General features: G+C 46.2%; 2 protein-coding genes across 10 annotated transcripts in view; both read left to right on the plus strand.

The window, feature by feature from the left end:
• The first annotated feature begins 509 nt into the window (after positions 1-509).
• Positions 510-89,327, plus strand: RFX2 (regulatory factor X2). The gene is made up of 19 exons (XM_081092489.1): positions 510-654; positions 42,664-42,705; positions 46,248-46,496; positions 48,917-49,006; positions 50,893-50,972; positions 52,697-52,958; positions 64,648-64,722; positions 70,132-70,313; positions 71,214-71,333; positions 72,872-72,987; positions 74,710-74,828; positions 75,449-75,561; positions 75,887-76,041; positions 78,411-78,508; positions 79,447-79,596; positions 80,320-80,528; positions 85,853-86,006; positions 87,040-87,082; positions 87,616-89,327. The coding sequence occupies exons 3-19, from the start codon at positions 46,392-46,394 to the stop codon at positions 87,717-87,719; spliced, it is 2,175 nt and encodes a 724-aa protein (XP_080948615.1). The 5' UTR covers positions 510-654; positions 42,664-42,705; positions 46,248-46,391; the 3' UTR covers positions 87,720-89,327.
• Positions 89,328-98,639: 9,312 nt separating this feature from the next.
• The window catches only part of RANBP3 (RAN binding protein 3), a 60,575-nt gene continuing 15,035 nt past the window's right edge, over positions 98,640-144,179 (plus strand). For 2 of the 9 annotated variants that reach the window (XM_081092492.1, XM_081092493.1), the window contains exons 1-5: positions 98,640-98,898; positions 121,828-121,883; positions 128,419-128,607; positions 137,097-137,133; positions 137,222-137,308. In XM_081092492.1, the coding sequence (XP_080948618.1) occupies positions 98,877-98,898; positions 121,828-121,883; positions 128,419-128,607; positions 137,097-137,133; positions 137,222-137,308 (391 nt within the window). In that variant the 5' untranslated portion in view covers positions 98,640-98,876. Of the gene's footprint in view, positions 98,899-121,827; positions 121,884-128,418; positions 128,608-129,477; positions 129,526-132,246; positions 132,339-137,096; positions 137,134-137,221; positions 137,309-139,588; positions 139,661-144,179 lie in introns of those variants that run through there. The other 7 variants (XM_081092494.1, XM_081092496.1, XM_081092495.1 and 4 more) reach the window with 5 other exon arrangements.

Below are 144,179 nucleotides of genomic sequence, written 5' to 3' on the forward strand. Positions count from 1 at the left end.
TTCTCCTTTTGATTTGTTTTTAACCATTTAAATTAAAAATATTTAAAAGTTTATCGTTTGTGGGCTACGGAAAACAGGCAGCGGGCGCCCGTAGGACAGAGGGGGCTGACGCCGATCCCGGACAGGACCTGGTTACCCCGTATCGTCTGGGAAAGGCACGGAGGCCCGCGGGTTCCGGAAACTCGGCCTTCCGGGCGCCGCGCCGCGCCGCTAGCCCGCGTCCCCCGCGCGCCACCCGCTCTTCAACCCGGCGAGCCCGCGCGCCTCCCACCAAGCCCCGCCCTCCAGTGCGGCGATAGGTCGGGCCTCGTCCTCCTCCTCGCCGGGAACGCCCTTTCTGACAGGCACAGCGTTTAACCAATGGGAAGCCGCCAGGCCTTTCGCCCTGCCCTCCCGCGCCCGTTGGAGGCGGGCATGGGCGGGCCGTTGAAGGGGTGGGGCGTGGAGCCTGGTAACCGTTGCCGGTAACAACGCCCCGCCCAGTCTCGGCGGGCGGGCGGCGCGAGGCGGTCGGCGGGAGCTCGAGGAGGAGCCGCCGCCGCCACCGCCGCCGCCATAGAGACTGTAGCCGTGGAGACTGTTACTTACCAACGGGGACCAACACGCAGCAGCCGCCGCGGGAGCCGCTGCCCGAACTCCCGGCCCGAACTCCAGGTGACCGATGCGACCGCCCGGGCTGGCCGGGACGGGGAGTGCTGGGGGCGGTGGGGGTCCTGGACAGGGGATGGGGGCGAGCGTCGCACCCCGCCACCGTTCATCTAAACGTCCCGGACAGCGCGCCCGGGGGACCCGCCTTCGCACCCCCAGTCCCGCGGGGGCGGCTGAGTTTAGGGGCTCCCTGAGACCCCCACCCTCCTTTTAACCAAACTCGGGAGGAGGTGGGGATCTGTCGCCTCACTTTTATAAAACTTCCGGGGTAGCGCGCCCGGGGACTCCTTTCAATCTTACCTTCAAAATCTCGGGATTGGGGGCGCCCCGACAACCTCTCTCAAACTTCCATTAGACTTCCTGCATTAGAAGCGCCCGCGGGCCTCTTTTCCTTGCTTTTACTCCCTAAACCTCTAAAGTTGGGGTTCCCGGGGACCCTTCGCTCTTTAACCTCAGACTTGTAATTAGAACGGCCTCGGAGACCCTTCACCTTAACCCCACATTCCTGGACTTTGGGGGCTCGGGGACCCTCTTCCCGTGCCGACTCCCCACACATCCTGAATTTGAGGGGAGCCCCTGGAACCGCCTTCTCACTTTTTAACCAAAAGTCGGTGCGCTTGTCTTGAGAACCCCTCCTCCACCTCACTTTTTCACAGCAAACTCCAGAGAATCTGGCTTCCTGGGAACCCGTTTTTCACCGCCCCCCCCCCGACCCCCCAAATCCTGGAGCTTTTTAGCTCCTTCGACAGCCCCTTCCCGCCGAACTCCACATTCCTTCGCACCTCGCACCTCCCCTATTTGGACTGATCGCGAAGCGAGAAAAGTTTCACCGAAAGGTATTATCATTATCTTACTGTTTTGTTAAAGAGCCCAACTTGTGGCTCAGACTCCTCGGTGGCATTTTCTCCTGCGGTTGTGCGAGTGTGTGTGTGTGTGTGTGTGAGTGTGCGTGTGTGTGAGAACCCCAGTCCCACCCCGAACATACACCCCCTCCCCAGCTCTTCATTCCTTTCCTTTTCGCACCCGGGCAGCCGCGGCGGCGCTCCCTCCGGCTCCGTCCTGTGGGTTTTTTCTCTCTGCTGCGCTCGGAGAGTTGGGTTTCCTAGTGGCTATTTCAAGGGTCCCCCGGGCCGAGCTGACCCTGCCATTAGGGCGGCGACGGGGGTGGTTCATCGTTTTAATTTTAACCTCCGGTTGCCCCGCAGGAATGAGGGACAAGGGCAAGACGCAGCGCAGGAGTCCCGGGCTGCGCTCCGCGTAGACCTCATGCCTGCGTCTCCGTGTGATGCCTTCCTCTAATTATTTCCTTGTTTTGTGCAATAGTCAGTGCAGACTCTCATGAGTCCCTCCCCGCCCGAATCAGCTTTATCTTTGCAAATCCAAAATATCAAACCTATGCAAGGCTCTCAGTTCTGACTTCCCCAACAAAATAACGATAATAATAATGACGTAAAACATTAACAACAGTTTTTTTATGACTGCACATATTGTCAATATGTTTTCATCTTTTTGCTTCATGCCCTGAAATATTCTTTATTTGCTCATATAAAGACCCTTACCCTCTGTCCTGGGGAGTAGGGGGGGGCTGTTACCCACTCACGTTTAAAGATTTGAACTGACTCTAAAATAACCTTAGAAATGGCTACTCACCTGCTCTGAGCAGAGAAATGAGTGTGTGGAAAGCCCTCCCCAGAAAGGGAGTTAATTTTCATAATGACCAGCGAGCGCTTCTTCTCCCACAGGCTTGATGAAGTATGGGAGGGGACTTGGTAGTTTTTATTAAAAAGACTTCCCATAAAATATGACGGAAACGATAATCAGTTCTGTGATCCTGTGATATTCCGACCAGTTTGGGTCAGGAGTGAGTTCAGAAATGCTTTGCCCCGCAGTAAAAGCTAAACTGAATTATTTAGCCCTTTAGGTACGTTTATGTCTTCTTCCAGATAAACCGTCAAACGCTCAAAAGGGGAATCAGGAGGACGGGGCAGAGTTATTAATTACCCCCAATTAGCAGAACAAGTCCTTTGAAATTCAGATGTTATTTGCTTTCTGGGTGAAGGGCACATATTACCTTAATATTCATCTATTAACTACATTTATCACAGGAGCACTGCTGGCATGAGCCATGCACCAGAAATGGAGATGCTTCGAAATTGTTTATCTGGCTCTTTTTATTCCTTAGATCAAAATTATAGTTTCAGATTGGAGTTATAAAATTAATATTGATCAATATTTAATTAATTTAATTTTGAATCAAAAGTTTGGATGTTATTGTGGGGTTTTTATAGTCATGTGTGGTTGTTTTGTCATAAAATTGCAGGGTCTAAAGGAGTCATATCTTATAATATATTTGGGTCTTTTTAATTAACTGCAGGTTGACCAATAACTTAAATAATATGCTCCCCTTATACACATCTACTTGTTTGTAAAATGTGAAACTATTTAAAAAGTAAGTTCTCAGAGAAACTGTCTTGCTTGTGGGAACCCTCATGAACTAACACTAGTATAAGTTCTGACCTAGTATCAGAAGCCCCACCCACGACACATCCAGCACATACACTCACATATCTACATGGAACTGTATGCAGATTCCCACTAAATAGAGGAGATAAGAACCATCAATAACTTCTTGTCAGTTCAGGTCAGATTTGTTGCCAAGTGAGTCCGTGCCAAATGAGCAGAAATTTCCTGTTTTCAGAGCTTTTTGGATTTTGGCATTATTATAAGGGAATGTGGAGTTGAATGTAAAAAAGGGTCTTTTGCCCTGGCCAGTGTGGCTCAGTCGGTTGGAGCATCATCCCATGCACCAAAAGGTGGTGGGTTTGATTCCTGGTTTCGGATTCAGTCTTTGGTCTGGGCACGTAAAAGGAGGTATTTCACGGCAATGTTCTCCCCTCACCCTTCTCTTTCTCTTTTTCTTCCTCTGAAATCATTTTTTTTAAGGGCGTTTTCTAGAATGTAAATGACAATTAGCTCCACCACAACGCCATGTTTTCTTAGACACATTCCTGACACTGAGTGTGTACTTATTTTGTCCAATGAATGAATGGAATATGCATTGGGAATTAGAGAGAAAACTGATAACTACCTATATGCTTTTTGTAAACCCCAAGGTCAGCAAACTAATTCTTAAAGGAAAAATAAAGGTGGGAGAACTTGAGTAGAGGAAGACACAGAATCAATTAGTAGGATGTGAGATAAGGAGTGGGTGAGTCTGGGGGAATTCGTGCCGGGGAAGCTCAGACTAAGATGACGAATGCGGAGATAGGCTTCTAAGAGCTTCCTAGCAGAAAAGTCTGGACAGCTGCCTGTAGACACATCCAGATGATTCTGACAGGCAATTCAAACATGAGGTGGCCAAACAGAGCTCAAGATAGTCCCCCCAGTTCTGCTTCTCCCAGGCTGTGGCCTCCATAAGTATCTACTGGCTGCTCTCAGCTGCTAAGGCCAAAACCTCGAGTCATCAGCAAAATTGCCCACTCCACCTTCATGGGGACCTAGAATCTATGACTGGCCACTTCCACTGCCCACCCCTGTTCCAAGCCACCATCACCTGTTGCCCAGATGATTTTAGCCTCTTAACCTGGAAGAGGGAGGGGTCACATTGTGTCTTGGTGTGTATTCCTCAGTTCCCGTTTTACTTAGAGCAAAAGCCAAAGTTCTCCCTCCATCCAGGCCCCACCCCCACCCTGCTGCCCACCCCAATATATCTTTTTTAAAAATCCTCATCCAGAGATATGTTTATTGATTTTTTTTGAGGGGGGGGGGGGAGTTGGAGAGAGGCAAAGAGACAGAGAAACATCCATCAGTTGCCTCTTATAGGCACCCCTACTAGGGATTGAACCCACAAGCTAGGTATGTGCCCTGACTAGGAATCAAACTCACAACTTTTTGGTGTGTGGGACGATTCTCCAACCAACTGAGCCACACCAGCCAGGGCATCTCAATATCTCTTTGGCCTGATCTCCAATCATGATCCCCTGTGCTCACTCCACTTCTTACCGGCCTCCCAGAAGTTCCTCAAACCCTCTGCCCAGAAAGTTATTGGCCCAGATAATGGGGGGTTGGGAGAAGCTGCTCCCTCATTGTCTTGAGGCCTTTTCAAACATGTCACCTTCCCACTTGAATGTGATGTACTCTTAGCCTCCTTCCCTGCTTTCTTGGCCTCCTTAGCATTATCACTGTCTGTCTAACACTCTGTATATTAGGCATATTGATTTTATTATTATTATCTCCTCGTGGAATGTCAGCTCCATTAGGGAAAGAAGCTCTGTGTTTTATGAATTTCTGTGCTCCTGGGGCTGAGAATAATTCTGGCACTAAGTCAGCCCTCGATAAATATTTGTTAAATGAATAAATGGTTTCCTGCACAGGTATGGGAAAGCATATGTAGAAGTTAAGCGTTGTTCCTTATCTGATACATACAGCCATCTATGAGACTCAGTGCAGCTCAGACCAGATGAACAGGGCAGAGGGAAGAGAAAAGGAAAAACTGCAGGTTGGATGTAGAACATATTGCAGAGGTGGGCTTTGGGGCCTGGCAGAAGGGTTAAAGTGTGGCACCTTCGTTTATTAGCTCTCTGACTCTAGGTAAGATTTGGCATCTGTGAAATAGATAATAGTAGCTTTATGGTTGCTTTATTAGAAATATCTATAAACTTCTTAGTACAGGGCCTGGCACATAATAGGTACTCAACAAAGAATTATTATTATTATTATTATTATTATTATTATTATTGGGATAAATAGAAGTGGCCTGAGATTATTTTTTATTTTGGTTTCCTGCCTGTACCAAATGCTGAGTAGACAATGAGTGAACATGTCTTGCTTCATTGAGTGGGCAAGCCTTACGCTGCCTGTTTTAGGTTGGGAAATGCCCTTCCATTAGTGTGGAAATTCATTGGTTTAAATATGTCACTCGGCAAACGTAAGTTCTCTGCAATCATGAAACACCAACTAGTCACTCACAGTCCCACATCTTGGTTGTGGTTTAGATCCTTCTGAAATTACATCCCAAACATCACACTCTTGGAGTGGGTTTTGTGGAGTGACCAGCCCTATAGGCAGAACATAGAGATGAGTACATTTAAACACTGGTTTCCCTTCTCTGTGATCACTGGCTCTTTAATGCCACTGGTAGAAGTCTGGAATCAGCCACTTGGAGGTGAGACCTGGTCTTCTTGCCAGGACTTGAGTTAAGCCCTCAGGGGCAGACGGCCTTGGCCTTGCTCCTTGCTGCAGCTCACTTCTTTTTTCCTGAAATGCATTCCTGTTTTATGATACATAGGTTTTGTATTTTTTATGCTCTGGTAACTCCTTATTTTTCAATTTGTGACTGCTATGACTTTCTGAAAAATATAGTTAACTTCCCAAACCTGTAGGTCAGTGATGGCGAACCTATGACACGCGTGTCAGAGGTGACATGCAAACTCATTTTTTTGGTTGATTTTCCTTTGTTAAATGTCATTTAAATATATAAAATAAATATCAAAAATATAAGTCTTTGTTTTACTATGGTTGCAAATATAAAAAAATTTCTATATGTGACACGGCACCAGAGTTAAGTTAGGGTTTTTCAAAATGCTGTCACGCTGAGCTCAAAAGGTTCGCCATCACAGCTGTAGGTGATACATACAGCAAGTGGATTTCAGATACTGTGAATCAAATTACAGCTGCAATAGTCCATGTTTTAAAAATATATATAAAGTCATTAAAAATATGTAGAACTTACATGTAATGGCCCAACAAAGCGATTATCATTTACCATGGAATGAAGTCCAGATATGTAAGCCTATTTCTACTAAGATATATGCAGTTATTTTGAGTGTGTGTGTGTGTGTAAAGTAAGTAAGTTTAAGAACTGGACTACTGGTGTCCAGGAAACTCCTCAGGAGGTGACAGTTGAGCTGAGACTGAAATGGTGACCAGGAGTGGCCCTGTGGACTTCAGAGGGAAGAGCTTTCCAGGAGGAGGGGCGGGGGGGGGGGGGCGGCGCGGCAGCAAGTGTAAAGGTCCTGGGGCAAGAGGAATGAGCTGGGCTTGGTCAAGGCAGAGAAAGGCAGCTGTGTGTCTGATGCCTGGGGAGCAAAAGGAGGAGAGGGTCCCAGAAGCCATGGGGAAGAGTCTGGATGCTATTCTAAGTATGAATTATATTGTTGGTAAATTTCTCCTCTGCCTGTAATTGTCAGATCTGTGGTGTCTAGTCCTTTGTTGGAAGACCTGCTTTCTGAGTCTCTGATATTTGTCATTCATTCATTCATTCATTCATTCATTCATTCGTTCATTGTTCTCTCAGTCAAGTACTATCCTATGAGGTTATGAAGATCAAATACCAACTAGGAAAGGAAACCAGCTCCAAAAAGGGACTGTGCTGGATATGTGCCCTGACTAGGAATTGGTGTCTTTGTATGGCACAGTGAGTGAGTGCACGGAGGAGGGGCCAAGAGAGGTGTCCAGGAGATGGATTTAAGCTGATTCTGGGTACTGATGTCCTGCAGGCTGTCAGTAACTAGAGTAGTGGCATGGCTGTTTTCAGCAAGTTGAATGCAGGATACAGGGATGATTATGAGGACAGCAAGTGTCAGCCAACTGCAGCCTGTTTTTGTAAGTAAAGTATTATTGGCACACAGCCACACCCATTCATTTACCTACCCTCTCTGGCAGCTTTGGAATGGCAATGGCAGCATTGAATATTTGTGACAGAGATAGAATGTGGATCGCAAAGCCTATTTACTGTTTGGGCCTTTGCAAGAAACATTTGCGACCCCCAGCTACACAAATGGAATTTATCTCTCTGGTGCTGGGCTGAGAGGTGTGTGTGGAAGCAGCTTTATGATCAGGCATGATTTCTGTAGATGCATCAGAAATCTTGGAGTCTGGAGGTTAGCATTGGAAGAGATTAATGTTGCCATAGTCCAAGTGAAGGGCGACAGGGCCTGCCTGACAGCTCCAGCTGCGGGGGTACTGGGGAAGACAGAATTGTGGGGTTTTCTGGGACCTGGTGACTTGCTGTGGGACAGGAGACAGGAGGACCCCAGAGCAATTACCAGATGTCTGACTTTGGGGATCAGGTGGAACATGTTGCTTCAGTGAGTGAGGGACCACAGGAGAAGCTGCTTTTGGGTGGGGGTGGGGGCGTTCAGGAGTTCAGTCATGGGCTTGCCCAGCTTGAGATGTCTGTGGGACACTTAAGTGGGGCCCTTTTCCAGTATGCACAGCTGGATTTCAGGGTCTGGAGCTGAGGGGGACAGTTCCAGGCCGGAGGTCAGGATCTAGGAGCTGTCAGCGTACAATTGGTCATTTCAGTCATGAAAACAGATGAGATCACCCAGGGAGAGGGTGGAGAGGGAGCATAGAGGGCCAGAGCACAGCCTTCAAGGAGCAGGAAACCAATTAAGAATCAGAGGAAAGTGAGTTTTTTAAACTGTGGCAAGACATGAAATTTTGAAACATTAAAATTTACTATTTTAACCATTTTAAGTGTGTAGTTCAGTGGCATTAAGTACATTCACATTGTTGTGCAACCATCACCATCATCCTGCTCCAGAGCTTCCTCATCTTCCCAAACCGAAACCGAAACTCTGTCCCTGTTTTAACGCCAATTCCCTAACCCCTCCCCCAACCCCTGGCTCCCATCATCTAGTTGTTTCTATGGATTTGACTTCTCTTCTCTAGGGACCTCATATGAGTGGAACCCTACAGTATTTGTTCTTTTGTGTCTGGCTAATTCACCAAGTATAATTCTCTGAAGTTTCATCCTTGTAGCATGTCAGAATTTCCTTCTTTTTCAAGGTTAAATAATATTCCATTGTCTGGGTGGACCACATTGTGTTTATCCACTCATCCGTCTGTCCATGGACACGTGCGTTGTTTTCACCCTTTGGCCATTGTGTATAATGCTGGGCAGAAGAGGTATTGAAGAGATTCTTAGATGGAAGGAGTAATTGGAAATGGACTCTGCAGGCAAAGGGAGAGTAACTCAAGGACTGAACACCAGGAAGCACGAGGACTGATGGAGACCAGAATGCTTAGACTGGGACCAGTCCCCACAGAAGGCAGACGGCTTGACTCATGAGCGCCTATTTCCCTGGAAATGTGTTGAAATTATCCTAATGATATAGAAGTCCATTCCTAAAGTCGTAATAGCACTTAATTATGCTTACATTTTAAAAATAGGAATTGTTTATCTTTTAGAAACAGTGCCATGTTTCTAGGATATGTTTCTGTCCAAAAGGTGATCCGTGGGGTAAGGCCTTGGAAGCAGTTTCCAAAAAAATTACCAGCCCACAAATAGGTTCCAGCTCCACCCTGGCCAGGGAGAACCCAAAGAAAACACACAGCGCTTTCCCACCTCTGCTGTTCTCCTCAGAATATGTACAGGCAGATGCAGCCTGCTTTGAGAAAAAATAAGTTTGAAATTCCAGACCCACAGAAAATAGCTTAAAGGATATGTTCTGCTATTCAAAGAAGTCTTCATTTTCTAGAAGAATTCACTTATGAGGGACTTCTTTATGTGAGGAGCTCTCTTGGTCCTCCGTCCATTCAGCAAATATTTGTGAGTCCTAAATCTCAAGCATCTTATAGTTAGTTAAATACTTTAAGTGTTTTAATATAACATCATGTGGCAAGTTAAGAGGGGAGAAGATGCTAGAGAATTTTATAATTAGCAACCATTGGCCACTGACATTCAGATCCGAAGTTAAAGCATAAACTGGATATATTATTTTAGGAGCTTGCTAATTGTGTAAATCATGGTATGGTTGTACAGCCAACTCTTAAAATGACAACTGAGAGTAAATAGAAAGTATTTCTGGAAGCCCTGTGTGACTCAGTTAATTGCTGACCTTAGGTCACAACTGAGTATGTATTTGTCAGCTGGGCTCTAATCGCTGGGAGTCCAGTGCAAGGGAAAGGTTCAGCAGTTAGTGGCTATTTTAGATGGTGGAGTTAGAAGTGGCGATAGAGCAACAAGGTGGTGCCCCCACTAGACTTCTGGTTGGAAGCTTCTCCTCTCCCCTTTGTGGGGTCTGTATAGCCTAACTTCTGTCTCTCTCATAGCTCCAGTGGTGGCTGGAGTCCTTTGTCCTACTTGCTACAAGGGGCCCAGCCCTCTTCTCCTGTCCTAGGAGCACTCTTTCCTCAGCCTTCAGTTCACCACATCACTTGGTACCCTTCAGACCTGGGTTACCTCTTTATCTCCTCCTGCCTCAGTTTTCCTGGGCTACGTCAGGAGGGAAGGATAGGCACTTTCTCTCTACTTTTGTTAGCCAAACTGATGGACTGGCCCTTCCCCTTTGTCATAACCATATCCTACTTAGCTTGGTTCAAGGCTTGTCTCCATTCAGCCCTATTTCCATTTTCATTGCCTCGTCTTTCACTATTTCTCCGAGTGGGCTTGCAATCCCTTAAACAGGTCTTATACTTCTGTCTCCCCTCTCTCTGGAATGTCATTGCTGCTGATGACAATCTTACTCTTCTCTGAAGACCCTTTTCCAATGCTCTCTCACCATGGAGACTTGAGATTTTAATTGCTGAGCTGAATGGGAAAATGTCAGACTAGGGCGGAGCTTTTCCTCCTCAGCACTGTTGACAACTCTTTGGGGCTGGACCATTCCTGGTGGAGGGTGGGAGGCCATCTTGAGCACTGTAGGTGTTGAGCGGCATCCCAGGCCTCCATCTGCCAGAGCACCCACCTACTCCCAAGTTGTAACATAACCATGTCTCCAAGCATGGCCAAGTGTCCCCTCGATGACAGAATCATCTCCTAGTTAGGGACCACAGAACTAATCTGCCAGAAGCGGCAGTGACCCCTGAAGTGGCACAGCCTGTAGATTTAGCATCCAAGGCTACTTGGACATGTTGTGATTTATGTGTCTTATTTCCTGTTCTCAGTTGTATACTTCTGGGGGACAGTGACAGCTGGGACTTTCCATAGGACTTCATATTTAATACATGAGTGAATAAAACACTTGAGCCAGAGTGCTCTTCAGAGGGCATGACCTACAGCAAGTAATGGCAGCCTTTTGTGGTTTTTAGTATGTTCACAAAGTTATACAAGCATCCCCACTATCTAGTTCCAGAATATTTTCATCACCCCAAAAGAAGCTCCATCCCCTTAGCATTCACCCTCATCCCCCTCCCCATCCCCTGACAGCCACTAACCCACTGCCTGTCTCTGGGGACGTGCCTGTTAAATGGAATCACACATTCTGGCTTCTCTCACTGAGATGTTTTCAAGGTCTGTCCATATTGTAGCAAGTGTCAGTGCTTCACTCCTTTTCATAATTTTCTATTTTTCTTTTGCAAAAAAGGGATCATATTCTGCCCATTGTCCTGCAACTTGCGCTTTCCGTCTAGTATTTAGTCCATATCTTTCCTTATTACTATTCATATGTCCATCTCATTCTCTCCAAATAACTGCATGAGATTCCACTGCACAGCTGTGGCTAAGGTATTGAATTAGCCTCTTATTGAGGGGCATTGAGCTCATCCTTTTTCACTTTACCAGTGACGCTGCAGTAAACAACCTTGTCCAAACATCTCTGTGCACATGTATGTATGAGGTGTCAGCAAGTTCCCGGAGGAAATTGCTGGGTCCCGGGGACTTCCTTGCCCTGCATTAGCTTTCTCTCATCACATTCACGCTCCATTTCTGTAATGAAGGCCACTGTCCATTCGTGTCCTTGCCTGCACCTACACCATCTCCAGCATGACTAGCTGGCATCACCTCCTCCAGTTCCTACCCACACCATGGGGCTGTCACAATATGCCTGTCCTTTACCCTTAACTCCCAGTCCCATTCATAAAATAGTGGGTGACAGACCTTTTGACAACCTGGTGAAAACGTGCATCCTCCCCTTAGGAAAGTGCATGATGAATGTGTACTGCTGCCTGCGATCAGAACCTCTCCCTAGACCAGTCCCTACTTTCTAGTCAATTCCGCTCTTCCATTTCACAGCCTTCGTGTGCCAGACTCAGCCCCAGTCTGTCACCAGAACTGTGCCCATGCCTGTGTGTACCTCTGGGGGAGGCCCTGCCTGGGATCTGGTTTGTGCCCATACAAGTTCATGCTTGTTGCCTTGACTCTGAGTCGATTCTCACATAGCGACAGCATTTCTTATCCCCTTTGAATTCCCCCATTGATATATGGCTTTCAGCTCTTTGCTACCTTGATACTCCAGAAAATCATTCATTCTGCTGCCTTCCCAGCAGAAACCTGACCTAGCAGTCCGGCATGCAACCTCTGGGCCACTCTCCATCCATAATCTGCCGAATTGGGTCACTGTCCTCCATATGCCAGCAAAGGGACCCAAGCTCCTGTTGTAGTGTCTGCTGCTGCTGTTGAACTTTCTTTTTTGTGTAGGTGACTTCTTATTATAGTGAAGACCGTTTATGTCTGCAAACAATTGAAAACCAGAATTCTGATGCCCTAATTGTAGATGAAGTCATCCATCCTTAATGCGAGCTTTTCTTCCACTTTAAATTTAATGGAAAAATTTAAATAAGGATAGTTTTCTTTTTAACATCCTTTGAGACTTCTGAGACACTAACCTAACCTGGTTTTTCTTTTTTAGTTTTCATGAATATAGAATCTTCTAGAAACTATCTGCTCCTTTATTCTCCAATGATGATGTTCTCTTAGGGCTTTTGGCCAGAAAGTCTCTAATTCTTTGATTCCTGAACTGAGACATATTCTGGTTTCAAATTCCTGAGGGTGAAGTGCCTACCCTAGCTGTTCATTCTTCATTCATTGCTCCCCCCCTATTGGTTCTCTTTACAGGACACGTCTAACCAAATGTTTTGGCATTTTTTTACATACCACCACCACCACTGTCACTGGAGGTTTTCAAATAGAAAGTCTCACTAGGATAGTGTGTTGGGGGTGTTTTGTTTGTAAACAAAGTTTATTTCTGAAAACTTAAAAAATTTTGACCAAGTTCTCAGGCCTAACTTTCTCATCATTTCAAATCAACATCATATTTCAGTTCTTCTTAGGTAAAGAATATAGGGACCATTTTAGGTTATATATCATCTATTTTTATTCTTGTCTGGTATTTGTCAACACTTGCTGAGTCTTTTTTTTAATTGAAATAAAATTCACATTACATGGAATTCACAATTTTTTAATGCTATGCACACTTCTTTTTTTAATGTTCTTATTGATTTTTAGGGCGAGAAGAAGTGAAAGGGATAGATAGATAGATAGATAGATAGAAACATCAATGATGAGAATCATCAATCAGCTGTCTCCTATATGCCCCCTACAGGGGATTGAACCCGCCATCTGGGCATGTGTCCTGATCGGTAATGGAACCAGTGACATCTTGGTTCATGGGTCGATGCTCAACCACTGAGCCACACTGGCTGGGCAAAAATTTACAATTTTAAAGTATAATTCAGTGGTTTTTATGATATTCAAAATACTATGCAACCATCATCATTATCTTATTCTAGAACATTTCCATCACCCCTAAACAAACCCTGTGCCCAAGTAGTAGTCACTCCCAATCCCCATTCCTAACAACCATTCATCCACTTTCTTGGATTTGCCTGTTCTGGATATTTCCTATAAATGCTATCATATAATATGTGGCTCCTTTTGTGACTGGCTTCTTCCACGGAGCATAATGTGTTGTAATGAGTGTCAGTGCTTCCTTCCCTTTTTTGGCTGAAAAATATTCCAATGTGGATGGACCACACTTGTTTATCCATTTATTTGTGATGGACATTTGAGTTGTTTCTTTTTGGCTGTTGTGAATAATGCTGCTATGAACATTTGTGGACAAGTTGTTATATGAGCATAGGTTTTCGTTTTTCTTGGGTAGTAAATACCTAGAAGTGGAATTGCCAGGTCATATGGTAACTCCATGTTTAACTTCTTGAGGAACTGCCAAATGTTTTCCACAGCAGCTGCCCATTTTTCTTTCCCACTAGCCATGTAGGAGGGTTCCAGTTTCTCCACATCCTCACCAACACTTGTTATTCTCCCTTGTTTTTATTATAGCCAACCTACTAGGTGTGAAGTAATATCTTGTTGTGGTTTTTTATTTCATTTTCCAAACGACTAATAACATTGAGCATCTCTTCATATGCTTATTAGTGTTTGTACATCTTCTTTGGAGAAATGTCTATCCAAAGGTGACATCTTTTACAATATTCCACAAGTTTCTCTTTCTCTATGAAATGCCCCAAAACCCCTAAATCATAAAGGGGCAAGACACATACATCTGAGCGCAGTGGCGGAGGGAAGGGAGGGTGAGAACTGACAAGACATGAGGGCTGTCTTCTCTCCCTTGTACCATGGCTCCTAACTCTGGCCCGTGGACACCCCCATTTACAGATACTTCGTGAAATCCTGCATTTTCAGGTTTTGCTTTTTGGAACTTTCTGGGATTTTTTTTTTCTTTTTGGAATATTTTTTATCCAAAGTTGGTTGAATCTGGAAATGCAAAACTGGTGGATACAGAGGGCCGGCTGTGATTATATGGGCTCTTTGATATCCATTTATTTATCCTGAATTATTTTAGGCTCTTTTAGAGACATATGAGTCTAACTGTCTGAGTCTAGTACAGGGTCAGCAGTCCATGGGCTAAGTCAAACCAACCGCTTGATTTTGTGCAGCTAAGAGTTAAGACTGGCTTTTTACATTTTTACATGATTTTTAAATGGAACACATGAAATTACATGAAATTCGGAGTCTATCAATAAAGTTCTGTTGGCACCTGTCAACGTTCATTCATGTACATATTGTCTATCGTGGCTTGGTACCCTATGACAGAGGAGTTGAGTAGTCTCAACAGAGATCATCTGACTCATAAAGCTTACAATAATTGCTGTTGGGGCCTATCCAGTTTGGCTCAGTGGATAGAGCATTGGCCTGGGAACTGAAGGGTCCCAGGTTTGATTCCTGTCAAGGGCACATGCCTGGGTTGCAGACTTAATCCCCTCTAGGGGGCGTGCAGGAGGCAGCCGATCAATGATTCTCATCATTGATGTTTCTATCTCTCTCTCCCTTTCCCTTCCTCTCTGAAGTCAATAAACATATAAATAAATAAATATGAAAGGTGGTTTTAAAAAAGAAAAAGACTTACCCTGAAATGGAAAACAAAACATCAACCAATACTATTTTTTTTTTAATTGCTCTTGGGGCCTTTATAGAACAGTTTCCTGCACACTAGGCTAACACACAGCACTGGTTATATGTGACTAGCCCCTCGCACATCATCATAAGGCTAATTTAAAAGTTTATGAAACTCCTTAGAATATTCAGTAGTGCTTAACATTATTTTTGCTTCCTTAATGGGTGAGAGGAATAGTATTTATCTTATCTTCTCCTGTTTGCTGTAATTAAGGGTCTTCATCTCGCCACATCCTTCTTGCAGGCTCAATCCCCTTTGCCTTTTTGTCTATAAAACTGTGCCCTTTTACAAATTTTAATTCCACAACACCTGGCCTTTCTCTTCAGGACCTGGAGCTGAGGTTAGGCTTAGACCAACACTCTTTGGTGGGAAGGTGCTCTGCAGTCAGGAAGCATTGGTTTCTTTTTGTTTTGGTCCCTGGCTCACCGATACTTGGCTCCCAGTGGCTGTCACTCAAGGACAGCTGCTCCCTCTGGGCAGGTCGGACCAGCTCTGTAATTTGGTGTGCACGTCATGGCACCGAGCAGGGATTTCTGAAACGAATGACTGCTATAGATGATGGTGCAAGGAAACAGGCTCCTGTGTGGGAAAAACTGACACCTGTAACCAGCTGGCTTTGTATGGGAGCACACTATAATAGTGACACATAAGAAAAATGTGTAATGGCTTATCCATAAGGAGAAAAAATCAGTGTTTAGAGATCAAAACGGCGAACTAGTTCCACATTTCAGTTTTTTCCATATACAGCTAACATGACACTTGAAATGTATTCTGCATGACTTCGAAATCATTTTTATAGCTGGATTTTTCAGAATTGAGACATAGCTAGATCTCCAGGAGGAGCAGAACTGGTGTTGGGCTTCTCTGGGATAAGAATGTAAGAATGATTCATCTTAACCCTCTTGCCATGGGAGTAGTCAATGTTGACTACCAAAGATGGCAAGTTTGGTTTGTATCCTTGGTTCCTTTGGGATAGACCCTAGAAAAGATCATGACTTCTCCTTTCTCTTCTTTATTCCCCACTGGCAGATGATTCTGTTTCAAGTTTCCTCCAATCTGTGGCATTTCCTGGGCTTTGGTGTCCTGTGTGTTAGGTGGTGCCTAGGTGGTCATTGAAGATACAGCTAACTATCAGCATGATCCCTTCCTGAACTGTTTGAATTCCTAAATATAGAGTATGGGAAAGAAGTCTAGCTGCCTTCAGACTGTGGCTTCCTAGAGACAGGCATGTCTCCTGTGACTGTCTCACCTGACCACATCTCTTCCATATGTGATTGGGGACCCACCGTCACCATTTTGCCCTTCCTCCAGGAAGTAAGTAAATTGTGTCACTTCTAAAGACTACTGACCTGCCTGGATGGTACAATGAGCCTCATCTAAAACTGGTATCCTTGCCCTGGCTGGTATTGCTCAGTTGGTTGACTTGGAAATGATTGAAAGGTTGTTGGTTTGATTCCTGGTCAAGGCACATACCCAGATTGCAGGTTCGATTCCCAGTGAGGGTGCACACTGGAAGCAACTGATTGATGTTTCTCACATCGATTTATTTTCTCTCTCCCTCTCCCGTCCATTAAAAACTGGAATTCTTGCCAAAACCGGTTTGGCTCATTGGATAGAGCGTCGGTCTGCGGACTGAAAGGTCCCAGGTTCGATTCCGGTCAAGGGCATGTACCTGGGTTGCAGGCATATCCCCAGTAGGAGATGTGCAGGAGGCAGCTGATCGATGTTACTCTCTCATCGATGTTTCTAACTCTCTATCTCTCTCCCTTCCTCTCTGTAAAAAATCAATAAAATATATTTAAAAATAAAATAAAATAAAATAAAAACTGGAATTCTTGAATTCATGAACTTAAGTTAAAAGCAGACTCCCCACCCTCCAACCCCTCCCCCCCAACCCCCTCCCCAAGAAAAAACACCAGTAATTCGTAATCTTTCTTCAGGGCCGCTTTCAGAATTTGCTGAAAGTTGGGAATTTTTTCCTCAGAAGAACAGGCATAGACATGTGCATACCAACCCACTTATATTTCATGTTCAAGTTCAGGTTCATGGACTCCCTGAAGTATACCCTCATGAATTCATGGACCATGCCGGGGTCCAGGGGTTTCCAGAGGTGTGGACGGTGTCGGCGAAGAATGTTTTACACAGAGACGGCGTTTAGCTCTCTTTAGTCTCCGTGGGTCTTCCTGTGCCTGCCTGAGGCCACAGAGAAAGATCCCGAGACAAGCTGAGCCTTTATTTTATAGTCAGAGGTAAACAAGGTAGTGGTTTCCATAGTTACACTGTTCTTGTGAGTTTCACTTGTTTTGACCATAGTTACACTGTTCTTGTGAGTGTCACTTGTTTTGACCATAGTTACACTGTTCTTGTGAGTGTCACTTGTTTTGACCATAGTTACACTGTTCTTGTGAGTGTCACTTGTTTTGACCATAGTTACACTGTTCTTGTGAGTGTCACTTGTTTTGACCATAGTTACACTGTTCTTGTGAGTGTCACTTGTTTTGACCATAGTTACACTGTTCTTGTGAGTTTCACTTGTTTTTGTTCTTGTGAGTTTCACTTGTTTTTGTTCTTGTTCTTGTTGCACTGCCCTCAGCCCATTAGCTTCCCAGATAAGATCTAGGGAGCATCATAAGGTCAAGCCTAAATATGCTAAGAGGACTGTGCCCTCTAAGCTGGGACTTGTTTGTGACTTTGCCAACAGGTCAGTCTGAGGCTTAATCCTATAGCGGCTCCCCACAGGACCCAGTTATAGGATCCTGTTATAGTCATTTGAATGGGCAAACTGCAGAGTTTAAACCATCTTCTGAGTATTCTCTAGGTGTTTAAAAGTAGAAGGACAAAAATTAGGTGAAAATCTAACACTTTGTTGTAAAGAAAAATGGCGGGGGTCCTCGCATAATGTTTGTATCATTGTAAGTAGTGTGGGTAACTACACACAAATTCCATTTGAAAATAATAGTAAGGAAGTCATCAATGAGAATAGGAATAAGAGTTATGTGCAGATGTCTACTACCATCAGGGAAAAGTAGAATTCATCGAATGCAGTGGTTCTCAACCTGTGGGTCGCGACCCCTTTGGGGGTCGAACGACTCTTTCACAGGGGTCGCCTAAGACCATCAGAAAACACATATATAATTACATATTGTTTTTGTGATTAATCACTATGCTTTAATTATGTTCAGTTTGTAACAATGAAATTGGGGGTCACCACAACGTGAGGAACTGTATTAAAGGGTCGCACCATTAGGAAGGTTGAGAACCACTGATCTAATGTATGTCAGCTTCTTTTACAAATTCACTTTTCAGATGCTCTCTCTGGCAAGAGTAGATATCTGTGTGTTGTTACTTATTTACTTGTTTATAATATTTTACTCCAAGGGTACCAAGGCCATTCAATGGGGGAAAGGACAGTCTTTTCAACAAATGACGTTGGAAAATTGCATATCCACATACAGAAGAATGAAGTTGGACCCTTGTCTTATACCATATAAAAAGACTAACTCAAAATGCATCAAAGACCTCAATGTAAGAGCTAAAACTATAAAATTCATAGCAGAAAACATGGAGGGGGGTTCTTCATGACATTGGATGATTCAGCAGTGATTCCTTAGGTATGACACCAAAGGCAGAGACAACAAAAGGAAAAAATAGTTAAATTTGATTTCATGAAAATTAAAAACTTTCATCCATCACAAGACACTATCAACAGAGTAAAAAGGCAACCCATGGAATGGGAAACAATGTTTGCAAATCATATATTTAATTCAGGGTTAATATCCAGACTATATAGAGAACTACAACTCAACATCAAAAAAACAACTTAAGAAATAGGCAAATATTTGACTAGATACTTCTCCAAAGAAGATACATATAGCCAATAAGTACATGAAAAGATGCTCAACATCACTAATCATTAAAATAAAAAAATTACAATGAGATGCCAGTTTTGCATAACTAGATGACTATTATTTTAAAAAGCAGAAAAGAAAATAACATGTTGGTGACAATGTGAGGAAATTAGAACCCTTGGGCATGGCTGGTGGGCAAGTAAAATGGTGCAGCTTCTGTGGAAACCAGTATGGAGGTTCCCCAAAATAGATATAGAACTACTATATCATCCTGCAGTCCCACTTCTGGGTAGATACCTAGAGATTTGAACAGATGTTTGCACACCCATGATCAGAGCAGCATTATTCACAATAGCCAAGGTGGAAGCAACCCAAGTGTTCATCGATGGATGATGGATAAACACCATTTACACAATGTGGTCCATTCACACAATGGAATATTATTCAACCTTGAAAAGGAAGGAAATTCTGACAACTGCTACAACATGGATGAACCTTGTTAGTGAAATAATCCAGTCATAAAAGGATGAATATTGTATGACTCCCTCACAGGAGGTGCTTAGAGGAGTCAAATTCAGAGACAAAGTAGAATGAGTGAGCCCTGATTGGTTTGGCTCAGTGGATGGAGCATCAGCCTGGGGACTGAAGGGTCCCGGGTTCGATTCCGGTCAAGGGCATGTACCTTGGTTGTGGACACATCCCCAGGAGGGGGTGTGCAGGAGGCAGCTAATCAATGTTTCTCATCAATGTTTCTGACTCTCTATCCCTCTCCCTTCCTCTCTGTAAAAAATCAATAAAATATGTATATATTTTTTTTTAAAAAGTAGAATGAGTGACAAGTACTATTGAGTGGGTACAGAGTTTTACTTTTGCAAGATGAAAAAAGTTCTGGAGATGGATGGGAGTGATGGTTGTCTAACAATGCAACTGTACTTAGTGCAGGTGAACTGTACACTTAAAAAATGGTCAAAGTGATAAATTTTTGTTATATATATTTTACCACTATTAAAAATCACTAATATTTCACTCAGGTTGTATTTCCCAGTGTTACATTAAAGAGGTGTGTTTTCCTTAGTTTCCATCTCCTAAGTCCTAACTCTCCTGCTGAATCATAGGATCATAGAGCTAGTGAAGACCCTAAAAATCTATCTTGTACATAGTCATGTTCTAACATGTGTGCTGGTGCATTTGGGGACCTGGGGGTGAACAAAAAATGAGAAACAACCTTGGCAGGGATTTCAGAAAGGAGATAATAGGACTGATTTGTTCAGAGTCCTTTGATTGTCCACTGGATAATCAACAAAAAACATTGGATAGCAGGTGTTTTTCTGTGAATGTAAAGATCACTAAGAAATGCTTTCTAAATGGCCATCTAACACAGAGTCAGCAAACTAACCCTGGGGCCAAATCTGGCATGATGCCTGTTTCTGTGTAAGTCTTGCACATTTTCAAATGGTTGGAAAAAAATCAAAAGAATATTTTATGATGCATAAAAATTATATGAAAATAAAATTTCAGTGTCCATAAAGTTTTATTGGACAGCTCCAGGGCTGGGACTAGGGCAGTGATGGCGAACCTATGACACACGTGTGTCAGAGGTGACACGTGAACTCATTTTTTTGGTTGATTTTTCTTTGTTAAATGGCATTTAAATATATAAAATAAATATCAAAAATACAAGTCTTTGTTTTACAATAGTTGCAAATATCAAAAAATTTCTATATGTGACACGGCACCAGAGTTAAGTTAGGGTTTTTCAAAATGCTGACACGTGGAGCTCAAAAGGTTCGCCATCACTGGACTAGGGTGAAACAAGTTGGCATTCATCTTGGACACAGAATTTAAGGGGTAGGTGGTGCCAAAAAACTCAGTCATCAAGATAAATAATATTTTAAATGCAGTATTTTTTAAAATCAAAATGCCGAGATATCCATGGTGAGCAAAATACCAAAATTTTAAATAAAGCTAAAGTCAGTATTGCTGATTTTTCCCCCCATTATCCCAGGCTCTAGTAGTGTTCTGAAGGGCATGAAGGCAGCCACACTCATTCCTTACTTACTGTCCATGGTGACTTTTTAGAAATAGTGACAGATAACCCTATGGCCCATGGAGTGAAAAATACTCTGGCCCTTTAAGGAAAAAGTTTGCCAACCCCTGATTGAAATCAATTTACTATATTAATCCCTAAGAGCAAATAACTATAACCAAATTACAGATCCATTTCCTCTGTCTACTTTTTTTATGTGCCTTTTAAAAAAATGAGTATACACTCATAAATCATTTAATTTTTAGATAATGGCCTTTATAAGTCAATAGGGACAATTCACACTGAATTAAAAAGCACGATGATGCTCTTGGGCTATGATGATTGACTGAGTATGTAATTACCTGCATCAAAATTGTAGAAGTCATCATTAACTTTTTTATTAATTAAATACTTAATTATTTAGCCCTTCATTTACTGGGCTGACTTGACTGGGCTTCTTTCATGAAATGATATATTTTCTGCCCAGCTGCCATATATAAGTCTTAAGAAACTCAACTAAGAAGTTAAGAAGTATTATTATTCAAATCATAACATAGTAAATGCCAAGGGAACTTCCTCCCTGGTTTTCCTGTTTTCATTTTTTTCTCCTAATAGTCTAAAATGTTTGCTGTTTTAAAAACATAAGTCAGATCATATTGTGCCTTCACCCTGGGCTTCTTTCAGGAATTGGAATAAAACCCAGACTTGTGGCCATGCCCTCAGGGTCTCTGCTGACCTCTGGACAGCCTGCTCCCCTGCCCCAGGGCCTTTGTACCTGCTATTCCCTGTGCCTGGAATGTTCTCTCTCACATTTACCCAGTTTGGCTTCTGCTCAGGTCAGGTCCAGCCAGCATATTGAGAGGTTGGGAGTCCCTCCCCACCACTGTCTCAGTCCTGTTCCTCTGCTGTCTTCTTTTGTCCCAGCCCCAATCTCTCTGCAGTCACCTTGTATATATGGTGTCTGGTCTTTTATCTGACTCCTCTGCACAAGCATGTCAGCTTCCCCACAACAGGGCTTTCATCTGACTTACTCACCTTTGAATGTTCATAGCCTAGAATAGTGCCTGGCACTCAGTAAATTCACTGTGTTTCCTTCTTGTTTATTTCTAGTTTAAGTTTACGTACGTTCATGTTCATCTTTTGGGGTGTATGTTTTCACACATGCATGGATTCTACAAATATTTGAGAGCCTGCTGTGTGTCAGGCACTTCATATCTTGGAGAATGTACCTCATTCTTTTGTTGTTGTTGTTAATCCTCAATGGAGGATATTTTTCCATTGATTTTCAAAAAGGGTGTAGGAAAAGGGAGAGACAGAGAAACATCGACGTGTCTACATCAACTGGTTGCCTCCCGCATGCGCCCTGACAGGGCCAGGAATCAAGCCTGCAACCAAGGTACATGCCCTTGACTAGAATCAAACCTGGGACCCTTCAGTCCGCAGGGCAATGCTGTATCCACTGAGCCAAACTGGCGAGGGCATATACCTCATACTTTCTAATGGTATTAAAGTATACGGCAAGGATGTACCATTATTTATTTAGTAATTTTTCTATTGGTAAACATTTAAGTTGTTTCTGCTTTTTGGTGACTTTAAATAATGCTACCAGAGACATGTTGTCCACATACATTAAATTTTTTACAAGTTTTTTTTGAGACATTTCAGGTACCATGACATTGACCCATTTAAAGTATACAGTTCAGCAGTTTTTAGTATATCCACAGAGTTGTGCAGCCATCACTTCCTAATTCCAGAACATCACACCACCCCAAAAAGAAATCCCATCTCCACTAACATTCACTCCCTATCTCCCTTCTTCAGCTCCTGGCAGCCACTGATCTGGTTTCTGTCTCTGTGGATTTGCCTGTTCTGGACATTTCACATAAATGGGATCACAAACTGGCCTAATTTTGTCTGGCTTTTCTCACTGAGTGTCCTGTTTTCAAGGTCCATCCATGTTTTAGTGAGTGTCAGAGCTTCGCTCCTTTTCATGGCCGAGTACTACTCCAGTGTGTGAAGGGACCACATCTTGTTTAATCAGCTGATGGACATTTGGATTGTTTGTACTTTGGGGCTATTGTGAACCATGCTGTCATGAACATTGGTATACAGTATTCATGGGACCATGTCCCTTCCTGGACATGTGTATTTCTATAAGATAAATTCTGAGGGAGAAGGGAGACACTGCTTCCATTTAGGTCTTCATTCTCAGACCCTCAGTCTTGAGGATTTCCTCTTTCAGGCAAGAATTCTCCACCCCTCGCCCAGAAGCTGGTGCTGCATGGCTCTGCGTTTGCCTCCCTTGCACATGCTCAGGGAGGACACTCCAGGAGCCCTCACCCACTTTGAATTAGTGCTGGAGAAGGCATTGGCAAAGCCAGTGGTCTAATGATGCAAACCCCAGAAACTTGGAGCAAAAGACAGAAAGCAAAGAGGATCTCCTTGTGGGGAATTGAACGATCTCACCAGCTCGCTCTCTCACTGGAAAGGACGGCACTAAACACTGTCTGCCTCCGTCACCCTTTGTCAGGCAATTTATGAGACGTTCAGCTATGGACAGTGTACTGTACATGCTCTGAAGTCTTATGGAAGGGCAGCATTTCTGAGAAGGAAAGGGAGCTGATAAGGTGTAATCTTTCTGAAAGCAATGCAGCAGTGTTAATTTGGAGGAAGAGCTGCTATATTCGGCATGATGATGGGAGAGAAATAAGTATTAAGTGTTGGGCCCAAATATGCCCCGGAATAGAGCACATAGCATGAGGTGCTCCCCGAAGAACTTGTCACACTTATTTGTTTTTGAAACCCCAAATAGCAAATAACTGCTTTTAGAGCTTCAGATATTTAAATAGGCAAAAAGCAGCAACTGGTCTTGGTCCTATATACCGGAGTAGATTACAACAATGACTAATTAGCATTTATTGAGTACCTAATATGTGCTGGTCTGGCAATTAAACCCCATGTTTGGTAGGCTTCATTTTATTTAACACAATTGCCCATAGAGGCAGACAGAATTTATTTTCTCCATTTATGGATAAAGAAATGGAAGCCCATGTGTGCTGGCCAATACCAGCCACTTTGGGCGGGGCTGCCCCTTACTCATCTTCTGTCTTCCTGAGAATTGGCTTTTAGCCAGGCGCTGTCCAGAGCCCCTGCTGTTCCAGGGCAGGCCTATACAGCAATGGCCTGTGGTTGTCCCCGTCATTCATGTGAATGTAAGGACAAACCACACACTTCGTATTTGCTATAGAGAGAAGATTCTGGCAGCATCCTGCTGGTGTCCTGCATCGTCACAGATGTTATCTTAATACAGCATGGGCCGAGCAATAGCCTGGGCAGATAGATGCTATAGCTCCCCAATGAGTAACGTTTAGCCCAAATTATTGAGATCAGTATCCACATTTAATCTAATCTTAAGCTTGAAATTTGCATAAAAAAGAGGATTTGATTTACCTAGAAATGCAGTTGCATCTTCATTATTCCAGTGTAGTAAACTTTAGTGGGGCTTTTATAACTCAACCTTTTCCCCGTAATTCAGATTATTTCAAATTTCATGTGGGTGGAAATATCAAATATTTATCTTAAAAAGACATGTTAATGTAGTAATAAATGCTGTTCAAATGTAACAGTGGTAGAAGATTGGATAAAGAAGATGTGCATATACACAATGGACCGAATACTGCCACTTGCAACATGAATGGACCTTGAGAATATTATGCTAAGTGAAATAAGTCAGGCAGAAAACGCTAAGAACCATATAAATTCACTCATGTGGGATATAAAACAAATTCGCAAACACAACAGCAGTGTGGTGGGTGCCAGAGAGAAGGGGTGGGAGTAGGAGTGAAAGAGGCCTAACATCTGGTGGCAGAAGATTATGTGACTTTGGATGGTGGGCACCCAGGACAATACACAGATCCTGTAATATAGAAATCCACCCCTGAAACCTGTATGACCCTGTTAACCAGTGACCCGAATACACTTAACTTAAAAATGGTCACGGTGGAAATGATCACCTGGACAGCCAAGTTATGTCAGTGCCAGGCTTCCAGAAGCAAGGAGAACTGGAACCACTATTGGCACACAGGAGGGTTTGAAAGATGGCTGCTTGACCTAGGGTACATTCTGAGTGAGAGCAAAGAGTGAGAGGGGAGGATGGAAAGGCCCGTTCACCGTTCCTTGAGTTATGTCTCACAGCACTCATCTGTTTCTCTTTTCACCTTTCAAGCAGAGCAACATCACTTTATTTCTTTTTCTCCTAAATGATCTTTTGCTCTGCTTTGGGGGCTGACTTAATGCAGAACTGGGAATGGAGACACCGAAAACAGAACCAGACGAAGCAAGGCATTTGTCAGGACATTGCGAGCTGCTTGCCCATTTCACACTCTGGGGTCTTCCCCAACCCCATGCCAGTGGGAAGTGTTTACTGATAAAAATGAAGACTTATCTTAATATTGATGGAATAGGGAAAATATTTTCAAGGTTTTATGATACACTCTTAAATTTAATTACACTTCCCCCCAAGCTTTTGATTAGAATGTCTTTCTAAAATGGAATTAATTTCAATGTATCTTCTTAGCATTAATTAGGATTAATTAGATTTAAAACTAAAATATCTCCAAGATTTCATTCTTTGAGCTTAATTAGAATAACAAGTTCAACAACAATAGTAAACTTTATTTTGTTTCATTTTGTCAAAGTACCATGAAGTTTTGCTTTGGGGTTGAAATTTTCACAGGGACAGAATAAAATGTCCTTTTTTTCAGAGGATTGGATGGAGGGTTGAGATGAGGAGAAGGGAGATGATGGATGGGATAAATATTTCTCATTTTTGCCTTTCATTGATTCATTTTCATGTCCTCAGAGCTCCCTGGGTCTTGCTGAAGGATCTTTGACTAGATTTTCAGTCCTGGGGCCACTTGAGATATATCATCATCCCCTCCCCCCCACCCCCCCAGAGACTGGTGAGCACTAAAAGCTATAGAAGTTTCCTTCCTTCCCTAGACAACTGGACACTTCTCGAGCTGGCCCAAGTCTATTCATTGACCAGAGCAGGAGAACTCTGTTTCTGAAACTCTCACTGCAAGACCCCTGGCCTCCCCCATTTATTTCTTGGTAATCTTGAATAGTTCAAACATGACTTAGCAAGAAATACACTTTTATTTTTCTATGTGGCTCTGGAGCTTTTTTTATAAAATCTTTACCTGAGGAGGATATGCTCACTAATACTAGAGAGAGGGTTAGAGAGAGAGAGAGAGAGAGAGAGAGAGAGAGAGAGAGAGAGAAACATTGATGTGAGAGAAAATATCCATCAGTTGCCTTCCATATGTGCATAATACCATGGATGGGGTGGCTTATAAACAACAGAAATTTATTGTGCACAGTTCTGGAGGCTGGAAGTTCAAGATCAGTGTGCCAGCCCCTCTTCTGGGTTATAGACTTCTCACTGTGTCCTCCTATAGTAGAAGGGGCCAGTCTTATGGCTTTAAATAGGTCATCTATACATTGATGACTCCAGCCCACATCTTCTATATACTGATGGCTCCAGCACACATCATCTAAACAATGCTGGCTCCAGCCCACGTCATCTCTACACTGCTGACCCCAGCCCACATCCTCTCTACACTGGTGGCTCCAGCCTGTGTCATCTCTACACTGATGGCTCCAGCCTGTGTCATCTATACACTGATGGCTCCAGCCTGTGTCATCTATACACTGATGGCTCCAGCCTGTGTCATCTCTACACTGATGGCTCCAGCCTGTGTCATCTATACACTGATGGCTCCAGCGTATATCATCTCTACACTGATGGCTCCAGCCTATATCATCTATACACTGATGGCTCCAGCCCACATTCTCTGTATTCTGATGGGTCTAACTTACCTCTTGTCCCTCAGGCCTTCATTTATATATCTGCCTGCTTTTTCAGCATCCCAAATTGGGTGTCTAAGAGTCTCCTACACCTCACCTTTAAAACTCAGCTCCTGCTCTAGTTGGCATGGCTCGGTTGGTTGGAGCATCCTCCTGTACACCAGATGGTGGCAGGTTCAATTCCAGGTCAAGGCACATGCCCAGGTTGCAGGTTCAATCCCTGGTTGGGGCATGTGCGAGGGGCCAATCAATTTTTCTCTCTCACATCAATGTCCCTCTCTCTCTCAAATCAATAAAAAATATACAATAAAACTCAACTCCTAGTTGCTCCTCAGGCCTATTTCTGCAGTTTTCCTGCTCTCATGTTTTCAGTTGCCAGAACCTTTGAGCCACTCTTGACTCCTTTCTCTCATACTCCATCTCCAACCCATCAGCAAGTCCTCTGACTCCACCTCCAGTATTTATCCAGAATCTAGCCCCCCACTGCTGTCTCCCAGGACAGGCCATGTCTCTCATCCAGGTTATCACATTAATCTTCTAACTGCTCTCTCTGCTTTCACCCTTTTCCTGTTCTCAATTGGCAGCCAGAGGGACCTGGTTAAAATGCAAGTCAAAGCTGGTCATTCTTGGGCTCAAACCCTGTGATCACTTTGATTTCACTATGAGCAAAAGCCACATCTCAGATGATAGTATAGTCTGCATGGGTTTTGTCTTCTTGTCTCCTGGTTTACTCAGCTTTAGTCACTAGCCAGGCATGGTCCCACCTCAGGGCCTTTACACTGGCTGTTCCCTCCACTGCAGTGTTGTTCCCTGCACTGGAACACTCTCTCTAAGCTCTGCCCCTCACTTTCTTCATCTCTTTAATGAATCTTCTCAGGGAGGACTATGTAATACAACCCTTAAAAAATTGCAACCCAACCCCACCCCAGCACTCCATATCCCTGCTCCATTTTTTCCTTTGGTACCTATTACCACCTGACATGCTATGTATTTTTCTTATTTATTTTGTTAACTGTCTGTAACTACCACCATTCCACCCCACCCCACCCGCTCATTATCCACTAGAATATAAGATCCATGAGGGAAGGAGTTGTGTCTGTTTTGATTACTGGCCAATGCCTGGCTCATGCTAAACAGTCAATATATTTTTTTAAATTGAGATCAGTGAATAATGCAAGTAAGACCCCTGTGTCAATCCTTTCAGAGATGGAGTTTGGGGTCTTCACAGCTGCATGTCAGAGCCTCCCTTCAGATGGGGAATCCAGGCAGAATCATCAGTGTCCTTACGGCTGTGTCCAAGCAGTGACTTCCATGGTTTTGGCTGCTGGTGGTCTCACCTCCAGGCCTAGAGACATGTCACCTTCCATGTCACTGCTTCACCATTGGTTAGTGGCCCTGGTCTAGCTTCAGATTTCTCATGTCCCTGGAGCCCAGGTTTAGATTCTAACAGCATGACATCCACTCTCTTCTCCTCAGGGAGACATGCTGATTCCCTCCTGTTTATTTAAGATCACTTCTAGGAGGCTATCTTAAGAAAAAAAAAGTCTTTGTGCACCAATTGTATCTATCTCTAAGGCCATGTTTTGTCACATGCTTTTATCATTTAAGATGTGTACCCCTTGTGGCTGTAGCCATGTTTCTCATTCTGTCTCTCCTAAACCCCAGAATAAGACCAACTGCTTAGAACTCTATGCTCCCCTAAGATGATGGGGTAAGATGGGGTGCTGCCTGCTCCCTGTGCCAGTTCCAACGGCACAGAGAACCCAGGCTCAGCCTGCATTGCTCTGGACAGAGCCAAGGCTGTGTGCTTTCAGTTTAGTGTGTGTGTGTGTGTGTGTGTGTGTGTGTGTGTGTGTGTCCTTTGGGCCAATGCTAGGACCTCCCTGCCACCTCTTTCTGGGGCTGTGTGTCCCTGTGCCTCCTGACATCTGGGGGCCTCTGATGTGGCCTGGTTTCCTCCTCTAAGAGTCCTTCCGCTGAGTGGGGCAGGAAGAGCAGGCTAAGGGACTCCAGATGCTGTAAGTTCCTTCCGGCAAAGCCCCAGGAGGCCTTTCTAATGCTGAGTCAAAGATTCAGTTTGCACCTATTTTGTATGTACATGACGTTTGCAAACATCTTTTTAAATTAGGAGCTATTTCTCTTACTTTTTTTTCAAATAGTTTAATCCTCAGGTTTAGTTTGTCTAATCACGGCTTATGTGCGGCTATGAACTATCCTACACTGTTTGCTTGATGTTAAATTCTTTCTTCTTGGAGAAAAAGGCACTTTCTCCTCTGGCACTAGGAAAGACTTGAAGAAGTCCCTCCTGTGATGCTTATGCAGGCAAAGTTGGTCCTTCTCGGGTTTTATTATTTCAGAACAAATATGGTAAACTGTTTTCTCCTCGGTTACTATAGAGATTATTTGCCTTTCTCTTAGGGCTTCTGAAAATAATAGATTACATATTTGGGAGGGTTTTTTTTTAGATCTGGTTAATGTGAGATAGAGAGGATTGCTCCTGGGATGACATTGTTTGGTTTGGGAAGTATTCTCCTGGTTGCCCAGCAACAGGCTCTTGGAGACGGGAGTGGACTGCGTTGTCCCTGGCAACCGTTGTTACTCAGCAAACAATGAGGGCCGGCAAGCTGCCCAAGCAGCGCCAGGACTGCAGACTCCTGGGCTTTAATTGAACATCTGCATATATTTTTCTCTGATGAAATTATGTTTGTATTTGATCTGCCATGACAGGTAGAGCTGAGTCCACCTGGGCTCTACTTAGAAGAAAGCATATTGTCATGTTGACATCTTACCCTGTACATAAACCGAGAGGAGATGTTGGGGGAAAAACTTTTAGCCATTTGACTCTGTCCTAGACTACTCTCAGATGGAGACATTTCAGTCTTCAGTGGAATTTTTTTTTTATCTACTTCCTCGTGTTTATAAAATAATTACCCGACCAACCTACTACCGTAGGTCCCTGGTGAGCAGCAACTTCTGGAGCGCTTTTCAGCACGATGTTTTCATTCCTGCTGCCAAGAATATTAGAAAAGGCAGGAGTTGAACCCTGATGGCTCACATATAAAGACATTCAGGTGTAAGGCTGGCTGATGATGGAAACTGAACTCAGAACCTTCTGGTTCGTCAATATTCCTCTGAAGAAGTTGTTGACCCTCAGGGGAACATGTATATTATATTAGGGGAAGCAGGTGTGTTCCCACTAATAGGGGACTGGAAAACTCTTACCCTGTTAGTGGGCACTGGGTTTGATCAAAACAGTGTCACTCCTCCACCTCCTCCTGGCCAGCCAGAGATAGCGTTTGTTTACCAGGGCTGGTTGCTTAGGTAAACACTGCCCCTGAACTTCATTCAAAGCCTTCATTCAAAGCCGGTGACACATTTCTTTCCCTCCTCTCAGCACCGCCCTCTCCCCTACCCACCAACTAGGGCTATAAATTGAGGAATGTTAGGCAGTGCAGGTTTTTGGTGGGGACTTGCCTGCCTTATTTGCCTCTAGTGCAATCTGTCAAATGCAGCAACAGCCGCAAAAGTGACGCCCGTATCAGAACATGGCAGCCTGTGGTCAGTAAATCAGCCCTTCGGTGAGACTTGCTTTAGTAATATGGATGTTCCTTTTTTTTTTTTTTTTTTAAGGGCAGTTCACCCTGTAGCTTTGAGAAAATGTTCATTGCACTTCGTGCCAGCATTCCAGCTAACGTCTTGGAACAATTTAAAGTATCTGAACAAGTTTCCCAACTGTCTTTTGCAACCGAAATTTATAACGGGGTGTCATTTGTGTTCTAGAACAGGTAAAAGCAAGCTTGTAAAAACAAAACAAAAAAAAACAGCAAAAAAAGCAAGCTCTTAAGCCACCAGCCCTGTTAGATGCAGAAATTAAGATCTAAGTAATAGATCTTAATCATTACTCTGGAATCAACATGAATTCTGACTCCCCAGAGGGTTCTTTCGAATCCATGATCCTTCGAGCAGCCTGTTGCAGAGGAGAGTTGTAAAATCCTTCCAATAGAAATGCTACCCTGCGTTCCATAAAACTATTTCACACCCAGTCCCAGTGTGGGCAAGTCATTTTTGTGGAATTATTGCCTCATTTTTAAATGTTCTTTTAAATGAATTATTTTTTTTTAAATTTCCCATGGAAATACTTTACCCCACAGCAGGCTTTGTAGCGTGGCCAACCACTTAACCGTCTTTGGTTGAACCCTCCATCCGTTGGGCGAAAGAGCTGGGCTGGGCGATTTCTAAGGGCCCCTCCAGGACTCTGATTTCAAGAAGTTCTTGATTCTTAGCAGGGCCATTTTCCTGCTTTTTACATTTAAGAAAAGTGATGACAGAAGGGGGGGTAGGGGGTAAATTGGAAAGGTCCGTGTACGATGTTGGTGGGATGAAGGAAGTCGGCCTCCTCTTTGCCTGAATCAGTCATGGAGGGTACTGCCCATTGCCATGGTCATCGATTGTCCCTATGGATGGTGGTGGGGATCGGACAGAGACCCCTGTTCCAGGTGGTTATCAGGCTCAGAACCCAGGAGATACTATCAAGGAAGAAGCTCCTGGCCTGTCCCTTGTCCTGCCTTGCTCCTCCTCCACCTTTGGGCTGCCTGGGCTGCTCTGAAGACTTGGGAGGTGGGATAGGAGGGGACGAGTTAAGACAGCTTCCGGACTGTCCACATTTTCAATGGCCTCACACATTCCCCACCTACTGGAGAGTGTGCAGAAGGTAGAAAAAAAAATAGAAACCTGGGGGCAAGTGAGAGGGAAAGAAAGGGTGCTAAAGAGGATGAGATATAATCCAAAAGCAGGATACCAATGAGACTGCACCTAGAACCTGGAGCCAGGGACACATAATAGGCTGAAGGTAGAGGCCAGTGTTCAGTCCGTGTGGACAGTGTTGGTGGGCAGCCCTGAGCAGCAGCTACCTCATGTCCCCGTTCACTTCAAAATATTTCTGGAGGATCATTATGGGGAACATGCTAGGGGAGCCAGGAGTGGGGAGAGGGGTTGGGAGATGGTCACAGGGCGACGAAGACCTAGACTTGCTTTTCTCAAGGAGGCCTGATTGGTCCCAAAGCCAAATGTGTGAACAACTGTGTGATAGGAAGCTGAACCAAGAGCGCCAAGCAAGAAGAATGGTTTGGCTAATTGGAAATTCCATGTGCAATTAGGCCATGGCCTTGGACCAGGAGTTCTCAGTGGGCGTGATCCTACCCCCCAGGGGACACTGTTGGGTGATGTGTGGAGACTTTTGTTGTTATGACTGAGGGAGAGAAGGTGCTCTTGGCATCGAGTAGTTGGGGGCCAGGGATGCTGCTGCTCATACTACAGTGCCCAGGATAGCCCCACAAAGAATGATCTGGCCCCAAAGTCTGTATTGTCCATGCTGAGAAATGCTGGTTTAGAACCAGGCTTCTCAAACTTGTCTGTGATTCAGTTCTCCTGAGAATTGTGTTAAAATACAGGTTAGAATGTACGAGCAGTCCCAGAAAAGGCAGAGCCTCTCAGCCACGGCTGACTTTGCCCCCAGGGATATTGGGTGATGTCTCAAGACATCTGTGCTTATCACAGCTGGGTGATGGGCGTCCTGGCATCAAGTGCCCCAAAGTGCCCAGGATGGCCCTACAACTGAGAATGACCCTGCCCAATGTCCACAGTGCTGAGGTCAGGAAACCTGCACTGGGCAGTGAGGTAATTTGAGGGAGGGCTTTAGTCACTACTCACTGCCATGCTATGGCCCACTTTGAAGCCACTGGTGGGTTTCCCTGTCCCCTCCCCGCCCCATGTCAAACTGAGCAGCCCTTCTAAGCTGTAACAAGAGGGTAGACTTTGAGGGACAGAGTGCTCCCCAGCCTGGCCGTGGCCCTGCTCCATCGGGTCACATCAGTTCCATCCTGGCAGGCACCCATGTGGCTGTAGTACTGGCAGGGACACCTGTCTAGCCTTTAGTGGTCCTCCATGCCAGAATGACTGCCACCCACCTTGTCACTCTGGGTCTGGACCACACTGGCCTCAATTCTGCAAAGACTTTGACTTGTAGATAGAAGCAGCACAGTGCAGTGGCCCACACTCGGGTCCCAGAGGCCTCAGTCAGAAACCAGTTTCGTGTAACTCATTCAGTGAGTCCTGCCAGTCCGTTCAGAGCTCCGGTGACATGTGGAGCTCTTCAAGCAAAACACCGAGCTCCTGTTATTGTTTTGCATTCTCTTTGCCAGAGGGTTGAGGAGCAGTTTATCTGGGAAGGAAACAGGGCTCTGCCTAGTACAGACAGCAGGAGACTCAGGGGTCTTTACAAGCTTGTGCCTCCTTCTGTTAAAGGATAAGTCCTGGTCAAATCCAGCTCTGCCCTTCATGCTGTATGTATGGCCTTCAGCTCATTGCTAGACCTCTCTGAGCCCCAGTCTGTTTGTTGTTTCTAAAATGAGGGTGATAAAACGAGGGTGATAATGGAATAGCTTCCTCAGAACTTAGCAGGAACACATGTGTAATGCACTTAGCCCAGAGTCTGGCACACAGTCAGTGCTGAGGTGATTGCTGCCACCACCGTCACTGTGATTGTCCTTGGGGTCCTTGGCCCGTCCTTTTTACTTGGTCAGACAGATGACCCTTGAACAACATAGGGTTAGGGGTGCAAATCGTCCCCCCACAGTCGAAAATCCACATAAAACTGATTTCCCTAAAACTTAACTACTAATAGCCTACTATGGACTGTGAGCTCTTATCGATAACATAAACTGTGGAGTAACACATATTTCGCATGTCAGTGACTTTTCACCTTTTTATTTCATGGCACACGTAAACTAATAACTAAAATTTTGTGGCACACCAAAATATATATATATATATTTGCTGAACTAAAAATAGGTATAAGTTTTGACAAAAACAAAATAGGTATAGCCCTGGCCGGGATGCTCAGTGGTTAGAGTGCTAGCCTGCACACAGAGGGTCTCAGATTCATTTCCCTGTCAAGGGCACATGGGTTGCAGGTTTGATCCCTGCCCTGGTCCAGGTGCATGCAGGAGGCAACCAATTGATGTGTCTCTCTCACATCAATGTTTTTCTCTCTCCTCTTTTTCTCTCTCTCTCCCCTTTCCCTCTCCCTTCCTCATACCCTTTCCAATCTTTTAAAAAAATTAATGGAAAAAATATCCTTACTCCTCGGGTGAGGATTTTTTTAAAAAGGTATAATTTTGATTCATTCACACCAGACAGCTATTATTGTGTTGGCTAGTGTAATTTATTTTATTTAACAATATAAGGGAAAAGAGGTCAGTGCCCTAAGTAGTCAGGTATTGCATGTTTTAGAAATTCTTGCAGGACATTGGTTGAAAATTGCTTTTTATGTATTATACTAGTGGCCCGGTGCACAAAATTCATGCCGGCGGGGGGGGGGGGGGGGTGTCCCTCAGCCCAGGCTGTACCCTCTCCAATCTGGGATCCTCTGGGACTGCTGGCTCCTAACCACTTGCCTGCCTGCCTGATTGTCCCTACCCCTCTGCCTGCCAGCCTGCTCGCCCCCAACTGCCCCCCCTCCTGGCCTGCTCACCCTCAACTGCTGTTTCATCCTGGCCTGATCACCCACAACTGCCCTCCCCTCTTGGCCCCTAACTGCCTCTACCTCTGCCCTGCCACCATGGCTTTGTCCAGAAGAGCGTCCGGAAAGTCTCCTGGAAGGTCTCCCAGTCTAATTAGCATATTACCCTTTATTAGTATAGACAGAGGCCTGGTGCACAGGTGGGGGGTGGCTGGTTTGCCCTGAAGGTTGTTCTGGATCAGGGTGGGGGTTCCCTTGGGGGGCAGGATGGCCTGGGCGAGGGGCCTGTGGTGGTTTGTAGGCTGGCCATGCCCCCATTGGGGTGGGGGTCCCCACTGGGGATGGTGCTGGCCTGGGCAAGGGGCTGGGGCAGTGTGCAGGCCAGCCAGGCCCCCATGGGGTGAGGGTTCCTGCTGGGGGGCCTGGCCAGCCTGGGTGAGGGGCTGATGGCTGTTTGTAGGCTGGCCATGCCCCCCAGCAGGGACCCTCACCCCATGGGGGCGTGACCAGCCCGGGTAAGGGGCTGAGGGCTGTTTTCAGGCTGGCCACGCCCCCAGCAGGGACCCTCACCCCGATGGTGGTGTGGCCAGCCTGGGTGAGGGGCTGATGGCCGTTTGCAGGCCCCTCCCTCAGTGGCCGCCTGGGCAACCCAAGCCTCCTGCTTGCTCCGGCTTGCTCCGTGGCCCCTGCCCACAGGCCCCTCCTTTGGCCAGCTGCCCAGGTGGGCAGGAAGGTTGGCTTTCTCCATCGCCGGGGGTGACCCAAGTCTCCCGCCTGCTCCAGCTAGCTCAGTGGCCACTGCCATTTTTGTCCTGCTAATTTGCATATTCCCTCCTGATTGGCTGTGGGGTGTTGCAGAGGTACAGTCAGTTTACATATTTGTCTATTCTTAGTATAGATACTGTATCCTTACAATAAAGTGAGCTAGAGAAAATAAAAATGTTATTAAGAAAATCATGGACCTGACCGGTTTGGCTCAGTGGATAGGGTGTCAGCCTGCGGACTGAAGGGTCCTGGGTTAGATTCCGGTCAAGGGCATGTACCTTGGTTGCGGGCACATCCCCAGTGGGGGGTGTACAGGAGGCAGCTGATGGATGTTTCTCTCTCATGGATGTTTCTAATTCTCTATCCCTCTCTCTTCCTCTCTGTAAAGAATCAATAAAATATATTTAAAAAAAAAAAAAAGAAGAAAATCATGTAGCCCAGGCAGTGTGGCTCAGTGGTTGAGCATCGACCTATGAATCAGGAGGTCACAGTACGAGTCCTAGTCAGGGCACATGCCCAATGTGGGGCATGCAGAAGGCAGCCAATCAGTGATTCTCATCATTGATGTTTCCACCTCTCTTCCCCTCTCCCTTCCTCTCTGAAATTAATAAAGAAAATTTTTTTTAAAGAAAATCATACAGGTCATCTGCCAAGGCAAGTTCAAATTATCACAAACCTCCAAAAAAATGTCCCAATATATTTATTGGAAAAATAAATTCACGTATGAGAAGATCCACACAGTTCTCAAACCATGTTGTTCGGGGGTCAACGGTATTTATTTATGGCTGGGATTCAGACTTGAGGCAGCAGGTCCAGTATATCATTCCACTTCATCCTCCCCACCCATTTGGCAGATGAAGAAACTGAGGCCACAGCAAGCGACGGAGCTGAGATTTGAACTTGTTTGTGCCTGAGTCCGAAGTCCATGCTGCCCCTCCTCCCCTCCCAGCTGGACACTCACCTCAGCATGTTGAGTTTCTTATTTAGGCTGTTAAGTCTCTTCCCCAATGGAACTAAGATCCAGTGGCAGGTTGGGAAGAGAACCAGGTGTCCCTTCTTTTGAAGTACTCCACAGAGCAGGGCTCTCAGGCTGGCTGGACATCAGCATCTTTGGGTCAGAAGGTCTGGCTCGCCCAGAGTAGAATGTGTCCCGTGATGTGACGGGCACGCCTGAACCCTCCAGCACATGGAACTCAACCTCCTCAAGAACTACAGACCCTTGGCCTGAGAACGTCTCGGACCCCCATCTTGGTGGTAGCCCTTGATTTGGAATATGCATCCACTTTGGAGGCAGATCCAGGCTTCCATGTGTGCGATGAGGAGGTAGGGGACTGTACTACTTCCCTGAGGGGTGCTACCCCACAGAGACAGCAGGTCAGGGTCACCAGATAGATGTGTCCTTGAGGCCGAAGGAGATGCCCAGTGACTTACAGCCCAGTGGCTGAGTAAATGCAGAAGTGGCAAGTTTAGGAGAAAGAAGTTCCCTTTTGGATTTGTTGTGGCACCTTAGGGGCTCCCAGGTCTGGGAGGCAACTGGAAATAGAACCTGGAGTTGGGCAGGTGGGTGGTGTTAAAAGTTGTGGTGAGGGTGACGGAGTTGGGGGAGGGGAGGACCACGTGGGACAAAGAAGGGGCAGGGCAGAGGGCTGAGAGGGACCCTTAGAGCAGCGGTTCTCAACCGGTGGGCCGCAACCCCTTTGGGGGTCGAACAACCCTTTCACAGGGGTCGCCTAAGACCATTGGAAAACACATATATAATTACATATTGTTTTTGTGATTAATCACCATGCTTTAATTATGTTCAATTTGTAACAATGAAATTGGAGGTCACCACAACATGAGGAATGTATTAAAGGGTCGCGGCATTAGGAAGGTTGAGAACCACTGCCTTAGAGGGAAGAAGAGACCAGAAACAAGAGCACAGAAACCCAAAGAGCAATACCAAACATTACAGAAAGATCAAGTTCAGATGAGCCTGGAAACTGGCTACTAAGACCTTGGTTGGGGAGAACTGTGGAGCTGTCGTGAGAACATAGATGGAAGAACATGAGAGGGAGGCAAAGATGCCAAAACAACACAGACGCCCCAGACCCTGAGCCAGCAAAGGGACTAAGGCATGGGATCATGGTGGCGATAGACGTGACTCTAAGATGGCATGATGGAACATGCTGCGAGCTACAAGAATGGGACCTGACAAGAAGGCAGAGGGCAGCCTGGTCAGCAGGTCTTCTGTGGAGACAAAGGCTCTGGGACACATGCTCACACCCGGATCAGAACTTTGGGAAGGGCCAGAGAGTAATAGGCTCTGCCAGTCTGTCTCGACAGGAAAGCCACCATAGGCAATGAATAATGGGAGAAAGAGAGGAGTAGAAATGTTGGGGTCAGGATCTGGGTCGATGGAGGGACGTGGGCTGAGGGGAAGGGGCAAAGGGCATGGGGTATTGCGTAGTGGGGTGCAGGCTGAGAGGTAGGGAGAATAGGCTGTGTCAGAAAGTGGGTGATAGGGGGTTACAATTTGAGGACGTTATCTGTGGAGCAAAACCTGTACTCTAGGAGATTTTTCTCCCATAGACACGTGCAAATATGTAAACATAGTTGTGTCACCCTTTTTACAGTAAGAATCACTGATTTTTTCCCTATTGGGACTAGTCAACATTCAATTTAATAGAAAAATGTCCCTAGTAAGAACGTGGCAACAGGTTGTCTAAGTGGTTTGGGACATTTTTCTCATATTAGCCTGTGCTGTACGTGTGTACATGCTCATGTGTTTGTGTATATGTATGGTTTCTATATGTGTTTGTGTGTACATATGTGTGCATTCATATATATATATACATTGTGTTGTGTGCACACGTTTGTGTGTGTATCCATGAGCATGTGTGTATGTGTTTGTGTGTATGTGTGTGAGTGTACAACACTTTCTTTGCCCACTTTCTCAGCACAAAGCGGCTGACAGTTGGTCTCTCCCACACAGCCCCCAGTTCCCATTTCTTTTGATGTGATGAACTTTGGGGCACCTGCCCCCAACCTGGGGAGAATTTTCATGTCCTGGACACCAAACCTTGTGGTGTTTAAGTTTCTACTAATTAGAGCTGGTATCAGAAGCCTGCCTAAAACATTTGCTGGGTGAAAATGTCATTGAAGGTTTTTTAATTCTCATTTTCCCCTGAATACATGGCATTGTCACTTGCAACTAAAATCAGGTCCCATTTAAGATGAGGTAACCAGACCTGAGCTTGGACAGCTTACATTAGTAGTTGAATGTGCTATAAAGAGGGAAATAAGAGAGTGTTCCCATTAGGACAGGAGGAAAGGCAACTGTCCCATGTGACCGAGGATGACAGCCTGTGACTTCAGGAGCCGACGGGCCTGGCTGCCTCCTGCCCCAAGCCCAGAGCTTGGGCCTGGTGCTCTGCTGGAAAAGGAGGGAAAGTCTGGCTGCTGGGAAGAAAACAGGAACAGATGCCCAGTTCTTACCAAAAGAAAAAGGAATTTGAACTCTGAAGATACTTTATTCCAGAGAAACTCAGGGCCAGCTCTGATCCCTCAAAGTCCACTGCAGAAGAAAAAAGTTAAGACTTGCCAGAGGAATGACAGGATGCCCCAAGTTTAGGCAAAGGACTACTGGATTGCCCTTGCTGGGAGTTGGAATTGGATTCTCTTGGAAATGGTGGGGAGCCTCTAAAAGGTCCCTTGTTTTCCCCTCTCTAATCGCATACTCATTCTCTGACAGATTGTAACAATTTCATGTCCAGGTCACTACAGTCCCCTCTTTGTTATTCTTAACCTGTCAACAAGTTCATTTCACTCAAGTGACATTTATCCAGTTCATTTCTCAGACGTCGCATGTTTGTTTAAATGTCGCATGTTCATTCGGCGCAATCCTGCCCTCCAGGCGACATTGGCAGTGTCTAGACAGTGATGGCGAACCTTTTGAGCTCGGCGTGTCAGCATTTAGAAAAACCCTAACTTAACTCTGGTACCGTGTCACATATAGAAATTTTTTTATATTTGCAACCATAGTAAAACAAAGACTTAAATTTTTGATATTCATTTTATATATATAAATGCCATTTAACAAAGAAAAATCAACCAAAAAATGTGTTCGCGTGTCACCTCTGACACGCGTGTCATAGGTTCGCCATCACTGGTCTAGAGAGTCAGGGTGGGCAGGGAGTGCTCCCAGAGGCCAGGGATGCCTCTCAGCACCCCACAGTGCCCAGGGCAGAAAAATGTCCACCTGAGACGCCTGCATTAGTGTCTGCTGGGCCTGCTGGGCCAAGTGCGAGAAAGGACATGGTTTCTACCATCATGGACTGTGAAAGCATCCACTTTTCAGCAAGGAGAGATGGAAACTTAGTTCCTCAAACGTGGGAATCTCCTCTTGGTGCCTAGAACGGAGCAGGGCTACGGTGAGGGCTGGCAGGGGCTTCCCGCAATTGGGGACAGTTAAGACAGAACCTAAACCACTCAGTACTTGCTCCTTAGACCCGGACTCAGATTGAAGGGGGTGCAAGAGAGGGTATGGACCTGATTTTTCTGGTCACTGTAAGAACACTAGGAATATCAGTACAAGTGTTATGAGACCCAGGTTTGAAAGAACTCCTGAGAGTGTTCTGGACTTGTTGCTTCTTGGTCATAAGAAATTAATTGCCTTTTGGGGGGAAAATGAACCCAGGTGCCATCCAGATGCCACCAAGCAACAGGAGAGCAGGAACTGATGGCCTGAGGAGACCTGTGTCTCTCCCCAAAGTAAAAGTAAAAGGCTGTGGCTCTCCAAAGCGGAAGTTAATTAGCCAATCAGAAGGAAGGGAACTAAAAAACGCTTGTGTGCTCTTCTCTAATTACCCAAAGATGACCAATGTTTTCTAAATATCTGTCAGGCAGGTGGTTCCTCCGCTTGGCATATGAAAGAACGAATGAAAGGAGATTGCTTCTGGTCCTGGTGAGTCAGTGTCAGGCCAGGAGCGGGCGCAGAGATTGCCCTCAGCATTTCCTGCATTTCCTTTCCTGTCATTACTGGTTACTAGGTAACCAGAATATTTTCCTGTAAACAGAAGTCTCTTTCCTTTGTGCCCAGGCAGATTCATTCATGGAGGCCGCAACCCAGGGCTGCTGACCATGGGTCTGCCATGCCCCCTCACATACCTCAGCACATGTCCTCACTGGTGGGTGTTGTTGGCAGCATCTCCAAAAAGTCAGATGTGCCTTCTAGACGCTGGTGCCCGCCCAGGAGAGGAAGCTACAGCAATGAGGCTGTGTTTTCCCACTTATTTCTCCAGTCTGCTCTTATCTTGGACCAGATGACAAATGAAAAGTGCTCCGCTTATAAACAACACACCAGGTGTGTTTCTGAGCAGCCAGGAGCTTTGGGCCTACCTGGCCAGGCTGGGTCGTGTTTGAGGCCCCTCTCCATTGTGTTGGTCCATCTAAGGCCTCTGGACCCCAGTCTAGAGGGGCCACAGATGAAGGGAATCAGAGAAAGAATGCTTGGGTTCCTCCCTTGCGAAGAAAAACAGGAGAGAGGACAAATGAATGTAACAGAGACAGACTGAATGGCTCCCAGTTCTTATCGCAGGTTTACATTCAGAACAGAAGCACAGACATGCATTCGTATCTATGAGACTGTTTTAGGGTGACCTTGATCACCAAGGAGCCTGACCCTGCTGAGTAGGAACAGGGGATTCTCAAACTTCATGTTGAATGTGGCCAATTGGTTCCCTTGTCACCTCTCTTCCCCTGCTGCTTCATGTTCTACCAGGTGGAGTCACTCCAGCCTCATACCTTCTGGAAGGACTGCTGGAACTACTGCTCTTCAAGGGCTACTAGCATGGCAAACCAGCAGTAAAACATTCTTGCATTGTCCTGGCATAATGACTCAGTTGGTTGGAATGTCACATCAAAAGGTTGTGACTTTGCTGATCAGAGCAATACCTAGCATGCAGGAGGCCACCGATCAATGTTTCTTTCTCTCTCTCTCTCTCTCTCTCTCTCTCTCTCTCTCTCTCTCTCTCTCTCATTTTAACAGTTTAATAGCACCTCAATTGGCTTTCTTTTTATTTATTCTTCTTAGGGTTCACTGAGCCTCTTGTAATTGTAAGTTGATGCCTTTCACCAAATTTAACTGATGTTTAGTCACTCTTTATATCTCTTCTCTCTCTCTCATCCTCTCCTTTTCTTCTGGCACTCCAATTACATGTACATTAGACTTCTTATTTCTCTTTATTTTTTCCCCCTCAGTTCTTTTGATTGGGTAAATTCTATTGATCTATCTTTAAGTTCACTGACTCTTCCTTCTGCCATCTCTGATAATCAGCTGTTAAACATATCCAGAGAAATTTCCATTTCAGTGAAATTTCTTTTCAGCTCCAGAATTCCTTTTTTTGTTGTTAATCCTCACCAGAGGATATTTTTCCATTGGTTTTTAGAGAGAGTGGAAGGGAGGGGAAGAGACAGAGAGAAACATAAATGTGAGAGAGACATCGATTGGTTGCCTCCTGCATGTGCCCCGACCAGGGCCGGGGATCAAGCCTGCAACCGAGGTATATACCCTTGACTGGAACCGTACCCAGGACCCTTTAGTCTGCTGGCCGACTCTCTGTCTACTGAGCCAATCTGGCTAGGGCTCCAGAATTTCTATTGGGTTCTTTTTTATAGTTTCTCTTCCTTGGTTGAAATTCCCACATGTTCATTCATTGTACTTATAATTTCCTTTAAGTTCCTGAGCATATTTTTAGTAGCTGCTTTATCTGCATCACTTGGATTCGTTTTCTTATAATTGACTCCTTTTTTTTCTCCTTGAGGATGGATGATAGTATCCTATTTCTTCTCACAGCAACAGTTTTTATTGGGTCATGGACATCATGAAAAATATGTTATATTATCTCTGGATTCTGCCATGTTCCCCTGGTAGCATGTAACTTGGCTGGGCTCAAACTCTGTCACTCCTGCAGTGGGCAACAGCTGAAATCTTTTCTTAGTGTTTTTTTTTTCATCTTCAAGCTGCCGTTTTTTTCTCCAAGGTCCCTGGTGTCTCCCACACACATGTGTGGTTTAAAGATTTGGGTGTGCTCTGGCCAGTGTGGCTCAGTTGTTTGGGTGTCATCCCATGCACTGAAAGGTCGCTGGTTCAATCCCCGGTCGGGGCACATGTGGGAGGCAACCAATCAGTGTTTCTCTTTTGCATCAACATTTCTCTCTCTCTCTCTCTCTCTCTCTCTCTCTCTCTCTCTCTCTCTCTCTCTCTCAAATCCATAAAAACATATCCTGGGGTGAGGATAAAAAGAAAGAAAAGATGTGGGTGTCCTCTGTAGTTTCATCTGGGGGCTTGTCCCCTCTGTGCCTCTCTCTCTTCCAGGATTCCCTCCCAACATTCTGAATTTCTCCTCTGACACTTCAACACAACAAGCTGCTGCTTTCTGCTACCCTAGCATTTGTGGATTGAGGTGGTCCCCAGGGCCAAAAGCCACAGAGTTGCTGATCTGACCTTGTGACAGTGGTATTTCAGGGGTGAACTCCCGGCAGTGTCTGCCTACTTTGGTCACCTTCCAGTGACTTTATTTTTTAATTTAAATTCTATATTGTTGAAAATATTACATGTCTCCTTTTTCTCCATTGACCTCTCCCTGCCCGCTTCCACCCCGCAGCATAGCCAGTGACTTTAAATAGTTCTTTTTTCAAAAATATTTTGCCCATATTTTATCATTGTTATCTGTAGGAGGGTTAGTCCAACTATCTGCCCCACCATTACAGCGCTCTTTTGCATGTCTTTTAAAAACCTTTTTAAAAAATCCTAAACTTTGATGCGCTAAGAGCCTTTGATGAATGAACCCCATTTTTTTTTTATTTCAGAACACTGGATCAGCTTATGTGCAACCTACAACATTATCTCAGGTAGGTAAGGAAGGATTCCATGCTCTCTGCAGACTGGCGTGTTGTGTGTTAATATATCGGAGCAGCCAAGCTGGCTCACACAGTGTGTCAGTCTGTGTGTCTGATACTAGCATCAAGGGAGGTGTTCAGGGAGAGTAGAGCATTCAGTCTCCAAAGGTCACTACCTTTCCCAAAATAGTCCCAGACATCCTAAAAGTAGATTTTAAATTTTCTGAAGCCTTTATGAACTTATTTATATTTTCCACCTGTACTGCCTTTTGAAATATGAATCTATGTATTATTATCTGTCTTATATAATTCAATATCAGATGTTACACTGGGGAGTTACTAAAGTGTTCATTCATTTGATCAGTATGTATCAACTGCCTGAGTTGTGCATGACACTGAAGCACTACACCAAAACTATCTTGTGGTATGCCCTGGTCCCTACTGGTTCCTTGTGCTCCTCATCTTATGGACCCCTTTGAGTTGGGGTGTATAGGTAACACAGACTGGGTGGCTTGAAACATCAGAAATTTATCCTTTTGTAGTTCCAGAGACTAGAAAGTGTTGGCAGGGTCATGATCCCTGTAGGGGAGGATCCTTCCTGCCGCTTCCAGCTTTGGGGGGCTCCCAGCAATCCTGGTTGTCTCTTGGCTGGTAGCTACATCGCTCCAATCTCTGCTCTGTCTTCACGCGGCCTTTTCCCTGTGTGTCCTTTCTGTCTCTCATAAGAACTCTGTCATTTGATTTAGGGCCCGCCCTAATCCAGTATGGTCTTATCTCAATCCTTACCTTGATTATATCTGCAAAGACACTTTCTAAGTAAAATCATATTCTGAGATTCCAGGTGGACATGAATTTGAGGAGACACTATTCAATGCACTACAACTCCCCAAAGTTATCTGTCCATTGTGCCCAAACTCCTGTCTTAGGTTTTAAAAGCTGCACCTGGCTTCTGGGGTTCCACGGTTTGGTGAATTAGCGTGACTTCATAAGCTTTAGAGCACCATTGTTGTCATTTCAGCCCAGTGTTTGATACTTCCATTTGTCTTTAAATGTTAGCAGCTCCACCCTCTGAGTTGCCCTCTGCAGCCCCCTCCAGCCCTGCCCTGTTGGTGAGATATGGCCACAAGAACTATGCACTAGATCAGTGACGGCGAACCTATGACATGCGTGTTAGAGGTGACACGTGAACTCATTTTTTTGGTTGATTTTTCTTTGTTAAATGGCATTTAAATATATAAAATAAATATCAAAAATATAAATCTTTGTTTTATTATGGTTGCAAATATCAAAAAATTTCTATATGTGACATGGCATCAGAGTTAAGTTAGGATTTTTCAAAATGCTGACATGCCGAGCTCAAAAGGTTCGCCATCACTGCACTAGATCAAGGGCCTGTGGACCTCCAGGTTTTAAATCAAGACAGTGTGATTTTTCTACCCATCTTCCAAAACCACATCACTTTATCAAACCCAGATTATGTGGACCGAGCACCAGCAACCTTTGCCCATTGCCTGTATTTGGAAATAAAGTTTTATTAGAATACAGCCAAGATCATTTATTTACATGTCAGCAAAGGCTGCTGTTGTGCCATGATGGCAATGTATCGTAGTTGCCACAGAGACTAAATGACCAAAATGTCTCTGGTCCTTTACAGCAAAAGTGTGCTGATCCTGGTCTAAACAATATAAGCTGAACAATGCAATCAACTCAGACAGTGCATAGTAAATAGTGTGTTACACCAGGGAACACGTTAGCATGAAAACTCCATGATACGGAATAACTTGTTTTCTGGAAAGTGTATTCTGGCCACAGTAAGCTGAGCCATGTACTCACTCACTATCCATCCCCAACGCTCTCACACCTCTCCTTGCTTCACTAAGGCTTAGACTTTGGAATAAAATTATTTCTGCCCCTGGAACACAGAAGTGATCTCAGTGAAGTCAGCTTTCTCACTTTGTTGCTAGTAGATTCTTTTCACAAAGAGTTCTAGTCCACTTATCTCCTCCTAGCGTCACTGAAGTTACCCACTTCTTGACTTGAAATGGGAACAAAGTGGTATATAGAGTGTAAATGACTGATTTAAGTGTTAGGGAAAACTGTAAATAAGAGACCTCGGTTAAGCAATTTCCAACAGAATATTCCAAAGGTCAGTTCTGTCAGGAAGGCAGAGAGAGTTGGAAACACAGGACTGGAAAGCCATAATCTTCTCTGAAAAAGGCAAATTAAGGAGGAGGTGCCAGTCACCATGGGGTGCTGGGGACATCTAGTGTTGAGAACTGAGTCAGGCTCACAGGAAACAAAGATGCCACAGACACAGACCACAGATCTATCCAGTGGCTCTCATGGTACCAAAGGCTTGTGGACAGGGGACTAGAGAAAGTCACGGAATAATCCGCCAATAAAGATGAGATTAAACTAACACATTTGGATTCAAACACACACATATCCGTGTCTACTTCCCTTCGGCAAATTATTTTATTGTTACGAGTTGTTTTCTGCACTAAAAAAAAAAAAAGCTTTGAAAAAATTTTTTTATTCATTCCTGCAGCTGGGAACTCTTGGGGTAATAGAGAAACATGCAAGTTCTGGCACTATATCCTGGGCACTGGGATGTGTGCTGTGCCATCAGGCCTGCATGTGAGGCAGAAGCCAGGAGACTCCACTCGTAGGGGTGGCGTGCTCAGAACTGGGGCCAGGACAGGATAGGGACTGCAGAGCCACCTCCTCTCTCTGCAGTTTGTGTATTTCACTGCCTCTCAAATGCTTAAGGTAGCCAGTAGTTTATTTAAAATAGAAGACAGTTAGACTTTCTGCATTTTATAGAATGGTTTTGTATCATTTGCCACTTTGTTCTGATATTGAGTCTTTTGGTAGAGAATTTTAAATCTACCTATTACAAGACATATGCATCTGGCTACAAAGAAATACATTCTTATGCTTTCTTGTGGGCCAAGATCTCTAGGTACAGAGGGCAATTTTGACTTACTGCTGACATTCCTGAGGACTTGTACCCAGCCCAACAGGGTGTTTCTTAACTGTCACTGTACATCACCTTTTTTCTCCCTGGGTCAGTGGTTCTCAACTGGGAGACAGTTTTGCCCCCAGGGGACACTGGATAATGTCTGGAGACATTTTTGATTGTCGCCACCTGAGGAGGGGGTGCTTCTGGCATCTAGCGGGTGGGGGTCAGGGATGCTACTCAACACCCCTCAGTGCCCAGGAGCCCCCCAGACAGTGATCCAGCCCCAGTGTCACAGCGCCAAGGGGAGAGACCCTGCCAGAGGAGAATCATTTGCCAAGCTACCCAAACAGAAAGCACCCACCAGGGGCTTTTGGCTTGCTGGGTACATGAGTAAATAGTTCCATGAGTCCTGAAAATAGTTCACGCTGATCAGCCTGGAACAGGGACAAACAGTGACCACTGTCCCCGCATGCCTCTAAGGAACTCCTGCAGGGCTACTTTTTGGTTTAATATTTGGAAGAACAGTCCCTGCCCCCACCCCTCTCCCTTTCTTTGGAACAATTATGAAACCTATTCCCCGTTCTTTACCCAGCCTGGCCGGATCCCTGCTCTGAACCTGGAAGGCTATCGGGAACTCCCACTCGCCTGTCCTGTCTGCATCTGCAGTTGCCTCTGTGGGCCTCATGACTGCGGCCCTGCCCGCTCACCCTCTCTCCGCCTCTCTTCAGAACTGAGCATGCAGAGTTCAGAGGGTGCAGCGGACTCACCAGCTTCTGTGGCTCTGTGCTCATCAGCGGCCGCCCAGGCGCCTGTGGCCCAGCCAGTGCCAGCCTCCCCGCAGGTAACAGACCAGCCCGGGAAGATCAGTGTGGCCAGTGTGGTTGCATCCACTGTGGTTTTGAAAAGCACTTGACTCAGCAGGGAGGAATCTGTGTTCCCCTGAATTGCCTTCTCAGCCCAAGGTTAGAGCTGTTGAAATAGCTGCACCTTCTCTGTCTCCCCCACCAAATCTGACTTAGTTTGTTCTTCTCTTTTAAGGGAAGTTTTCTTCTACCTTGGGAATGACCTTTTTACACAGAAAGACTTTATGGGTAAGGCAAATGATAAGTGAAAATTCTCAGTATTGGTTCACAATTGAATCTAGCATTAGAATGGATATATTTAAAACTAGAGCCTCCCCCTAAAAAAAAAAAAAAATTAAAATAAAATAAAACTAGAGGCCTGGTGCACAAATTTGTGCACTAGTGGAGTCCCTTGGCCTAGCCTGCGGATCGGGCTGAAACCAGCTCTCCGACATCCCCCAAGGGGTCCTGGATTGCGAGAGGGCGCAGGCCAGGCCAAGGGACCCCACCAGTGCACGATTGGGGCCGGGGAGGGACGCAGGAGGTTAGCCAGCAAGGAGGGACCACAGGAGGGCTTCAGGGTGTGTCTGGCCCATCTCGCTCAGTCCCAGTCGGCCAGACACCAGCAGAAAACTAACTTACCAGTTAGAGTGTCTGCCCCCTGGTGGTCAGTGCACGTCATAGCGAGCGGTTGAGCAGCCTTAGCATATCATTAGCATATCACGCTTTGATTGGTTGAACAGACGGCCTGACACTTAGCATATTAGGCTTTTATTATATAGGATTTGTGGAGAAAATTTTTACATTAAGGCTGTGTCAAAATAAAAACTAACTCAAAAAGATATCTGTGCCCTTGTTCATTGCAGCATTATTTATAATAGCCAAGATATGGAAACAAGCTAGGTGTCCATCCAGACAACTGGGTAAAGAAGATGTGATACATAGATACAATGGAATATTACTTAGCCATAAAAAGAATGAAATTGTGCATTTGCAACCACATGGAGGGACCTACAGGGAATTATGCTAAATGAGATGTCAGACAAATACCATATGATCTCACTTATATGTGAAACAACAACAAAAACCCACACATTAAGCTCATAGATAGAGGACAGATTGGTGGTTGCCAGAGGGGGCGTGGGAGTGGGTGAAATGGGTCCTGCTATGGCCACTGTGTCTCTCCCAGGTTCCAGGGCTTCCGTCCCTGCTAGAGATACATCCAGGTGCCCCCTCTCCCCCTTGGCAACATCCACACCCCACTGCCTTTCCCCTTCTGTCCCCACATACACTGTCTGCTGCTCAAAGCTGAGCCTCCCCACTGCCTATGCAGGGGACTCCCTTTCCTCCAGCACCCTCTCCACAAGCTGTGTTTTGTTCCCTGAACAATGAACACCCCAGGCTTCCTTGTCAGAAAGAGGAATTCTTGCAGCTCAGTTCCTATGGTGCATTGTCCATGTTTCCCCTCTCAGCCCTCCTACACTACCCAACACAACTTCCCACTAAACAGACACAGATGTGTTCTGCCACCAGCTCCACGTGGCTCTGAGCACTGGAAATGTGGCCAGTGTACCTGCGGAACTGAATTTACAGCTTATTTAAATAGAATGAAATTGAAATGGCCACACGGCCACACAGCTAGTAGCTACCGTATTGGACAGCTCAGCTTTAGAGCGTATGAACGCAAATCCTTAATGTTCTTACTTACTTAATCGAGGTGAAATTCACATCATGTAAAATTCACCATTATAAAGCAAACAAAGAAGTAGCATTTTTCATACATTTATCACTCCCCAAAAAGAAACCCTGTCTCGCATAGCAGTCACTCATCCCCCTCCCCAGCCTTGACAACCATAAACCTACTTCCTGTATCTGTGGATGTGCCTGCTCTGGACATCTCACATAAATGGAATCACAAGGTGATTTTGTGTCTGGCTTCTCTGAGCATTATGTGTTCAAGGTTCATCCACATGTAGCACCTATCAGCTTTCCTCCTTTTCAGGGCTGAGTCATATTTCATTGTGAGGAGAGACTACATTGTGTGTATCCATTCATCCATTGATATTTGCACCATTTATGTTCTTTTTGTCTTTGATCGTGAGCTCATAGAATGCCTGGTCCCTGTTGGCCTCTTTTTATACAGTGGTGTTTAGAAGGCAAAGCACTGCAGAATCACCACGACCAGTGACATTTAGGGTCCACTTTGGAAAATCACAGAATTGAAGCCCCAGCTTTATGTAAACAGAACACTCCTGTTTCTCTTTTGACTCTGGCGTTCATTTGGTCCTTCACATTTTCAGTTCTGTGTATCCAATAAAGCAACAGCAGGGCAGGCGGCAGTAGCTGTGGTTGTATTCTGTGTTTGTTTTCAGGCCTAAGCTCTGACAAGTCTGAATGTCCCTCTCTCCTTCCCTTTTAGAGGGTGCTGGTCCAGGCAACGGGCTCGGCTTCCAAAGGGGCCCAGATGCAGCCAATCTCCCTCCCCAGAATCCAGCAGGTGCCACAGCAGGTAACCACAGCACATGTGATCTGGAGGCCTCTCTGTGTTATGTATTCTTTTATGTCATTGCTGCTCCTTCTTTAATGTCTTCAGTTCCTTACCAGAAGGTTCTATGTTTTTTAAAGATCTTTCACTTCAAACAGTTTTACAGCAAACCAAGACAACTGTGATCTTTCATTCATTCAGAAATTCAATGCATGAGACATAAGCCAGCCCCTTGATATAGCACTGGGTTCTGAGCTAGACATGCAAACAGATAGCAAAGGTTCTGGATTATTAGGAACACAGAACCTCCTGGGGAGGCAAACCCCTCTGCAGGCAAGTGTTATACCCTCAGACGAGAGCCATGACCAAGGAAGCGCCTCTTGTGAGATTAAATTATCTGGGAAGAAACCTCGAAAGTGTGGGCTCACCCACCAAAGACCAGCACAGACCGTCAGCTCAGTCAGTCAGTGGGATGTAGGACAGTGGTCCGCAGCCCTTTTCTGGAAAAGGCCAAATAGTGTCTTTTTTTTGGCTTTGCAGGCCAGGTAGTGTCTTGCACAGCCACTCAACTCTGCCTTGTCTCTAGAAGCAGCCATAGATGTAAAAAGAAGGGGCATGGCTGTGTGTCAATAAAACTTTATTTACAAAAAACAGGCAAGCCAGATCTGGCCCAAGGGCCGGCTTGTGCTCTGAAAGATGCTGAATTAAAATCTGTGCAGGGTCCTGCCTGAAAGGGAGGGACCATGAGTGAAATGGAGAGATGACCGAGACCCCAGAGTACACGCTTCTTTCTTCAGGGGTTCCTGTTCAGCGTGTGTGTAGGAGGAACCAGGGGAGGCTTATGGGGTCAGGGAGAAACAAAGGTTCTGAGCAGGCCCAGAAGGGAACCTTAGCTCCTCGAGGGAGGGGAAATGGAGGCTAATGGCATGATTCCAGAAGCTTCCCCCCTCTGTGGCGCTTGACCTGCACCATCACTTTCTCTCTGGGCAACTCAGACTTGTGGAGTGACTTGTGCATTTCACTCGGTCCCCTGAGGCAAAGCCCACTCAGCATGGTAATCCCTGGACTCCTCATGATAGGCTCTTACTCCAGGAGTTAGCGTGTATGAGTGTATCCGTGCTGGCTTGTCCTCGGAGGTGGGAATCAGCTCCACACACAGGCCTAGAGAGAGGTCACGATGGGACCCAGCCTTTAATTTTGTTACCCCAAAATGAGGTTGAATTAGGCATTGGGTAAGGTTCCCTCTGTGGTGAGATTCTGAAGTCTTCCATGCAGAGCTCTGGGCCTCTGCCACCAGAGCCAGCACCCCTTGTGGGCCATGAGCTGAGGCGCTGCGCTGACAGGGACCGGGTAGGGCTGTTCTGTGGCCCTCCTGTTACCCCCGGTCTACATCTCTCACTCAAGGCCCATCGCTGCTTCTAGTTCTGCTCAGACCGTCACAGTCTCTCCCCAGTGTGGCTCCAGGACCCCTGCCCTCCTGCTGGGGAGAGGCACCAGGGCCACCCTAAGGGGGCATGAGGGGGAACATGTAGACAGTGACCAGCTTGAGCCCTCTGCCCTGTCCTTGGGTGTGGATGACAGGTCCAGGGCTCAGAGGTTGGCGTTCTGTCCATACTCTGATTTCCACGGTCCAGCATTACCAACCCTTTTACACAGTGGCTGGCAGGGCCCAGGGCCTTCCTGGCTGTCCATTTGGCTCCTTCCCCCACGGAACAGGCACCATGGACTTGGCTTCCCTCGAGCATAGCAGTGGATCAGGACTGCCTCTCCTATTTCTTTCAAGACGTGCCAACTGCCATGCAGTACTTAATGTTAATAAAAGGCAGTCCAAGTTATTTTCAGCTTGAATGATGGAAAATCATGAACAAGTAGACTATACTGTGTGTAACACGAAATATCTGATGTTTCAGGTCCAGACTGTGCAACACGTGTACCCATCCCAAGTGCAGTACGTGGAAGGCGGAGACGCCGTCTACACGAATGGTGCCTTGTACGTGGTTTCCCCTGCCCTCGGAAGGGTCCTCACAGAGAACCTCAGGCCACGTCTGGAACCTTCCTTCACGACTCTCCCACCTTTTTCCTTTTGGGGATGTGTTTGCACAAATCCCTCCCCCTTATCCTTTGGGTGCTATGTTGGAACCATTACTGTGGTATTAGGTCATCACAGTCCTATGGAGATTTCAGAAATCATACACTTTCGTAGTTTTTACTTCTAGAAAAGGTAGTCTTAAGAAAAACAAACCGTAACCCAAGTCTAAAGATTCAGTCTTCACAATCCAGAAGCCATTTCTATCTCTGCTTTCTCCTCCTGGCCTTTGTTAACCTCTGGCTTTTTATGATGTTGATATGACTTGATTTTTTATTTGTCAGGGACTTATAGGGTTTTCTGCTTGTGAACTATGTAATTCTTGGGGCAGAAAATAACACATTTCTCGGGAAGCTCATTGGACTCAAGACATAAGTCCTTTTGCTCATTTGATTTCGACAACTCCCCTTTGAAAGTTCAGGGATCAAGCATGAGAGTGCGGTTGTGGTAAGGAGCTGTGTGAGCTTCTACAGCACAACACCGAAGGTTCTAATACATACACAGACACATGTGAGCGTGTGTCAAACCCATGACATCTGAGCAAGGTGTGTAGATTGTACCAATGTCGAGTTCTTGGATTCGATTGTATTACAGTTATATATGATGTCACTGGGGGGTCAGGATGGGAGTGCACACCTCCCAGAGGTTGGGGCCACCTGCCACCTAGGGGGGCCTTCCCTCAGGACAGGTCATAGCCTTTAGTTACCACCAAAAAGAAACCATTACCAGCTGCCTTTGGCTATGGCCAGCATTACTGGAGTGGAACTTAAAACTTTATGGGATAACATACATAGTTAGCTAAGCATTTAATCCAGATGTTAAAGTAATATTAGACAAATTCTTCATACACTTAGAAATTTCCTTTTATTATGCAATTTCATTTTTTAACCTTTTTTGATAGAATCGCAGACTTACAGGAAGTTGCAAAATGGGAGACCCTTCACCCAGTCTCCCCCTGTGGTGACATCTTTTTTGAGTATTACTGTAGGACAATAGCAGGAAAGTAACACTGGGACAGAACTGTTAACTAGCCCATGGGTCTTATTCCATTTCACCAGTTTTGACTCCTGTGTGTGTGTGTGTGTGTGTGTGTGTGTGTAGTTCTGTGCCATTTTTTCTCGTGTAAATTTTAAAATATATATTTTTTTATTGACTTCAGAGAGGAAGAGAGAGATAAAAACATCAATGATGAGAGAGAATCATGGATTGGCTGCCTCCTACACGCCCCCTACTGGGGATCGAGCCCGCAACCCCAGGCATGTGCCCTTGACCGGAATCGAATCTGGGTCCCTTTAGTCTGAAGGCCGACGCTCTATCCACTGAACCAAACCAGCTGGGGCTCATGTATAAATTTCACATAACCATAATAAGACACAGAAGTGTTCCATCTCCATGAAGGAGCTCCCTCATATGACCCCTTCATACTTAGAATTTTTAAATGATCAGTTTTTGATGAGTCCGCATGTGATCCTGAATATTTTCAGACGATTGCTTTGAACTCTGTGCTGCATAGGCGTTTGGTGTCTGACTTACCCCAAATGTTCAGTCTCATCAGGCTTCCACTTTGACATGAAGTTTTGCAGGATTCCTTCCAGACTCAGAGGAGGCACATTCTCTCTTTCTGACAGGCGGACGGCCTATGCCTATAACCCCGAGCCTCCAATGTATGCCACAAGCAGCGCAGCATCTTACTTCGAGGCCCCGGGCGACGCCCAGGTGACCGTGGCAGGTTCCTCGCCGACAGCAGTCCCCTCCCACAGCATGGTGGGCATCACCATGGATGTCGGGGGGAGCCCCATTATCTCCAGCACAGGAGCCTATCTCATCCACGGGGGGATGGACAGCACCAGACACTCGCTGGCCCACACTTCCCGGTCGTCTCCAGCAACGGTATGTACGAGGCTCTCGGGCAACAGGACCCTGGATAGACTAGCAGTAGAAGGAGGGATGGTGAGCGGAAGGCAGCGGGAGCCCTGGAAGGGAGCCCTGCCAGCCCCAGCCAGGCCCTGTGACCCAAGGCAAGTCTCAGCTTCTTTGAACCTCAGTTCCTCCACTGGTTTAAAAAAACCCCACAAAAACGTTTATCTTCCATCATGGGCTATTACGAACACTGCATATTTGTAAGAAGAACTCCATACCTGTATGTGCTGCTGCTGATGTCATCATTATTATCAGCCTCTGAGAGGCTTAGGTCCGTCCACCCATATGAAACTAGACTGAATAAACAAGAGGAAATTTCTCTTAGGAGCTATGCCGAATTGCTCCCGCCATGCCCCTGTCCAAAATAACATCTGCTTTAAAAACTTACCTTTCAAAACTCTAGTTTCCATATTTACTTTTACTTTGTAAATAAATACAGAGCTGTGTGACTTTCCTGTGTGTACAGCCCTGAGTTTTGACACACTGCACGTTTGTGTAACAACTGCCACAGTCAGGATCCTGATGGTCTCCCCTAAACTCCCTCCTGGTATTTGCAGTCATGACCTCCCCTCACCCACAACCCCTGGCACCCACTGACCCTTTCTCCATCACTAGAGGTTTGTTTTTCCGGGACTGTTGTATGAACAGAATCATTCAGTAATGACCTTCTGAGTTCCGCTTCTTTAACTCAGTATGGCGTCTTTGAGATCCAGTCAGGTTGTTGCATGAGCCAGTAATTCCTCCTCCTCCTTAACGGAGTAGTATTCCTACCTATCCATTCACCAGTTGAGGGCAGTTGGGGAGATTTCCAGTTTTGGGCGATTATGAATAATGCAGCTATCAGTCCTCACCGACAGGTTTTTGTATGGACATATGTTTTCCTTTCTTTTGAGTAAATAGCTACGAGAGGATTGCTGGTTGATACGGTAAGTGTGTATTTAACTTTATCAGAGATCACCAACAGTTTCCTCCAGTGGCCGTACCATTTCACATTCCCCCAGCGATGTGTAAGAGCGCCTGTTGCTCCACTCCTCGCCAGCACTCCTTGTTGTCGGCATTTTTTCATTTTAGCCATTCTGATAGGTGTGTAGTGGTATCTCATTGTGGTTGTAACTTGCATTTTCTTAATTGCTAATGATGGTAAGCAGCTTTTCACGTGCTCATTTGCCTTGTATATGCTTTTGGTGATGTGTCAGTTCCAGTCATTTGCCTATTTTTTAAACTGGATTGTTAGTTTTCTTATTGTTAAATTTTAAAAATTCTTTGTGTTCTTTATAAGTCCCCTGTCAGATAAGCAATTTGCAAATATTCTCTCCCAGTTTTTATAGTGTCTTTTCATTCTGTTACAAGTGTCATTTGCAGAAAAAAAGAATTTTTTTAAAATAAAGTCTTATTTATTAATTTTTCTTTTTTGAAAAGATCACACTTTTGATGCCATGCCTGAGAACTCTTTGCCTATCCCCAGGTCATAAAAATTTCCTCCTATTTTCTTTGAAAAGTTTTATAGTTTTACATTTTGTAGTTAGACCTGCTTCATTTGGGTTAACTTTTCTATAAGATGTAAGGTTTAGGTTGAGGTTTATTTTTATGCATATGAAACCACCAGTGGCTCCAGCATCATTTGCTGAAATGACTGTCCTTCTTCCATTGGATCACTTTTGCATCTTTGTCAAAAATCAATTGGTCGTGTGTGGATCTGTTTCCGGACATTCTGTTCTGTTTCATTGATCTATGTGCCTGTTCTTAATTACTACAGCTTTATAGTGAGTGATTCCTCCAACTTTATTTTTCTTTGGTATTGTGTAAGCTATTTATATAAATTTAGAATTTTCTATATCTATAAAAAATTCCTGGTAGGTTTTGATTAAACAGCATTAAACCTGTATGTCAGTTTGGGGGAGAATTGAGTTGGGTCGTCAGTCCATGAACATGGTATGCTTTCCCATTTACTTAGGTCTTCTTTTATTTCTTTCATCAGCATTTTGTAATTTTTAATGTGCAGATCCTGTACACATTCTATTAGGCTTATACTTAAGTATGTCATGTTTTTGGAGCTATTGTAAGTGGTATTGGTCTTTATTGTATTTTTAAAAATTATTTTTTAAACCAAGCGCTGGCCAGTTTTATTAAAGAAAAATCTTGCATGATTTGCTTTTCACTAATAAGTTTTGGCATGCTTTTTATGATACCAGAATCACCTAAATCAATGATAGCCAGTGTGCATACTCTAGTATTTCCACATGCTGTGCCCAATTCAGCATTACTGCCACTGTAGTGATGGACACCATGACATAGTCCTCTATTTCAGATTTCCTCAAGGCTACACAGTTGTTGATGAGGATGACCAGTTTCACTTTGCCTGATCATCGTCAGGGTTTGTTTGTACCCCAGCATGTACTTTTTTCACTTTGCGTAACAAATTGGAGCCTAGAGTTGATCGACTCCAACAACTTTCATTGTCTTTGCAGCCACCATCTTCTTGCCTTATGTGCAGACAGCCCCCAACCTAGAACATACAGAGCAGTGGTATTGATTTTTTAATTCAGTTTCTAACTGTTCATTGTTAGTATGTGAAAATACGGTTGATTTTTTACTGTTGTCCTGCAACCTTGTAGAACTCACTTTTTAGTTCTAAGAGTTTTTTGTTGTCTGCAAATAGGAGCAATTTTCCTTCCTCCTTTTCAATCTGGATAACATTTTTTTTTTATTGCCTTTTTTTGCTGGCTAGAACTCTACTGTGTTGAATAGGAGCAGTGAGTGGACATCCTTTCCTGGTTCCCAGTCTTGGGGGGAAATCTTTTCATCTTTTACTGCTAAGTATGATGTTAATTGTAGGTTTTCATAAATGCCCTATTTCGGGCTGAGGAAGTTACCTTCTATTCCTAGTTTTCAGAGAGTTTTTGGATGTTGAGCTCTGTCAAATGCTTTTTCTTCATTGATCATGAGGTTGTATTTTTTTTGTTTGTTGTTTTTTTAAATATATTTTATTGATTTTTTACAGAGAGGAAGGGAGAGGGATAGAGAGTTAGAAACATCGATGGGAGAGAAACATCGATCAGCTGCCTCCTGCACACCTCCTACTGGGGATGTGCCCGTAACCAAGGTACATGCCCTTGACCGGAATCGAACCTGGGACCCTTCAGTCCACAGGCCAACACTCTATCCACTGAGCCAAACTGGTCAGGGCATGAGGTTGTTTTTTTGTTTAGACTGTTAATATGATAGATTACACTGATTGATTTTCAATTAGAAAAATCTTCCTATTTTGGTAGTGGGCTAATCTGAAATAGAAGGTAATGTTTTAGCCTCATCCCTGTTCTTTTCAGGCTGTTTTGGCATCACCCCGACATCAGAGCGGCTTGCTGTCCTCTCTCTTTCTCTGTGTGGACTGCTCCCCAGAACCTGGCTTGGAGGACAGGTGTAGAGAGAAGTCACTTGCTTTCTAGAAGCTGTGATGTGTGGGGCAGTGTCCACTGCTCAATCCGAGAGGCCCTAGCTTCCACCTCACCTCTCAGTTTTCCAGCTGTCAGCTCAGCAGGGGCTGGGAGGACACAGGGGGCCAGACACGCTTCTCCCTTAGAGGACTGGCTAGATGGACTCAAGATTAGAGCGGCTAGTGATCAGAAAGTGCTCCTCGCATGCCATGTTAACTTTCATGGATATGGCAGGCTCAGTTTTATCAGACTGTACCAATTTATAGTAGTAGAATATACCAGAATTATAGGAAACAAGTTTACTGAGAAACAGCAGCATTCTCTCTGATCCACACCCTCTTGGTTGCAAGCAGATGTGCAGCTCAGACTTGGAGCACTAGCTCCTGTGGTTTGTTGTTTGGGTTGCCTTTAAGGAATCAAGTTTTTAAATCAATTGGAAATCCATGAATGGACTGTGTTTTAACACACATCCCCATGAAAGCCCCTAGGAAGTGATAATTTCAAATGAGAATCTGATCCCTGACTCTGCCTTCTCTGTGTTAATTTATCGGCTTGGCTTTGGCATGGGAACATCTCACAAGGATGCAGCATATAAGAGCTGAGGGACTTTCTGGGAGCCATGAACAGAAATGGCCCTGAGGCTTGCAACAGAAATAAAATATGGCTCCTGCCCTGGCTGGTGTGGATCAGTGGTTAGAGCATCAGCCAGGGCCAGGAGCCATAGGATTGTGGTTCTGGCTAATGCTCTAACCTGAGATCCTCATACAGATAGAAGGTTGTATCTCGGTTGCAGGATCCCCACCCCAGTCAGAGCGAGTGCAGGACGCAACCGGTTGATGTGTCTCTCACATCAATGTTTCTCTCTCTCTTCCCCTCCCCTCCCCTCCTCTCCCCTCTTTCTTCCTCTCCCACTCCTTCCACTCTCTCTGAAAAATCAATGGAAAAAATATCCTCAGGTAAGGATTAACAAAACAAACAAACAAACAAACAAACAAACAAAAAATATGGCTCCTATATCCATCCTTTCACATCTGCCAATTCTTTCATGTTAGAGTTATGGGATTTTAAGTTAATCCTGAAAAGGGAGCATGAAGATCAGAGCAAATCATCACCTACACACTCAATAAGTGATTTCAAACTTTTGGTGACAAATTGTCTTGAGTCTATTTCTGGTTAAATTTTCTTTTTAATTTTTTTTTTTTTTATATCAGAGAAGAAGGAAGAGGGAGAGAGAGAACCATCAATGATGAGAGAGAATCATCGATCAGCTGCCTTTTGCACGCCTCCTACTGGGGATCAAGCCCACAACCCAGGCCTGTGCCCTGATTGGGAATTGAACTGTGACCTCCTGTTTCATAGGTCAATGCTCAACCACTGAGCCACACCTGCTGGGCTAAATTTTCATCAGTGTTATAAATCTTTTACTAGTAAAATACATTTTATGAGTTTATTTGAGCCAACCAGAGGACATTCCAGGAAGCAAGATCTCAAATGCTCCTGGTATTATAAATCTTAAAAGAGTGATTTGTCCAAATGATGAGTTTTTTGTTTGTCTGTTTGTTTGTTTTCAATCTTCACCTGAGGATATTTTCTCCATTGATTTTTAGAGAGAGTAAAAGGGAGAGAGGGGAGAGAAAGAAATATTGATGTGAGAGATACACATCAATTGGTTGCTTCCTGCACACTCCCCAACCAGGGCCAGGGATCAAACCTGCAATCCAGGTATGTGCCCTTGACTATGAATCTAACCTGTGACCCTTCAGTGCACCAGCTGATGCTCTAACCACTGAGCACACTAGCCAGGGCTGAAATGGTGAGGGTTTTTTGTTGTCTTTTTTTAATATATTTTATTGATTTTTTACAGAGAGGAAGGGAGAGAGATAGAGAGTTAGAAACATCGATGAGAGAGAAACATCGATCAGCTGCCTCCTGCACATCTCCTACTGGGGATATGCCCGCAACCCAGGTACATGCCCTTGACCGGAATCGAACCTGGGACCTTTCAGTCCGCAGGCCGACGCTCTATCCACTGAGCCAAACCGGTTTCGGCAATGGTGAGTTTTTAATAAAATTTTCTGTTGCACTTTTTTTTTTAAAGTACATTGAGAGATTTGCTTTTGTCATTTCAGCTCAGGTCGAACCTCTGACACAACCTAAAGGGCAAAGTGCCCAGGATGCCAAATTTAAGGAGGGTTTCACCTCCAAGTGCTGACCCTGCTCAGGCTCGACCTTGAGCATGAGCACCTCCTTAAATTTGGTGCCCTGGGTGCCTTGTTGGCCCCACCCAGTCCTGGCCCAGTATGTAGACTTATATGCCTCTGGCCTAATCAGATTTTTATACAGCATGCACATGTAATATTACCTACATAACTTTAAAATGCTTAATTAACAAAATAAAGATGGACAAACAGATTTAAAATGTCCCATTTCCCTAAGCCAGCCTCCCTCTCTCCCAGGGTGAGCCCACTGTTTCCCCTTATTCCTCCCTGGCCCTTGGGGATGGACGCTTTCTACAGGCATAATTCTAGGATTTATGTTCCTGCCTCAAAATTCCCATTGTGCTGCTTCCTTCTTTTAAAATACTCCCCAATTTCTTTAAAGATCCAAAGGGGTTACTCATGCAACATCTAAATGTTTATTATCTCCACTTATGGTCATGTAAGTATGCTGTATTTTAGGATGGAGGGTTAGCTACTGCAGGTTTCTGTCCTTGTCCCAACTTTTCTCTGGTCTTTCCAAGGAACATCCCTGCCCCTTCCCAGGAGGCATGGTCTGGAAATTGAATTAGGGAAGACCCAGCCTGGATTAGCAGGTATTTCATCAATAGTTATCATTGCTGGCCCTTTGTAGGGGCTACCTCTGTGGCAGGTCCTTTTAACAAGGTTATTATGGATGGCCATTGGGGTAGATGCTAATAAACTTGAGAAGTAACCACACCCTCCATTAGGAGGCATTAATTTAGCCCTTAATCAGGTAAAATCTTGGTAGAATTATACATGAAAGGAAAGGGCTTTAAAATTTTTCTTTCACAATTTTTAAATAATTGGCTAATTTTAATATACTTGGGAGCTTTAAAACTAGTCTGCTGTCTGCTATTACGTTGGGTCCTTAGAGACACTGTATCTTTTATCACAAGTATTATACATTTTCTGTCCTCCATCTGAATGAGTCTTTAAAGCAGGCCTTCTGTTAACAATTCATGTAGCAGAAGCAACTGATATTAAATGACCAATAAAAAGGAGTACGTGCTGCATTGCACCAAGTCAAAAGTAAAGATTAAGTGACCTATAAATCAAGAAACAGATGCATAAGCGTATGCATAATTCTAAAATGTGAAGGAGATTACCAGAAGTTCAAAAAAAGAGAAATGATTTTAGAAAAAGCTGCCAGGGCTAGGGTTAGGGGTGGGGCACCACTGCAGCCTCCGTGGTTCTTTGGTGCTATTGGACACATGGCCGTGCATGTAGCACTGATGAAATTTTTAAAATGAGCTCCAGTCAATTATAAAATTAGTTTTCATTTTAAGCATATATAAAGGTTAAACCCTAACTTCTCCAGCCACCGAGTGGACTGTTAAAGGCCCTTGGTTAGATCAAGTTCAAGGGCCAGATGCTCCTTTTCAGGGATGCTGCAGAAGTCTCCCATGCAGGGCCAGGAGGTGGCGCCATAGCGCCCTCTGCTGGACATGCGTGTGCTCTGCGCCTTCAGTCCTGACTCCAGGGCATCAAAGTGTCTGGCATCTGTCCTTCTGGGGTTTGACGGTGTTTTCCTGACCTTTATCGTCTTCAGATAATTAAGTGGTATTTTAAAACACAGTAAACATCTTGGGATACTCACAGTACATTCAATTAATTTCCTGTATCTGGACTTGTCTAAATCCTATTTAATAGCTATGGGTTTTTGAAGATGATCTTATACAGCGAATCTTAACCTATATTCTTTTCTTTCCCTCTGTACTCAAGATACCATGATTTTTAGCAGTCAGCCTTAAATATGACCAGTGAACCTGTGGGTGTCCCCAGGACCCCTTAAGGGGGTCCACAAGGTCAAAACTTTTCATAATAATACTAAGCCAATACTAGTTACCATTTTCGCTGTGTCATCATTTGCAGTGATTGTGCAAAATCAACACCCTTGAAACAGATGAGCACAAATAAAGGCAGAGGCCTCTTCTAGACAACACTGATCTTTTACCATTATGCTTTCGATAAAAAAGAAAAAGATAAAATACCAGATACCAGTTTTACTTAGGAATGTCCTTGATGAAGTAGTAAAAATTACGAATTGTATTAAATCTCGATCCTTGCTTACACGTCTTTTTAATATTCTGTGTGACAAACAGCTCTTCTGCTGTCTGCCAAAGTATGATGGCCATCTCAAGGAAAAGCTCCTGTGCAATGAGTTGAGTGGAACTAGCCACTTTTTTTGAAATGTCATTTTTTCCTGAAAGAATAACAGACACATTGTGATCATTCAGACTCAGAGATGTGGCAGACATTTTCTCAAAAATAAATGGTATGAACCTGGTGTATCCACAAAAATAATTGACAGATTTTATTGCCAGTACTTTTTTAAATTAAAAAAAAGCAAAGAGTATTTTGGAAAACCGGTATCTTTTCCAATGAGGTTGGTAGTGATATTAACAAATGTGATTTTTCAATATTATGTAATGAAATGTGTCAACATTTGGAAGATCTGCAACTCATTGAATGAATATTTTCCAAGTGACCAGTGCATGATGTTAAAACTATGCATGTGAGTAAAAGATTCATTCAAATTGCAAGAGAGACTAATGGATTTTTTTATATCTTTTTATTGAGGTAAAATTCACATAACATAACATTCACCATTTTAACCATTTAAAAGTGTACAATTCAATGACATTTAGTACATTCACAATGTTGTGCAACCATTACCCTATCTAGTTCCAGAACATTTTCTCCTCCCCAAAAGGAAACCCTGTACCAGTTACTTCCCATCCCCTTGGAACCAGTCTGCTCTCTGTCTGTGTGGATTTGCCTCTTCTGGACATTTCACATCGATGAATCATACAGTGTGTGGCCTTTCGTGTGAGATGTTTTCAGAGTCCATCCACATTGTAGTCTGTGTCATTGTTTCACTCCTTTTCATAGCTGAGTAATACTCCATAGTATGTATGGTGCACACTGTGTTTATCTATTAATCTGTGATTGATATTTGGGTTTTTCCACTTTTTGCCATTATGAATAATGCTGCTATGAACATTTGTGTACAAGTTTTTGTTTAAACACCTGTTTTCAGTTCTTTTGAATACATACCTAAGAGTGGAATTTCTGGGTAATACGGGTTAACTGGGTTTATGTTTAATTTTTTGAGGCACTACCATACTGTTTTCCACAGCAGCTGCATCATATGACATTCCACCTGCAATGTATAAGGGTTCCAATTTCTACATGTTTTCCCCCAACACTTCATTATCTTGTGTTTTCTTTTTAGCCATATTGGTGGATATGAAGTGGTATCTCATTGTGATTTTAGTCTTGTATTTCCCTAATGATTAATGCCATTGAGGATCTTTTCATGTGCTTATTGGAGACATGCCCATTCAAGCCTTTTGCCATTTTTAATTGGATTGTTATTTTGTTGGTGAGTTATGAGAGTTCTTTAATATTCTAAATACAAGACCCTTATCAGATATATGATTTACTAGTATGGGAGAGTGTGGGTTGTCCTGTCACTCTCTTATTAGTGTCATTTGGTGCACAAAACTTTTTAAAAATATTTATTTTTATTGATAGGAAGGAAGAGGGAGGGAGAGAGATAGAAACATCAGTGATGAGAGAGAATCATTAATCGGCTGCCTCCTGCACACCCCCCACACTGGGGATCGAGCCTGCAACCCAGGCATATGCCCTGACTGGTAACCAATCCATAACCTCTTGGCTCATAGGTCGATGCTCAACCACATGCCAGCTTGGCGGTGCACAGAAGTTTTTAGTTTTGATGAACTCCAGTTTATCTTTAAAATTATTTTTAAATGTTTGTGCTTTTGATGTCATCTAAGAATCCATTGCCAAATCCAAGGTCATGAAAATAACCTTGTTTTACATGAATACCTGATGTTTTCCTCTAGGAGTTTTGTAGTTTTAGCTCTTTCATTTATTTCGTTGATCCATTTTGAGTTGACTTTTGTATATGATGTAAAGGTCTAGCTTCATTCTTTTGCATGTGGCCGTGCAGTTATCCCAGTGCCATTTTTTGAAAATTTTATTCTTTTACCATTGAATGGTCTTGACATCCTTGTCAAAAATCAATTGACCATAGATGTATGGGATTATTTCTAGACTCTCAATTCTATTCCATTGATCTCCATGTCTATTTTTATCCCAGGAATGCACTGTATCGGTTACTGTAACTTCGTGTTAAATTTGAAATCGGAAGTGTGAGTCTTCCATCTTTGTTCTTTTTCAAGATTGTGTCGGCTATTGGGAGTCCTTTGCAATGCCATATGAATTTTAGGGTCAATTTGTCTATTTCAGTAAAGCAGTTGGAAGTTTAATAGAGAATTTTTACAGGGATTGCATTGATTCTATAGATCATTTTGGAGAGTATTGCCATATTAACAATGTTAAGTCTTTCAATCCATGAACATAAGATATCTTTCTGTTTATTGTGGTTATCTTTAGTTTCAACAGTGTTTTATAGTTTTCATTGTACAAGTATTTCACCTCCTTGGTTAAATTTATTCCTAGGTATTTTTTCTCTTTGATACTATTGTAAGTAGGGTTGTTTTCTTAATTTCCTCTTCACAGTGTTCATTACTCAGAAATGTAACTGATTTTTGTACGTTGCTCTTATATACTGCAACTTTTATGAATTAATTTATGAGTGCTAATTGTCTTTAGTGGATCCTTTAAGATTTTTTATATTTAAGATCATGGTGTCTGCAAATAGAGATAGTTTCATTTCTTCCTCTTCCATTTGGCTGCCTTTTATTGTTATTGTTTTCCAATTTCCCTGGCTGGAACTTCTGGTACAATGTTGAACAGAATTGGCAAGAGTGTACATAAACAACAGTGGTTGTCCCGTACACTGAAAGGTCGTGGCACTTACCCAGGTTGTGTGTTCCATCCCTAGTTGGGGTGTGTATGGGAGGCAACTGATTGATGTTTCTTTTTCTGGCTTTCTCTAAATTCAGTGGAAAATATATCCTCAGGTGAGGATTAAAAAACAAGAAGTGATGGGTGAAACAGTATTCCTCTCGTTCCTAAACCCAGCCCTGCTGCACTTTCTGGAATACTTGTCCAACCTGCCTTTTTGCAGAAGCATTGCTGAAGTCTTTGCCTTTCCTGGTATTTGAGGACAGACAGTGTATGCTTTAGGTTCACTGCTTTTCCTTGCAGTTCTCTGCCTTTTGTGGTGGGCCACAGCAGAGTTTAAATTTCCATGTACAAGTCAAGGTCAAATTCAGCACATACAAACGTGGTAGCCACACACAGTGGGGTGTTTCTTCCTTTGCTTAGACCTGTAGCACCACTTCAGTCCTCACGTCCATGAGATCCTTAGAACCCAACTAAAAAGTCCCCCTCCCTCAGGAAGGCCTGCCTGATAGCTCCGTTCTCATTGCCGCATATCCCTCTTTGCACAGCTCACACACACTTCATAAACATTCAGGAGCTTATCTCTGTGACATGTCCAGTGACCCCAGGGTCCAATGCCTCTGATGGCAGGGCCTGGGTCTTTGTCCTTGTTGGTATTTTCCCAAAGCATCCAGGGGAGAGACCCTGAATTTGTGACAGTACAGGCTGGCCAGGAAGTCAGTGCTGCCAACTGTCCTTGGGCTCTGTTGGTCATCTGATTCTCCCTAGCAACAGATGACGTGTGTGGGGAGCAGCAGGTGATTATTCTCTGGCTTTGCTCACATTTGAATGTATGCAGTGACTCAATGTTCATGGTGTGCCTGTGCACATGCAGCCCATGTTCACATCACAACCTCATCCGCTGCGTGCGCTCCTCGGGCTCCTGGGCTCATCTGCATGTAACGAAGTAACACGCCTGGCTGTAGCTTCAACTCACGACTTAACCCATCTCCCCTGCCTGCATTAAGCCTTATTTTTATTTTGTAGGCGCTTGAATCATTTATTTGGATATTAATAAAAACAAGTCTTGGCTGATGCTAACCATCTGATTTCCCTTTTTTTTTTTTCCATTTTGTTTTGTTTTGTTTCTGCACACATTTTCTTTAGCTTGAAATGGCGATTGAAAACCTCCAAAAAAGCGAAGGGATCACATCACACAAAAGCGGTTTACTCAACAGCCATGTAAGTGTGTGTCGCCTGGTGGTCTGCCCCACTGTGCACGTACCTGCATGGGCATTTCAAAAATAAGTGAAGGGAATGACTTGATACCTTTAAAATGTTGAAAGGGAGAGAAAAGCTAGCCTAGAGTTCTATATGCAGCAAAAATATCCTACAGTGTAAAGGGGATGGAGGCAAGTTCTTCATTCCTAAAGGTAGATGATCAGAGTACCTACTTCTTCAGAGGCATGTTATGGGGATTAGATTATTTTTTTTAAATATATTTTATTGATTTTTTACAGAAAGGAGGGAGAGGGATAGAGAGTTAGAAACATCGATGAGAGAGAAACATCGATCAGCTGCCTCCTGCACACTCCCCACTGAGGATGTGCCCGCAACCAAGGTACATGCCCTTGACCGGAATCGAACCTGGGACCTTTCAGTCCGCAGGCCAATGCTCTATCCACTGAGCCAAACCAGTTAGGGCAGGGATTAGATTATTTAATACACATGACATGCTTCCAACAATGCCTTGCATCTCACAAGCGTTATAAATAAAGTTAATAATACTAAAATGAGTAACAATAACAAAGTATGACACAGGGTAGGGAATGCTATAAAGTTTCTTAGCTAAGTTTCCTATGATCAGTTCGTGGGGCCCGGGGGGGGGGGGGGGGGGAGGGGTGGAGGTAATTTGAGAAAAATGCAAAGCAACACTTTCCTAATAATTTGGGCTTTGTAAAAAGTCTTTCTCCTTCACTTGCCTCCTGGGGAAAATGGTGAGTGTGTGTCCCGTGCCAGGAGGAGGCAAACGTCTTTGTCCCTGGGCAGCCTCATGGGGCAAGATGGCACTGGTGACAATTAAGAGTCTCTATTTCCTGGGACAGTTTAGAAGGAAAGCTGTGGTCTCCTCACGCTCCTCCCTTTTCCCTCTACTCCTCCTAATGCTCTCAATTTAGCTTTATGTGGAGCTGGAAATTTAAAAGTAGGACAGGCCACTGAAGTCAGAATGTGCTTCTCAAGCACTTAGGTTGGGATTTGACCCCAAATGTCTTTAATTCTCTTGAGAATTAAAACATCAAGAAAAAAGTCCCCTGTAGCCATTCACGATCCTAACTGTGGCCCCATCAAGACTTTCGTACTGGCCAAGTATTGCCTGAAAGGAAGTGGTTCTGAGGCAGAGTGGGCTAGAGAAAGGCCCCAAAACTTCGGGGTTTATGGGTTGGCACAGGTGAGGCCAGCTGCTCCAGGCACACGTGATGAGGGTCTGCACTCCTCAGCCTCAGAGGCGAGTTACTAGAAGGAAAAGCAGCCTCACCGAGTTGTCTCAGAAAAAGCACAGAAGACCAGCAGGCCGCTCCCCAGGGCCCCCCCCCCCCCCCAGGCTAGGTGGGTCGTGGCCACCCTGTTGCCCATCACTGCTGGACAGTTGTCGCCTGTGGGCACAGCTGGGGAGGGAAATTCTTCAGTGAGTGCTGGGAGGGGAGGATACCTACCCCCACCCTGTCAAACTCCAAGCACACTGGTTAGAATGTGTGCAGAATGACAGTCTGCTCCAGGGACCATCTCTGTTCAGTGGGGACAGGCTTGCTTCAGCTGTCAAGCAAGAATACATGGCCACGTCATAGCCTGTGGGCCCAGCGCTAGGTCAGTCCTGGGGAGAGCCCTGTGAGGAAGGCAGGATGGGGGCGCAGACCCCAGCAGGCAGCACGTGTGTCCGTGGGAATTTTAAAATGTCTCGGGAACGCATGCGCTGCTGGTCTGGCTGCAGGGCTGCTCCTGGCTTTCTAACACTTTTCTTTCGGAAGGCAGACTTTCCAGGGTGCTTCCGGCCAGTTTATATTCCTGAGTTGACTTCGGAGCAGGAAAATCTCCCCGTGTTCGTTTTCTCCCTGTTGATCTGTGGTTGAACCTCCTTCCATCAGGAGCTGTTAGCAGGAGCTGGGGCTTGGCAATTTGGAGTCAAAGGGAATAGACAGATCTTTCTAAAGAGCTGACTGCATGCTGAGTGGAGTCCCCTGGAGCTGTCCTTGCAGATGTGAGAGCGGGAGGAGGACGTAGAGATGGGCAGTGTGTCCTGTTCACACCTGTCATGGTCTCAGTTGGCGGAGCCTGCCCTCTGGCCACGGCTCAGTTGTCACCGTGGCTGCCTACACCTAAGATCGCGTTAGTATTGGGCGACAGGGGCCACAATCCCGAATCCTTTGCCAGCCCAATCCAGAGCAGATGAGCATGGCTGGGGGTAGAGGGGAAGGGGGCTGTCACAGTGTCCCCCCAGCATCGGGGGCTATGGGAGCAAAAGGAACAAGAGCTTGGACTGCGAGGGCAGGAGCTCGGTGGTGTGAGAAAACCTGCCTACACAAACCAGTCTGCCCAGGAAGCCAGGGCAGAGGTTTACCTCTGAAACGACCACTGTTTTCTTCCCATGCACTGTCTTGGGGTGGGTGCGGGTGGTGATGCCTAGAGCCCAGGAGGGCTGGGCAGCATGTTCCAGATCCAGCCGATGTCAGGGTCCCCCCAGAGCTTCCCATGCTGCCCTTGGGGGCTCAGACCTAAAGGTCTGTAGGTTGAAGGAACCTTATAGCCTTAATGTGGAAATCCCACAGGAAGGGGGCCTCAAGTTAGAGGTCTCTAAAATAGGGGTGGCTGTGATTTGGTGGCATGAAAACAAGGGATAGCTGTTACAGAGGAAGGAGGTGATGAAGATGGTGCTGGGGATGAAAACACCACCCATTGGTGTCACTGTGGCCTCCCACTGACATGCCTGGCCTCAATCGAGGTCCCCCACCAAGAGCATTGGAGGTGCCGGGCTTCTCCCAGAACCACCACCCGACTGTCCCCCAGATCACTGTGTCAGAAGCTTCCCGCCCCCCCCCCCCCCGACACTCACTGACTCAGGGACCCCACAACATGTTCACCAAGACACTATTATGGGGAGGCAGCCACTGTCTACTAAAATGAACTCTTATTTCCAAACCCTGCTTTTATTAATTGTATTCAGATTATGTGATGTTTTTGTTGTTAATCTTCATCAGATTATATATTTTTTCCCATTGATTTTTAGAGAGAGTGGAAGTAGGGGGAGAGAGAGAAACATCAATGTGAGAGAGACAATTGGTTGCCTCCTGCACTTGCCCCAACCAGGGCCGAAGATTGAGCCTGCTACCCAAGTACTTAATGCTCTTGACTGGAATTAAACCCGAGACCCTTCAGTCCGAGGGCCATCTTTCCACTGAATCAAACTGGCTAGGGCCTATATGACTTTTTAATTAAAAAAAACACACAACAACACAAATTGTCAAAGATCCTTTAGCCTTTAGTTGATGGCCAACCACAGGCCAGTATAATGACCAAGCTGTCACCTTCAGACTAAGATGGGGCTTGGCTAGAGTGGCAGCTTCATGGCATGGGTCCCTTGTCCAGAAGTTGTTCCAAATTATTGTGACATGCCTAGCAGTGGTCTTGACAGGACCATTATTCCTTCACTATTCCTGACTCACCCTCCCTGCCTTGCTGACCCCGTCCCTGCTGCTGTCAGGACAGGTGGTTTTCTTGCAGGGCATCTGCCTGGACCCCTCTCCCAACTCCACATTTTAGTGTCCAGAGCTGAGCCCTGACACCCTCCTAACCCCTCCTCCTCTCACCATTGTCCCTGCTCACCAAGTACTTCCAGCGCTCATCCTTGCTTTCCGCCTCCTCCCGCACCTCACCTGATGCTCCTTGACGTCACCTTCAGAACAATCCACGATCAGACCGCTTCTCCCATTTCCACCACTATGGCCACACACACACACACAGACACACCATCTCTCCCGTGGATTATTAAGCCAACCCTCGGCTCCCACGCCCTTCTCATGGCAGCTGCCATAGTGATCCTACTAACTAAAACTTAAGTCAGATCCTTGCACTTCTCTGCTCAGAAGCCTGCAGGGCCCCCATTGCCCTCCAAGTAGAAGCCAAGTTCATGAAATGGCCTTGCAGGACCTCCCCATCCGTTCCCTGCTCTCAACTCCTCCCTCTCTCCTCCTCTGCTCCAGCCACACAGACCTCCTCACTGTTCCTCCAGCACCAGGCACAGTTCTGCCTCAACAAGCCTGTGAATGGGCTGTTCCTTTGCCCGAGACTCTTCCCCAATGGCTCCCTCCCTCCTTCTTCATGTCTTTACTCATTTGCCCTCAAATCAGTTTCCTTTCATGGTAACTTCTCAGTGCAAACGAGAGAGGAAGTGTAACCAACTGTTCTTTTGGAGAATGGTTTCAGTTCTCCCTGTAGTCGCTTGTACTTGGAGGAAGATAACTATGCATTTTTAATCTCATGATGACCTTGATGTCAGCTCAACAGAATCACCCAAACAGAGAAGTCTACTTTTAATTTAAATAACATGGGGTTGGAGAAAAGGAATCATATTTCCTGAACATTCTCTAGTCTCCCCCGAAGTTCTCTTTCTAACCATTACCTTTGGTAATGGGCCAGGTATTGAACAGCGGGCCAGGTATTACCTTCCTCCCTCAGGACCCCCGGTGCAGTGCCCCTTCCAGCCCACCACCCACCCATATGCCCACCCTCTAGCCCAGGACCAGTGTCATCACGTGGCCCCTGCCCCATCCACCATCGTCGTCATGGGGTTGTCTGGACAGAGGTGGAGCTTAGACCCCCACCTCCCACAAGGATCCTGCCTCAGGCTGGTTCCTGTGCACATGGCTCCTGCCTGTCCCCAAAGCTCATGTGTGGTTAAGGCCTTTTGTACTTACATAGCAGAGTGGAAGCCAAAATCAGACTACAGCTTTGGGGGCATTGTGCTTGGGGCTCCCAGGCGGGCGTGTTGCCCCATGCGGGGACTTCGCTTTCTACAAGGGCGGCTCCTGCCCGTCCAACACTAGCGACCTTTGTGGGCAGCAACTTCAACTTTCCATTCTTTTTCCTGCCTCGGCCTGAGCACAAAGTCCTCCACATGAGCCTCATAGGTATCTCATTCAGTTTCTATCTGTGCTCCGCTCGGTCAGGACCTGCAGGAGATGTTAGTCAATCTCCATGGACAACTGGCCAGTGCAGGGCATGGTGCTCACAGGCCCCTGAGTTTTCTTGAATCTGCCACTTGTCATCAGAATTGATCTTCGTTCCCGTGGGTTTAGGAGACATTTGGTGTTTAAGCAGCGTCGGGGGCGTGTGCATGTTTAAATGATTATAAAGGACAAATTGTACGAGGTCTCCATCCATGTATATTTTTCTCAGTTAAGTTAAGGAGAATGAAAATTGAAGGAATAAAGAAGCAGGTGAAAAGAAGCTACTAAGTAACGTGCCCAGAATCTTTTGAACCCAAATCCATGACAGTAGTAATGAATTTCCTCACCATGTGAAGTGAAGGGAAGGCATGTGGTTAGCATTTTGGTGTCAGGGGGAATCTGACAGTCAGGACTGTGTCTCTTTCTCCAGCTCCAGTGGCTGTTAGATAATTACGAAACCGCTGAAGGCGTCAGTCTCCCCCGAAGTTCTCTTTATAACCATTACCTTCGGCACTGCCAGGAGCACAAGCTGGACCCTGTGAATGCCGCCTCCTTTGGGAAACTGATTCGCTCCGTGTTTATGGGCCTGAGGACGCGGCGGCTGGGTACCAGGTGGGTAGAAGGGGGTGTCTGACAGCCCGCACACCCACCCGTTCTTCCTCTTTGTTTATGTAGAAATCAAGCTTTTGGAGAACATGGGGCTTCCTCCTCCTGCCCACACTTCCTGACTGACATGCCTCTGGGTGGACTTGGAGCTGCCCCAAATTGGCGGCAGCATTGGCCTGGCCAGGGCCAAGGTGCGGGCTGTGGTTCGGTTCTCTTCAGCTCTCTCTTTGTTTGAAATTTTCCATAATAATAGGGGTTTTTTAAAGCTGCCTTGGGATTATCTAATACAGTTGGATTTACTATTTCTTGATGCTTTTCACTGTACTTGGACCAACCTACCATGGCCTGCCCTTGGCCTATACCTGCCAGGGAACTTCATGTGTCATAAACGTCACCAGACAATAATGCGAACACCCCTCTCACTAGAAAAGAAAGTGGCCACAGTCTCCTTAAAGTGAGTGGCCTAGAGATCATGTGGCCGTGATCAGTGACAGGCCTAGCACTTGCTTTCAGTGAGGTTGTATAGAAGTGGGTGGCAGGGAGCGTTCATGCCCTCTCAGAAGCCGGCATCCTGGCCAAGAGAACGGGCAAGTCTTCTCTTGTCCTCTGCCACTTTGATCCTTGACAGAGAATATCTTTACAGAATATAGCCACAGAACTGGTTTTCTGACTGCAGGACTTCTCAGAGCCTTTATCATACTAAAATACAAGAGGGGACCCTCCCAGAAGGGGAGGTAGTGTGCAGAGTTTTCTAAACCTGTCTAGCCATGGGACAGCTTGTAAGCATTTCCCATAAGGTCCAGAAAACACTGAACCCAAGGGCCCAAAGTGCAGGTGCCAAAACAGAGCACATCTGTCCTTTAGGACATCTGCAGGGAGAGCTGACCCTGGGTATTTGGTTTCTAGGGGCAACTCAAAGTATCATTACTATGGGATCCGTCTAAAGCCGGACTCGCCCTTAAACCGGCTGCAGGAGGACACCCAGTACATGGCCATGAGACAGCAGCCTGTGCATCAGAAACCGAGGTGAGTTACCGGGTTGAGGCTGGCCTGAGGAAGGGCCTGGATTTTTCTAGGGAGGATGTTTCTCAAACATTAAATACATTCGTATGAGGGGACTCCCATTCTGCAGTGGAGAAAACAGACTCATTAACCTCAATCTCCAGTGTCCTGGGAGAGCCAAGGCATTCACCTCCACTGACATGAAGGGAGGCCAGAAGGACTTGGGGCCGAGGATGCAACCTCAAGCTAACAGCACTTACAGAGTGCTCTCTTTTTTAAAAAAAAATAGACATTATTTTTTAAAGTGATGTTAGGTCACAGCAAAATTGAGTAAAAGATACATATACTCCCTGCCTCACACACGCACAGCCTCCCCACTATCCACATCCCCTGACAAAGTGGCACCTTTGTTTCAGTCGGTGACCCCAATAAAGTTCCAGTCGATGACCCCAATAAATCAATGACTCTAACAGCAGATGAATGGATCATTAAAATGTAATATACATATATATATGCAATAGAATAGGATTCAGCCGTAAAGAGGAAGGACATCTGACACATGACAATAGGGTTGAACCTGGAGGACATTATGCTCAGTGAGAGAAGCCAGACACAAAAGGACAAATATTAGAGGAGGTCCAGACATAGAAGGTCCCTAGAAGAGTCAGATTCATAGAGACAGAAAGTAGATGGTGGGAGCCAGGGGCTGGGGAAGGGCAGGGATGGGTTAGTGTTTAATAGGGACATAGTTTTAGTTTGGGAAGATAGAAAGTTCTGGAGGGGGATGGTGGTGATGGTTGTACAACTATGTGAATGTACTTAATGTCATAGCTATACACTTAAAAATTATTAAGGTGGTACATTTTGTTATGTATATTTGACTACAATTATTTTAAAACTAGAGGCCCGGTGCATGAAATTCGTGCATGGTAGCGGGGGGTAGGAGGGGCGTGGAAACTCCCTCAGCCCAGCCTGCATCCTCCCGCAATCCGGGACCCCCTGTGGGATCAGGCCTAAACCAGCAGTCGGACATCCCTCTCACAATCCGGGACCACTGGCTCCTAACCGCTCACCTGCCTGCCTGATCACTCCCAACCACTCACCTGCCTGATCACCCCTAACTGCTCACCTGCCTGCCTGATCGCCCCTAACTGCCTCTGCCTGCCTGCCTGATTGCCCCTAACCACTCTGCCTGCCTGCCTGATCACCCCTAACCACTCTGCATGCCTTCCTCATCGCTCCTAACCACTCTGCCTGCCTGCCTCATCGCTCTTAACCACTTTGCCTGCCTGCCTCATCGCCCCTAACCACTTTGCCTGCCTGCCTCATCGCCCCTAACCGCCTCTGCCTCAGCCCCCGCCGCTGCAGTTTTGTCCGGAAGGACGTCCAGAATGACGTCCAGAAGGTCGTTTGGCTGTCCAGTCTGATTAGCATATTATGCTTTTATTATTATAGATTATACACATACACACCAACTGTACCCTGTTCAGCCCTGTGCTCCTCAGGCCCCTTCTAGGCAGTGTTGCTGGGGCCTCATGGTGGCATGTGTGTTTTCTACCCAGGTACCGGCCAGTCCAGAAGTCGGACAGTCCTGGGGACAATGGCTCACACAGCAGCCTACACAGCACGCCAGAGCAGGCCATGGCCGCCCAGAGCCAGCACCACCAGCAATACATAGGTGAGCAGGGACACCCCCACCCTGGGTGCAGGGCCTGCTGTGAAAGCTCCGACTCTCCTCAGCACTTCTGGGTGCTTGTGGGTTTCGGCACCAGCAGCATCTACAGGGGTGCATTAAACAGTTTTCTTGTGTGACACCTTTTCTTTTTATAAATTTCTTTTTATTTGAGAGAGATACATTGATTTTGTTGTTGCTGTTCCACTTATTCATTGGTTGATTCTTGTATGTACCCTGACTAGGGATCAAACTCCCAACCTTGGCATATCTGGACAACGTTCCAGCCAACTGAGCTACCCAGCAGAGCCTGACACCTTTTTGTTACATCGAAAGTTTTAGATAAACTTCATTGTGTCATCCCTGAGATTTTAGAACAGTCAGCATATGTCCCCAAAATTAAGGTATAAAATGACCATCAAAAAAATAAATAACCCTGGCCAGTGTGGCTCAGTACTTAGAACATCGGCCTGTGCACCAGAGGGTCGAGGATTCGATTCCCGGTCAAGGGACTGTACCTGGATTGCAAGTTTGATCCCCGGACCCAGTGGGGGCATGTGTGGGAAGCAACCAATCTCAGATTGATCTTTCTCTCTTTCTCTCTCTCTTCCTCTCTCCCTCACCTCACCCTCCCTTTTACTCTCTCTTAAAAAAAAATCAATGGAAAAAATATCCTGTGGTGAGGATTAACAAAAAAAACCACAACTAAATAAAATTAAATGCCTGTCAGAAAGAAGACTAGATGTCCTATTTTATTTTTTAATCCTCACATGAGGATATGTTTGTTTGTTTGTTTGTTTATTGATTTTAGAGGGGGTGGGAAAAGAGAAACATTGATGTGAGAGAGAAACTGATCAGTTGCTGACCGGGGATCGAATCTGCAACCTGGATATGTGCCCTGACCAGGGATTGAACTCGAGACCTTTGGGTGTACAGGACGATACTCCCACTAGCCGAGCCACACCCGCCGCGCTAGATGTCCTGTTGTAAAACCTGTAGGCTCAGGGCAGCAGCAGGGTTTGGCTGTCCTCCTGGGTTCTCCTCCTTGCTTAACTGGATGCTCAAGACCCCTGAAAAACTGGATTTCTCCCCTCCCGGGGCCCTCACAAAGGGCTGCCTGGCCCTCTTCCCTGGGAACTAGGAGAGACCGTCCCCCGCCCCCCCCCCCCCCACACACACACACACCCGGTGGCCCCACTGCTTTCTTGGGATTGCATCCTAAGAGCCTGCCACCGGGACATGCCCAGGGAGGGTCACTGGGATCAGTGTCAAGCATACACACACTGAGACATCAGTGGCCTGGGGTATTTTTAATGTATTTCTTGAGCCTGAACAGAGCCCTCCTGTGTTGGGTCTTCTAGAGGTTGTCATACCCAGGATCACCACAGGGCCAGCCTTGTCCCCAGAGGCACTGCTCTGGCTGGCTCCCCTGTTGGGGCGATGAGAACACTCACTGTGTCTGGGCCCTGGCGCAATGCTTTGTCTTGTCTCAGCATATTTCATGTTGGTGGGAGGTGATGCTGTCCCCACACTGTACCTGAGAAAACGGAAGCGTACAAAGCTGTGTACCTGCTCAGGGAAGCCAGGATGCCGCCCAGGGTTGTCAGGTGGTCACCACCACTTCTGGATAGCATCCCCCAGCACATGGGACGCCCAGCCCAGCTTCGGCTCATGGACCTTCTGCAGGTCTGCTGATGACCCCGTTTCCGTCCTCCCCCCACCCCCCAGATGTCTCCCACGTCTTCCCGGAGTTCCCAGCACCTGACCTGGGCAGCGTCTTGCTGCAGGAGAGCATCACACTTCAAGACGTCAAGGCCCTGCAGCTGGCCTATCGGCGGCACTGTGAGGTGACTGCCCCCTCCAGGTGGCCCCCAGGAAGAGCCCACACCTGGGCTGTGGGGATTCAGTGGGAACCTCAGTGCCCCCAGGGCCTGGGTGCAGAGCCCAGTGTGCTTCCCCAGGACTACCAAATCCTCGGACATCCCCAGGTGTCCCTGACAACACAGAGGACCCAGAGCGGCCCCTGCTCCCTCTAGCCAAGGAGCAGATAGAATCTTTGCCCCCTGGACAGCGCCCCTTTGTCCATTTCCATCTCCACTGTGATCTCTCTCTGATTTCAAAAGAGCCCCTCCCCCACAGCCTGAATCACCACTGACTGCTTAGAATGTCCTGATGACATGTGATCCACACCCTTTTTTAAAATATATATATATATTTTTTTTTAATTGATTTCAGAGAGGAAGGGGGAAGAGAGAAACATCAATGGTAATCTTTGATTGGCTGCCTCCTGCACACCCCCTACTGGGGATAGAGCCTGCAACCTGGGCATGTGCCCTTGACCAGAATCAAGCCCGGACCTTTCAGTCCACAAGCCGATGCTCTATTCACTGAGCCAAACCAGCTGGAGCGACCCACACCCTTTTGAACACCCACATTCATGTGTCTAACGGGCCAATTTTACTTCCAGGCAACTTTAGATGTCGTGATGAACCTCCAGTTCCACTACATTGAGAAGCTGTGGCTTTCCTTCTGGAATGCTAAAGCCTCCTCCAGCGACGGCCCTGCCTCTCTACCAGCCAGGTATTGTGGTTGTTCCCCCCGACAGGCGCGATGACACCCATACTGTGACCCACAGATAAATGCATCTACTTTCCAAGAATTGGCACTCCCCCCATAATTACATGTTGTTTTTATACTTCTGACAGTTGATTTGTAATTTGCATTGCCCATTCACTTGTTTCAAGTGAGTGTTTCATTGGTGACCATATGCCATCCCAAAGAGAAGTCAGCAGTAGCCACAGTGGGAAATGTCATTATCTCAGCCATAGGCGGGGGGTGGACAGCATGACCTGCGTGGGGTGGTCTCCAGGCCTTGGCTTACCTCGTCTCCTCCATTCCCCCACAGTGATGAGATTCCTGAAGCCACCATCCTCCCGAAGGACAAGCTGGTGTCTCTGTGTAAATGTGACCCCATCCTTAAGTGGATGAGGAACTGTGACCACATCCTCTACCAGGCCCTGGTAGAGGTCCTCATCCCCGACGTGCTGCGGCCAGTACCCAGTAAGCAGCTTGCTCACCTGCCTCTCTCCTTTCTCCCCTGCATCCCTGCAGCCACTTTGTCAGGTCCAGCTCAGACTGGGACACAGAATCCAGTGAGAGCAGCAGCTTGGTCACCCTGGAAAGATGCTCACCCCTGCTTGCACGTTTTCCTTGTCATTGACCCGGGGAGAGAAGGAGGGAGGGCCTTATGGCTCTGGTGAGGGTTGTCCACTCTCAAGTCCCTGCCCACCTAGTCTGGGCTGGGCTTAGGGCTTCATGCTACTGCCCAGTGCTGTGGGCTTCTGGGTCTCTGATGTCCCCAAAGGAGTTCTAGACTGTGGGGCCCAAGTCTCAGGACATCCATACCCCTCCAGGCTGCTGCATTTGCTGAAAGCCCTAGGGATAGTCTGAATCCGGTTTTATCCCAATTTCCTCAAGTTGATATGAGGCTGAGCTCAGCTTCCTCCCAAACCTGTGGTTCTTTAGCACCAAAAGGTGGATTCTATAGAATTTTCTCCAGATTCCAGCATCCTTAATTTAGGAAAGGAGGAAAAAAATGAAATCATGGGCCTCGCTGGCTACACCCATTAGGGCTGACATGGACCTTCCCAGGGAACTGACTGGGAACTGCCTGCCAGGCCTCTGGTGGTGGTGGTAACTCCCACCACCAGGAGGCACTGTTGTGCCAGCCCCTGACTTCCAGACTTTCCTGTGGGCTCCAGCATCATCCCAAGTGAAGGGTGAGCAAGGTCGGTACCTGAGGCCTCATTGTTTTTTGTTGTTGTTTTTTTTAATCCTCACCAGAGGATATTTTCCCCATTGCTTTTTCAGAGAGAGTGGAAGTGGGGAAGGGAAAAGGGGGAGAGAGAGAGAGAGCAAGAGATGTGAGAGAGAGACAGACTGGTTGCCTCCTGCATGCACTCTGACCAGCGGTGGGGAGTGAACCTGCCACCCAGGTACGTGTCCTTGACCGGGAATTGAACCCACAACCCTTTGGTGTGCAGGCCGATGCTCTAACCACTTAGCATACTGGCCAAGGCTGAGGCCTTGCTCTTTTTTTTTTATTGATTAAGGTATTACATATATGTTCATATCCCCTCTTTACCCCACCCCTCACCCCCCTGCTCATGCCCTCACCCCCCTGGTGTCTGTGTCCATTGGTTAGGTGTCTGTGTGCATGCATATAAGTCATTTGGTTAATCTTTCCCCCTTACACTCTCCCCTACCTTCCCTCTGAGCTTTGACATTCTGATCAATGCTTCTCTGTCTCCAGATCTGTTTTTGTTCATCAGTTTATGTTGTTTATTATATTCCATAAACGAGTGAGATCATGTGATATTTATCTTTCTCATACTGGCTTATTTGGCTTAGCATAATGCTCTCCAGGCCCATCCATGCTGTTGCGAATGGTAGGAGTTCCTTCCTTTTTACAGCAGCATAGTATTCCATTGTGCAGATGTACCACAGTTTTTAATCCACTCGTCTGCTGATAGGCACTTAGGCTGTTTCCAAATCTTAGCTATTGTGAATTGTGCTGCTATGAACATAGGGGTGCGTATATCCTTTCTGATTGGTGTTTCTAGTCTCTTGGGATATATTCCTAGAAGTAGGATCACTGGGTCAAATGGGAGGCCTCGCTCTTAATGCCTCCAGCAGACACCACAGGTTACACTTGGCAGGTGACCTATGCACATTTGTGTCAGTGCTTGGAAACCCCCGGTCTTTCTCGCACTGCTACTTTTGTGCCAGAAAATGGGAAACGGCATAATGATTGCATTTATCCTATGGCCTTGCCTGCCCAACAGCTGTTAAGTATAGTGTGCAGTAAGTCTATATTAAGGTTTGAATTTGGGGTAGATTTGCTTTTACATTGGGGGATTTTTTATTTTTAGAGTCTCATTATTTCCTTCTCACTGTAACCCATCTCAAAGTCAATTTAGAAGTTGATAGGATATATTTACTTGCATGTGTATCAGGGTCTCAGTTTCAGCACTGCTGACACTGGGGCCAGGTCACTCTCTGTGGGGTCATCCTGGGCACTGTGGGGTGTTGAGCAGCATCCCTAGCCCCCACCCGCTCAAGGCCAGGAGCACTCCCAGCCATGAGAACCACATATGTCCCCCAGGGGGCAGGGCCACCCTAGGTGAGAACCCCTAGTATAGACAGACAGGTGAACAGAGATGAACGGTCTGGACAGGCCCTAACTCTTACTCCAGGCCCCTCACCAAGTGTCCCCATTGTCCCCCATGCCTGTGCTGCCCCCTTGTTCTCTTTTCCTCTGTGTTGCTTTTGGGTGGTAACTTTCATTACATTTGCTTCTTACTCATGGCTGATCCTGAGGGGCGAGGCTCTGCCTTTCTCACTGTTAATACCGTGTTTCCGTCTCCCAGGCACCTTGACACAGGCCATCCGTAACTTTGCCAAGAGCTTGGAAGGCTGGTTGACGAACGCCATGAGTGACTTCCCACAACAGGTTATCCAGACGAAGGTGACTCCTGGGAATGGGGTCTGGGCCTTCAGACCACACTGGTGACCAGAGCAGAGGCCACGGGCCTGGGGACCCCTTGGGCCCAGCTGTGCTGTAAAGGGAGGGGGCCGGAAGTAGCTCAGAGGAGGGGGCTCCTCTCCCTCTGCTCTGAGAGAACTTGACTGCTGGGCCCCAGGGAGAGCTGGTCGCTCCTGTGTGTCCTGAGGATCAGTGGTCCCTTCAGGAAGTCCTGAAGGTGCTGCTGATGTAGGATAGGTAGTGGCAGGGAGGGGCTTGACGGAAGATGCCATTTGATGTGGCACATTTGGGTCAGCTCACAACAGATTGAATATTTCTATGCTCATGAAAAGACGGAATTTAATCTCCTTGCTGTATCCTTATTACATTAGTCTTGGCCACAAATCAGAATTTAAGTGTGGAGATTTGGTCCACACGGGAAAAAGAGAATAACTTCTTGCAATTGTTCTTGCACACATTTCTTAAAGCGCTGCCATGTACAGAGGAGGCCAGATTTTGGGCATCTGGTCTGCCTGCCTGTAGTCTGGAATTGCTGTTAGGCCGGTGATACTGCAATTTCAGGGAGCAAAAGAACCATCTAGGGAGTCAGTAAAATACAGATTCCAAGGCCACCCCCACAGAGTCTGCCCCAGCTGGCCCAGGAACCAACATTCTCACCAAGCACTCCAGAGAGCTGATGGAATTGAGTTCTAACCCACTGATGCCACACTGTCTACTATAGGTGCCACGTGATGTGTTGGTGACATCTGTGTCCACTGATTCTTACTCTTCAGGTTCTTGAGACTGTCACAAGGGTGCATCCCTCTTCCCTGCCCCTGACTGTCCCTGAGCCCACGCCCTCCAAGGAGAAGAGAGAATAGGCTTTCCCTACGTGCAGTGCATGCGTGCAGCTCACCCTCTCATGCTGTCTTTGGCCACAGGTCAGCGTGGTCAGCGCCTTCGCCCAGACCCTGCGGAGATACACATCCCTCAATCACCTGGCACAGGCGGCCCGGGCCGTGCTTCAGAACACTTCCCAGATCAACCAGATGCTCAGCGACCTCAACCGCGTGGACTTTGCCAACGTGCAGGTGACTTTCCCCACAGCCTGGATGGGGTTCCAGGACCAGACTGCAAGGCAGGGACAATGTGCGCGTGACCCCAACCCCTCTGGACTGGACTTCCACCCCTTAGAAAAATGCATAAACCCTCAATCTGCAGCCATAGCAAACCCAGCGCACATTTTTGCTGCAGGAACTAGATTCAGGGTCGGCCCACCCAAGGACCGCAGGTCTCCACTTCAGGATCTCTCAGGCTCTCAGAGTTGTGACCATCACCTTGATTCATTTTCTTTAAAATTGTACCTTCCTATTGCCACATTCATGGTTCTTTCTTTGGGCCTAGAAAAGTTCAGGCTGTCAGTAAATGGATCCTGCTACTGTATTTATGTCAAGTTCAGACCCTGGGTCAACCCACTAAACACACACACATTCACAAGAGTGGCCACTCAAAAATAAAACCCAAAGACATGGTATAATTGGAGATATAGGTCCGGGAAACCTGGATTTAAGTCCTTATATGCTGGGACAGGTTCCCTCTCTGCTCCATTGTCTCCGTCCCCATGAGATTGGGTACTAATGGTGCTTGACTGCAGTTGGAAAAGGCCACGGGTGAGCATGGGTGCATGCTCGGCCTAAGGTCAGACGTGGAGCTGGTGCTCAGGAGATGGCCGCAGTCTGGGTCCCTGAGCTCTCACCCATGGCATTGGTAGTGGGGGCTGACCCTGTTCTGACCCACCGCCCTTGCGCCTGCAGGAGCAAGCCTCGTGGGTGTGCCAGTGCAAGGAGAGCGTGGTGCAGCGGCTGGAGCAGGACTTCAAGCTGACCCTGCAGCAGCAGAGCTCCCTGGACCAGTGGGCCAGCTGGCTCGACAACGTGGTCACGCAGGTCCTGAAGCAGCATGCGGGCAGCCCCAGCTTCCCCAAGGCCGCCCGGCAGTTCCTGCTGAAATGGTCCTTTTATAGGTAAGTGCCCCTTGAACTCCCCGAGAACTCTGGAAGGGCAGGGGTGGAGGTCTCCAGAGGTTGTCCCGCCTTCAGTAGCCAAAAGCCCAAACCAGGGCCCAACCTGCAGGCCTCATCTGGCAGGCTGGCTCCCAGAGTCAAGCCCAGAGGCACCCTGTGGCCTAAAAGTTGGTGGCAGGCTTCCACAGACAGAAATCGTCATCGAGCCTTCTGGAGAAACATAGCAACTTGAGCCCATGTGTTTATTTCTGCTCCCCAGCAAAACCCCACAAAGTGGCAGTAAAGGAAGTGGTGAAAAGGCATAAATCCCCAGAACAAGGAGAACAGGAGAGCAGATGATGGCGGATCAATGAGTGAGAGCAAGAGTTTGGGAGGTGTGTAAGGTGGCCAGTTAGGTCAGTGAGCCAGACGGGGAGCAACGATTGGGCTTTTAGTCACTCACTTCCAAGTGCAAGCAGGAGACAGAAACCGGCGTCACTTCCCCTGTGGTCCCATGTGTCCCTGCAGAATGGTACTGGGCAAGGGTCAGGTGTGTCGAGAGTATACATAGCTTAAATTATATATGTAAATACATTATAGTTAATCATAATTGTATATGAATATAGAAATAATTATTATATATTAACTAGAGGCCCAGTGCAAGAAAATCATGCAGGGAGGGGGAGGGAGGGGGCCCCTCAGCCCGCCTGCACCCTCTCACAGTACGGGACTCCTCGCTCCTTACCGCCTGCCTGCAGCGGAGGCGCCACCGCCACTGAGCTTGCCAGCCGTGAGCCCGGCTTCTGGCGGAGCACACTGACCCCCAGGGGGCAGCTCCTGCGTTGAGCATCTGCCCCTTGGTGGTCAGTGCGCATCATAGTGACCGGTCGTTCTGCTGTCCAGTCGATTGCATATTAGGGTTTTATTATATAGGATATATACAGAGATGTAGTTCAAGGAATTGGCTCATGCAGTTGTGAGGACCTGAAAGTCTGAAATCTGTGGGGCAGGCCAGCAGCTGGAGACTCAGGCAGGCAACACTGCAGGCCACGGGTGGGGTTTCTTATTCGGGGAAGCCTCCATTTTGCTCTGAAGGCCTTTCAGCTGATTAGATGAGGCCCATGTTATCAAGGGTCATCTTCACTTAATGTCGAGAGGTGATAGATGGGAACCACAGCCACAAAATACCTCCACAGCAACACCTGGACACTGTTTGATTGAATAACAGGGCACCAGAGCCTAGCCACGTTGACACATAAACTATCACAGAAAGTAAATATGAGAGAGGAAAAAATATGGAGAAAGGAAAAATGAGAAAAATCATAAAAAAAATGAAAGGATTTGATCTAGAAGGTTCACTAATTATTTTAAGTGACAGAAAATGGAGGGAAAGAAAATAATAAAACCATAATCAAGTAGCTGTCTCAGAACTGAAGGGCACCAGCCTCCAAACTGAAGAAGCCACCGTGTTTCCAATACAATGAATGACACCCTCCCCACGGAGCATCCCTGTGGAGTATTAGGCTGGAGACAACCGAAAAGGCGTCCAAGAAAAAGCGACGGGCCGCACTGAAGGCCTAAGAACCAGAACAGTGTCTTCTGACTGAACTAGAATTCAGGATCTAGTTCTTCCTGTGAGTCTGGGTACAGAGGAAGCAGTATCTTCAGAATTCTGAAGGAAAACCGTTTCCAAGATGCAATTCTAACCTTTGTAGAAGGGAGCAGGGGAACTGGGGCTTCAGAAGGGACACTGCCCAGAAGACACGGACTGTGCTTGCTAACAGCAGCCCAGCAGTTCTGCAGGGGAGTCCTGGGCTCAGTGATAAATACATAGAAAATTGAACATTTTTAAAGAAGGGGTCAGTTGCCCTGGCTGGTTTGGCTCAGTGGATAGAGCATTCACCTACATACTGAAGGGTCCCAGGGTCAGTTCCAGTTATGGGCACATGTCAGGGTTGCGGGCTCGATCCCCAGTAGGGGCCGTGCAGGAGGCGGCTGATCAATGATTCTCTCTCATTGATGTTTCTATCTCTCTCTCTCCCTCTCCCTTCCTCTCTGAAATCAATTGAAATATATTTTGAAGATAGATGGAGGGAGGGAGGGAGGGAGGAGGGAGGGGGGAGGGAGGGAGATCAGTTAACCCCAGGAAAATGATAGCCACTCTAAGGCTTTCAGGCCATGCGTGATCCAGCTGAACAGGGAGTTACAGCTGTCAGGTCAGACCACCCTTCACCTGGTTGTGCAAATAAACTGTTATTAACACTAGGCCATACTCACTGTTTATGGATCCTTAGCAGAGTTGTGACCATGTGGCCACAAAGCTGAAAATATTTACTATCTGGGTCTTATTAAAAAAACAACAAAACAAAAAGACTTCACTGGTCTCTCAGCCAACTGCCCAGTAACTCCCTGTTCTCAACTCCCTCCTCACTTTCTACGCTAGCCTTGCCACCTCAGGGTCTAACACTACCTTCCTCTGCCCCATTTAGCCATGTGGCTAGTCATCACCAGAGAAGCCTTCCCAGACCTCCCTAAGTACAAGCACGCTCCTGCTATTCCTGTCCCTCACGCCTTGCTTTTTCTCATGGTCACCTGTCACCTTGTTCTCTCTTTGCCTATCTGTTGTCTGTCTCCTCTGTGATCGAGCACACACCCCAAGAGCCAGGATGTTGTTTTTTCCACTGCACCTTTCCCAGCCCCTAAAGGTGGGCTGAGTGAGTGAAGAAGGAAATGTGAGCCTAATATACTGCCTGGCTCAGCTGTGAGCTTAACACCCCATTGTCACATAAGGGAACACTGAGCCAAAAAGTACTGGGAAGCAACGTTGAGATGACGGATGGAGAAGGCGGTGCACCTCTGAGTCTCGGTACAGAGACAGTGCCTGTGGTGGCGTGTCTCAGGGAAAGTCATGATCTGACCAGTCGAGAGCAGTAGGATGAGCCTATGACTTAGAAATGTGAAAACGAGAACACAGCTAAAGTTGAAGGGGGCCGTTGCCTCTGTGACATGGGCACTTTTCTCTATAAGGATGAAACACTACCTGACTTCATTTTATTGGGTTTAAGGGACTTATTTCTATAGCATCCACGAGAAAACGGTACAGGGATGGGCACAAGCTTCCTGAGGGATCACCATGCTCAGGTTGAGCTTCTCCTGGTGGAGTTCCGCTAATGTTCCTACTGCAGGAAGCTATCAGCCCGTGTGGAGAACCCGAAACATACCTGGAGATGGTTCAGAAAAGCTACTTGAACTGAAGCATAGCACCAGATGCCGGGTTGGGGGCAGTGGGTACAGAGTACCAGCACAGGAGGAAGTGGGGGGTTTCAGGGGAAGGGAGGTTGGAACTGAGCTGGGTGGGCCACAGATGGGAGGTGAGACCTGAAGAGTATGGACATGGGGTCCCCTAACAAACAGTGTTTGAACAGCCTGAGTTGTCATGAGCGTCCAGACCTGTTACCTTGTGTCTGACAAAGAGCTTCCGGAGAAGGGAGCTGGCACAATCTCAAACCAAGCACAGCTTCCTGGGGTGGGGCGTGGAGGGAGAGGCAGCGAGAGGTGAGCAGGGGGTGAGCCTCCTTCCCAGGGGCCTGCAGTCCATGGCCCTTCATTTCCTAAGGGGAGTTGGTCGTACAGAGCCAAAGAAGCTTCTGAAGAGAAAACGTATCACAAACCCTGAGCCCTTTCACCCTGTCCACTTAAAAGCACGCCCTTTGCATTCAAGACTGTTCTTCAAGTGACCTTCACTTTCTAAAGTGCCAGTCTGGACACAGTCACCACATGGGTTCCTTCGTTGGTTACTCTTTCTAAGGCATCTCGCCTTCAGTCCAAATCAGGCCATGAGAGAAGGGGCGGCGCACCATGACAACGTGTGACGCCAAGTGTGCCCCTCACCTGGCCAGTAAGCCTGTGAGATAAAGCATCACGGTCGTCGGGCACCCGCACAGATTTGTACAGAGCACCCTAAGCCATCTCAAAGCCACAACCAACTGAAGCCAGCTGTCATTTTCTGTGGCTAAACTGCCTTCAGAGTGCATCTACACGCTGGCCCAGAGATGCAAAAAGATTAAATAAACTAATGTTATCAGCTGTCTTTACTGACTCCCTGCAGCCCCATTGTGATTATACAAGTATGGACATTTTCAACCTATTAAAAGTTAAACTGAGACATTCAAATTTCCAAACATTTGAACAAATACCAATTCTAATTGGTCAGCGTGAAACCCAAAGTGTCAGGAGCCTCCACCAACAGGAATGAGGGCAAGGTGTTATGGAGAAGATGAGGAAGCAAAGCAGTGACATGATTTGATTGGCTGCAGTTCGAGCAGCTGCCTTATTTGGGAACTAGTTGTGACTCCTTGTTTGTAAGTTTCACTCTCAGACATTGACATGGCTTAGATTTCGGTTTGCTTACTAGGCTCAAGGCATGAGAGCACCCCAGTGTGATAACCCCTTATTTAATTACTGTAATAGTCTGTATTTACATTGTGTCTCCCCGTCTTGCCCTGCCTGTCTTGTATTGCTACGATAGTGATTAGACTTAGCTGAGAGTAGGTGAGCTCTGAAATGGGCATTTGAGTGTTTGGGACTACATGGCAGATGTGTGTATAGACCTGGGTTTCTGGTTGGGTGCCATGTTACTTGAGATCAGGGGTCACTTTTTGTTCTTTAAAAAGAATCCGATACTAAGTATTTTTGAATAATAGTTTTATGGGCACATGGCATACACATGTAAATAAATAGGCATGGCTGTGTACCAATAAAACTTTATTTATAAACACTGAAACATGAATTTCAGATACTTTTCATGGGTCAAAAAATAATAATTCTTTTGACTTTTCCCCCAACCATTTAAAATGTAAAAACTATTCTTAGCGCTCAGGTTGTATAAAAACAGGGTGGTAAGCTAGGTTTGGTCTGGAGTGGGCTTTAGTTTGCCAACCCCAGAGGCAAAGGCACCCTGAAATTCTGTCTTGTTTTTAGGTACCTAAACCAGAGTGAAGAGGGAAGGATACAGGGGAGGCCGGGAAAGATGGCCTGCTGTTGGGGAGTCATTATGGCGCTGAAAAGACTCCTTACCAAAGGCGGTCTCTAAGGCTTATGTCAGAGACTGTCACCTTTATGTTCTCAGTGGCCTCTTCTTAGAGCCACTGCTCCTGCTCACCTCCCATCTGCCTGTCCCCACCTGAGTCACACTGGGACATAGGGGTGGTCTGGCAACTGGCATGCCCCTTGTAGGTCTAAGAGGTCCCCAGACGACCCCAAAGCTGAAGAAAAACCTGGTTCGCCTGCTTGGTGGGGCTCCGTGCTCCCAAAAGGTGCCTAGCCTCTGTCTGCCCGTCCCCCAGCTCCATGGTGATCCGAGACCTCACCCTGCGCAGTGCTGCCAGCTTCGGCTCCTTCCACCTGATACGCCTGCTGTATGATGAGTACATGTTCTATCTGGTGGAGCACCGCGTCGCCAAGGCAACCGGGGAGACACCCATTGCTGTGATGGGAGAGGTGAGGACCGGAGAAGCCTCCAGGGGTGAGGGAGTCTGCTGAGTATGACACAGTGGACAGTGGGCAGGAAAGAGCTCTCATGCTGGAGCCTTGCAGGCCTGGGTTCAGATCCTGTCTCCTCGGCCAACTCTTTATTCTCACTCTGAGCAGGATACCCTGCCTCTAAATGAGGCCTCAAACATAGGCCTTTTTTTTTTATTGTGGTAAAATACATATAACATACAATTTACTATTTTAACCATTTTGAAGTGAACAATTCAGTGACATTTAGTACATTTACAGTGTTGTGCAATATTACCTCTATCTAATTCCAGAACAGTCTATCACCCCAAAGAGAAGCCCATTCCCATCCTCCTCCCAGCACCTGGCAACCATGAATCTGTCTCTGGATTTGCTTGTTCTGGACATTTCACATGGAATCACACTATGTGGCCTTTGGTCTCTGGCTTCTCATACTGAGCATCATGTTTTCAAGGTTTATCCACGTTGTAGGGGTGTCAGTGCTTTGCTTTTTAGTGGCTGAGTAATACTCCAGTATGTGGATGTTCAGCATTTTGTTTTTCCATTCATCTATGGATGGACATTTGGGCTCTTTCCACCTTTTGGCTATTGTGAATTGTGCTGCAGTAAACATGTGTGTACAAGTTTTTGTTTGAACACCTATTTTCAGTTATTTTGGGTATCTACCCAGGAGTGGAATTTCTGAGTCATGTGGGATTATTTTGAGGAAGAAATGAGGTTATACTTATACAGCTTTTGGAACATAGTAAGCCCTTGATAAATGCCAGCTATTCCTTCACTATCACTATTCAGAGGCCATAGCCCGTCTCCTTTCTGGCCTGAGCAGTCAGCACCCCCTCAACTCTCTAGTAGCTCTTAGACACAACCCGGAAAGTGTCAGAGGGGATACATAGCACCATAGCTACTTCTTATATAAGAAGCCCTCACTTACAAAGCAAAAGCCTGTTTTAACTGCTGGCATTCACGAGGACCCACTCTGCAGAGGGCCTGACGCTGGTCTTCTCTCTTTCAGTTCAACGACCTCGCCTCCCTGTCACTGACACTGCTGGACAAAGGTGGGTGTGTCCCTGGCTTTCCCATGAGGCTTACTCCTGCGAGTGGCCTAGTGGAAAATCAGGGCAGCTTCTCGGGTGGGTTGAGAGACTCAGGAGCTGGCACCCAGAGGGTGACACCCAGGCAGCAGTAGGTGTCCCAGTGATGCCTCCGAGTAGCCCTGTCCTCTCCTACTTGAGTGTGGCACTTCATGGGCACCCAAGCCAGGCTCCAAGGAGCAGGGCCACAGCCAGGAATGAGGTGGGAGGGAGGATTTGAAGGGGTAGTAGGGCAGAAAGGCCCCCAGCTCCAGCCCATTCCCTGCCCCCAGAGGGGTGGGAGGACCAAGCACTAAGGGAAAACCTGCCAGGAATGTGACCCAGGCAAATGAGCACTGGTCAAGAGAAGTCACGGATAAGAAGGCCGGGAAGGACCAGGTTAACCAGACCAGAGCTGAGGTCTGTTCATGCCTGAGCGCCTCTGAGGATGTGCTTCTCTCTCCCTCCCTCCTGTCACCCCCCCACTCACCCCTCTCTCCCCAACACTGACCCCACAGATGACATCAGTGAAGACCGGAGCAGTGAGGCCGATGCGGATGCCCGCAGCTTGGGTGAGCCCCTGGTAAAACGGGAGCGCAGCGACCCGAACCACTCCCTGTAGGGTATGTAGCACTGAGGCCCTTCCCCAGGCCTGCCTGGCCTCCTCGAGCTCCACAACAGTCGTGCCTCTTACATGAAGTGACCTTGACTCTGACTCAAAGGATCCCAGGGCATGTGCACCCTGAAAGGACATGCTGTTCCTCCCCAAGAAAACTGTTGTTCACCACGGCTGAAGGTCACACCTGGTTCTGAGTACCTGAGTGGCTCCCCTGGGGGTCACCCGGATCATCTTTTCCTCCTGACTGTCTTAGTTCTCCCGTCTGCTGGACTGTGACCTTCAGGCCACTTCCACACACCCCGCCGAGCTGGAAAGACCGAGCTGGGCAGGTCAGCACCTCTGCGCTGGGCTTCTCCATTCAGCTCAGTCCCGTTTTCACCGTGATTTTTAAAACTCAGGCAGATCCCAGGAAGGAAGGGTGTCTCATAGCTGTTGGTCAGTCCCACGCTGACCTCATCCACGGAGACCCTGCTCTGGTGCCCGTGATGGAAAGGCGTGTCTCCGCACTGCACCCCATGGCCTCTCGTAGACAGACTGTCCTCGGCCTCCTGTCCTGTGCTGAAGCAGGGAGGTCCCAGGGCCCCACTTCTAGACTCTAAAGGTCCACACAGTGTGTCCCTAGATGGCAGGCAGCCCATGGGCCCATGTGGCTCAAAGAACAAGTCACAGAAATAGGCCCGCTGTGCTAAGAATTAACACCAGAAGGATTACCAGCACCAGGAAGGACTGTGGGTCTGTCCAAGGCTACAGCCAACATGAAGCCAACCGCTGAGTCTGCAACGCGTCTAATCCAAGGGGGCCCAGGCAGTCAGTGTTCCAGTGGTGCATTCAGAAGCCCGCCATCCCGCCAAAGCTGCGCCAATAGCCGTGCCTGCAGTGTGGTCCACAGAATCTTCCAGAACGCCTGCCTTGGAATTGGTGATCCTGGAGAACGGTGACCCTGGGCAGGTCCCACCTTGAACTGATTGAAGTTGAGATCTTTTCTGGGGACAAACAAATCCCAAGGACTTGGACAGCCCTGAACTTTAAACTCCCAATCTGTGTCCCAATAGCAACACGCACTTGGTTGCTCCATGTGAGAGTCCTGTCCCAAAAGCAACTGCAAAGAAAGACAAACCTCTAGTCTAGGAAGCGCCATCTAATGCAATGCAAATGTTTCTCTTTGGAAATATCTTTATACCAATAGTTCTGTGCTCCAATTGTTGTTAGAACATTTCTTAATAATGTATATTGCAGTATATTTGGTCCCCAATATTTTATCTCATTCACGTCAAGCAGGAGCGCTGGGCCCACCTCGGCCCTCGCCAGGTGTGCGGGGTGGTGGTGGGGGAGGAAATGGCAAGAAAGAGACTCGCTGACTGTAGAAACCCCAAGTCCATGATGATCACAATGTTTGGGCTTAGCGTTCAAGACTTAGATAAAATCAGACAGAGAGAATGTTCTTAAACATATATCTCCTCTGCTGGAAGGCCCTGAAGCCACGGGGCGTGCACTGTGATGGCCTCTTCTTTCCCAGTGTCAGCTGGGTTCTGCCTTAGGCTCTGCCGTGTCCTTTGCAGGATTCCACGAGGAGGACTACAAATGACAGTAAAGACACGAGTCTTCCGAGCCTGTTCGCGTTTTTCATTGCAGTAAACACATTAAGCATACCCATTTGGGGGTCACAATCCACACTCCAGCCCCCTCCCACCCCAGGGTGCTGGAGGGTAGATGCTCCCTCCCGGCCTGCTCGGAACAGCAGCTTGGAGAAGGAGCATCTTCTTCAAGCTTCACTTAGCAAGGCCAGTCCAGGGCCAAAGATGGCAAGAAACAATTCCTAGCACAGGATGGTCGAGGCCATTTGTAAACCGAGTAAATTCATTCAAATATTACAGAATAAATCCATACTCCAGCCACTGAAGCAGCCCACCAGTTGTTCTCAAGGTTTATTTGGGGGGGGGGCGGGGGGGGGGGCTGGCAAATCCAGAATCTCCTAAGAACCAATGCTAGAGCTTGCTCCAAACTAGCCAATCCCTGGGCCCCAGCTGAAGAAAGCCTGCCTCTTGGGATTGGGCTGGATCTGGGAATCCATATTGTGACCACCACTTCCCAGGGGAGTGTGACACAGGGGATCATAGGACTTTGAAGAAACCCTGCAGAGGAGAGTGATGCCATTCCTGATCAGCCTCCCCTTTTTACTGCCGGCCAGTACCCCACATGCCCCCAGGGATGCTCGGCCTTAGGCCCCAGAGCAGGCCTCTCTGTCCCAGGAAGTGGCCCTGGGCCATGGGTCCCTTCTAGAATCCTCTATGATGGGGCCTCCAGGTGACACTAAAATTGTCCATCACTTCCTTGGGCTGGGACTCCAGGGTCTGTGCTTGGCTTAATGCTCTTCTGTCACTATCTTGAAATTCTTAATTTTGGAACAAAGGGCCTACATTTGCATTTTCACTGGGCCCCACAAATTCCATGGCTGATCCTGGTGAACTCCCTCTTCTCCAGGCCCTGACACTGTGCTGATTCTCTGCCAGTCTCACGGAACCCAGACTCGCCCCTACTCTCTGGTGATTCACAATTTCAGCTACTTAGCAACAATAGCTCTTGCACCAAACAGTAGGCCACCCCCCCTCCCCCGCCTTCCCCTTCAGAGAAACAGGCTGGGTGTTGGGTGGCAGGGTCCCTGGAGGAGAATCAGGCCCTGCCCTTGAGGTCTGAGTGGGGGTGGATTGAACATGGGTGGTGCCTACGTGATTACTGCCCCAGGAGTCAGAGATATGAGCAAGGGAACCAGCTGAAGTCCCACAGGCTGCCAAGTTCCTTGGAGGGCCCACTGGGTAAGGGCTCTGGGAAGCAGGCATTGCACAATGGAGGGAACCTCGTCCTACCAAGAGCTTCTGGGAGCTTCTGCCTAATCACAGGAGCTCCACAATAGACACTTTGGTCTGATTTCCTCTTTTTGACGATCTTCCAAGGCAGGTACTACCCTGGTTGTACACATGGGGGAATTGAAGCTGCTGGCTGGAATGCAGACATGATGGCTGGAGCACCAACAGCCAGCTTAGATCTTGAGGTGGATGTTATCTAATAAGGATGGCAAAGCAATGTGACAGAAGGAGCCTGGGTCCCTGGTGATCATTATAGCTTTAATGGCCCCATCAGAATTCAATAAGCCACAGTTGGGTGGAAAGGGAGTGCAGGGGGACCCATAGATGCCCCTACACACTCCACTGCAGGTGTTAACTTGTCTGCCTTGCTCAAGACTATTTCCCAATTCTAGCACACTGTATGCTTAGCAAACATTTAGTGAATGAGTGAGTGAATTAATGAATGAAGAAGGCCTCTGGGAGAAGATACTATGCCTGGGGATCATGGGAAGGCAGAGGAAAGGAGAGAAAATGTGGAGGAAAGATGAGGAATAGACAAAGCGAAACTTGGGAGGCCACCATCAGAATTTTTAAAGCTGGACTGATTCTGGAAGGATGGATTAAACATGAAGAAACTGGAAGCAAGGAGGTCAACTAGGTACTTGTTAAAGTCTACAAGGGAGGCTCTAGGGGCTGAACTGAGTGTGGTAGGGGAAGGGGGGACGAGGGCCGAGGCCTGCTAGGGCCACTGTCCAGCGATAGGCCGAGTGGGTTATAAAATCATGCTTGTGACTTAGGATCAGTTCAGTTTTATTTTGAATGGACTAAGATAGAAAAGATCAGGAGTGTCAACATAATAAAAATAAGCATGGCTTTATAAAATCTTAATTTCAGTATATATTAATGTGTATATCATACGTGTGTGTGGGGGGGGGGGGTATTGGACTGTAATGTATTGAATATTCATATGTATCCAAAGGCACAATGCCAGAGAGTAGTTCTCACCCTATTTTGAGGTTATGGGTCCCTTCTAGAATCCTCTATGATGGACAGTTGTGGGGTTTTGCTATCCAGCTTCTGTCCCACCTTCTTTGGGGATGCCCTTTCTCCCATAGAGCCCAATTTCTATGTGGGTTCTCTCACATCCTGGGAACAGACTTGTCGTGTGTGGAGTGCAGCAAGGAGGCCACTATGGCCGGCACAGCGTGGCAGATGGGGCAGGAAGGGCAAATGGGGGGAGATAGGGAAGGCTGCCTAGATCCTCGCAGGAACTTGGGGTTTCATTCCAGGATGGTGGCCCATAAGTGAGAGGCCAATAACTACAAAATGGACTGAAAAGTCCCCTCCCTTAGCCCTCATATGTACAACTGCCCACTGGATGCCCCCACTGGCATCAAGATACCTCAAATGGCATCTCCCCAACAGCTGGGCACCTAGAGGCACTCAATCAACATCTGATGGAGGCTTGAACTGGATAGAGGTGGGACCCTAGGCAGGGCAGAGATTGATAAATGCCTTGTGGTGCTGGGCCCATGCAATACTTGCTGCTTGGATTCTGACCTGGGAGTTGAATGACGGTAAGACTGAAAACAACTGAATTTGGGGCATTCTCACGAGGTGCCCCTCTGATAATGCTAAACAATTCCCAGCCCAAGACCTGCTGGGACTGCCCAGTGTTTTCTCCTCTTTGATCTTAGCATCCTCTTAACTTTCAAGCAAATTCCCCCTTTCTTTACATTTGGCCAAAGGTAGTTTTTGGGGTTTGCAACCAGTCTCCAAAGCAAGACACCTTAGTTCCCATGAGTTTTTTGGTGTGTTTTTTAAATCCTCATTCTAGGATGTTTGTTGTTGTTGTTTTATTGATTTTAGAGAGAAAGGAAGCGGGAGAGAGAAAAACATGGATCGGTTACCTCCCATACATGCTCCCACCGGCGACCAAACCAACAACCTATGTATGTGCCCTGACTGGAAATCGAACCCACAACCTTTTGCTGTACGGGAGGAATCTCCAACCAACTGAGCCACCCCGCCAGTGCCCCTAGGAGTTTTGCAGGCAGGATCAGTAGGGATTCTCAGACCTCGGAAGCCCTTCCAGGATCTGGAGCCCCTGTTTCTGAGGTGGCACATGTGTACTGATGACAGCATGATCCTCAGAGCTGCCAGGCGCAGTGCAACTGAAACATGCTCGACCTCTGCTGGTGCAGCCAGCACCTACTGACCTTGTTCCCAAGAGATGCCAGACCCCCAACAGGTGCAGAGCCTTTGGTCCCCACAAGTTTACTTAGAAAGGCCGGGTAGTTCAGTTGGTTAGATTGTCCCAATACCATGCACCAAGGTTGCAGGTTCATTCCCAGTCGGCACACACAAGAATCAACCCATGGATGCATAAATAAGTGGAACAACAAATCAATGTTTCTCTTTCTTGCTCTAGCTCTCTCCCTTACCCTCTTTAAAATCAATTTTTAAAATATTTTTTTAAAAAAATAAGGAAAAGCCCAGCCGGCATGGCTGTGGTTGAGCATTGACCTATGAACCAAGAGGTCAAGATTTGATTCCCGGTCAGGTCACAGGCCTGGGTTGCAGGCTCGATCCTCGGTATGGGGCGTGCAGGAGGCAGCTGATCAATGATTCTCATTATTAATGTTTCAATCTCTCTCGCCCTCTCCCTCTCTGAAATCAATAAAAATATATTTTAAAAATAGGATAAAATAGCCGAAACCGGTTTGGCCCAGTGGATAGAGCGTCAGCCTGCAGACTGAAAGGTCCCAGGTTTGATTCCGGTCAAGGGCATGTACCTGGGTTGCGGGCACATCCCCAGTGGGAAGTGTGCAGGAGGCGGTTGATGGATGTTTCTCTCTCATCAATGTTTCTGACTATCTCTCTCCCTTCCTCTCTGTGAAAAATCAATAAAAAATATATTTAAAAAATAAAAAAAATAAAAATAAATAAAAATTCAACTCTTTAAAAAAAAAAACACGATAAAATAAAATAAGGAATGAATTGCTTTTCTCCTGGAGCCATTTTTAATTAATCCCAATCTTCTGCCACCCCCCAGTGGTCACTGTGAGACACAGCCTTTTCCTTTTGGTCCACAGACACTGCGAGCTCAGATTTTGCCTAGAATGGAGGCTTTGTTTACTAAATTGCAATACTGCCTAGAAAGACAAGCTCTTTCCTCCCTCTGCCTCTCCTTTTCCTCAAATATTCCCTATTTATTTATATCCCTGCTAGATATTAAATAATTACAAGGGGAAAAGTATTAACCTAGCAGATACCATAGACCTATTGATCTAAGTTATCATCAGTGAGGACACAAACCTACATCAAGTGCCTCCTAATAGGACACCCTGAGAACACATCACTCCCACATTATTCCTGCCCAAAATACATCAGCAGAATTTAATCACTAGGAAATATTAAAAAACAAAAATTAAGGCCATTCTACAAAAAATAGGGCAGTACTTGTATCAGTGTCATGGTTAAGGAAAAATAAGGCTGAGGAATTGATCCCTACCGAAGGACTATGGAGAAACAACATCCAAATGGATGTCGTTTATGGAGGGATACTGGACTGGATCCTGGAACAGAAAATAAATGTTAGTGATGAAATATGACTAAGGTTTGTACACTAGTGAACAGTACTGCATCAATGTTAACTTCCTGGTTTTGGTCATTTCACTTACCTAAGATGTGAATATTCGGGAATCTGGGTGAAGCTATGTGTAATGTCTTGGAACTATTTCTGCATTTTTGGTAAGTGAATTTAGTTTAATTTGAAAGTGAAAACTTTTAAATAATATTTTTATTGACTTTTAGAGAAAGAAGGGAGAGGGAAAGAGAAAGAGAAACATCCATGGAAGAGCGGAACATCCATCAGCTGCCTCCTGCACGCTCCCTACCAGGATCTCAAGCTCCCATCCCGGGCATGTGCCCTAAATGGGAATCAGACAGGCAACCTTTTGGTACACAGGACAACGTCCAACCAGCTGAGCCACACCGCTAGGACAAAAGTTAAAAAATGTTTTATTTACAAATAAAATAGAGTAAGGTAAGTATTTCCATACCATATTTAACTGCTGCACCCAGCTTAGGTCAGGGGTTGCCCTCTGTGTCAGTGTCAGCCACATTGGACATCCTACTGTGAGAAACTCACAGACGGAGGGAAGACAGGGAACGGTGCTGAGCCGGAGAGGCAACCCGATGCCCCCCTCTGTCCCCACCTGACTCTCAGCTCCCTGACGGAGGGAACTGTATCTGATTCATCTCTGGGTCTTGACCTCAGTGTGAGGCTGGGCACAAGGCAGATACTTTTTCACATGGCTGGCTCCCTGCCCACGATGGGAAAACAAGAACTGAATTACAGTTGTGAAGGCTTTTACCTGGAGCCCAGCTATAAAAGCCATTTTCCATCTTGGCTGTGGATAAGGAATTTCACAGTTCTCAGAGCTCAGCCGGGCTCAGGGGTACCTCGGACTTGTCTCCTAGTAAGCTAAGGAGGAAGCAGGCAGCAGAGAGGCTGATCAGCAGTTTAAGGTAAACAATTTGGATCCCTCCACTTCCCACTTCCAAGCCTTGTATTAGGAAAAACACCAAATTTCTCGCTCTCGCCCCTCCCTAACCGCATTTCCTCACTCTGTCCTGGCCCACACAGCTGCTCACTGCTCCTCCAGCTCGCCAACCTGGTTCCTGCCTCAGACCTTTGCACTCACTGTTCTGTCTAGAATGCTTCTCCTACAGATCTACTAAAATGTAACCCCTCAGAGGCTACTTCCCTGACCAACCAATCTAAAGTATCCCTTCTGTCACTTTGTCACAATATGCTATTTTATTTTCTTTGTAGCACTAGTCACTATCTCAAATGACTTTGCTTACCTGCCTACTGTCAGTCAGAATGCAAAGTTCCGGGAAGGCAAGGTCTGTCTTGTTCATCTTGGACCCCAACATGTAAAGCAGTGTCTGATGCATAGTAGGTCTGGCGGATATATATTGCTGCATAACAAATATCCCCCAAATTCAGTGGCTTATAACAGCAACCATCATTTAATTTATCTTCCATGGTTTCTGAAGGTGAGAAACAGCAAGGCATAGGCGGGGCAGTTCTCTCTCAGGGGGTTTGTGGTCTCTGTGTTTCAGCTTCCTTACAGCATGGCTGCCTCGGGGCAGTTGGGCTGCTTACATGATGGCTGAAGACTTTTAAGAGCAAGTGTTCCAGCAAAGCAGGCGGAAGTTACCTCCCCTCACTCTGTCATGACCTAGCCTTGTAAGTTCCCTGGTGTCATTTCTACTATACTCTGTTGATGGACCAGCAACAAGCTCATCCCCATGAAAGGGAAGGGGACAGAGACTTGCTCTTGATGGGAAGAAGGTCAAATAACTTGGGGCCATATTTTAAAACCACCAGAGTAGGTGACGAGCAAATATTTGTTTAATAAATAAATATTGACTAAGTTAATTTCTTAGAGGAGACCAAATAAAGATATCAAAAGAAAGCCTGCAGGGCATGGTGTTGGCAGCCACGGGCACTGTGATGAAAATTGTGTAACCAGTGGAAATTCAGTTGGCCTATCAGGCTGATAGGTTTAGCATCTCTCAATGGGCCTTGGAAAACCACAACTGGATTATATTTACCAAGTAATGACGTGTTTCTGGGAGTTTCCCAAAGTGTGGGATGAATGTAGAGTATGAAATGACTTTAGGAGACATGTAGACATGGCATTAAATGACACCAAATCACATGGATTATAGTTATCCCATTTTCAATGATCTGTCACGCCTTCTCATCATGTCAAGGAGAAAGTTCAGGTAAGTGATAATATGCCTTTAATCACCCTCTAATACTTTGCTAATCTCTTTAGAAAAGGCAGGCTCAGCACCTTGGCAGGCAACAGTAGCCACCCAAAATTTTAAAACCTCATTTTTCCTGTTTATTTTTTTGATATTTTTTAAATGTTTTTATTGATTTTTTTTTTTAAGAGAGAGGGGAAGGGAGCGGGGGAAACATCCATCTGCCGCCTCCTGCAAGCCCCCTACTGGGGGTCAAGCCCACAACCAGGGCATTGGCCCTGACTGGGAATCTAACCTGTGACCTTTCCATGCATGGGACAGCACCGAGCCACACCAGCCAGGGCCGTTTATTTTTACAATCACCTCCTATTCATGGCTGGCAGTTTCTATTTTAAATGATATACAGTATCTATTTAACAACTTTAAACCAATAAAAAGGCAGGGAAAGAATTCATTAAAGATGCCGAAACCGGTTTGGCTCAGTGGATAGAGCGTCGGCTTGCGGACTGAAGGGTCCCAGGTTCGATTCCGGTCAGGGGCGTGTGCCTTGGTTGCGGGCACATTCCCGGTGGGAGATGTGCAGGAGGCAGCTGATCGATGTTTCTCTCTCATCGATGTTTCTAGCTCTCTAGCTCTCTCCCTTCCTCTCTGTAAAGAATCAATAAAATATATTAAAAAAAAAAATTCATTAAAGGTCACAGGGTTCAGAGATATGGCAAAGGCCAAGAAGGGATTATATGTAATGACATATAATGAATACTAGAGGCCAGTCATGCATGGGTAGGGTCCCTAGGCCTGGCTCTCAATCAGGGCCGATTGGAGCCTTCCGGCTGCTGGCCAGGGCCTCCCTTCCTCAGATGCTGGTTACCAACTGGGGCCTTCCTTCGTTCCATGCCGCCCCCTGGTGGTCAGCGCATGTCATAGAGAGCAATCAAACTCCCGGTCGAACTCTGCCCAAGAGGACAATTTGCATATTAGGCTTTTATTATATAGGATATTGCTATTTTCAAATAGCAATTTATGGACACTCCAATTTAAATTCCATACAATTTTCACATGTTCTAAGATATTACTCCTCTTCTGGCTTTTTCCAACAATTAAAAATGTAACACCATTCTTAGCGCACAAGCTAGAGACCTCCTCCTTTAGATCCCCCTGGAGAAGGAGCGAAACTGGGATTCAAACCTAAATAAGCCATAGGACACAAAGTCCCAAGAAGAGGGATCAACAAATGCAAAGATCCTGAGGCTGAAAGGAGTCTAGTGTGCTTCAAGGATGGAAAGAGCCCTGTGGCTGAACTGCAGTAAGTAAGGGGGAGGCTGGGAGCAAAGCCCAGGGACCTGTGTAAGTCTGAAGAAGAGGTTTAGAGTCGATTCCAAGTTCAGCAAAAGCCCTTTGGAAACATTAAGGAAAGATGTGCCCTTGATCCAACTTATATTTTTAAAAGATTCCTGCGCATGTTGCTGTGTGCAGAACAAAGCTGGAGCTCCAGAAGAATGAAAGGAAGGAGAGCAAAGAGAGAGGGCACTGTCTAGTCTTCCAGGAGAAAGAGGAGGATGGTCTGGCCTGGGGTGCTGACAGCCAAGCTGATGAGAACAGGTGGGTCTGGGCTAGGCTTTGGTGAGGTAGAACCACAGGGTGTTCTGAGAGATTCATAGCAGGTGAATCTAGAATGAGTCCCATTCTAGATTCTTACATCAGCCTGTGGGGTTGATCAGCCCATTTACAGATGAAACTCCAGGCCTGGTCTGTGCCAGGGCGCTGTTCCATTCATGACATCAGGTATGGCCATCCTGGAGCTCCCATTCTATTGGCCTAGACTAGAGATCAAGTCCCTTGCGCGGGGTCCCCCAGCCAACACCTGTGTCCCCCACGGGCACCCCCACCTTTGGCCAGTTATTTTTAACCTCTGATTTCTGCTTGCTCGCCCCAACCACTCCCCACGTCCCCAAGAAAGCATTTGCCCAATGTATTTGCCCCTTAGAAGGGGAAACTGAAGCCTGAAGTGACTGGGAGCCAAAAACCCCTAGCAGGCCACCCCCTCTGGCCTTTGACCTGTGCGTGCGGAAAGACCCCCTGCCACGGTCTGCAGACTCCCCAGGATTTACCTAGAAGGTTCCCATCGCGGCGCTCTGGAAGGCTCACTCTCCCACCACTGGGATTCCCGGAAAACAGGCAGTAAACTGAGGCGACTAGACCCAGCACCAGCCGCGCTCCCTTACTGAATGTATGTATTTCCACCTTGCCCGGGATGCTCGTATGGGGCACTGCGCATGCGCCCTGCCCTGACCACGCCCCCTCGATCGGCGGGAAAAGGAGGCGGGGGCGGTTAGTGCGCAGGCGAGTGCTCCGAACAGGGCCTGCCGGTGACAGCGATACAGAGCTCGACTCCGCGCCGGGCTCGGCGCGCAGGCGCGAGCTGCCCTCCTCGCTCGGAGTCGGCTTGGGAAGTGCGCACGCGCGAGAGTTTCTGGCAGAAAGCAGGCGAGCAGCGGCCAGCGCGGAGCCTTGTGGGAGGGCTTGAGGAAGTAAAATGGCGGACCTGGCGAACGAAGGTAGGGGAGGCGCCGTCGAGGTCCAGCTGGCGGCCAGCGAACGGGCGGGGGAAGGTCCAAAAGCCACAGGCCCGAGGGGTGAGCACCCCGGAGTGCGGGGGGCCTGTCTGCTTCCAGATAGTGGCGCAGTGGGTCCCGTAGCCGTGCCCCATCGCGTCCCCTCAGGCCGGGCTCACCGGCTCGGCCCATCACTCCCGGCAGCCCCGACTCTGCCGTCCTCCAGCTAGTGGGTCGGGAAGGCCGCTGGGGCCGCGGCCCTGACGCCCTTGCGCCTCGCGGACCCGGCCGAGGGCTGATAGGCATGGGAGGCGCGGCCTCATCGCCTTGGCCTCGGTTGTAAATAGATCTCTGGGCCTGGTGGTTCCAGCGCGCCACACTCCCTCCCCGCCCCCTCATTCTCCGGCACCCGGCCACCCCTCTCCCGGGCCTCGCTGTCTGACCGGCCCACCCACTAGTCCCGTGGGGTTCTCATCCTCCCCGGGCCTTCCCCATTCAGAGGACGGAGGACGCCCGGTCTGTTTGCACCTCCCGCCGCGAACTCGGCCCCCAGTTCCCGCCAGTTCCCCAGACCCTTCGTGGCGACCTGAGAGTCGCACCTAGTCTGCCAGCCTTTAGGCCGGGCCGCAGGATGTGGGCCCTGAAAGTCCTGGCTCCCCTTTGGCCCTTTTTTGCTGCAGTTCCAGAGAGAGAGAGACTGTGATCCTCTCCCCTGTTGAGCGCTGACATCCCACCTGAAGGTTTATGACAAGGTTACAGGGCCGAATCCCTAGAGAAAACACTCCATAAGCCGATGTCTGCTCACATCAACAGTGGTGTTGATACCGCTGTAGCTTCGGGACTTCCTAGGCCTATTTTTAGCTCCCCCCTCTTCTAGGTGCACAGCTACAAGCGACTTATCTCCCTGCCTGGCCCTGGTCCCCAATACCATGCTCCCAGCGATTGGAGGGTGTCCTGAGGTTTCCATAGTGAGCTGCATGAATGCATGAATTGATAATAAGTGCTCACCCTGGTGGAGCATTTGTGATGGTGCCAGGTAATGTTCAATGTCTTGATCACCCTGTGTTTTCTCCGGTAATACAAAAGCTCTATGAGGTAGGTACTGTAGCCTTATGCTCCTGGTAAAGAAACAGAGTAGTTTTTTGTACAAAGCAGGTCACACAGCCAGGAAGGAGCAGGGATGTGAGTCAATGAGGTTTGGCTTCAGAACCACCCCCTACCGTGGTCATTTTATGGCACATCCCTTTTATAAGATAAAGGAGCCTATAGAGCATTCATAAGATTTAAAGTTAGTAGAGGGACTGGACAAATTGGAATCAATATGACTTACTTTATATATTTACATCTTCGCCTCATTCAGTTTCTTGACCTCAAGACTCATCTACCCAATAGCATATTCGCCATTTCTATTTGGGTGTCTAATAGGCATATCAGACAAAATCCCCGTCTTTTCTCCAAAAACCTGTCCATGCCATCGTCTTTCCCCCATTGTAGTAAATGGCAAGTCCATTCTTTGAATCAGGCCGCAAACTTTGAAGTCACCTTGACTCCTCTCTTTCTCTTACTTGCCACAGTAAATCCTGTCTGTTCTACCTTGAAAGTATTTTAGAGGATGACCACTTCACACCAACACTGTTGCCCCTTGGGTTTTCCTTCTACCCTTACTGCTTAACCCAGAAGCCATAGTGGCCCCCTGATACCTCCCTGTCCTCTCCCACCACTCTCTCCCTGATTCTGGCTTTCTCAGTGTCCCTTGAATAATCCATTAGATCCCTCCATTATGCCTTTGGACCTGCTGCTTCCTCTTCCTGAATCACTCTTCCCTATATATTCCTATGGCCCACTCCCTCATCTGTCAGATTTTTACTCAAGGATTACTTTATTGAGACTTTCTCTGGCCACCTGTGTTAAATTGTATCCACATTCCTTGTCCCCTTTACCCTGCTTAATTTTACCCACAGCACTTAATCACCATCTGGCGTGCTAGGTTTACTTGTGTGTTCAACTCCTCTTCTACTGGAATATAAGCTCCACGAGGGCAAGGCTTTCTGTCTGTCATTATTACTGATGGAGTCACAACATCTAGAACAGTGCCTGGCAGAGTAGGTATCCAAGAAATGTCTGTCCGATGAATGAATGAATGAATGAATTCAGTGAGGACCTTCATTGGGAGATATCTTTTAGCATAAAGAGGAAATTATGGATTCCTGTTTCCCAGGGATACCATTTCTAGCATATACCTGACACATCAGTTGTCAATTATAAATTACTACATAGTTGAATGGATAAGTGTAAAATAGAGAAATGGAATGTTTTTGTGTAACGAGTGCCACACTCACCTAGTACTTTGCCTCTGGCACTAGTTCTGGCATAGATGTCCTCAGGAAATCAGCGTTCAGGGCTTTTTATGCCTCACATATTCCTGCCATCCTTTAATTAGTCATTATGTGTTTCTTGACTCCATTTCTGGATTTGGCTTGGATGTTAAACTTACCGCTGTAAACTAAGACTCCCTTGCCTATGCGTTTTGAAGCCTTAAGGACTGCCCCCATCCATGTGCTTTTCCTCTTCCTCTTTAAGCTCCAAATGCTCTCTTGGATTCTGTCTTTCTAGACAGGGATCCTAAGCTGATCCATCCTCACGCCCTCTGTCTCTCTTCTGTGGGCCATTGCCACCTCTGTGAGTCTGAGCATTGGCTAGACACCCGGTCTGGGCATCAGGATTGCCTAGGGAGTTTTTGTTTTGGGGTTTTTTAAAAAAATATATTTTATTGATTTTTTACAGAGAAGAAGGGAGGGGGATAGTTAGAAACATCGGTGAGAGAGAAACATCCATCAGCTGCCTCCTGCACACCCCCTACTGGGTATGTGTCCGCAACCAAGGTGCATGCCCTTGACTGGAATCGAACCCGGGACCCTTCAGTCCACAGGCCGATGCTCTATCCACTGAGCCAAACCAGTCAAGGTGCTTAGGGAGCTTTTTTAAAACCAGAAATGCTCAGTCCCCCACACCACACCTATTCTGATTCTGTGAGGTGTTGGGCGGGCCCTGGGCATCTATACAGTTAGAAAGCAGCCAGGGTTGAGAAACCACGGGCTTGAGTGGGACATGATAGGAGTACTGCTTATCTACAAAGAAATGTTTCCAGTGCTTTACCCATCACTATGGCCCTTGTTGCCATAGTGATGTCTTCAGGGATGCTTGACAACAGCTCCCAGAGCCCTTTCTTGGCATTCCTGTAGTCTGTGACTTGTCCAGTTGTGTTTTGGGATATTCTCTTCTTCCTGGCATTTTGCTATTGATACATCCCAAACTCTAATCATCCTAACTCTGAAGTTATTCTGCATTGTAGACTAACATCAGGCTTTGATGGCAGCATGTTGATCTTGGTAAAGTTAACGAAGAATAGGGAGAGGGGAGCAGAGTGTATTTGAGTTATAGGAAATCTTGGGTTCTAGATCCTGCATGACCATATACATTACTACATACATTGGAATTCTTACTGACTTGTGGACATGCATGATAGGAAACTGAGATGTGGTATAAAGCAGGGTTCTCAACTTTGGCCCCATTGACATTTTGGGTTGGATGATTTTTTGTGGTAGAGGCTGCCCTGTACCTTGTAGAATGTTTAGCATCATAGTGGCATCCCTGATTCTACCCACAGATGTCAGTAGCACACCCTCTCCCCTGAATCCCTGCCTCAGGGGTCGTGACAACCAAAAATGTCTTCAGACACTGCAAAATGTCCCAGGGTGGGCGGTGAGTGAACCATCAGCAGTTGAGACCCACAGTGGTTCTCAACCTTCCTAATGCTGCGACCCTTTAATACAGTTCCTCATGTTGTGGTGACTCCCCAACCAAAAAATTATTTTCGTTGCTACTTCATAACTGTAATTTTGCTGCTGTTATGAATCGTAATGTAAATATCTGATATGCAGGATGTATTTTCATTGTTCGCGACCCACAGGTTGAGAACCGCTGCCTAGAATAAGTGATGGTGAGGCACAGGCTGTGCCCTATATATTGGATTTTCTGTTTTGACTCTGCCTTTGTATTCTCTGAGTGCCTTTAGGCAAATTCTTAACCCTTTTGAGCCTCAGTTTCCTCACCAGTAAAATGGGAATGGTCATAACTATCTCATGGTTGCTGGTAGTATTCGTTAAATTAATGCATATAAATTATTTAGCACCTTTCTCAGCACACAGTAATAAACAGTCAGTAAATGGTAGCTATTTTTACTGCAGTGGGCTCATGTTGTAGACATATTTAGCTTAAGTGCTCAGCAAAGAGAGAGGGAAAAAAAATGAGAGAGATGAATCTGAGTAGTGCAGATGAATCTACCCCACTGAATGATATGACCCTGGGGTCAGCCCATGGTGGAAGCCAGCGGAAGCTGGTCCTCCTGTTTTCCGCCTTGCCTTTCACTGCTTGATCTTCTAGCATTGGGTTCTCAGCCTCAGCACTGTGGACATGCGGAACCAGATCATTCTTTGTTGGGGGGCTACCCTGTGCATTGTAGGGTATCAATTGGCTTCCCAGGCCTTGATCCACTATACGCCAGTAGGACCCTTCCCCAGTTGTGATAACCAAAAATGTTTCCAGACATTGGCCAATGTCCCCTGGCGGGATGGCACAATTACTCCCATTTGAGAACCAGTGATCTAGCCTGATCAGCTATCAGTCTAGAGATTTTCAAGGTTGGTTTGGCTTTTCTCAGTTGTTTTTATCTTACTTGTTGACTTAAAACCTAAACCCTGAGAGGATGAGTTGCAACTGAATTTTTATTAATGAGCCAGAACTCATTTGGACTCATCAGTTCACTTAATTCTCACCATCCCTTTCCCCTGCCCTAAATTTTTAGGCTAAGTGATAAACATTTAAAAATTTTTCATTAAGTTGTGATGAACTTTAACTCTGGGATTTGCCCTCAGGTCAGAGCATGCACGTTTGACTCCCGGGTGCCCCTCATGTCTGTAGCACGTGGGGCCTTGTGTTAGTAAGAGGTGTCATGCTACCTCAAAGGCTGCAAAATCATTGGGTATTAGAGCTGGTTGGGATGTGGTTTGTGCTTATAGTCCAAGGGAGTTGGAGTGAATGGAGGCAATAGGAATTTGGTAAGATTAGAATGGAGTTTGCAGAAGGGACACTCTTTGGGGTTGCCGATGGGGGCATTTTAGGTGCCAGTTGAATTCTGGGTCTAGTAAGTGAGTTCAGGCAGAGGATAGGCTGGAGTAGAGTGGGAGATGAGGGCCACTCAGGGAACAGTGGGGTGCATTTGGAGGATCTCCAGTACATTAGAAAGGCAGATGGCCAAGGTGGCTACTATTGACTTGACCAAGTCTTGGTAGCTCTCCATGGTACTTTAAGCAGTCAAGAGGCAGATGGGTTTGCAATTACATCATTATCTACTCAGGACCTAGTGGTAGTGTAGGCAGCAAGTTTCTTCATTTTATTTGAACAGGATTTCTTTTTCCCACCTGTGTGCAGTACCCTTCCTGTGGTCTCATGGAATCCTGTTTGGAGTGATTGTACATTACTACTAGGTAACAAACTATATAGCACAGGGCCTCAGAATAAAGCCCTGCATGTCCACAGCTTGCTTGGTTGTTGGCACGCTGTGCTGTTGCATAGTACTTGTTTGAATCTTAACCCTGATTGTCCATCCCACTTGTTTATTGTTTAAGGAGGTTTTGAGGAAAATAAAAACCGATGCCTGTGCTGTACTGTCATTGCTGCATTGGTCCAGGGCATCGTAGTTTTAAAAGGCTCCACAGATGTCTTATGACATGAAGCCAGGGTTGAAAACCACAGACAGAAGTTACAAGATTGCTTCAAGGGTAAGCAGACATGTTTAATTTGGCACATGTAGGTTTTTCTTTGTTTTAATTAGGAGCCAAAACTTAAGAATTCTGAGGTTTCTAGGGGGGAAAATAACCCAAGTTTCTGATTTCTCATGAAAAACAAGAACCAGGCTCCGCCTGCATACCTGCATAGTATGATTTGCCTGGTCTGAGGAGCAGCTGCTGCCCTTGAGATATACTGTCCCAGACACCACAATCCTCACTGAGTTGTTTGGGGCCTGGCCCACTTCCTCCTTTTCTGGTGCCTGCTTTTTGTTTCAACCCTTTTGTACCCCTCTTAGACACAGTGTTCTTTCTACTCAGGGTACTCTTTAATCTCAGCAGGAAGCTCTGACTGTCTGCAATTAATTTGGGATTCAATGTCCTCCAATGCTAATATTCAGAGAGCAGTATATGGCAATGGTTCTCCAAGACGGTCCAGAAGCCCCTGGAAGTGCCCAAGGCCTTACAAGTACCTTGGGCAAGTTGTTTGACTTCAGTTCCTGCATCTTTGCAGTAGGAACAATGCAAATTAAGTCTGAGGATAGTTTTGTGAAAGAGAACATATATCAGGTCATTGACTCACTGGCTTTTGCAGGTACTATCAGTTACGACTGGCTGCTACTCTTCTGATTGGGTGCCTGGATAGAGAAAAAGTTCCTTTGGGGTTATAGCTGTGTCCTCATCATTACTGACATTAGGGTTAGTAGGGGCCATCCTGTGCATTGTAGCATGTTTAGCAGTATCCCTCCCTACATTTTACCCACATGATGCCATTGGTACCCACCTACCCCAGTCATTACAAGGAGAAATATCTCCAGACAAGGAAAAATGTCTCAGATGTCCCCTCAAGGACAGAATCACCCCCATGTGAGACCCCCTGGGTTAGGGAATTCCATTGACACCCCCATACCCGAAACTATGTTCTATAATCATCTAGTTTACTAAATTTCTAATCCTGCACACATTTAAATACACAAACTGCCCAGCTGGTGTGTCTCAGTGTTTGAGCGTCATCCTATGAACCAGGAGATCACGGTTCAATTCCAGATCAGGGCACATGCCTGGGTTGTGGACTTGATCCCCAATGGGGCCGTGCAGGAGGCAGCCAATAGGATGATTCTCATCACTGATGTTTCTATCTCTCTCCCTCTCCCTTCCTCTCTGAAATAAATATACAAACTGAGTGCGGAGGAAAAAAGGAGGTAACTTACAGAAGCTGGGGGGTCACCCTGTTTGTATTGTCTGACACACCGGGAACTTACTCTGGTGTATAATGTGAGTTAGCGAGCTAAAGCAGTCTTTTTCCAAATAATTAATTTAGAACCAGGAGATCTGGCTCAACCTCAGAACAGTTGATATTTGGGTTTGAATCAATCTTTGTGATTGGGGGACCGTCCTATGCACCCTAGGATGTTGATCAATATCCCTGGTCTCCATTTAGTAGATGTCATGAGCAGTTTCTCCCCATTGTGATAACCAAAACTGTCTTCAGACATTGTCTATTGTTCCTAGGGGGAACAAAATCACCCCTGGTGAGAACTACTGGGTTGTAAGATTAAATAAAACTATCCAGGAATAAATTATTTGCCAACTAGAGTTTAGGCTCACCCTCCGGACCTTCCTTTTTCATTGTGGTCTTTTGGCATCATGGACTTCATATCCCTGTTAATGAGGAGGAACAGTGCTTTCCATGACCTTTCAGGTCCAAGGTGAGGACCTGACAGATTGTCAGAGCTGGGAAGGACCTTCAGAGATGCTCCAGGTCCAAGCCATTCATTTCATGAGAGCTAAAGCGGGGAGAGTTGGCTGGTAACAACATGCCTACTGCCAGCCATTGAGTCGATTGGTCATCCTTTCTAGTGGATCAGTACCATCAACTTAATGGGAATTTGTTCTTCTCACAAAAACTGACGCGTGGGGCACTATATTCGCTCTCACTCTCCCAAAGAAAATTTGAAATTGCAGAGATAGTAGTTACTTCATGCACATGTTTAGAAGGTAGGCCTTGTTTCTGCAGTAAGTTTAAAATACCTTGGCTAAACTAAACTCGCCTAGGTTTGCCACACAGAGTGTCCAGAATTTGTTGACCCAGAATCAATGCCTGCCCTGCATCTGTAACAACAGGGTAGGAGAGGGGAAAACAGTTCTTGAGTGTTTGGCTTTCTCCACTGAGCAAGAGCTCAGAGGATCTAAGGTTCCAGGGTCTGGGTTATTCATCATTACCATTTGGGAGATTTGGGAACACCCTGCTTGTGGAGTCTTCTTGTCAGCGGAGCAAGAGTTATTACAGCTGCCAGCAAGACATGCCTTCATAGCCTCATTTACAGTCATCTCCATCCCCACACCTAAGAGACCAACAGGCTCTGTCTTCAAAATATTCAACTCCACCCACTTTGCCCTGTCTCCAAGGCCACAAGACTAGCCTGAGCCACCGTTGTCACTGCCATTTCTCACCTGGATGACTCCTGGAGGCACCTGACTGGTCCCCTTGCATCTACTCCTGCCTCCCTGAGATCTCACCTCCCAAGATGATCTTCCCCTACATTTTACGTACAAAAATTTTCTTACACACATGAGAGGTAGAATCACGTAAGGACTACTGCCAGGGTGGATCTTTTAAAAATATAAACCACGCCCTGGCCAGGAGGTTCAGTTGAAGCATCATTCCGTGCACCAAAAGGTTGCAGGTTCAATTCCCAGTCAGGGCACAGACCTGGGTTATGGGTTCCATCCCTGGTCGGCGTGCATATGGAGGCAACTGATTGATTTAAAATACCTTGGCTAAACTAAACTCTCCTAGGTTTGCCACACAGAGTCTCCAGAATTTGTTGACCCAGAATCAATGCCTGCACTGCATCTGTAACAACAGGGTAGGAGAGGAGAAAACAGTTTTTAGTGTTTCAATGTGTTTCTCACATCAGTGTTTCTCTCTAAACTCAATAAACGTATCCTCAGGTGAAGATCATTCATATGCATATATATGTGTGTATACTATACATATATATATATTCTATATAATAAAGAGCTAATATGCTAATGGTCGTGATGCCCCCACGCTGTAACAAGGGTTCATCAGGAGGCTGCGTGCACGACAGGGCGGAGCCGCCGCGTTGCTCCAGAGATGGAGCAGAAGCAGGGAGGTGCCCGGAGGAAGCAGAACCATCCCATGGCAGGGTGGGCGGGGGTGAGAGCCCGTGGCGCCCCCCTCACCAGTCTTTCGCCACCCACCACTCGCACTCAGCGTGCCCGCTGCCCATCTGCCAGGGGAAGGAGCGCAGCGCACGTGCCACCAGGAAGCAGCGCTCGAAACTCGGCAGCAGGCGGGAGGCTTCTATGCTCTCCTCCATCACCATGCGAGGCAGAGCCTCCGCGTTGCTCCAGAGATGGGGTGGAAGCGGGGAGGCGCCCAGAGGAGTCAGGACCAGCCCAGGGCAACTCGCAGGACCGAGGGTGGGGCCAGGACTCCCAAGCTCTGTGTGGAGAGGTTAGGGTGTCAAGGTGGGGTGGCGGGCGGATGGGCGGGGCTGCGCAATTTTGTGTGCCAGGTCACGGCCAGGTCACGTGTGTGTGTTTATCAGTCGATACGGCGTGAGTATATTAGCTCTTTATTATATAGGATACATTCTCTCTCTCTCTCTCTCTCTCTCTCTCTCTCTCTCTCTCTCTCTCTCGGCCCAGTGCATGAAATTTGTTCACTGTCGGGGGGTGGGTCCCCTCAGCCCAGATTGTGAGAGGACACAAGTCGGGCCGAGGGATACAGTCGGGCCGGGGAGGGATGTGGGAGTTTGGCTAGCCAGGGAGGAACTGTGGGAGGGCTCCAGGGCGTGTCTGGCCCTTCTCACTCAGTCCCAATCGGCCAGACCCCAGCAGCAAGCTAGTCTACCGGTTGGAGCGTCTGCCCCCTGGTGGTCAGTGCACATCATAGCAACTGGTCGACCGGTAGACTCTCTGCCCCCTGGTGGTCAGTGTACATCATAGCGAGCAGTTGAGCAGCCTTAGCATATCATTAGCATATTACGTGTTGATTGGTTGAATGGCCGACCGGAAAACTGGACACTTAGCATATTAGGCTTTTTTATTATATAGGATACACACACTCACACACCAGATTCTGTCACTCTCCTGCTTGGAGTCCATCAGCCTCCCTTTAGACTAGAGAGATCCAGACTCCTCATCACAGTACCCCCTCAAAACCTCACCTCCCACCTTTCCCTGTGGAAACTCTCAGTCATGTTGACCTCCAGGTTCTTTCTGTCCTTAGGACTTTCATACTTGGGGTTCCCTCTGCTCAGTATATTTGGCCTTCACCTCTTTATTGTCTGAGATTCGGATGATACCTCAGAGAGTCCTTTCCCACCCACTCACCCTATACCCTTCTACCCAGTCATTCTTTCCAACCCCCTGCTTTATCTTTCTTATAGCACTGTCTCCAGAATTATTTCATTATCTCTCACACCTTTGGGTACTTGTTTTCTGTTGCCATTAGAGAGCTGTGACCATGCTCAGCATGGTGCCTGGCATGTAACAGGTGCTCATATATCATGCATCTGGGAACAAGACTTGGCTAATTGGCCCTCCATCAGGCCAGATCAATGAGATCTCAGCCTCAGAAGGACTTGAGGGGTTTGAACTACTAAGCATTTGTGTTGAGGTGCCCAGCATCCATGCAGCTCTCAGAAGGGACTAAGCCAGTGATGGCGAACCTTTTGAGCTCGGCGTGTTAGCATTTTGAAAAACCCTAACTTAACTCTGGTGCCGTGTCACATATAGAAATTTTTTGATGTTTGCAACCATAGTAAAACAAAGACTTATATTTTTGATACTTATTTTATATATTTAAATGCATTTAACAAAGAAAAATCAACCAAAAAAATGAGTTCGCGTGTCACTTCTGACACGCATGTCATAGGTTTGCCATCACTGGACTAAACCCTCCTTCAAACGTGAGTGTATCATTGTTGAGGGCCCGAGAGCCCATGCTTTAGGGTGGCATCAAAGTATTTGCAGTCGTCTATGTATAATTATGGCGGTAATAATGCCAACGTGGAATTCATATTCTGTGCCAGCCACTTTCCAGTCACTTTATACGCATTTCATTTAATCTTTCCCAAAACTGCCTGGGGTGTAGGTACCATCCCTGTTGGACAAAGGACAGTATACAAAGAAAGTGAGTTAACTTGCCCAGCCACAAATGGTTGAGGCCAGTTGGAATGCACACAAAAACCAGAGCCCTCATTCCCGAATGTTAGCCGTTTGGGTCTGCAACCTCAGCAGAAGTTCTGTAGTCCTTAGATTTCCTTCCTGTGAGGGGATTTCTGTTGTCTTTACTGGAACTTTTCTCCAGTCTTCAGCCACTTTTACTTCACCTCAGCTGCACTGGATGTCACCCTATCTAGTGACAGAACAGAGAGGTGCTGTCAACGCTGGATCCCTGAATTTATCAGAAGTTTTAGGTGAAGTTCCTGACTTTGTATGACTTATTTAATAGGTTTGTGGGGTTTTTCTTGAAGTCAAGCCACAGAGGTGCCTAAAGTAACAAGGTCTTCCCTCAGCATCTTAGTCTGGGTGGGTGGGGCAGAAGTAGAGGGTTTGGCTACAGCGCTGATAAGTAGAAGAAGGCAGACTGCTGCTTAGCCCAAGGTGTGGTTCGGGACATGTGAGGTATCTAGCTCCCTCGGAGAGTCAGGCTTAGGGTTCTGATCCCACCTTTGCCACTTACCAGCTTTGAGACTTCAGGCAAGGCACTTGTATGCCCAAGGCTTCTCGGTTTTTGTTTCATGATTTGAAAATCAGAGATGATAATACATACGCCACGGGGTTGTGATGACATTCAATGAAACTGAGTGTATAAAGTACTTGCCACTGGGTCTAGTAAAGGCCATTCAACAATTATTAGTTGCTTGTTCCTCCTTACCACTGTTAGAAATATAGGAGTCTGGCAGTAAGATGAGAGCAATAAAAAATGTTCTTGATTTTAATAGTTGAGGGTAATGCTCCAAAGAACATTTCTGGGGTGGCAGGGGGGATGCATAAAATAAAAGCCAGCATTATCTCCCTAAAACTGTGCCCCCTATGACCTCCATTAGATCAGTTGAGAGTGGCCTGAGGAGAAATATATTTGAGTACCCAAAAAAGAATTCAGGGGCCCACTACCATCCAGTAGCAGGGCTGAGCGGTCACTGAGCGTGTGGCACACTAGAGAGAGGCATCACCCAGCAACAGCATGACAGATCAGTGTCATTCTTCACCAAAGAATTAGTTTGTGAACAGAGCCGACACAAGTGACGAGTTCTCCTTTATGTTGCTGCACAGAACTGTTTATAATAATTCCTGAGAAAAGAAATGACTTGAAGGGCTATGATGGTGTCACAGGATTAAAGTAGTTGCCACGTATTAATAATTATTTGTGTTGGCAAGATGCTTTCCATATTTTTTGCACAGATAAGATTAAGACACATCAGCCCAGGATTAAAGCTCATTTTAAACAAGTACCTTGCTGACATTTTAGACAGGAATTCCAAGTGGCTTTCCAGAAGGGGGCTGTTTCCTGGCAGGTGTTCAAGTCATCATTTAGGAGGGGAATAAACAGAACAGGAAAGATAATCCAGATTCCCTTCTCTGTGTGTTTTCCTAGATCTGCATATTTTCTTCTATTTAGTTTAACAGAGATCCTCAAAGACAAAGGTTGGAGGCAGCCACTGGGGGGTGCCAAAGCTTGTCACAGGACAGTCTGCCTTTGGTAATTTGTGTATGCTAACACAGCGTGAAGAAGGAAAATTTATGTGGAAGGGAGGAGTGAAGAGAATGTGTGTTTTCAGCTTGGAATCTGAATGTGTTATGCAAAGCATTTCATAGTTAAACATTTGACCAATGAAGACCATGCAATTTGTTTCACCACTAAGTGTGCATCTTGGGATGTGTATTCATTCTTTCCTTGAAGATTCAGTGGATTAGCTGTTGTCTAAGTGCACACTTGTCACATTATTTGTTGAAAGCATTGGGCCCACCCCAAAACTCATCACTTGCTCTCTAGTTTCTTTTATTTGATTTCAGAAAGGAAAGGAAAGGAAAGGGAGAGAGAGATAGAAGCATCAGTGATGAGAGAGAATCATTGATCAGCTGCCTCCTACAAGCCCCCACTGGGGATCGAGCCCACAACACGGGCATTTACCGTGACTGGGAATGGAACCATGACCTCCTGGTTCATAGGTTGACACTCAACCACCGAACCATGCCAGCCAGGCTCCTTCTAGTTTCTTTTGTACTCCTCTATAAATGTTTATACAGAATGTTAACTGACAGCTGCTTTATTCCTAATGTTATTTCCCAAAAGAAAAGTGTGTCTATTTCTTCACTTGAAGGCCCGCCTAAGCAGAAAAGATGGGAGAAAGCAAACTGGGGTCGTGACTTCTCCCTTTTGCACTTGTGCATAGGTAGCAGTATAGCTCAGCTGTGTGGGCTTCAGAGTCAGGTCCACCTGGGTTGGAGACCCGTTCCCACCTTGAAGGAGTCACTGAGCCCCTCTGAGTCTCCATTTCCTGTTCTATAAAATAAGGACATTGGAATGACCTACTTCCTAAGGTGGTTGTGAAGATTCAGGATAATGCTTCAGATAAAGCACCCTGCCTAGCCCATAAATACTGGGAGCTAAATAACTGTGACATGTATGAAATCATCCTGGGGTTTTAGGAAACCCCATTTGGGAATGTCCTTGCTCTGAATAACTTGGCAAAGGCTGAGGAAAGTCTAAAGATGGGATTCCCAAGACCTCTGTTACCTTGGAGGTTGGAAAACACTATTCTACCCAGAGCCACCTTTGGGGTCCAAGTGAAATCCTGGCTCTCCATTCCTTGCTTGTAGCAAAGACTCTGCCTCCTTTCCTCAGCCACCCTTTCCTTTGGGGTTCTTCCTTCTTAGACTGGCTTTGGGGCATTGCCCCTCTTCATCCACCTTCCTTGCTGCCTCTGAAATATACACATAACTCCTTTAATCTTAAGGGTTTTCCAGCGATCAATCTCTGAGCAATGAAGACACAGATAAAACCCTTGAATCCAGTCCCTGGCCTACTATTAGGGGTGATATTAGGAAGCCCACTATTTTAATTCTCTCAAGTGTGGGGCTGTTTAAAACTTTTCTCCTCCTCCCTAGCTGGTTTGGCTCAGTGGATAGAGCGTCAGCCTGTGGACTGAAAGGTCCCAGGGTCAGTTCCAGTCAAGGGCACATGGCTGGGATGCGGGCTCAATCCCCAGTAGGGGGTGTGCAGGAGGCAGCCAATCAGTGATTCTCATCATTGATGTTTCTATCTCTCTCTCCCTCTCCCTTCCTCTCTCAAATCAATAAAAATATATATTTTTTATTTTTTTAATGTATTTTATTGATCTTTTTACAGAGAGGAAGGGAGAGGGATAGAGAGTTAGAAACATCGATGAGAGAGAAACATCAATCAGCTGCCTCCTGCACACTCCCTACTGGACATGTGCCTGCAACCAAGGTACATGCCCTTGACTGGAATTGAACCTGGGACCCTTGAGTCCACAGGATGACGCTCTATCCACTGAGCCAAACCGGTTAGGGCAAAATATATTTATAAAAAAAAAAACATTCTCCTCCTGTTGACCCTCCTTACCCACTATTAGAGGAGGTAGTTTATGAGCCCTCTCCCTGACAAAGACATTGTAAACTAAAATTATGGACCTGACTTTTGGGGTGGGACTTTTAGTGCTTTCCACTCTTGCACCTAAGCCATCTGAGGACTTTCTCTAGGTTCCTGGGCCCCAGTAGTTTCTGCTTTAGGAGAAGGACAACGTCCTTGGAAACCTTCCCGCCCAGAAACCTACTTCCCTGTAGGCTCCTTGAGTGAGGAGGGAGTCTGCATCTCAGGGATCCCCACCATCATTCAAGCCACCTTTGGCTCATTTCCTGAAGAAAGGAACTGCCTCACATCAAAATTTACAACTAAAATACAGAACAACCATCATTCAGAACCACCTGAAATCTAGCTGAGCCACTGGGCTCTACAGGACACCTACTTTACACAAGGTGACTCTACCAAGTCCCAGAGTCATAGCAGATCTACCTAATACATAGAAACAAACACAGGGAAGCAGCCAGAATGCAGAGACAAACATGTCACAAATGAAAGGACAGGAGAAATGTTTAGAAAAATAACTAAATTAAATGGAAGCAAGGAAACTACCAATGGTTATAAGGATACTCAAGAAACTTAATGAGAACTTCAAGAAACGTAGTGAGAATTTAAGGAACTTTGTGAGAACATCAACATAAAAAAGGGTCAGTCGGAAATGAAATATACACTGACTGAAATAAAGAATAATTTACAGGGATCAACAGTAGAGGATGCCAAGAATCAAATCAAGAATTTGGAATATAAGGAAGCAAAAAACACCCAATCAGAACAGAAAAAGAAAACAAAAATATGAAGATAGTATAAGGAGCCTCTGGGACAACGTTAAGCAAACCAACATTTGCATCATGGGCATTCGAGAAGGAAATCAAAAACCTATTTGAAAAAAAGTGACCAAAAAAAACTTCCCTTACCTGGTGAAAGAAATAGCCATACAAGTCCAGGAAGCACAGAGTTCCAAGCAAGATGAACCCAAAGAGGCCCACACCAAGATACATCATTTTAAAAATGCCAAAGGTTAAAGGCAGAGACTCTTAAAAGCAGCAAGAGAAAAGCAGTTAGTTACAAGGGAGCTCCCATAAGACTATCAGCTGATTTTTCAATAGAAACTTAGCAGGCCAGAAGGCAGTGACAAGAAATATTCAAAGTGATTAAATGCAAGGATCTACAACCAAAATTACCCAGAAAAGCTATCATTTAGAATTAAAGGTCAGATAAAGAGTTTCCCAGACAAGGAAAAGCTAAAGGAGTTCACCACCACCAAACCAGTATTAGATGAAATGTCAAAGGGTCTTCTTTAAGAAGAAGAACAAATAAAAGATACGCATATCTATCAACAATTGAATCTAAAAATCAAAATTAAATGAGCAAGGAATCTAATGAACAAAATAAACTGATAAATAAAATAGAACCGAGTCATAGAAATGTGGAACAAAACAGACTGAAAAATCTCAGAGGGAAGGGATGGGGAACCAGAAGAGATTAACCAAAGAACCTATATATGCATTACGTTATGGACACAGACAATAGGGTAGTGAAGGCCTAGGGTGGGCAAGAACTGGGTAGAAAGGGGCGGGGGAGGGAGGGCAAGACCTGTAATATTCTCAACAATAAAGGTGTATTTTAAAAAAAAAAAAGGAACTGCCTGAGTGTGATTGGTGCTTACCTTCCAGGAACTATGCTCAAACGTGTCATGTGAATGTGCAGACCTCAGATCTAGCGAAGGAAGAGTGTGCCTTTTACTTCTATCGCCCTGGGATTCAGTGGTCTGTTTTCCCAACTGTCCTTAAGGGTCTGAAGTCTGTCTACTGGTGCCACCTTAACCTTCAGGTATATCCAGTGCTCCTTGCTCTCTGCTGCCTCATTTCTCCCTGCTCCAGGTTACCTGGTTAAATGCTGTTCGTCCTTCCACTTAAATGGCACTTTCTCCAAGAAGCTCTCCCCAATTCACTCCCTTTTTTGCAGGCTCACCACCTTGAGTGCTCACCACAAGCTCTGTGCTGTAAGTCCCTTCTATGCATCCTGTGTCATAACATTCAACTAAGTCTGACATCATGTTCTGGGAGGCAGGGGACATGTCTCTGTGTCACCATCACACTTTGGAAGCCAATATGATGCCTGGCGCACAAGTGGGTACTTGGGTGTGTGGAATTGTTGAAGGTTGTAGTTGCCAATGAATGTTATGATTGAATCTGTGAACATAGCAAGTGGTGTAGCTGGGGAAGTGGGTCCCAGGCTGGAATGACTGGGCGAAGCACCCTGACAGTCATAGTCATGTCAGCAATGCCTCTGGAAGCAGGGCCCTGAGAGCCGAAATTGGCATCTTTCTGTGCCTGGACTTAAACTATCCGTGCCCATCACAGGGACTGCAAAGACTAGATTCAATACACAGACCCTGCCCTTGGAGATCAGAACTGGGCTGAACCATTTTGCATCTGAACTTCACAGTTAGATGGAGGATGACAGAGGACAGAGGGAAAGCTGGTGCTGTGTGCCAGGATGTCATCAGGGGCTCGCTCCTTACAGCTTCTGGCCAATGAGACCCGCTCTCTCCACACAGTTTGCCTAGGCCTGAACTTTGCTTCACTGGGTTGTGATCGTTATCTGGGATCACAGTTGGGCTTGAGCTGGTGGATAGCTGAGGAAGGTCACTTGGAAAAGGATGCAGGAGGCATTTGAATTGAGCAGTAGCTATCTTGGACTTGTCATGTAGCACTTAGAAAGCTGCTGTGAGGCCGAAGTACCAGACACATCCCAGACAGTAGAGCCTTTGCCACCCAGAGGTGGGGCTATTGTTTGAGGTGACTTGGGGGCTCTGAATCCCATCCCACTGCACACACTAGCATGTGCCATAGTCACCCATGGAACACAGTTCTCAAGCCTTGTCTGAAGGTGTTCTAGGAAGGGAGGCTTCCCTGGTCAAACAACTTTGGGCAATATTTGGTTAAACAGATTTCTTTACTGTTTTCTTTCTCTTTTTTGTTACTCCTCACCCGAGGATATTTTTTCCATTGATTTCTTTTTTAAAGAAAGTGGAAGGAAGAGAGGGAGGGAGAGAGACATCAGTGTGAGAGAGACATTGATTGGTTGCCTCCTACATGGCGCCTAGCTGGGGATCAAACCTGCAACCCAAATGCATGCCCTTGACCAGGAATCGAACCTGTGCCCGGGCCAAAGCTCTAACCATTGTGCACACTAGCCAGGGCATTGTTGGTTTTCTTTTTTTTATTAATTTTTTATTTTTATTCATTTCCAAGAGGATTGAGCCTACAACCAAGTCATGTACCCTTGACCAGAATCTAACCTGGTACCCTTCAGTTCACAGGCCGATCGATGTTCTAGCCACTGAGCCAAACCAGCTAGGGATTTTTTTTTTTTTCCTCACCCGAAGATATTTCTCCATTGATTTTTAGTGAGAGTGGAAAAGAGAAGGAAAGATAGAGAGAAATATCAATGTGAGAGAAACACATCGATTGGTTGCCTCCTGCATGAGGGCCCAGGCCTGGCAGGACCCTACAACCAAGATACAAGATAGATGCCCTTGACTGGAATAGAGCCCTGGACCCTTCAGTCCGAAGGCTGATGCTCTATTCCCTGAGCCAAACCGGCTAGGGTAGTGGTCGGCAAACTGCGGCTCACGAGCCACATGCGGCTCTTCGGCCCCTTGAGTGTGGCTCTTCCACAAAATACCACATGTGGCCACGCATGTACAGTGCGATTGAAACTTCGTGGCCCATGCTCAGAAGTCGGTATTTTGTGGAAGAGCCACACTCAAGGGGCCAAAGAGCCGCATGTGACTCGCGAGCCGCAGTTTGCCAACCACGGGGCTAGGGCCACCCTTTATTTTCTTAACCCTTCCTGTGCTGATGTGTCAAGCTAATGCTCCGGCTGAGCTGCTTTTTTACAAACTAATTTCCTCAGGGAGCATCTCACAGAACAAAAACACCTGATTGGCAGAATCTGAATTGAATCATCTGCATGTGATTAACATTGTAATATCTTAGGTCTTTGTGGTGGCCTGGGTCTCTAGAAATTTCTGCTGTCGGGGCTAGGAGTTCAAGCAGATCATAGAAGCCTCATTGCTTGACAACCAGAAACTGTTTGGTGATGGGGGACAGTTTTTAAAAACCATCTGTGACTACTCTGATAAGTGCAGAACCATCCTACTTGGAAGGGGTGCATATCGTTATTTTGTACTATCAGTACTAATTTGCAATTTATGGACTTCCGGTCTTATTGGAGCTGAGTGGAAATGAAATATGTGTAACTCTGATGCTTTGTTTGGTGGAGAGCTGACTGGCTAAAGTTCATTGTTACGTTTTAGTACAGTGGTTGTGTTTGTCATGACTGCCAAACCTACCCTCAGTGGGGGGTCCCAGTGGGACCCCAGGTGGGCTGTCAAAGCACTTGCCGCTTCCCCAGTCGTAGCCATGGGGACAATGAAGGACATTTCATTTACTCTCTAACTGCTTAGTGAGCATATATTTCATGTGTGGCTCTAAAGATATTGATGTGAACACAACAAAGGCCTCACTTATGTGGAGTTTATATTCCTGGGGTAGATGCTGCCAGTGAGCAGATAAATAACCCACTGCAAGCTCCGGGCCTTGTATACAAACACACTCCTCCCTTTAAATTGGGTGTTTTACCCTAAAGTTTTCTGCCCCCAGCTTGTTCCCATTTTTCCCGTGATGCCTTGCATGGAATAAGGGTTTAATAGATATTTGTGATTACATAGCAGCTAGTGTTATGCACATGAAGAAGTACAGAGGGAGTTTAGTTCGAACATTTATTGAATGATCTTATATGATGTACATTGGGTGGCAGGCTGGGGATGCAGAGCTGTTTTGGATGCTGTGTCAGTAGTCTCCCAGTGTCCTTGACAAGTAGCCTAGGTAGGATCAATGCAGGATATAAACCAGAGCATGCTTTGGGAGCACAGTTCAAACTAGGGGCTTCCTGAAGGAGATGGTATCTATACATGAATGAGTGTTGAGTAAGGGAAGAGAAAGTGAGAATAGTGTTCTAGGTGGAGGGACTAAATCAGGCAGAAGTCCAGAAGTGTGACAGAAGCATGGGGTGTACAAGGGACAGTGCCACAGTAATGTCAGGTGGGGATGGCCTGTGTGAAGGAGCTCCAACCCTAGTCTGGGAGGGCACTGCAGAGTTTTAAGCATGTGTTTCACACCATGGTTCTGGCTGCTCTGCAAAAGCCGGACTTAAGGAGGTAAAAATAGAGACAACAAAGGTCTGAACTGAGATGGTGGTGGCAAGGGTGGATCTGTTTGAATCTCAGCTGGTGATCCTGTTCTTTGGGTGGCTGATTTCAGAGCTCAGACCCCATGGTCCCCTCCATAACCTCTCACTGCCCCAGCTTAGCAACATGCCAGTTGTGGTACAGAATTGTTCTTCAGATGGGACCTCTCCCAGCTAATGCCTGGACCCTGCCACATGGTTCTGTCCTGTCCTGTCCCAGGCTGCCCGCAGTCACCCTCCTTTGTGCCTGCAGATCAGAAAGTTCTTCCTCTGCTGTCCAGATGGTTCTCTCTTCATCTAGTCTCTCTTCATCTAGCCTGGCAGTCGTTTTCTGTAGTGCCCTCTCCCCTTGCTCATCCCTTCATCAGATATTTGTTGAATCCCTTCTGGTTGCCAAGTAATGTTGTCACACCACAGGACAGGGAGGGGGAACCGGCAGTCTCCAGTCTCCTCGAGTTGGCATCTTAGTAGGGGAAAGAGACCATAAACCCATAAATACATAGTGTATCAGCTGTTGATTTCTGCTGTGAGGCCAGTCCAAGGTTTCTCCTAGGAAGTATAGCATGAGTTTAGTGAAGTCTGCAACCTCTCAGGCTGGAGGCTGTTGGAGACAAGGGGCAGAAATCAAGCTCAGAGTGCCTTACACAAAAATCAGCTTCTGTTGACTTAGCTGAAAAGTCTTGGGGGTTAGCTGTGGGCTGGCTGGACCCTGGGCCTCCAGCGATGGGATTCAGTTTCCTCCCCTGCTTCCTGTTGGATTGGCTCTAGTCTAAGGTCTCTTTTGATGACAGGGTTACCTCCCACCAGCTCAGCAGAGAGAGAGCTTCCCTTCCCCAGTAGCTCCAACAAAATTCCTGGACCTGAATCTCATTCACCATCAGCAGCCTGGCCTTATTCAAGGGTCACAGTGTTCCCTGGGGTAAGGGCCTGCAGTACTTCTTAGGCCTGGAGCTAGGACGAGGCTCCATCTGAAACACAGAGGTGGGGGAGGAGTGCTTCCCTGAAGAAAATGAGGGGTTGGGGTGCTGGGCTGGCCAAAACCCTGGCTTCTCCCTGTGCACCTCAGTGCCTTGTTGCTGGCCAGGAGTTGAAGACAGAAGCGAGGTGGGAGCCTGGACCTCCAGCCCTTCGTGCTGGGTTTGTGGTTTATAGGGCAGCACCAGAACGTCTCTGGGATTTCCTGTAGTAGACAAGTGTAAATAAGCTGCTGCCATCCCCAGAGTCCCTCCAGCATTTCTTTGCTGTCATTTATTGTCTAGCATAGGCCTGTCCATTCATTCATTCATCCGCCCATCCTGGTTTGTCAGACAGCAACTATGCACTGTGCCAGGAGATGACTGCTTAGGGTAGCATGGAAACCTTGATGGTGACCCTTACTCTCCTCCCTTTAGCACTTTGGTCTCATACATGTCATTCACCCGTGTCCACTGTGGGCTGTGCACAGTGAGGACTGTTGTGAATCTAACTCGGTTATGGTGCTGCTTCAATGAGCATGGCAGTGGGAATGGTCACCATCAGTGGGCCATTGCCTCAAAGTGAAGACTGGAGCCTGTCCTGCTTCTCCAAGAAGGGGGAGTTTGAAGAGATGGGGAGTGGAACAGGATCCTTTTGGTTTTTGTCTCGGTCTTGTCCTTTTTCCTCCTCAAACTTCCTCTTCACCTCGTTTCTGTTGTGGGTAATCGCTGTCACCTCCTAACTGGTCTCTTCACATGGCCTCTTCCCCACACTTCTCATTTTAAACCTAAACCAACCACCATGCCTCCCCCACTCCTTTTGCACCACTTCCCAAATCCTTGGTATGGCCACCATCTGCCCCTGGGCTCCGTGCCTTCACACCTGCTACTCTCCCTGCCAGGCTTTTCTCCTTGAGACTTCAGCACAGCAACCTCATCTCAGGGATATTTCCCTAACACTCTACACCAGACACTCTACCAGCTCCCTATACGAGCACTCTTATGAACTGCGAACCGTGTCCTCCTCCTACCTAGCAGTCCTGCTGGGGCAAAGCTGTGTGAATGTAGGTTCCTGGTTAATCTAAGTCTCCTATGACTGGAGGCTCTGACAGCAGGACTGTGCAGATGCTCCCCAAATTCATGACTCCCCTGGCCTCCCTCCTCTCTCGGCCCTTGGATGCTGAAGGAGACCCTAAACACACTCCACAGGGTTCATGAGCACACCCAGAGCCACATGCCCAGGTCCAAAACAATGAGGGGCCTCCCCCATGGGTTAAGGTGGTCCTCGGTTACAATCCCCTAGCTGGCCGCAGAGGCTTCCTGGGCTGCCCCTGGATAGGAGATACATGGTATTGCCTGAGAAAATAGGCGGCATAGCCCTGACAGGGCATCCCAAAGGGTCTTTTCCTTCAGCGACATGCAAGATGGACTCTCAGACTTTTGCAACTCCATAAATTCTTTTTTTGTTAATGGCTGCTCGCTTAGAGAACCAGGTGGAATGTGGGCCGGGGTTCTCCAACAAGCATGAGCTGTGTGGACCAGGGGTCCTCAAACTACCGCCCGCGGGCCACATGCAAATACAAATATTGTATTTGTTCCTGTTTTGTTTTTTTACTTCAAAATAAGATATGTGCAGTGTGCATAGGAATTTGTTCATAGTTTTTTTTTAAATTATAGTCTGGCCCTCCAACAGTCTGAGGGACAGTGAACTGGCCCCCTGTTTAAAAAGTTTTGAGGGCCCCCGGTGTGGACAGAGATTGCAAACTGGTTGCCCCCTGGCCTCAGCTGGCCTGCAGATTAAAAAAAAATAACCAACCCTAAACTAGTCTCCAGCATTTGAAATTCAGGAGATGCCATATAAAGATTTGACTTACCTGAGCTGAATTCCTTCAGAACCACAGTTGGTGGCATTGAATAGCTGCCACCTCCAATGTATTGCAGCTCATCACACTCCCCACACTCCCCACCGCTCTCCCTCGATCAGGCCTAAGTGAGTCTTAAAGCCTTTTTATTGGTGTATAATATGCATACGTATCCTACCATTAAGTGTTGAATTGTCACAAACTGAAACCCCACACCTCCTCGTAATGAAAGTATTTTCTAGGTGATTTGATGTCCTTTGGGGTTACTAGTTTTATATGGGTTTGTTTTTTATTTTTAACTTATAATTTATAGCTTTGTTTACTGTATGAAATAGTGTTGGGGGGAAAAACACCAATTTTTCTTTTTGCAGAAAAACCTGCCATTGCTCCGCCCGTCTTTGTGTTTCAGAAGGATAAAGGACAAAAGGTAAGGGGCTGGTATGTTCTCTCTTCACATTTGTTTTCTCCTAGAGCTCTCTCTCCCCAGGTCACATAGCAAAGGGGACTTCTGCCCTTTAAGCCTTCACATTGAGTTTGGAGGAAAAACGTCCAGTGGCTTTAGGTTACCATGGCGAATGGTTGAGATAGGTGTGTGTGGAAAGGGTTCAGAGACCCTGCTTTAAAAAACGGTGGTAGAAAACTTTCTCCTCATTCCTAATGATTTGATTTAGAAATACTGTACATTAGGAAAATTAGTAGGAGAAAAAAGGTAGAAGGACGGAGAGGAGGAGGGACAAGGTGGGAGAGAAAGTGGGGGGAAGGGAAGCGAGAAGGAGGGAGAACAATGGTGGTTACAGAGGAAAACAGGACCTTTAAAGATTTTAGAGACATATTTTGACCCCAACCAACAAGGCATAAATGCATTTAGAATAATTATTAGTTGGCTTGGATTGTATATTTACCACCCATCTTTCTTGGGTTGCTTCCTCTTCTTAGATTTTAAATGTCTTGGTCACATTGTTGTTGGAAATATCTTGTCTAATTCATAGTGATGAGCTGGCAGCCTGTCAAAGGCCTGATTGGTACATCAGTTACATATCTACCTTTGCATGTTGTTTGTCTTGAAGTCACAGGTTTTATATCCTTACCTGATAAATCAGTATGGAAGGTTGGGATTGTGTCCAAAGTTAGTTGATGTTTTGTGGCGATGCTTCCCAAGCTGATGTGAGGACTCCCTCTAGTTGTCAAAAACGTGGATGATCCCGCCCCACCCAGGGCCCAGGACAACAGATAATTTAATGCCCATGGCAAGATTTCAGAGATCAAGTGTGTCCTGAAATCCATTTGTAATCTTGTTGATAAGAAGAGAATTTGAGAACTGGCTCAGGGCTGGGGATCCACAGGCCGGGTGCTCTGGCGGATCCCCAGTTCCTCGGCAAGGTGGCCGGCTCAGAGGTTGGGACAGCTAGTCTGGTGATTTGACACTCCCAGCAGTCCAGCTACTGCTTTGTAGACTTTGTCCTTTGGTCTGAGAAGGACAGACTTTTCTTTCTGTGCAGCCCAGTTTCCTGGAAAACATTTAGGTGCTATGCCAGGAAGAAAGCTTATGTACTGAGGGGACAGGAGGGAGAGGGGCCCTAAACCCACACACCCTCTTGCACTGGAGCCTTCTGTTTTGGCAGGATTTTATCTTCTAGGCTTGTTCTCACATTAAACATCCCCATTGTTAATTCTTTGCTGAAGAAAGAATAGCCAAACCTGAGGAAATGTTCTTCCCATTTTGTTTTGGCTTTCCAGGTGGTATTTTCAAGATACATCAACCTCTGCTGTCTCCTCTCCCCTGGGCCCTGACACATACATACAGCTTAGTTACCTGTGTTTTTAATCATCCCTCCTTTGGAAAAGGGTCAGTCACTGAAAGGCTGATGTGTTTCCTGTAGCTTTTTAGAAATGGATGTATTTGATTTCTCTTTTAGATGTAGTCGCTTCTGAGGTTTTTCATTAAGTCGGGGTTTTCTAGCATTTTGAGTTTTATTGCGACCATCATTTGAATCATTTTAGCTTAAAATGGGGGTCAGCAAACTAAGGCCTGGCACCGCTGCTTATTTTTGTAAATAAAGTTTTATTGGTACACAGCCATGCCTATCCCCTTCATAGTTACTGAGGCAGATTTCACACTGTAACAACAGAGTGAAGTAATTTGGACCCAGACCCATGGCCTGCAAAGTCAAAAATATTTAGTTTCTGGCCCTTTACAGAAAAATTTGCCGACCCTGAATTTAAAATGAGCACTAGGAATTAATAGTTCTTTAAACCTGAGGACTTTTGGACAGCTGGCAGGATGAAAAACTAAAATGCAATAAATGTTTGGCTGAATTTAAAATGCTTTTAAAATTAATTCCTGTTTTATTACTGTTTTCACAGTTGAGGTGGTTTCTGCTTTGGTTTTTTGGTTTAGTTAGTTTTTTTTACTTTTTTATTGAATTTGTTGGGGTGACATTGGTTAATAAGATTATATAGGTTTCAGTTGTACAATTCTATAATACGTCATCTATATATTGTATTATATTGTATTGTATATGTTCACCACGCCAAGGCAAGTCTCGTTTTATCACCATTTATCCTCTTCTACCTCCTCCCACTCCCCTTTCCTTCTGGTTCTGTTGCTTTGTAATCCAAAGGATAAACTTACATGTATTGCCTTCATAAAGTTAAGGTAAATTATGTAAATGGATGACTGAACCAGAAGAGTAGCTAGGAAGATGGTCATCATCAACTTAAAATATACAAATGTAGTTCTTATCACAATACTGACTCAGAGCCAACACTAATGGGCTTCTAAAAATAACTGATCTGCAGCTTTTCAGAATTCAGCTCTCCATTTCTGTCCCAAGATCATCGAAAGGGTGTGGGAAACCTCTGTTTAACAGCAGAAGCTGGAAAAGCCTTTGTGACTGTCCTTTAGGGGTGCTTTCTGAGCTGTCAGGTAGATAGATAGTGGCTAAATGGACTCAGAATCTTTTCTTTCTCTATTGTTTATGACAGCACAAGAGTAAGGTGGAAAGTAAACAGTAATCAGGTAGCTTTGTTTCCCTTTAACTTCCCATTTCAAGAAAGACGGAAGGGCAGGTCTTCAAGGATCATCCACAAGACTTCTTGCCAAAGTAAGAGTTTGAGTCTTCCAGTTTCATTCTTTCTTTCTGCCCCAGTCCCTTCTCATACTGCAAAAGCAGAACTGGGAAAAGACTGTTGGGGCTGCTTTTTTCTGAGCACACTCTTATCCTCTTTCTCTTCGACGTTTTATTTTGAAATTTTCAAATTATCAGATAAGATGGAAAAACAGTACTGAAGACACAGGTATTCTTCACCTGGCTTCACTGTTAACATCTTTGTCATAAATGCTGAAAGCACTCAACTGTAATTTGCTCCCATCTGATGTTCCTCTCTAAATACTTCTGCAGGTGTTTCCTAGGAATAGTGTGTCATTCCTCTCCATGGCCCCAGTGTCATTGTCACCCATAAGAAAATGACCATTCAGAAGTCTCCTCCAATATATAATTTGTCCTAATTGTCACCAAAATGTCCCTTATAGCTATTTTTTGAGCCACTTCTTGATCCACATAGACCAAGTATTCCCATTGTCACTGTGAGGCCATTAACTTCCTTGTCAGTAAACAGTCTCTAAACCATCCAATGGGTGTGTTTCAAAGAGCCCCTGTCCCGCAACCCCATTCAAAGGAGAGCACACCACAGGCCCAGCTATTGTTGGGATAAAAGATTTGAAATTTTAAAAACAAATAAGCTGCCAGCTAGGTGTTTTTGTTTGGTAGTAAAGCCACACAACATTTTATATCAGTTCCATTGATGGTCCGTGTGTTCATAGCAAACTACAAATTGGTATTAGTGGCCTGCTGGTGGCAAACAGGTCAAGTTGTCAAATCCTCCTGTTGTCCCAGTTAGAGAAAGCCTTCCACAGTCTGAACTCCAGTCCTAATGCACAAGCATTGTCTTTACTGCCTTCCATGTCTCCAGGCTTCCTCAAGGTGGTGCTCTTCACAAAATGCTTGTGTTTACATGCATTTGTGTGGTTTTCTTAATGAGTTGTTTGTTTTTTAAATTTTAAGCCTCACCCAAGGATATGTTTATTGATTTGAGAGAGGGGAAAAAAAGATTGATTGGTTGCCTCTTATACTTGCCCCAACCTGGGACTGAACCTATAGTCTAAATAGGTGCCCTGACCTAAAATCTAACTGCATTCTTTCAGTGTACAGGATGACCAACTGAGCCACACTGGCCAGGGCTACATGCATTTGTGTTTTTAAAGCAAAAACAAAACCTTTTATTAACTGCCTTGAGTAGACGCAATTTTTTTTTCTTTCTATATAGAGAATTTGAATCTCATTCAGTAGGTTGTCTTATTGTATGTGATGATTAAATGTTTCTTTCAGCCCTGGCCGGTGTGGCTCAGTTGGTTGAGCGTTGTCCCCTGTACCATGCACCGAAAGGTCTTTTGTTCAATTCTCGGTTAGGGCACATGCCCAGGGAGAGGGTTCCATGCATACTTGAGGCAACCAATTGATATTTCTCTCTCATATCAATGTTTCTCTCCCTCCCTCTTTCTTCCTCTCTAAAATCAATAAAACTTTGTTTTAATGTTTCTTTCAGTTAGTTTATCTTCCAAACATTTGTTAATCCGAAGGGGGGTGGTATTGCGGTTGCACTGGCAAGATAATGCCCATTTGGTAACAAGACAAAAAGCAGGAACAGAAATGCTTATGAGCAGAAAGTCTGCTATTGCTGAAAATGCTTATAAGCAGGAACTCCGGGATTGCTGAAAATGCGGTATAGTATGTTTAGACCTAGTTTTGAAGCTTATTGTTGGTGTAACAAGTATACCCTATGTGCATGTTTTTATTTTGTTTGTTATTTTTGTCAGCCACATATAGTTTAGGATATATGATCTAGGGTCTGGATCTGATGTCTGATTTTAATAAACGTGTTAAAAAAACTACAGGTCCTATCTTGGTTCTTTAGACTTTCTTGTCCAACAGAAACACTCAGACCTAAGGAGAAAAATGCTGGAACAACATTTGTATTTCTTTTTGGTCATCTTGAGTCCACCATGCTATGAGGACATTTGAACATTTATGTTTTAAAAGCAGAGATTTTAAAAATATATATATGAGAGTAGAAGAATTGTGAATAAATAAGAAAGCAACTAAGGTAGAAGCATCAACAATCAGCTCAGTAGATACTGTATACATTTGGTTTCTACTTTTTTTAAAAAATCTATTTTATTGATTTTTTACAGAGAGGAAGAGAGAGGGATAGAGAGTTAGAAACATCGATGAGAGAGAAACATCTATCAGCCGCCTCCTGAACACCCCCCACTGGGGGTGCACGCAACCAAGGTACATGCCCTTGACCGGGACCCTTGAGTCCGCAGGCGGACGCTCCATCCACTGAGCCAAACCGGCCAGGGCGGTTTCTACTTTTACAAGCTAGATTCTAGAACCTGCTCATAATCCTCAGTAAATTGTTTTGCCCAGATGTCATGAATTAATTGATACTAAGTTCACCTCAACTTCCCATTTGAAAGGAAGCACTGACATTTAAAAGCAGGGATTTAAAGGGAAAAAAAAACCAACTGGTTCTAATTAGAGAGATAGGCAGTTTCCCACAAAGCTCTGGGTTTAATTTTCTTTTGGTGGGTGTTAAATTTCTAACCATAAAGCAGCAGCCGACTAGTGGGCACACTGACCTTGGTGCCCCAGAAAGGTTAGAGGAACAGTTTGGGAAGGTCTTTCAGTCTGGATCTTCCCTAGATAGGAAGGGTTGCTTTTGGTGGCTTTTTAGATGTGTGCATGAGTTAACATTGCGTTGCTATTGCTTTCCTAAGAATGTTGGAAAGTTCTCTTAAATCTTTTTTATATAGCACCTTTCATCCAAAAGGCTCACATGTTAAAAAATAGCCCCAACACCTATCTAAAGAGATCTCAGATACTTCACACCCAGAAGAAACACAGCAGCGTCAGCAGGGTGGCTGGATAGGGTAGCCTGTGGTCATTTAGTTCACAAAGTAAGAGAAAGGGCTTCTTGTGGGTGATGCCATGCGGGAGGTTTGGGAATTGGAGCCTATTTGTTGCAGTACACCAACTTAATACCCACTTCTCAAGAAAAGAGTCTTGGCCACAGAGCTCTCAGCCCACTGAAGCAATCCCCAGAAGCCCAAGAACCAGCTCAAAGAATGTCCTTGTACTTTCAAGGACAAAGACTTCTGGAGCCAGCTTTCTCTTATCCTGGCTGTTTTCCAAATAAGCCCCTGCCCAAGGTGTTTGGAATGAGCCTGGGGAAATCCCAAGCCAAAGGGCTCCCTCTTCCAGCTAAACTCCCACCCTCCCCCCAAGACAAAACTGGCTTTTTGTGTCTCTGCCAGGTCCTTTAGTCACCCCACACCTGCACTCACTGAAATGAGAAAAGCTCTTCCTTCATCTCCGGTTTAAGCAGAACAAGTTGAAAGTTGATGGAAGAACTAGGGTGAGATGCAGAAGCTTTTGGCCCTGGAAGCCTATGCTTGATTGTGTGGTGTCCCTGGCCTACTTCCCCACCTTTCCTAGCAGATGGAAGTGGTGCTGAGGGCAGCTTCCCTGATCATATCTTTGAGGAGATGTGTTGTTAATCTGTAATCATCCCTGTTCCCCTCTGATAGAGGCACTGTCCCCATTTTTGTCACTAGGAGTGTTTTTCTTCACTCGTGGCCCATAAGCAGAGGAGCTCCCTGCCAAGCCTTGCACTTCTGAAAACAAAGGTTCAGACTCCTGCACACCTTAAAGCTCCCTGTAAAGTCAAACGGCAGGAAGTCCACGTTCATTTTACTTTGTGCCTCCTTTCTTGGCCCATCCTCCTGGGCAGGAACTGCTGAAGGTGGAGCCATCGCTAGGCCTCCGATCCCTGCCCCCATCCCCTGCCCCATGTTGCAGCCTTTATTTACATTGAAGGAAAATTGTCTTTTTTGCTCCCAGTCCTCTGCAGAGCAAAAAGACTTGTCGGATTCGGGAGTGGAGCCTCAGGGGGAGGCTGAGGCTCCCCACCATGGCCCAGGTCACCCTGAGTCAACTGGTGAGCATGCTCTAGAGTCTCCTGCCCCCGCTAGCGCTTCAGCCAGCGCTCCTGAAGCCCAGCTTCCTCCTTTTCCACGAGAACTGGCAGGGGTAAGTCCACCTCCATTCCATGGCCCAGGGGTCCCAACCCAAACCGGCCCTTTTCCCTCTGAGTCCCTCAGATCCAGACTTTAGAATATAAGCAGCTGATAACTGAAAAGGTGTCCAAGATCTCTCCAGCTCTCTTTAATTCCTGCTGCTGAAAAATCAGAGAAAATTAGGTCCCCTTTACATGGAGACTTGTCTAGTTGGATAAGTATATGCCCATAGCAAAAAGCTAGTCCTGTTTCCTGAAATAGACACGAGGGGTCAAAAGAGGAATTGAGTAGTGGGTAGAACTTTCCAAATCAAATTGGACCCCTTCTCCTTCCTTCCATTTTTTCTTTCTCTCTCTGAATCCGGGCCTTCCAATTCAGTGTCTTAGAAACACAAGGAGCTCTGGCTTCCTTAATCTGTAGGAAGAGGAGATGTCTAACACAAATTGCTTTGCAAGACTGATTGTGTCTGGACTGTGGTGAGGCTGTGAGCTGCTTGTCTTCAATCAAAGCAGGAAGAAGAGAAGACTCTTCTTTGAATCCAGAGGGAACCCCTGAGCTCTTTCTCTTTGTATTAAGAAGGCTTTTGAAGATAATAGGTGGAGAAGATTATGAACTCTCAAGAACAAGAAATGTCTTGAGTGTTTGGAGTTTGATAAGTTGGGAAAGGTAAACATCATCATATATTCAGGATTGTAAACTCCATCCTCTAGGTACCCCCAATGTCGTGACATTGAAAAATGACTCTTAACAAGAAAACAGAGGACCCCACTCTGCCATACAGAATGCAAGGCAGCCTTCCAGGGCATCACAACCCTAGGCATTTAGCAGCTTCTATGTCACGTCACCAGTACCCTGTGTTCTTAAGGAAACCATTAAAATTCAGTTACAGGCACCAAACCATAGGCGCAAGAAGAAGCCGTGTTCGGCCAAGGTGAGATTGGAGTCATATTTTGACAATTTAGAGGAATCAGTGTGTGGTGGCTAAAGAAGGAGTAGTTTTTATCATGGGTGGGGAACAACAGGGAGGCAGTCCTTCGTGGCCTAGAAGTGGGTTTGGGATAATGAAGTGTACTCAGAAGCTCAGTAATGACTCCAGCCAGGAGGCACTTACTGCCAGGGTGTTCTGGCATCACAGCCCTGACAGAGAGCTGGCAGGGCAATAATTAAGAGGTGGTCACTTTTTTGGTTGGGGGCAGAGCAGCTCCTGGGACCTCTTCCTGAGTCAGGTATTGTTAGTTATTTTATCTGCAGCCTTTGCGAACAGGTCATCTGTTCTCAGGCACTAAGAACAGATGACCTTGAAGTGGACCTGCCTGAGAGACTCTGAAGCCTTCTGCTGCCTAGTTTGAAAAACACAACTTAGAGGCATCTCCAACTGGGATGGTTGAGGGTTTCCAGCTGCTAAGAGCAGACGGCTAGATTGCAGAAATTGTGTCATGGCAGCTACTCTACCAGATTCATGTGGGCTATTTCAGGCCCCTCTCACTTCTAGTGCCCACTTCGTAAGACTGGTGGGTCCTCACCTTCCACCTGTGGCCAGTCCAAATGTTGATCTCTGAGGAACGTGGCTTCACTGTCCTTGTGGACATTGGGTTGGAGACTCTAATCCAGGGGTCCTCAAACTTTTTAAACAGGGGGCCAGTTCACTGTCCCTCAGACCGTTGGAGGGCAGGACTATAGTTTAAAAAAAAACTGTGAACAAATTCCTATGCACACTGCACATATCTTATTTTGAAGTAAAAAAAACAAAACGGGAACAAATACAATATTTGTATTTGCATGTGGCCGTCGGGCCATAGTTTGAGGACCCCTGCTCTAATCCCAAGAAATTCAGTTGTTCTCCAGGCTGGCCAATACAAGGTCAAGTGTTCTAGTAGGGAACCTCAGGATGGATTGTGAAGTCATCATGGGAGGGAGCCAGGTCTCGGGGGAGTGGTTTATGAATGGAGAGCACAACCGTAAAGGCCTGCATCTCACACACACACACACTCACTGTTTCAGCATTTGTGACTACAGAAATCCTCCGTTCCGTCACAAGTCCCAGCAGCACCACCATCATATCAGTTGGGGACAGCTCTGAGGGCTCACCAAGGGCTCACTCTGTGGGGCTGTCTGCAGAGGAAACCATGGCAGGTTGCTAATGGCTCCTGTCAGTTGACTTTCCCCACTGAGTGGGCATGTTCAAGCAAAGTTCACTTTGGTTTTTAGGTCAGTTAAGGCATAAATCAAGGCAGAGAAACCTGATCCAGGCTTCTCGGGCTGAGATTTTTTCCCTTGGTTACTCATTGCGTTGGCATCAGAACAAATTTGGATCTTGCTCTGTACCACACCAGAGTTCAGGAAACCGCCCACAGGTTACTCAGCAGGTCTCATCCATCATGCTCAGTCTCTTCTCTGTGCCTCAATCCCTGGGCGTCTATAAAGCATGAGCTCTTTATGGCAAATAGTGGCTCGCTGAATTGTTATAAGGGGCCTTGATCTTTCAGTCTCATCAGCACTCTAGCCATGGAAGACTCAGTACCAGAAAAAAGTCTATATATCAGACTTCCTGGCTCTCAGCAGGCAGTTTGAAGAAACCCAAACCACATTTCAGATTCAGTTCTCTTATCCAGGAGAAGCGAGCAGCTTCGTGCTTGCCCCGGTCCTGGCTGAAGTCTGCTGGACTGAAGCTCCAAGCCAAGGCACTGATGAGCTTAAACTATGTTTATGAGACCCACAAAGAAGCTTAGAAAGTGTCTGGAACGAGCCCCCTGGCTGGACAGCTTCCCTCATCTTCCAGCTCCTGCACAGGATTTGACTTTTGTTCCATCCCCACCCTACTTCATGTCTTCGGAGGCCACTTCTGTTTTTCTTGTTTCAGTGAGCTTTTTTAGTAAGAATTTCTGAGCTGGTTGCCTCAGTCACAAAATTGGCCCATAGTTGATGTGAAGACAAGGACATGATCAGGCTTTGCTTTTTTTAAAAAAAAATCCTCACCCAAGGATATGTTTTTATTGATTTTTTTTTTTTTTTTTTTTTTGAGAGAGAGAGAGAAAGAAGGATGTGTGTGTGAGAGAGAAACATCAATCTGTTGCCTCCCATACATGCTCTGGCTAGGGATCTGACCCACAATCTAGGTATGTGCCCTAACTGGGAAGCAAGCCTGCAACCTTTTGGTGTATGGGACGACGCTTCAACCAACTGAGCTACTGGACCAGTGCAGTAGGCCCTGCTGTTACTTGATTTTTCATCCCACAGCCAGGTGGACTTTCTAACTGGTCAGTCCAGGCTGGAGTCACTGAGGCCCAGGCAGGCCAAATGGCATCCAGTGTTTTCTGGAAAGAACTTGTCTGACTTCGTCTTGCTTTCTGGTCTTTTCTGGGAGGCCAGGAAGGCAGTGCTTTTCATTTCTGCATACTTCCTGTGTGCCTATGTCTTTCATGTTCTGAAACAGTCTCCAGCTCCATCCCCTTCCCTGGCCTGGCACCTTTGTTTCCCTTGAGGCCACACCAGGCAGCCTCATGAGAGCCATGTTTTTTTTTGGAGGAGGGTAATAATAAATCTAATGATCATAGTTTTTACAATTTAATCCTTTATACAAAAATCAGAAGCTTCCCGTGCATATGTTCCCATCCTGGGTTAGACATTATCCCGATTTTGTACTTGGTGACAGGGTCTTACACGCCTCCCAGAATGAACTGCTTCCCTGGAGGACCCAGTGGCTTCTGAGGGGAGAGGGCTGCCGGTGCCGCCCAGAAGCACACGGTGAGCAGCTCCTTTGATTCTTCTGCAGGCTGGTGTTTACCAGCTCACAGCCCCTCCGCCATCTAAGAGGGCTTTTCCATTTTTGTGAACCTGCTTCATTCGTTCACACCGTCCTGAAGCCAGAGAAATCAGTTGAAAGGTTATCTTTGTTCTACTTTCTCTTCAGCCTCCTTATGTCAGTGTTAGTTGGGTGTATTTTCATCATGATGTCCCAAATGGGTACTGACTCTTCCACTGGATTCTACTGTGGAGAGAGGCAGAGTAGAAAATGGGGCTTCTACACCCTGCTTCTGTTCTCCCTAAGAAGCACAGATCCTGAAAATCTGCTCTAGAATCCTCCTCATATGAGTCTCTGTAATGGTAATCCTTGAACTTGGGCTGCAGATTTCTGAGGTCCAAGGAGTTGGGATTCCCAGGCATTGCTTTCTACTGACCCCTGAGTAGCCACTCTCTTGATTTGGATGAAGGGTTTCCCCCACGCTGCTCTGACACAGAAGAGGTCCAGACCACCAGACTACCATCCAAGGGAAATGGTGGAACTGGCATTGGCCTTGAGGGGAAGGGGAGCGCGGCAGAGGGAGTTGCTGCACCTCAGACCTTTTCCTGCCAGACAGCAAGCTCAGCCCTTCTCCAGCAGGGTGTAGGGCAGGTTGCTCTTCACATGGACATCTATGAAGGATTTCTAAAAGAGTCAGCATTTCCAAAGGCATGCAGAAATGACTTCACCTTACATTCTGTCTTCCTGCTTCCTTGCACTAATTTTTTTTTTTTTTTTTAGAAGAGTTGCCAATGTCAGTTTCCTCATTGCTTCTCAGGTGTTTCATACTCCACAGGAGGTTCCAGCAGTTTTTGGAAGGTTCTCCTTGTCGGGGATTCTTCCTGTGTTTTCCTTCCCAGGCCTTGGCCTCCATGTTTTTCTGGACCAAGAGACCCATTGCCTATCTGTGGGTGGTTCTTCAAAAGATTTGGGGCAAAAATTTGAGGGTTTCCTGGAGTCAGGGGTCTAAGAGTGTCTGAATCTTGTTTGGCCAGGCAACTTTTCTTCTCAGGTTTCCCAAGGGGCCATAGTGGAGAATATGGACTCCATTTTGTGCAATAAATACTTGAGAGTTTTTTGTGTACTGTGTCCTAGGTGTTGCACATATGAGCTATGAGGATAACAGACAGGGTAGGGCCTCATCATGGCTAGAGACAGACACATTAGATCATTTCTGATTGTGGTACACAAAACGGTAGAGGCCCAAGAGAGGCTGGAGGGTGGGGTTAAGGGGAGCTGCCTCCACTTTCTGGGCAGTGAGATAGGCATGAGCATAGGTTCATTCTGGAAGTGATCAGGAAAGGCCTCAGGGAGGCCACAGTGAGTGGACCTGCAGGAAAAGCACCCAGGCCTTGGGAGTAGCACATGGCAAAAGAACATTGAAGCGGGACAGTGCTGACATACTCAGAAAACAGCAGAGAGATAGGTTGGAGTATGACGGCAAGGAGGAGTGGTATGGGATGGACCAAGGGTCCTGGTAAGCAGTCCTGGACCCTGAGAGGTGAGGCTAAATCTCCAGAGGCTCCTGGTTTGAGGAGGGGCTCCTAGCAACATTCAAATTCTTAAGGAGACCCAGATGCCTGAGGCTTTGCTGTGTCGTTGGAAGAGGTAAGAAATTTAGGTTTCATTAAAAGAGCCCCAAAATACATGCAGCAAAAATTGGCAGAACTGAAGGAAGAAATTGACAATTCATTCATAACAATTGGAAACCTCAGTACTGCACTCTCAGTTATCAGTAGAATATCCAGACAGATGGACCCAACAGATTGCACTGTCCCCTCAGTCACAAGGAACCTTCTCCAGGGTAGACCCCTTGCTAGGCCACAAAACCAGTCTCAGTAAATCTGAAAGGATTTAAACCATACAGTCTTCTCCAAACACAGTGGAATGAAATTAGAAATCCATAGCAGAATGAGCCCTGGAAGATTCACAAGGTGGAAACTAACATACATGGCCAGCGGGCAACAGGAAAGTTATGTATGGAGGCCTGTTGAGATTGAGATGCTAGAGGAATCTCCTCTGCAACAACTGAGGCAGCTCGGGCCTAACAACTTTCAGGAGCACCGGCTGGGCTGCTGGCTGTTGCCCTGTGCATAACTTAGGAACACAGGCCTTCACTGCTTCTCCCTAGTCTTTCCCTGAGCAAATGCTGAGGAAGCGTCTGCTTTGTGGTGCCGAGGGCCAGTCCCTCCTGGAACTTTGAGTCTAGCAGGGGACCCTGACACGGAGCAATGAGGCCAAAGGACCAAGGGGTTTGTTCTCACATGGGAACTTAGAGACCTGAGGGAAAGGAGGACATCAGTGGATAAGGAGTCAGTGTCTACAGAGCCCAGAGAGGGTGATCATTTCCAGATCCCAAAAGTCAATCCAGGAAGTGGCAGATCCCAGTTCCTACAGAGCCACGGGGTGGTAACACAGCTCTTTATTATCAGATGTCAGCCCCGGTCACTGCTGAATCGTAGTGCTGTGGGCTCAGGAACCCCCATTCAAGGGTCTTCAAACCTGGCCCCTCAACTCCTGGCTGCCCCCAGGACATTATTCCAAATCCCAACTCACCTGTTCATGCCTATCCCTGAGCTTTCAAGCCCTGTCCAAGGGTGTAACATCCAGTGAAAGTGAGCTTGCTGGGAGAGCAAAGCCACTGCCAGGTGTGAGCTATATAGCAAGACTGGCACGTTGGGCTGAGCAAATGCCACCTATTTATCCAGTTGACCCCGTGCCACTTCCCTGTGAGGGAGGCACCAGCACCCTATTTTCCAAATGAGATAATGTGCCCAAGGTTTCCCATTTAAGTAATGGCATAGCCAGAAGAAACACTCTAGATCTAGAAGCCTTGAAGAAGGGGGGGGTTGAGCACTCTCAACGCTCCACTCATGCCCCATTTGGGCCCAGTGGTTTGTTCACAGCTGCCCCAAGGACTATTGAATAGCCCCGTTGTGAGAAGGGTTTCCTAGCACTTGGATGGATGGTCCCCTGTGAGCTTCTAATCCCCTGAGACATACCTGGGGACAGTGTCATCCTCTCCCTTCACAAATACTTCAGGGAGGCTCTTAGGACACAGACTTGGAGCAAGAAGCCCAGGTTGGTTTTTCTGACTCTAAACCCTAGTCATTGATTCACACAGGAGAGAAGGTCCAGGTTGGGATCCTTTTCTTACTGTCCAAACTCTCGCCATCCTTCAAGATGGGCCAGTCTACACACTCTTACCCACAAGCTAAGGTGGCGTTTACATTTTTAAAAAATTGTAAAAACAATATACAGCATGTAGTCCTCAGAGCTGGAAATACTTTCTGACCCTTTATGAGAAAAGTGTGTTGCCCAGGCTTTAGGAGGTCCTCAGTAGTGCAGAGTCAGGTTCCAGCTTCAGGAGGAAAGCAGGGAGGGTGTCAGGTCACCAGCAAGAATTAGCTGCCCCAGCTTTAGGAGGGTCCCTCCAGCTCCTCCCTCACCTACAGTTTAGTGCAGTTACTGCCTCCACACGTGCTCTGCCGTGTGAAAAGCTCTTTGACACGCACCACCTCATTTCATCCCTCCGCTCCTCAGGCAGGTGGTCATCATCTGGCTAACCATGAGTCTTAGGGGCTTTTCTGAACCTAAGAAAACTGGCTCCTCTGCTGTTTCTTAAACACCCCAGGAGGAGTGATGTTCAATCTTCCACATTTGCTTTCTGCTGCTTAGTTCTCAAGAAGCATACATCCCTGAGAAGGGACATACAGGAGGGATTATATGTTATCCTGGGTTGGGAGGGGACTCATTTCAGGCCTCTTAATTGTTAGTTGTTCACATTCTAGAAGTAAAGGTTGTTAAGGAAAGATTCTTCAGCCACCTTTCGGGGTGTGTGTGTGTGTGTGTGAGAGAGAGAGAGAGAGAGAGAGAGAGAGAGATCGTTCAGTGGGTTTGTAGTCTATGAATTGTTCTGTTCTGAGCACGTTGTAGCAGACTTTGGTCCGAGGCATCAAAGTTCTAGGTTGCTCTGGAAACAATGGCCTACCTTGAAACAAGGTTCCTTACCGTGGAATATGCCAGGGCAAGGAATGGAAACCACAGCAATCCGGTGTTAGGCGACCGTTTTTAGTTTTTATTTTTATTAATCTAAATCAAAGGTTATTTTTTCATTGATTTTTAAAGAGAATAGAAGGGAGGGGGAGAGAGACAGAGACATCGATTGGTTGCTCCCAAGCACGCTCTGACTAGGGCCAGGGATCAAGCCTACAACCTAAGTTCGTGCCCTGGACCAGAATCGAACCCAGGACCCTTCAGTCAGCAGGCTGATGCTCTATCCACTTAGGCAAACTGGCTAGGGCTAGGCAACCATTTTTTTTTTTAATTAAACAGTCCAGCTGCCCTTCAGAGTGGAGAACAGGTCGCTTTTCAGCTCTTGGCAAAATGAGTTTTGGCCAGGTAAAGTTTCACTATGCTTGAATTTGGGAGTGGCACACCAGTTAGCTGTAACCTGTGGAGAAACAAAGAAACCGATCCTTGTGCTGTAAATGTGCTGTCAGTCATTAAGAGGATTCCTTAGCTCGTGGCCTGGTCTGCAGAAGGTTCATGGGGGAGTTCTGAGCGTGAGATTGGAAGTTCCTCTGTGACTTGGTGGCTGAGCTAAGGGAGTTGGTCCTCAGTACTGTCTCTCAGGATCCATTCATTACGGAGCTTCTGAGCTGTTAGGTGAGAGGGCAGCTTGGCCCTCTCTTCCACCCTGACATGTGCTCTCGTTTCAGAGGTCAGCTGGAGGCTCCAGCCCTGAAGGTGGTGAAGGTGAGGAAACCTCTAAAACGTTTCACTGTCTTTCATTGTAAAAATGGAAGGAGCCTGATTTTCTCCTCCTTCTCATTGTTTTCTGTAGATTCTGACAGAGAAGATGGAAATTACTGCCCTCCTGTCAAGCGAGAAAGGACGTCCTCTTTAACCCAGTTCCCACCTTCACAGTCAGGTAACAGCTACAGACCTTTATTGACTGACAAAAGCATTCATGTTTACAAGCCCACTGTAACATCTCACACACACCTGCCCAGACCCAGTTAGAATCAGAGACTTGGTCTCTGTCATGATAAGGTTAGAGCTTGTCAGAGGTGTGGCACCAGGTACCCCAGTCTGGGATCAGTGACACTTATGGAGGGGTGTGACCTAGTGGACTGATAAGAAAGATGCACCAAGAAAAATCATCCCTCTGAAATAAAAGGACTATCTGAGCCCTATTGGGGCCTCTGACCACTAATCACATGTCCACCTTCCAAAAGCTGCTTGGAAGTGGGGGATTCTCCTGACCCTTCTGCCTAGACCTTGGTGGTCCAATTGAGAAGGACACACACATGGTTCATAGTGAGCTGAGTGGTCCCAATAGACACTGTGGTGTGGTGGATTGCCTTGAGCTCCCTGAGGAAAGGGCTTGGTAGAGGCTTGAAAGGTGGGCCAGACTGGACCCCTGTAGAGGTATCTGGACTGGGCATGATCTGAGCACATGCACAGAAGCCAGAAGACCAGCTACAGCATATGCAAAGCCTGGTGCAGAAAAGAGGTAGGTTCAAGGGTAGAGAGAGACACTGGGGCTACTTAGTGGGGGCTCCTCGAGCCTGGGGACTCCCCTGTAGTTTGGAGGGTCAGTGCTGTCAAAGGGCTGCTCCCTCTCCTCCCCACCTCATCTGGACTTGGTCCACTCTGGCATTGTCCCATCTTGGTCTCTGTAACCATGACTTAGAGATGCACGTGTATTGGGAGAGGATCTCTAGTTACCCAAATTGAAGTTCATTCTTGCAAAGTTCATATAAAACATTTACAACTGTGAACTTTAAAGATATCACTTTAAGGAGGGAAAAAAGACACTCTTGGAAAGTTTGTTTCTGCTTAAAAAAGTAATGCAGACTTTATAGGAATAGCTGGTGCAGAAAGTGAGCGTCCTCTCAAGGTTGTCTCTGTAACACACTTAATTTCCTACCTATTTCCCTTAACGCTTTTTTTTTTTTACGTTGCCACGTCCTTTTTCATGACTGCATAAGACCCTCCCCTGAATGGATGCACTGTCAATTGCCCATTAGGCATTAAGGAACTGTCCAGATGGTTTGCAGTGGGCATCCTTTTTTAAGGGTCTCTGCCCACTTGTTGCATAGGTGTTTCTATGGAATGAGGAAGCATCCACTTCCTGGCTGTGATTGTGTTCCTTCCGTTCACTGTCTACTGCTGAACCACACTTTCTCATTAGGAAGGTGTAGCAGAGAAGAGATGAGGTGATTTGTATTGTGCACTAGGCTGAAGGGGCAAAGGACTACCAAACATTTTCTCTCTCTAGTGCAGTGGTTCTCAACCTTCCTAATGCCGCGACCCTTTAATACAGTTTCTCATGTGGTGACCCCCAACCATAAAATGATTTTCGTTGCTACTTCATAACTGTAATTTTGCTACTATTATTAATCGTAATATAAATATCTGATATGCAGGATGTATTTAGGCGACCCCTGTGAAAGGGTCGTTCGACCCCCAAAGGGGTCGCGACCCGCAGGTTTAGAACCACTGCTCTAGTGCATTGGTCTAGGACAGTGGTCGGCAAACTGCGGCTCGCGAGCCACATGCGGCTCTTTGGCCCCTTGAGTGTGGCTCTTCCACAAAATACCAAGTGCGGGCGCGCACGTACATTGCGATTGAAACTTCGTGGCCCATGCGCAGAAGTTGGTATTTTGTGGAAGAGCCACACTCAAGAGGCCAAAGAGCCGCATGTGGCTCGCAAGCCGCAGTTTGCCAACCACTGGGAGATAATCAGCTCCCAATCCTCAGAGGAAATGGAAAGATGAGCAGTACCAGTGAGATCCAAAACAGGTGGGGGTGGGGAGTGCAGCCAACTTTTGAGCCCGGACTGGTGACAAGGAGCAGGGGCTGAGGCTCAGCCCCAGGTAAGACTTGGTACATCTGGCGTGCTCCGATTTCCTCCTGGCTGCCCCCATGAGCCTAGGGTGCCAAGGAAAAGCCAGGGGCATGAGGACAGGAGAAATAACCACAGTGGACCAGAGTGAACTGGTAGACATCAGACAGAGGCCATTAGGCTGGAGACTCCCCTCTTCTTGCTGTAGAGAGTGTGGAGTATCTAAAGGCCTTATTCATTATGCTGACCCCCACCTCTTACACCACAGTGGGACTTGGAGATCAACCCCTCATGTCTGCCCCACCTACTCACTCTGTTTTTCCTCTTGTTCCCCCCCTGCCTGCACCTCCTTGCTGACAGTATCAAAAAACAATGTTTTTATGCCATCAACCTTCTGCGAGCCATCTGCAGGCAATTCTGACTCAGAACCAGGTGAGCCCTCACATCCCTTTGCCTTTCACAGCCAGTCACTGGGGGTTTTCCTGGGGTGAAAAGCAGTTCATACTGTAAAATAGCACCTTAACAGCAATGGACAGTTTGAAAGCAGAGTTCAGTTTCTAAATCTTTTCCCAACTCTTTAGCTTGTACATTTGGAATCCAATGTAAGAGAGGCTTCATAAGCCCTTATTTCTGTTTCTGTAAGTAAGCCTGTTTACAAGGATTTTTACATCCTTCTTGAAAAAAAGAAAGAGATGTATTACTTGTTTTTCAAAATTTTACACAAGTAATACATTTATGTAATTTTTAAAAAGGCAGATTAGAAATAAATAGACTTTAAAAGAATTAGCCTGCCCCTTTCCCACTGACTACCATCCCAAAGGTAACTAATGTGAAATGTAATTTCCCAGACCCCTTTTCGGTTATTAAATTCCCACATTAATTAGTATGGCTTAGATGTGTTCGGATAAATGCATATATTTAATCACGGCCTTAAAACTTTAAGGAAAACAGCTTGCTCCCCTCTGAAGAACATAGAGCCTGCCTTTTTTGGTCTTTTGCAGGAGAACCAACTCCAATAATTCCTGAAAGTTTCTCCTCATAAAAGATTTAATGAGCAAGTTTAACCACCCGAATTCTGTAACCAAACCTGCCTTATATAAATTCATTGCCGACTTCAAAAGCATTGCAAGATAACTCATACTCTGGCATGAGAGTGATGTCAAGGGAAGAGGCTAGTTTTTATAACTTTGAGGATTGATTTGATGGCACCATTTCAAACAGTTGAATTTGTTCTGACTCTGAAAGCACACTGTTTGGAGTTGACCCCCCTTCCCACTTCTGAAGAGGAACTTGGTTTTTAAAGGTCTTTGGTCGTACCTGAGGCACTGGTTTAGCAAGTTGTGTTCTGAGGTGTGGGGGTAGTGTTAGTCTTTGCGAGTCTGTTTTGGTCTAGGGATCAATAGCTTAAGACGCACATCTTGATCCCTTTATGCCATGGAGTTCTATTATGAATCTCAAGATCACCTCTGAGGTCTGTGAGTGATGGCCTCACTCCCTCTCTCTGCCCCCAAAACCTTTATCCAGCAGCATTGAGAGTGGGGTAGCTCTGCGAAAGGGGACAGCTTAGTCTGCTTTAGCAGAGGCTCTGATACAGCCCTGGTCCCTGGTACCTGATGCAGCATGCCAGTCATATTAGATTTGCACATCAGCTCTGCAAAGTGAGCCTCTTATATGCTCGCCTGTCTTATTTTTTAGCTTAATTGGGGGAGGGGGGACCTAAAACTTATGGAAAATTTTTATAAAGCATTTCTCTATCCCTTTACATAGAAGGCTCCATGCGTTTTTCAGAGCAAAGACATCAGATTCTAATCACATGTCTCTCTCCATCTGAAACAGTTGCTCATTCTTTCCTTGACTTTTGTGACCTTGAAGATTACAAGCCAGTTATTTTGGAGAAGTCCTTCAATTAGAGGGTGTCTGGTGTGTCCTGGGGCTTCCACCCAGGTTGTGTATTTGGGACTGGAATGCCATAGAAGTGCAGCCGTGCTCTCCCAGTGCACCCCAGTGGTGGCACACGATGTGTACTCTACCTGGTGCAGGCGGGTTGACTTTGATCACTTGATTAGGGTGGAATCTGCCCGGTTTCTCCACTATAAAATTATTTCTTCTTCCTTTGTCATTACTATTTTCTGGAGAGATACTTTTTTTTTTCTTTTTTTTTTTTCCGTATTGATTAAGGTATTACATATGTGTCCTTATCCCCTCATTGCCCCCCCACCCCATCCCATTCATGCCCTCACCTCCTGGTGTCTGTGTCCATTAGTTATGCTTATATGCATGTATACAAGTCCTTTGGTTGATCTAGCCAGTTTGCCTCAGTGGAGAGATACTTAGAGACATGAGGAAATCTCTCATATTGCCCTCCTTTGTTAGCATCCATTAATGTTTTCTTGCTTGAATTAATTATTACTCTGATGATGACCACATGGAGATTTTCTGCCCCATTTTTGCCCCAACATTTATTAGTTGGCATTCTACTATAAGGAGCAGCTTTCTTTTCCCCACTTTACTTAGTCATTTGTGTTGATATGGATTTATGAATTCCTGTTTTAGTCAGTGGGTTGCAATTTGTTATTAGTTTTTATTTTAATATTCAGATTTTATTTTGATCATCAGTTATTTTAATTGTTCCAGATTTGGCCAATGAGCCCCATCAAGCCAGGTTCCTGTGTCCTTTTCCCAGGTCCCTGTCATTCTTTTAAGCACTTTCTTTACTTTCTGTCATAAAAGGAGGTTCCAGACTCATCATCTTTCCCCTTTTCTCGAAGGAGTCCTAGTTCTTAATGGAGCATGGTCTCAACAAACCAAGATCTGGGTGCTCCGTGTGTTCACCACCATTTGGGCTGTCACTGCTCTCAGGACCTCTCAGTGCCCAGAGCTGGGAACACACACACACACACACACACACACACACACAAACACACACACAACTAGGAACATATACACATATACCTATATGCATATATATGCTTACATTTACATATATTTCTACATCTCTATCTGGATACTTCCAATTCATTGCCAACAGGATTCATCTTAACCTCCCCCTCTGTATATCTACCTCTCTTTTCTAAGAAACCTGACTCCCTCTGTCCTTAATACATTTATTTACTCATTGCTCCATTCCCCCATATGTGATCAAGCACTCTTCCCCCCTGCACCAACACTGCCCTTATACACCCCAGCCCTCATCAGGCTGCTTTCTCTTGGATTCTTTCCAACCCCTGGTTTATATCAGGTTGAATTCTGATATATTTTCCTGTTAAATCTGGGCCTCCCTGGATGGAGAACATTACTTCCTCAGAAGTCACTCAAGATCTTCCTGAGGCAGGGCACAATGTACCCTCAAAGGAGCCTGCTTGCTTCAGACATGACTTGGAAGAGGAAAGAGGCTGCCCCAGAGGGGAGTCCTCTTCCGCCAGGGAGTTCACAGAAGGGGATGCATGTGCCCTTAAGAAGACACCAATGTAGCCACCTGTGTGTAGTGGGGCTCTGGCCTCCAAGCAATGCCTCTTCATTGTACCCTGACCATCTTGCAGGAGGCCAGGAGAAGAGATCATATTTGTTTTAGTGAAGATGGGGCTGCAGCAGGGCCTCCAGGGTTTGACTGCCCTGTAAGCACACCACCCTCCTACTTTGGCTCCTTCAGAAGTGTGGTACACCTTGTCTATCTGTCCATCAGTTTACTGCAGCATTCAGCATAGATTTCCTGTGCATCTTCAGGGTTAGCCTGGCACCAGATACAAAGTTAGTGAATGTTCACTGGCAGTAATTTCTGGGCCCACTGCCCACACTGATTGGCATAGGTCAGCCCCACGGGTCAGTGGCTGTTAGCATTGGCTCTGCACAGGGCTCAGTGGTCGCCATCAATGTGTAGCCACAATATGAGCATTGCAGAGCCAGCTCTAAGAGCTTTAGAATTTTTTAAATTGTGAATTTCATCTCAATTTTTTAGTTTTATATTGCCAATCGCCTTCTGAATAACCCTAAGCTTTGGAAATGTAATTCAGTATTTTCCTTCTAAAAAGGAACATCTGGCAGCATGTCTTCCCCTGCATCCTGTTTTGTCTGATTTCCCGAGTGTGGTTTTTATGACCCACAGCTCTCTTATGTGAGAGATACCACCCCACTAACACAGGCTTTAGAAGCCTGGCAGGCTCCAGTCTTTTTTACTAACTAGCAGTGAGAGTTTCTGTAATCCTATTTTTGCCCAAGGAGAGCACTTTGGCTCACCAACATGTCGACAACAGGAAGAGGGCCCTTCTGTTTTACTCAGAATTCTGATTTGATTTTGTTTCCTACCTGAAAGTGGTCTGACAAAGCATTTGTGATGTCATTTTAGTGTATAATTGGTTGGTTTTTAGTGTATCCATAGAGTTGTGCAGCTGTCACTGTAATTAATTTTAGAACATTTTAATCACCCCCCAAAAGAAATCCCATATCCTTTAGCAGTCATTCCTCATTCTGTCTTTCCCAGCCCCTGGCAACCATGAATCCACTTTCTGTCTCTGGATTTGTGTGACCTTTTGAGGTATCTTTTAAGTCTTTACTTTCTTCCAACAATATGGAATTGTTTTCTTGACTTCATTTTGGGTTGTTTGTTGCCAGTGTATAGAAACACACTGATTTCTGTATGATTATCTTGTGCCCTGAAATCTTGCAAGGGTTTTTCCCGATATGTTGGACCTTAGCACAAAAGCAAGGCTGCCTCTGGTGGCCTAAAATGCTGCTGTCCCTCTGCTTCTCCAGATACAGACCTGGCCTGTTGGAGTCACAAAGCTTTTTATGCTGATCCTTACCGCCAAGGATTGCATTAAACTGTCTCTTCCACCCCAACCCCGTATGAGATGGGCAAAGTCACCAAGATGCATTGATTAAGGGATCTGTGGACATGTGGCTAAGCAGAAACCAGGTTTTGAATATCCCAAGAGCCCCTGTATTTGTCAACCTG

This window comes from Myotis nattereri (assembly GCF_964212035.1).
Source record: "Myotis nattereri genome assembly, chromosome: 5".
NCBI lineage: Eukaryota > Metazoa > Chordata > Mammalia > Chiroptera > Vespertilionidae > Myotis > Myotis nattereri.

Excerpts from the sequence above, each read along its gene's own strand:
- RFX2 (XM_081092489.1), top strand. The coding sequence starts at position 46,392 with ATGCAGAGTTCAGAGGGTGCAGCGGACTCACCAGCTTCTGTGGCTCTG. Across the intron at positions 71,334-72,871 it reads CCTGTGCATCAGAAACCGAG|GTACCGGCCAGTCCAGAAGT; the intron begins GTGAGTTACCGG and ends TTTTCTACCCAG. Across the intron at positions 79,597-80,319 it reads TGGACTTTGCCAACGTGCAG|GAGCAAGCCTCGTGGGTGTG; the intron begins GTGACTTTCCCC and ends TTGCGCCTGCAG.